The sequence below is a fragment of the Mytilus galloprovincialis genome, chromosome 2 (assembly GCF_965363235.1).
Source record: "Mytilus galloprovincialis chromosome 2, xbMytGall1.hap1.1, whole genome shotgun sequence".
NCBI lineage: Eukaryota > Metazoa > Mollusca > Bivalvia > Mytilida > Mytilidae > Mytilus > Mytilus galloprovincialis.
In genome coordinates this window covers 90,546,780-90,678,897 of record NC_134839.1, presented here as the reverse complement: position 1 = coordinate 90,678,897, position 132,118 = coordinate 90,546,780, and the positions used below count along the sequence as shown (strand labels likewise).

Sequence of the window (132,118 nt, the reverse complement as noted above, 5' to 3'; positions counted from 1 at the left end):
ATCCGTAAGAATGTCAGCAATACACCAAATTACCAATCAACTTAGCATTCTATAAGATCAATATATAAATGAAATATCTGTAAAGTTTTATGAAAATCCATGTTGATTTGAAAAAGTTATAAAAAAATTTATAGATGACTATCTAAAATTCAGCCTAAACTTAAAATTTTAGGTTTTTTTTACCTATTTATAAATTTCATAAAAATGACAGCAATACACCAAAGTACCAAACAAACTGGCTTTCTGTAAGATCAATATATAATTGAGACAGCTGTTGAGTTTTATGAAAATCCATGTTGATTTGAAAAAGTTTAAAAAAAAAATTAAAGGTGACTTTCTGAATTTAGCCTAAAATGAAAATTTGAGCTTTCTTTTCTTACCTTACCTATTAATCAAATTCATAACTTTAACAGCAATACACCAAACTATTAAACAACTTGGTATTCTATAAGGTCAAAATAATTTAAAAGATAGCCCGAACAGAAAATTCTAGCTTTTTTATTCCTTAATTAAATCCTTAAAATTAACAGAAATGAACCAAGCTACCAGTTTGTTGAGACATGTTTTGAGTGCCTACAAAAGAAATTTCCTACACACTGATAAAATTGATAGCAAAATTTTTCCTATAAAATATGTTCTGGCCCATCTACTAAATATTTTTTTAAAAGTTCTAGCCCATCCAAATATTTCCACAAAAAAAGTGCTTGCCCCGCCCCATTTTGCACCGGCCCATCCATCTGATAAATATTGAACGGTCCCTTATTTGTATTTAAATTGATCTTAATGGAAATGGAGAATGTGTCAAAGGGACAACAACCCGACAAAAAACATAAAGTGCGTATATTAAGTTTGTTTCTGAAATTTCTAGCAATAAGCCTAATTCAAGTAATATCACGATTTTCTAGCATAGGAATTTGCGAATTAAAATTTGTAAAATTATGTAGTAAAACAGATGAAATCATAAAATATTAATTTAAAAAACAAAAATGGACCAATATTATGCAATCCATTTTTGTTTTGATTCAAGCATATGGAATAGCCAACCATTATCCGATAATAACGACCAAAATCGCTTTTTTTACACAAAATATCCACAATAACATTCAAAACAAGAACAAAAACTGGAAATCTAGACTATTGGAACAACAAAGAGAATTCAGGGATTCGAACCTAAACAGACAAGTCCTTTAATAGCTTTAACACACTTATCTTAACTACGAAACCTCGAGGCTACCAACACATACTATACGATGACCTATTACACGGCTGGTAATCTACACACGCAGAACATTTGGTTCTGCAATAAAAACCGTGAGAGGATTTTCCGGTTGTGCTTGAGTGGAGTAATTGTCACCGCTTCAAAAGGTATGTACATTTCTAAATCTCAATTTTCTTATTTAACTGATCAAAATATTGAAAATCGGAGAATGCTATGCTGTGGTGAATACTTTAACGAAGAGATACATGTATCATTTACTGTTGTACGTAGAGTTGAACTCCTACAAAATCAGTTGTCCCACAAGAAATTGCCTAAAAAAGTGACATTTCAATTTTGAAATGGTTCTATTTACAGACCTACAAGTTCAAATTTAGTTTTTTTTTCGGGCAATGGGTATGAATGTTGTTTTTGGCGGCGTGTGTGCTGTCCTGTGTTGATAGACGTCTTAATAATTCCAAAAACAACATTTTTCCGCGAAGTCATGCGTGAGGGGATCGGTTCTGATTGAGGACATCGTGAATGCGTGAGGGGAAGTACAAACATTTTTTTTTAATCCTTGGCTTTGTGACTTTTGTTGACTCAATAAATGAGATCAATGCTGATTAAAAGCACAGATTTATCCTTATACTTTAATAGATGTAAACTGATCACTGATTCAATGAAATCAAACTATTAATTGTTTGTTCAATTTCAGAAAATGCCATTGTTCAAAGGAAAAAGGAAAAGAGGACTGAAATTGACTCTCTACAAAAAGCCATGGAGATACAAATTATCCCCGCCCTCGAAGCGAACTAAACCCCCTGGGAGTAGTCCTGTCGTCAAATATACGTCACAGAGATCACCACATATATCTAAGAAAATGATATCGCCGATGAAAACTTATTATTTGTTTAAATAAGTCTGGACATTGAGTCTCAAGCACGAGAAAACCGATCCCCGCGAAAAAGCGACCGGACGAACAAGTTATATATAATACATAAAAATAGTAAAATGCGAATTTACGATGACCCATAACGTTACAGTGCAACATAAGAACGAACTATAAAAATCAGTTGAAAAAAGCTTAATTAAGATTCATGTTATACACATTTACGAAAGGAGTTATCTCCGCTAAAATAGTTTATTTAAAAAAAAAAGATGATTCTAAAAACACAAAATTTGATATTTGTATAAAGATTTTGATTTATACAATAAATCACCCAATATTCTTTATGTGAACAAAGTCTAACTATTGAATTGCAAATCTGTCTCCAAATTTGCAGATGTGGGCAAATAATCGGTCTAGTTTTTACTTGTAGCAAGAAAACAAAATCGTTGACAACATTTTTTGTCTTTATTCTTCGTGAAACATATTATTAAATCTACATGTAGGTTCCTACAATTATTTCAAAATCCAATCTCGTAAACTTTTTTAAGCACACTCACATATGTGTTTTTTCATGAACAATGTAGCCAAATTTAGGTAAGTTTTAACGACTGATAGCTTGAATATAAAGATAAGATTTGTACCTCCCCTCACGCATTCACGATGTCCTCAATCAGAACCGATTCCCTCACGCATGACTTCTTGAAAAAATTTAGTTTTTGGAATTATTAAGATGTCTATCAACGGCGGACAGCGCACACGCCACCAAAAACAACATTCATACCCATTGCCCGAAAAAAAACTAAATTTGAACTTGTAGGTCTGTAAATAGAACCATTTCAAAATTGAAATGTCACTTTTTTAGGCAATTTCTTGTGGGACAACTGATTTTGTAGGAGTTCAACTCTACGTACAACAGTAAATGATACATGTATTTCTTCTTTAAAGTATTTACCACAGCATGACATTCTCCGATTTTCAATATTTTGATCAGTTGAATAAGAAAATCTAGATTTAGAAATGTACATACCGTTTGAAGCGGTGACAATTACTCCACTCAAGCACAACCGGAAAATCCTCTCACGGTTTTTATTGCAGAACCAAATGTTCTGCGTGTGTAGATTACCAGCCGTGTATTATGTATATATAAAGGTACAAGCCATGTGTGTTCGTTGTACCGATGTATATCATATATTCATTTATATATATAAAGTAGACTTTTAAATCGTAACCGATTGGTAGCCCAGAGGTTTTTGTCGATATGTTAATGTCAGTAACAAGTTACAAAATTCATGGACGGGTTCGAATCCCAGTGAAGGCATATAGAAATTACAAAAATTAAAGGTAAGTTTTTAAAAATAATTCCATTAGTGAACAGAAATCAGGAAATTAGTCAATTCAAACTTAATGATATTAGGCACACAAAGGAAACAATAGAATATAATCTGGTGAGTCCATTTCAGCGACGGATTTAGGAAGCGTTGATTCTAGAAAAAGAATCCACGGTAAATGAATAGGCTGACGTCACCACAATGGTTTAAAATTAAATGAGTTCTTTGATATTTTAGTAATAATTCTTTCAAGATGTCCAAAGCTGCTCTAAAAGCATCGTGCCACTTTATCGGTACCTTTTGAGGGGAGATATACATTTATAAGACATATTGGGTCTTTTGTAGTTGAGTATTCTGTTATCTCCATCAGGAAGTTGAGAAAAACATGGTTGACATGGACTTTCTATACAAAATTGCAATACCTCCATGGCCTCTTGCTCTACTGATTGGGGATAAGGGTTCATTTCATCAATTTGTCTTGAGAAGGGTATAAAATCTGAATGATTTTGTTTTCAATAATTCTTTTTCATAGTTAAAAAGCCAATGTTCTTGAATCAGTACAATATCATGTTTATCAAGAAGTTCATCAAAGTAGTTTTTATTGGAAATAAAGCCTTTAATGTTGAAAGAGACAATTCGGAGCGGACTTGATTTTCCCAAGGTTTATATCATTCTTGTCACAGGGGGTGGTATATCTGGGTCCAGGGGGATTGTTTGACCTTTGTCTGAAGGATATACAAAGGATTGTATATTTGTTGAACATTCTTGTTTGGTGGCAATCCTACTGTGCCAGAACAATTTTCTGATACCCTTGTCTAACTCCTTTGTCCAACAGCAAAACAGTTTTAACCAGTTGAGTTTGAGGAATTTGATAGGGTATTGGGATCAGGATTTTTATAGACATATCATTTTGCCGAATCTCTAGGATGACAACTTTGTGAAGAATCATTCAGGTTTGCTTTCATTTCTTTTTCTGACAGCAACACTGTTTTCACTATCTCCTATGGAACTGTTACTTATGTCATTTTTCCTTGAGTAGAGGACATGTGGTGAATTTGAGAATGAAGATGAGTTAATGGATTGACAGCAATACTGTTATTGTTTTTGGTTATTATCTTGAATATTATTATAGATAGAGATAAACTGCAAACAGCAATACTGTTCAGCAAAGTAAGATTTACAAATAACTCAGCATGACCAAAATGGTCAATTGATCCCTTTAGGAGTTATTGCCCTTTATAGTCAATTTTTAACCATTTTTTCGTAAATCTTAGTTATCTTATACAAAAATCTTCTCCTCTGAAACTGCTGGGCCAAATTAATCCAAACTTGGCCACAATCATCTTTGGGATATCTAGTTTAAAAAATGTGTCCGGTGACCAGGCCATCAAATCAAGATGGCCACCATGGCTAAAAATAGAACATAGCGGTAAAATGCAGTTTTTGGCTTACGGTATAACTCAAAAACCAAAGCATTTAGAGCAAATCTGACATGGAGGTAAATTGTTTATCAGGTCAATGTCTATCTGCCCTGAAATTTTCTGATGAATCGGACAATAAGTCAACATGACCGAAATGGTCAATTGACCCCTTAAGGAGTTTATGTCCTTTACAGTCAACTTTTAACAATTTTCATAAAATTTGTTAATTTTTCTTAACATTTTACACTGAAACTACTGGGCCAAGTTCATTGTAGATAGAGATAATTGTATGCAGCAAGACTGTTTAGCAAAGTAAGATGTACAAACACATCACCATCATCAAAACACAAATTTGTCATGAATCCATCTACTTCCTTTGTTTAATATTCACATAGACCAAGGTGAGCGACACAGGCTCTTTAGAGCCTCTAGTTAAATTTCCTCGGAGTTTACTTATTGCATATACAAAAAAAAATGACTTCAACAGCGGATTAGACAAAACAGTGACAAAATGTAAGAATTCAAAATACTCATCGCAGATATTAATCACATTCCGTTCTAAAAATGAAAATTCCCGTATTTTTTCATACTCAAATCAAATAACAAATATAAACGATAGTATACTATTTGTAATATCAAGTTTCTTAAAAAATCAAAAATATAGTTGTAACTTAACAACTTACCTCGCAATTCATAATAAAATGCATCGACTGAGCGCAGCCTGATACGACCACAGAGGTTTAACACTGAACAGTTGGGGCAAGTTTGGACACAATCTTCTGGGCTTGATAATGTCTAAATTTGGGTTGTGATCAAATTTTGACATAATATAGGTTTCTGACACAAAATAAATGAAAACAAAGATCTTAAAAATGTATTGCCTCATACTGTGCAATATAAGATTTCTTCTCGAAACTTGAAAAAATGAAATTTACAAAATTTGGAAGAAAACAAATGGAAAAAAAAATCTACCAAACCAAATCTTTTTGACCCCCCCCCTTTTTGGAGTAAATACTTCTAAGCTCAATCCCAGCCTTCCCTTGTGGTATGAAACCTTGTAATGCAATTTTAGAGAGATCCATATACTAGTACTTAAAGATAAGTTAATGTCTGGATGCAAGGGAAATGCTTGTTTTTTACCCTAATTCCTGCCTGTTTGGGCAGTTTCCCCCTTTCTCCATCTCACCCTTCTCTTTGTGAAACGGAACCTAGTTGTACAATTGCAGATAGATCCTTGAATTGACACACAAGTCTCTGTATGTATATCTTTTATATTCATTTGATAAAATTTACTGTTTGCAATAGCATTAATTGTTCTAAATAATAAGGATGTTCTTATCCCAAGCATAAAAACGTAGCCGTATTTGACACAACCTTTTTCAACTTTTAATCATCAGTGCTGTACAACTTTGTATGTACTTTTTTTCACTTTCGATCTTTTATATCTGGGCGTCACTAGTCAGTCTTGTGTGGACGATGGGCGGTTTTGGCGTATTGGATTTTAAACCTAATGCTTTTTGTTATCCATTAATCATGTGTTTCTTTGTCTAATACGTTCTCCTATTTATTTGTATTGTAGTCCTGTAATATTATGTTGTCATTTCAATGTTATATTTAACATTGCCATTAAAGTGCGAGGTTTGGCATGCCACAAAACCAAAAAATGTCCTGTACCAAGTCAGGAATATGGCCACTGTTATATTATTGTTCGTTTTTGTGTGTGTTACATTTTAACGTTGCGTCGTTTGTTTTCTCTTATTTTTTAGTGTAATTTCACATTGCGATAAGACGTGTCGCGGTACTTGTCTATCCCAAATTCATGTATTTGGTTTTGATGTTATATTTGTTATTCTCGTGGGATTTTGTCTGATGCTTGGTCCGTTTCCTTGTGTGTTACATTTTAGTGTTGTGTCGTTGTTCTCCTCTTATATTTTATGCGTTTCCCTCGGTTTTAGTTTGTTACCCCGATTTTGTTTTTTGTCCATGGATTTATGAGTTTTGAACAGCAGTATACTACTGTTGCCTTTATTCTGTACTGAATTTATACTTTCACTTTATCCGGTCCTGCATTTTTGTTTTTACTTTATTCTGACCTTTTGTTTGGCAAAGTGTCTCATCTTGCCTTTTTTTTGTAAAATGTCTCATCCTGCCCTTTTTTCTTTTTTTTTTAACTCAAAAGTCCTATCCTGTCTTTTTTCAAATTTCATCCTAGCTCTCCCCCCCCCCAAATACAAATCAAATGGTAGCTCCCTTATGTTAAAAAACGTCGATTCCTTATACTTAAGAAAACCAACTGATTGTCTTCTAGGTACTGACGTGGTTTATCATCTTAATTACGTGTTACAAGTACACATCCGTGATATCGCGGGTCCGTGACTGAATTAAAGTATATAACTATGCCTAAGCCTTATTTTAGTTATTGGTATTGTCATCAGATAAGTCATGTCGATTATAAGATACACAGTTTTCTCTGCTTTTAAATCTTTCTGTTTGAACCCGTCGACCTGGAACTTATCAGTTATTGGAAATATTAGTTATTTGGAAAACAAAAGGTCCTGGCTATCCAGGAATGGAGTATTTTTTAATCAACAACATTGACCTATATTAGTTATCTTAGAAAGTCTTGCTGATTGCTGAATAAAACTACAATAGGGAACAATTTGACAATGATTGAATTAAGTAGTGGCAGTCCTTTGATTATGACCCGTGTATATAGCAAAATCCTAAATACACCGTTTGGTGGTGTGCCTGTCAAATGCGGAACGTACAGATAAGGTAATAGCTGAATATACTATTTGTATCGGTATCGGATTCGACCCGGAACTTGTTAATTATTGGCAATATTAATTATGCTGAAAACAAAAGGGTCTGGAGTGGTGTAATTTTTAATCTACACCATTGCCCTATATTATTTATATATAGAGTTGAATTCTTTGATTTGTAGTTTTTACCCGATGACGGCTGACAAATTGGTCCGGTCAGCCGTGTTATATTGTTCTTTTATCAGTCTTTGTTAATAATCTTTAATGTTTACGTTATTATTTGTAGTATCCTTTTGGCGTGGCTGGGTACCTATGGATCCCTCCAATGTTTTGTTGTGCTTTGCTCATACTTTTGCATCCATGTATTTCATTTTTCGCTTTGCCTTTTTGCCATTTCGCTTTTCTTTGTGTAAATTTTGTTTGTTTTGATGATTTAGATTATACCACAATGTTGACTGCTGTACCCATATTTTTGTCATTTTCACCTATTATATCTGTTAGTTTTGTTTACACATAGTTGTCAATGTAATGGAATTTTATGCGAATGTTATTCAAGTGAGAGAATTTCATATTTTTTATACCATGTTTAATCCACTACAAACGGAAATGCTTGATGTGTTTGAGCTTTTGATTATGCCATTTCATAAGAGATGGTTTGATTTGAAATTTCCTTAGAGTTCGGTACTTTTGTTATTTTTATTTTTCCTTGTAAGTTGAAGATAAAAATAATGTTGCAAAATATTACAAATTGTATTGTTTTTTTTAATTTTCCCTTTATTTCATAATTTTCTTATTAAAAGCGACAAATATATATCATGTATACAGTACGAGTGAAGAATCAATGAAGTCCTTATTCCTGACTGGTGGTGAAATTCAAATGTGACATTATAAACAATAATTTTCATAATTACCCCCTTCTCGTCACATGTTTCTGTCATCACAACAAGACTACCAATTGCTTTATTCAAAACGCTAGGTATAACACTAGCAAACTTTGCATTTACTTGCTTATAAAGTATATTTCTCATTCAATATCTAACGTTTATCTCATTCAATATTCAAATATTTCAAATGTTAAGGCATACACACAAACAATTATCAAATATGACAAATACCAAGAATACTGCAAAACAATTTGTTAAGAAAGTTATCATATCTAGTCTACCTAATGCATACATGTGTCTATAACAAATGAAATACGAACTCATTGAAGTAGATGAAAACAATATGATTCGAAATATGAAGATAATTTTATAATGAAAATATGTGGTTTGTCGAATACTGTATATATCTTTAAAATAAACAAACAAACAATTCAATAAAATAAACCAACATTATTGTTCAATTACTAGTAACTACAACATACACATTGAAACAAATGTATCACTATAATAGTTGTATAGAAACTAGACAAGGTTCACAACAACAAACTAGAGGCTCTCAAGAGCCTGTGTCGCTCACCTTGGTCTATGTGCATATTAAACAATGGACACAGATAAATTCATGACAAAATTGTGTTTTGGTGATCATGATGTGTTTGTAGATCTTACTTTACTGAATTCTTCTTGCTACAATCATCTCTATCTATAATGAACTTGGCCCAGTAATTACAGTGGAAAATATTTTCTAAATAATTTACCAAAATTTATGAAAATTGTCAAAAAATGACTATAAAGGGCAATAACTCCTTAAGGGGTAAACTGACAATTTTGGTCATGTTGGCTTATTTGTAGATCTTACTTTGCTAAACATTATTGCTGTTTACAGTTTATCTCTATCTATAATAATATTCAAGATAATAACCAAAAACTGCAAAATTTCATTAAAATTACTAATTCTGGGGCAGCAACCCAACAACAGGTTTTCTGTTTTGTCTGAAAATTTCAGAGCAGATAGATCTTCACCTGATAAACAATCTAACCCTGTCAGAGATATAAGCCAAAATCTACATTTCGCCCCTATGTACTATTCTTAGCCATGGCGGCCATCTTGGTTGGTTGGCAGGGTCACGCCACACATTTATAAAACTAGATACCCAAATGATGATTGTGGCCAAGTTTGGTTAAATTTAGCCAAGTAGTTTCAGAGGAGAAGATCTTTTAAAAGAATACTAAAATTTTAGAAAAATGGTTAAAAATTGACTATAAAGGGCAATAATTCCTTAATGGGTCAACTGACAATTTTGGTCATGTTGACTTATTTGTAGATCTTAGTTTACTGGACATTATTGCTGGTTACAGTTTATCTCTTTCTATAATAATATTCAAGATAATTTCAGGGCAGATAGATCTTGACCTAATAGACAATTTTACCCCTGGTCAGATTTGCTCTAAATGCTTTGATTTTAGAGTTATAAGCTTAAATCTACATTTTACCCCAATGTTCTATTTTTAGCCATGGTGGCCATCTTGGTTGGTTGGCAGGGTCACATTTTTTAAACTAGATATCCCAATGATGATTGTGGACAAGTTTAGTTAAATTTGGCCCAGTAGTTTCAGAGGAGAAGATTTTTGTAAATGTTTACGGACGACGGGCGACGAACGACGGACGCCAAGTGATGAGAAAAGCTCACTTGACCTTTCAGGTCAGGTGAGCTAAAATCATAAAATTTGGAAATGTGTGCGAAATGCATGAGAAAAATCTCACAGTAAAAATATGTTTCTGCATAGTCCCTTTTCAGTTGTAAAATACATTTTACATTCATGTTCATGGAACTTTATTGTCGGCTAAAATCTGCGACATACGTGTATCCTTAGATACACAACGAATCTATATAAAACTTGTTTTAAGATGCAATATCATAAGTTAAATCTTCCAAAAAAGAAAAATAATATATAATGTTGAAAAAAGTCTCTCAAACATATGTTTAATCGAAATAGAAACAATTTATAATATTCAATATTGAAATTTTAAGACATAGTTAGTCTGTTACTCAGACCAGAAATGCCCTTTATTGTTACCAAACTTCCAGGAACTAGTTTGCAATTAAATGGGTGTTCAGCACAAGCAAGAAAAGGGGAGGGTATAGTTTTGACCTGAATGTCTGTTACCCTTTTATAAACCTATGACTTAATAGCAGTAATGCTTGAAATAATGTCTTGTACATTTATCATAGAAGCGAAAAGGCAATGAATTAGAAGGGGTTTTAGTCTGATAGGTTCAGTCTTAAAGGGGGAAATTGGAAGTAATCACTGTGAAGAGGACATCGTTATGATAAGCCGTTGTGCAGTACAATACTATTGACTTAAACAAATTCATTGTTGAACAAGTTCAAAGTTACATTAAGCAATGAAGTGAAATTTAATGCCTTCTCACATAGATAAAAGGTCTATTGTGTAAACATTAGTCAATCAAATCATGTAAATTCTCATTCGTTTCGCTGGCCAAAATTCATAAACAAATCCCCCTCACTAGCATAAATTTCGCTATACAAGGCCGTGTTTGGTTGTAATGCATAGATATGAGTATCTTCGTCTTCATTGTTTCAAAGAAATTCCTGGGTCTATGCAATCTGATAAATCAATGAGACAGTAGTAAACTGCATGTGGTTTAAAGTTAAGCCGAAAGATACATGTCAAAGTAATCATGACAATGTACTTTCAAACTTTGGTAACATTTGAAAAATAAATATTCATGTGTTACATGTGTGCTTATTGCCAAATCCAATGTTGACGAACGTTAAGTGTTTTATCAGAAAAGGTAATGGAAGAGCTAAATGGTGTCATAATCTAGGTTTCTCCAAATGTGGTCGAGTCGAAGTGCTAAAACCAAATTACATGCCAAACAATGTATAAGAAAATAATAAGGACAAATATTCTGTAACAGTTTTGTCATCTAAATATTTTTATGAAGTACCAAATAATTGTAGAGTCCTGTACTTGTGTGAATTTGGAATAATTCAAAATATAATATTCTTGATTATTAAATCTCTTAAATTGCATGCTTTAACATTAAGTAACTATCTGAAATAACATTCTTTAAATATTTTTTGTCATTTTATAAAATGCCTTCGATATTTTCCAGCCAATTTATAAAATGGGTAGAATAATTAAGTCATTATGTAAAATGCCTGAAACTTGCAGGCATTTTACAAAATGCATGCATTAATTCAGAAAATGCATGTAACATATATTTATATCTATATATTGACTGTCAATCTTAAAGGGGCACTAGCTGTCAAATTCATTGTAACCGATTTGACTCAAATTCTCATATTTGGTTTATAACAATGTAAAACATTTATCCAAACTATCAAAAGTCTAAAATAAACAGTTTACAGAGCATGGGGTAGATAATATATAGGTTCGTTTCGTGTGTATTTTAGTCCAGACGCCATCGAATTAACTATCGATTTGACCTCAGATGACCATATAAGCGATGTAAACAAAAATAAAGATACGAATAGATTAAACCAACACGTGCAATTGCATTTTTATAGGTCTGTTTGATTTTATTTTATAGATTAAAAATAGATGTTTCTCATTGTTTTTAACCATATAAGAATGATTTTATGTGCATCGAATTGGTAATCAAATGATTTACCGTAGTTTCACTTTCATTGTTGACATTCTTTTTCTTTAAATAACCAGTACACGTACAATGCATGCGTTGTCAATCTCTAGCTAGGGGTTAACTTGAAGTTCACATGAATACCGGTTAGAATGATGATGACGTTTTCACTTGCAAGTGAATCAGTCAAAAATTATGTTTAATCGCTTATTTCAACAAAATTAAAGGAAATTGATTGCTAAAAGCAAATTATTATTTCATTATTCCAATTTGATTAATGATTGATCTAAAAAAAATCATAAAATTGAGAAAGGAAATGGTGAATATGTCAAAGCGACAACCACCCGACCATAGAGCAAACAACAGCCGAAGGCAACCAATGGGTCTTCAATGCAGCGAGAATTCCCGCACCCGTAGGTGTCCCTCAGCCGGCCCCTAAAATATGCATAATAGTACAGTGACAATGGACGCCATACTAAACTCCGAATTATACACAAGAAACCAAAATTTAAAATCATACAAGACTAACAAAGGCCAGAGGCTCCTGACTTGGGACAGGCGCAAAATTGCATACTTTATTTTTTTATATATATCGTAGCTAGTGCCCCTTTAAAAATCTTACAAAATACAATGTTAAATAAACAAAAAGAACAATTTCCAGAATACACTATTTTCATATGTTACACACAAAATAAGGACTATCACTTAGTCAACACGTTATATATGTACCTGTTTGTACCTGTTATTTGTTTCCTTTTTTGCAACATTAAAAATAAATCACACTAAACAAATACTATAAATCAAAGAGTTATCAACCAATAAAGCACACTTTAAAATGTGGAAAATCTGAAAAGTACAAAATTCTGAACACTCATATGAAAGTTCCTATTTGCAATGTGCATTTTTGGACCCGGGTAATGCATAATTTCGACATCTTCACATCCTCGAAACATAGATCCATTCATGATCATTCATATAAAACTATGAGTGCCACGTTACATAAACCTTCAGTCTCAATTTGTAGGAGTATATTATCTAAGCTGTATTTGGCAAAATCTTTCGAAATTTCCGGTCCTCAATGCTCTTCAATTTCATTACCTAATTTTTTTCTTTTTTTTTTCTTTTTTGATTCAAGCTTCACTGGTGAATTTGGGTTTTTTTTTGTGGCCGGAACGCGAGTCTGGTTTGCAAAATGTTAAACTTAGTATCAAACATGGATTTACTTTTCGTTCTTTGTGAATAAAAGCTTAGGTCAGCACAATACCAAATTGTTTGGTGAAAATAGTAAATACTGCATTTTTATAATCCCAATGTATATACAATCTTCAACAAAAGTACTTCAAAACGTGAAATCTTAAAGGATTTATTTTCAACTTTCTTCCATCTCATCAATGTCTGGTAAACTGTTTTGTATGTCCCTGTACTCTGTTCCCATGACTTGCGCAGTGCCGTCATTAATCAACGCATCACATTCTTGTTCTGGATTCTTCTCTTCGGAATCATACGTATTGGTAGGCGAGCTGATGTTAGTGGCTGGATTGGTAGTTGTGTTGTATTCTCTTTCGAGGAACTCACAATTTGTTGCTGCCTGTTCTGAGGAATTGTAATTTTCGACTTCGATTACAGGATTAGCAACTCTTGAACAATTGTTTTCAGATGAACATGGAATGCTGTTTTGTATATCTCTAAATTCTCCTGCATCATACTGAGCATAGGCATCATTCAACAAAGCGGTAGCAGCTGTTTCAGGGTTCTTTTCAGACTGCGTTTCAATTTCCGGACATGTAACAATAGGCTTATCGCTAGTTAAATTTACTAGCACTCGTGACATATATAGGTCATTATCCAAGTTGTCACTTACTGGAGTGATTTCGGTATTTTCACTCATACTTTTATCCAAATCTAAATTAGACGGATCGTCGAAAGGCAACGCATCTATATTCGGTGCTGATGACTCCATTTGTTCATGACTAGCACAATTTTTAAGATGTGTAAGGCTATTTTCTCTTGATGAACCTTCTCTTGATGCATTTGAACTAATACTAAATCTTCTTGTTGACGAAAAACTTGATAGATCCATGGGCGGAGTAAGTGTATTACTGTTGTTATTGTCATGTGTGTTTTCAATTCTACTCTCTTCTGTATTTGGTGGAAACTGTTTCACATCTTGTGCTGTAATTTCTTCATGTACGTTATTTTCGTTATATCTTTGCGTGGTTAAAGAGTCTGTAAAACAATCAAAAATAAAAATCACAAGCTAAGCCGGCAATTTCTCAGGAAGTGACACTATGATATCAGTTAAAATTATCAAATGCCTGCAGTGGAGGGTCTGTCCGCTCCCTCACCCCACACAATTTTGTTTTGACATTTCATTAGATTTGGACACTATTTTAATATAAATAATCAGATACAACCAGATGCTCAACAGGGCGCAGCTTTATACGACCGCGGAGGTCGAAACCTGAACAGTTGGGGCAAGTATGGACACAACAATCAAGCTGGATACAGCTCTTAATTTGAACTGTGATTAAATAGTTGACACAGCACAGGTTTCTGACACAGAATGAATGTGGTCTAATGAACTTAACATTTTTTTTTGCTGTTGAATATTTAATCGCCTCAAAAAAAATATTTGAAGAAATTTTCTTTTTAATTTCTAAAATCTGAAATGAGAAAAATTGTACCACCCCCGGCAAATTCTTATCCCCCCAATTGTTTTTACCTCCCCCTTTCCCTTATTCCAAAAATAATCTCAATTAAAAATTCTAATGGAGTTTACAACAATAACTGCTCATTTAAATACGTCATAAAATATTCAAATATACCAGGTGCTCCACAGGGCGCAGCTTTATACGACCGCAGAGGTCGAACCATGAACAGTTGGGGCAAGTATGGACACAATATTCAAGATTGATACAGCTCTGAATTTGGATTGTAATCAAATTTTTGACATAACATGGGTTTCTGACACAAAACAAATGTCAAGATCTTACAAATCTATTGTGAAATATTGTGCAATTTAGGATTTCTTCTTCAAACTTTTCAAAAATTGGGAATTTGAGAAATTTGAAAAATAAAATTTGAAAACTACTACCACACCCTTTTTTGCAATCAGTCCAAAACCTGACATTTTATTATACATAATTTACAAGTAGTGTAAGGGAGGTAAATCCGAAAATACCTAAAATTGTAGTTAAATGTTTCTAAATTAACTCCCTTACACTGCTTTTAAATTGTCTTAATTGTTCATTTTTTTTCTAATTCCAAAACATTTTGAGCCATAAACCCAAGAGTTAATACTTACCATCCCTTCATGGTATGGAAACTTCAAGTACATTTTCAGAGAGATTCATACATTTAAACACAAGTTAGTATTTGTAAACTACAAAAATGCTTATCTTGGGGACCCTTTTTGGCCCCCTAATTCCTAAACTATTGGGACCATAATCCCCAAAAACAATCCCAACCTTCCTTTAGTGGTATTGGACCTTCTGGTAAAAATTTATAGAGATCCATTCATCAAAACTAAAGTTGTTGTCCGGAAACTAAACACGTCTTCGGACGACAACGACGACGACATGATAACATTAGTCGTAAAAAAATGTCATGGTTAAAATTAATCATAATTAATAGTAATTTCTTATTTGTTTTTTACAGCTAATCATCTCAAGACAATCATCATTTCTTAATACATAATTTTCAAGCAGTGTAAGGGAGGTAATCAAACATATACATAACAGTTTTCTTTAAATGGAATTGGACTACCTCCCTTACACTGCTTTTCAATTGTCTAAATTGTACTTTAACCAGAAAAACATGTTTTCCTCCCTTATTTGCCCTTATTTGTTAAATGATTTGAGCCACAGCCCCCATAACCATCCCTTTGTAGTATGGAAACTTGTGGTTTAACTTCAGAGAGATTTATACACTAAAACAGAAGATATTGACTGGAAACTACAATAAAATGCTTAGATGAGGGCAGCCTGATACCAAGCAATATTAAAGATTGATACTATCTTAATTTGGATTGTGATCAAATTTTTTTACAAAATATAGATTTCGGACACAAAACAAATGTCAACATCTTACAGATCTATTGTGCAATACGTACTATACTGTGCAACTCAAACTCAGCCTCCCTTTTAAGATAAGAAACTTTGTTTTGTTCCTAAACTGTTGGCACCATAACCCCCAAAATGTCTCAAAACCTTCTATTTGTGGTATTAAACATTGTGGTACAACTTCAGAGCAATTGAAATACTTATACACAAGTTATTGTCCTAAAATGAGAAAAATGCTTATTTTGGACCTAAACGGTTGGGACCATCATCCCCAAAATTAATTCCAACCTTGCTTTGGTGGTTTTGAACCTTCTGCTAAAAATCTATAGACATCCATTCACTTAAACTAAAGTTATTGTCCGGAAAGTAAATGCGTCTTCGGACGACGACACAGATATACACAGTTAGATTCGGCATATCAAAGTTTAATTTTGGACCCTTTGGGCCCTTATTCCTAAACTGTTGTGACCAACACTCACAAAATCAATCCCAACCTTCCTTTTCTGGTCATAAACCTTGTGTTTAAATTTCATAGATTTCTATTTACTTATACTTAAGTGATGGTGCGAAAACTAAGAAAAATGCTTATTTGGGCCCCTTTTTGGCCCTTAATTCCTAAACTGTTGGGACCTCAACTCCCAAAATCAATCCCAACCTTCCTTTTGTGTTCATAAACCTTGTGTTTAAATTTCATAGATTTCTATTCACTTATACTAAAGTTATAGTGCAAAAAACAAAAGTCTTCGGACGACGACGACGGACGACGCCAACGTGATACCAATATAAGTCCACTGCGGTCGTATAAAAATGAAACGTGGCTAACAGTATGTGTTTAAATAATTTTTGATTTTATATGCCGATGATACTATGATTTTGTAACTGAAGCTTGATAATTTTTACAATATTTTGTAATGTTGAAACTAAAAAATAGTGTGGGTCAATTAAAGTTGTGATTTTTCAAAGGCAAGATGTCAAGAAATTTTAATAGGGGGCACACACTTTATAATTTTGACGCCTACGCAGGACGCATTAGACGGACTAGAAGTTCTGATATCCAACACCTATAAATAAAGGCAACAGTAGTATACCGCTGTTCAAAACTCATAAATCCATGGACAAAAAACAAAATCGGGGTAACAAACTAAAACTGACTGTGGGAAACGCATTAAATATAAGAGGAGAACAACGACACAACATTAAAATGTAACACATATGAAGCACTCTTGTACTTTTTCGGATTGAGCGGTTCATATATTTATCACGAAATGCTGTAAAACTCCATTTACCTGATGATGTTGGATTTTCAGAAGCAGGATCAAAGTGTAAACCTTGCATCAGGTTACACAACTTCTCTATGGTCAAATACTGATGGTCATTAAAAAAAGCTATCGCTGGGTTACTTTTCTTTTCTGAAAAAAAAAATATAAAAAGTTAAGGGGAGGTGCCAAGAAGATGGGTTCTCGTTCACTAGACAAAATATGCCATATTAATACTTCAGCAATAAGATAAGACTATTATATTTTTGTAAGACACTTGTATTCTGCATTACAACAAAGGCAAAGTTATATATTTCCATTAGCCCTATTGTGTACACTAGGATGCTACACGTGTTTTTATGTACAAAAATATTGCTTTTTAATGTAAATTTTTTTTTTCACTTCTAAAATTCAAGGTTAAAAGTGCACACATTTTAGCACGATTACATATATATAATTAGGATCCGGAAAAAGCTAAAACAAACAAGCATTTTTTTTTTAAATTAACGAACTTGAGATTTGGACCATTTGGAACTTAATGTGGACCAATTTGAAAACAGGCCTCTAAAATTAAAGATTTAGATACACGGTTGGATTCAGCATATCAAATAACACCAATTATTCATTTTTTATAAAATCAAACAAAAGTTTGGGATCCTTTGAACCTTCATGTATAATAATTTAAAGAGAGTACACAAAATCCAAATTAAAAATACCCGATAAGATTCAGCATACATATCTAAAAAAACAAAAGAGTTCAATACACACAATTCAAACTTAAAGTTACGACCATCCGAAAATGGGAGACAACTCTGGATGTCAGTTTTTTCTCTCTCCGATTTTCGTGCAGTAAAAGGTTCACTTGAGCTAAACCGCTCGTCTCATACATACTAATCGTGAGTGCGTTGATATTGAAACCAAATTTGATACATAATAACATTCCAATTGTCATGAAATAGTCATTCAAAAATTCGAGCATGATGGTTGTAACTAAAACAACAACTAGAGGCTCTCAAGAGCCTGTATCGCTCACCTTACTTTACTTGGGTTTTTGAAATCATATAAAAAAAGATAAAATTTGGCTACAAAGAAACAACACTTTGCCAGCACCTCAAAAGGAAAGAAACAAACATGTTTGGTTTTATTCAATTCAGTTGTTTTCTAAAAGAAGAAATTTGTATGTATTTTTCATAGGGTCCTATGTTAAACTGAGTTCCCAGTTGGCGGCCATCTTAGAAGATGGATTGCCTACAAAGTAACACCACTTGGCCAGCACCTCATAAGGAACATGCATGCTATGTTTGGTTTCATTCCATTCAGTGGTTCTCTAAAAGAAGTAATTTTATATGCATTTCCCACAGGGTCCTATGTTCAACTAAGCCCCCCGCTGGCGGCCATCTTGGATGATGGATCGGCTACAAAGTAACAACCTTTGGTCAGCACCTTATTAGGAACATTCATGCCATGTGTAGCGGGCAGGGGCTTGAAATGCTTCGACCCAAAAGTTTTTTTTCTCAAATTTTATAAATATTTCGTAAATAACAAAGTCAGTATGACAAGATATGAGCTGGTCAGTATAATATAGGCATTTGCTAAAAGTCACGTAAATAAGTTTCTATATTTTATTTATTTCAAGAATCATATATTTTCATTTATATTCAAGAAAAACAACAATTGTAACTAGTAATATACTTAAATTATAGACTTAGATGATATGACAAGAATCTAGTCAGTATAATACATGTAATAATTTATCTCTACACTCAAGAGATATTTATTAATTTATCTCTACACTCAAGAGATAATATGTTAATTGATCTCTACACTCAAGAGATAATATGTTGGTGTGTCAGAAAAAACATAAAAAGACCGAGTCCTGCTATCTTACTAAGAAAATAAATTACCCTAAGAGAAAATCCTAACTTCAAGTGAATTTAGTCAGAATACATCTTTCTGACTATTTTGTAAAAAGTAATAACTGATACCTCACCAGTTACATAAAAAAATGTTTATTATTATTAGTTATATTCAGAACCTTTCTTGAATAACAACTAACAATGAAATACAGTTTATACCTTAAATAAACTGTTTTGTTTATTATAATTTCCATACCTTTAGGAAATTATCCCTTACTTGCCTAATGTTTTCCTTATTTAATTCTATTTTAATTAATTAGAAAAAGACAACGTTAACAGTAAACATGAACTACAACATTTTGTACAATGAACAATTTCAATAATCCTAACTTTAAAAGATAAACTATAAATAAAGCTTTGCCAGCAACAATACAATAGTATTCTAAAACAATTTCAAAGAACTATCATAAATTTACCAAAAGAATAAAATACTTTCAGCAAATGATCAAAATTAAGGAGTCCGGCTCCAAAGAGTCCGCTAAAATGAAATATTCATTTTAAACTTTGAAAACGCTAACTTTACTATTTTCCTTTACAATTTAACCTTTAAAAAAATGAAGTTTCTAAGAATAATTAACCATTTTGACCAAAATAAATAACGAGCAAATAAAATACTAACTAACCAAAAGTTTTAGCAGAACTGACGAACATGCGTCGAAATTACGTCAATGTTGGATTGTTGGCAAAGTTGGAAAATGCATTGTTGGATCGCGTGCTTGCTGTCCATCTAAAGATTTGAATTCTCCAATAAATTACAAAAATCATAATCATATACAATTTTAGTAACCGCGTTATATAATAAACACATTTTGCATGGTACTAAACAAATTTCTATGGTAACTAAAAATACAACAATACAACGCCACCGGAAGTCACAATACGTAAACAACATTGCGAAAAGTTATATGTGTCACCGGCGGATCAAATGATAAATATCAAGGATAGTGAGCATCAACATCTGGAAAACACTGAAGACGTTGACTACAAATACTAAAAGGAATTACAAGGAGAATGTGAAAACAGTTGCCAACACGTTAAAATAGTGTTTTTATTGAACAATCGGCCATGTGTTCCACTGCGCATGTCAATACATTTCATTCATAAATTTCAAGCACAGGTGCGTGGATTTACTACGATCTACTACAGTTGCTACACATGGATCTTCACAAAAATACAAGACATTCAGTTTGATTATTCCTCAGGATTATTCAGTGGATTATTACTATGAACTGGTAATTTATAACATAAACTTCAACTGGTTTTATCAAATATACAAATGACAGTAATTCAATATTTCTAGAAAAATCATAATATTTTTATTAGGTCTTTCCACTTTTCGTGAAAAGACCTTTTTTTTTCTTTTTCTGCCGTCTGAGATGCTTTTTTGTCTTACAACATATCGAATGGATTTTTGGCCAATGGTGTGGTACAGTTATGGGGGTTTCAAAACTCACCCTGTGTGACCAAACACTTATTCTTAAAGGAGTTATCTCCCTGCGTCCCCTTTTTCTTGTTATCGCTATATCTCTAAAACCGTAAAAGATTTTAGCAAACTGTTTTCACCAAATTGTTCGTCTACTCTTAAGAATGATTTGGTTAATTCTGACTTGAGTGATCGAAAGACATCTTAGGGGTGTTATTTCTCTTTGAAAATTAAAGATATGCAGTTTGTTGGATAAATTCATACGTTACAAGTCGTAGAGGTCTACAGTCTTTTGATATGGAGTCCTTGGTCCATTTGAAGGAAATTGAGGTCACAGGTCAAGGTCATGTAATACATTTTGAATTTTCCCCTTTTGTATTTGAAAGCAGTATTTCACCACAACCATACAAGTGATTGACCTGGGGTCTTTTGATTTGAGATCACTGACCTATGACCTCAAAATTGAGGTCAAGGTCAAAGAAATTGACCTTTGCTAAAAATTCTTTCTGGTTCATTATAAAACAATTAAGTCTTCTGCATAAACCTATTAATCTTATATTTTTTTATATCAGTTTGATTTACCACATTACATCAACACGGAGTGACATTTTCTAACATCGTTTTTTAAATTTCATTCTTATTATCGAGGTGGAAAGAATCTTCAATTGTTCTCTGAAGAATTGGTTTTTAATTGTTCTAACTTTGCTTAATTAAATGTTAATTAAAACTTATTTGCTTCAATTATGAATATGTTTCAGACTACAAGCATTACAAGAGGTATAATACAAGTTATTTCACACAGTTAATGTTTCCTACATAATATTTTCATGAAAAATACAGAATATTAAACAATATGCTTTATTAATACCAATTTAAATCATACATCAAAAATATCTTGCATGTCTATATACTAGACTTACATGTCTATAACACGTCACAATAAAATACATGTACCCTAGTCTTCATACTCTACACATCCATTCAGTGGTTCTCAAGAAGAAGTAAAAAATGTAAAAAGTTAACGACGACGACGGACGACGACGACGGACGACGACGACGGACGCCAAGTGATGAGAAAATCCTACTTGGCCCTTCGGGCCAGGTGAGCTAAAAATGTTGAGAATGGTCGTAACGTAAAATTGTGATGGTCGTAACTTTTTATTGAATAGGACTGAATCAAGCAAGTCAAGAGTTTCAAACGTGTTTTTTTTTATTATATAGAGAATAATACATGGCAAAATCGGTATCATATGTCGTATCATCCCGAGACACCATTATCAGCCCAAGGGCCTTTAGACCCGAGGGATGATATTGGTCGAGGGTGATACTGCATGTGATACGGATTTTATACGCTTTATCATATATTTCAACAGAAGAGTATTATATTATATTCTACTTTTGTCTTGTTTCAAAGGCCTTAAAAGAACTGCTCAATTACTTATCCGAAGCATCTAGGTTACCTTACAATTTGCGTGCTGTTGTTTTAAAAATATTATGTTTATTATTGTATTTTTTTGTGTGTTTTGTATTTTTTATAGTTCCATTTAGTGTGCCAAAATATATGAAAACTTGACGTTCGTGAAGTCACATACCAAACAATGACGTCATTCAATAAATTGCGTCACGCCCGAATGACCGTTCTATTAGACCTATTTTGAGGAAAAATTTTCATAAGCAAAAAAAAAAAAGAAACTGACTTTATGTATAAAAAAAAAGAAAAAAAGAAAGTAGGGGTGTGATAAAGGGTATGCGATAAAGAGTGCGCATCAAAGTTGCGCGATATGGATTAAACGGCAGACTATTTATCAAATATGCAAAACTACTGTAATTACTACTAAACATATGATAAATGAATATATTATATGATATATTTATGAAATTCATTTTTTTACATACAACGTGTTATAAAGAATTTAGGTCCGTGTAACACTTATGAATTCAAAACTTTAAAAAGTTTTCAAATATATGTTTTTTTTTATTTTGATTAAAGTTTTAAAATATAAAAATTCCATTTTTCTTTTAATGTATTGGACCGAATAAGGTTTGTCAATAGTTTTAAACGTATCCTTTATTATATAAATATATAATATTATATATTTATGTGAAGCTGTTTTCACCAAAAAATAAACAGATGCTCCACAGGGCGCAGCTTTATACGACCGCAGAGGTTGTACCTGAACGGTCGGGGCAAGTATGAACACAACATTCAAGCTGGATTCAGCTCTAAATTTGGATTGTGATTAAATAGTTGACACAGCATAGGTTTCGGACACAAAATGAATGTGGTCTAATGAACTTAAAATATTTTTTGCCTTTGAGCAATTCACTATGCTGTTGAATATTAATCCTCTCAAAAAAATGTTTGAAGAAATTTTCTTTTTATTAATGAAATCTGAAATGAGAAAAATTTAACCCCCCCCCCATTTTTTTTCACATCCCCCTTTCCCTTTTTCCAAAACTGATCTCAATTCAAATTTCTAATGGAGTTTGCAACAATAACTACTCATTTAAATACATCATAAAATATTAAAATGTAACAAAAGGTGCCTATTATCACTGAATGGTAAAGATTGTTTTAATTTATCAGTTGGTAGTAAAAGTGAATATACATTGTATATTGTATAAAACAATGATTTAAGTTGATTCAACTACTATTCTGGACAAAGAAAGATAACTCCAATCGATTGAAAATTTCTTGCTATTGCACAATATTGTGCAATTAGATATTTCTTGCTATTGCGCAATACTGTACAATTGAAATATTTGCTATTGCACAATACTGTCCAATTGAAGATTTCTTGCTATTGCTGAATACTGTCCAATTGAAAATTTCTTGCTATTGCACAATACTTAATATAATAATTTTAGATACTGATTTGAATCAACTTGAAAACTGGGCCCATAATCAAAAATCTAAGTACATGTTAAGATTCAGCATATCATAAAAGCCCAAGAATTCAATTTTTGTTAAAATCAAACTTAGTTTAATTTTGGACCCTTTGAACTTTAATGTAGACCAATTTGAAAACGGGACTAAAAATTAAGAATCTGCATACACAGTTAGATTTGGCTTATCAAAGAACCCCAATTATTCAATTTTTGATGAAATCAAACAAAGTTTAATTTTAGACACCGATTTGGACCAACTTGAAAACTGGGCCAATAATCAAAAATCTAAGTACATTTTTAGATTCAGCATATCAAAGAACCCCAAGGATTCAATTTTAGTTAAAATCAAACTAAGTTTAATTCTGGACCCTTTGGATCTTAATGTAGACCAATTTAAAAACGGGACCAAAAATTAAGAATCTACATAAAAAGTAAGATTCCGCATATCAAAGAACCCCAATTATTCAATTTTTGATTAAATCAAACAAAGTTCAATTTTCAAGTTATTTTGCGAAAACCAAGAATAATGCTTATTTGGGTCCTTTTTTGGCCCCTAATTCCTAAACTGTTGGAACTAAAACTCCCAAAATCAATCCCAACCTTCCTTTTGTGGTCATAAACCTTGTGTCAAAATTTCATAGATTTCTATTTACTTAAACTAAAGTTATAGTGCGAAAACCAAGAAAATGTTATTTGGGCCCTTTTTGGCCCCTAATTCCTAAAATGTTGGGACCAAAACTCCTAAATCAATCCCAACCTTCCTTTTGTGGTCATAAACCTTGTGTTAAAATTTCATAGATTTCTATTCACTTTTACTAAAGGTATAGTGCGAAAACCAAGAAAATGCTTATTTGGCCCTTTTTGGCCCCTAATTCCTAAAATGTTGGGACCAAAACTTCCAAAATCAATCCCAACCTTCCTTTTGTGGTCATAAACCTTGTGTTAAAATTTCATAGATTTCTATTCACTTTTACTAAAGTTAGAGTGCGAAAACTAAAAGTATTCGGACGACGACGAAGACGACGCCAACGTCATACCAATATACGACCAAACATTTTTCAATTTTTGCGGTCGTATAAAACTAAAAATGGGTGAAGAGAGGGGTACATGTTAAGTGCGAAACGGAAGATAATTTTGTAAACTTATTTTATCAGCTGATATTTATCCCACCAGCTGGAGGAAAACTTTTATTGTTTTAATCCATAAGTCTGGCGATAAAGAAGACATGCAATTATAGAGGTATTTCTATTTTAAACTGTCTTTCAAAATTATATACCTCTATTTAAATAAAAGACTTGTAAAATAAAGCATTATGAATATAAGTTCTCCAGTCATCAATTTGGATTTCGTTCAAATCATAGAACGTCTGGTAGCATATTTATTTTGAAAACTCTTGTCACCATGTACTTGGAAAAAAATAAGACAAAGCTTGTATTGTAGATTTGAGTGGTGCTTTTGGCTCTGTTTGGAATAATGGCCACTTGTATAAATTGATAAATAATGGTGCTGGTGTGAAATTTCATACTATTTTGAACAATATGTATGGCTTAGTTTTCTATGTTGTGTTATGTGTACTATTGTTTGTCTGTTTGTCCTTTTCATTTTTAGCCATGGCGTTGTCAGTTTATTGTCGATTGATGAGTTTGACTGTCCCTCTGGTATCTTTCGTCCCTCTTTTATTACAGTCCGCACTGAAGATTATTACTCAACACTCTTTTTTTCAATCATTAGAAGCGTAAGACAAGAGGACAGTTTAAGTCCTACCTTTTAGCTCACCTGGCCCTAGAACCAAGTGCGCTATTTTCATCACTTGGCGTCCGTCGATCGTCGTCTTCGTTAACTTTTCACATTTTGAACTTCTAGAAAACCACTGAATGGAATGGAACCAAATATGGCATGAATGTTCCGTATGAGGTACTGACCAAGTGTTGTTAATTTGTAGCCGATCTATCATTCAAGATGGTCGCCAGCCGGGGTGGGGGTAGTTTAACATAGGACCCTATGGGAAATGCATACAAATGTCTTCTTTTAGAAAATCATTGAATGGAATGAAAGCAAAGATAGCAATATTAAACCAAATTTGGTCTCAAACAGTTACATTATTATAACTATCTGTTATGATTTTAATCTTTTTTTCATATGCTTTCCATCAACCAAGAAGAGTCAGGTGAACGACACCGGCTCTTGAGAGCCTCTAGTTTTAATTGTTATATTAATGATTTGCATTCAGTTTTGGTGAAACTTGTAACCCTCCAGTTCTTGATACTTCAATTATCCAAACTCTCAGTTACGAAGATGATTTAGTGTTACTGTCTGAGACACACCAGGGGCTTCAAAATGCGTTAGACAAACTATATGAATATTGCATTAAATGGCAGTTGAGTGTTAATACAAACAAGACTCAAATTCTAGTTTTTCAGAATATTTATAAACAATTTCCATCCCTCTTGTTCAATTATAAATTTTTGACTGAAGTTAATGAAATTTATAGAGAATATTAATAATTATTATACCTCAGTTATCAATTTCTTACTATATAAAACAAGTTCACAATATTTTGACTGTTTTTTAAATTGCAAGTGTTGAACTATTGGACCGGTCAATAGTCTCCATTGAACCTCGATGAAACTATTTGACTTAAAGCGTCGTTATATTTCGCGGAATTTCAAATGCAGCTACGGGATTAGCTGATTTTGGAAATACCGCGGGAGTTACGACGATAGTTGATTTACCCCCGCCTTTTCTTGTATATTGTCTTTTTCGGGATATCGTTATACAAAAAGCAGAAACCCAACTATGCAGTTAAACGTATACTTCATAAAATAACACTAATGCTACGTCCTGCAACCATAGATACAACAGGAAGAACGCGACGTCGTAACTCCCGCGGTATTTCCAAAATCAGCTAATCCCGTAGCTGCATTTGAAATTCCGCGAAATATAATGACGCTTTCAGTTTGAATTCATATTCAATTGAAGGTTTTGTGCAATATACTGTGCTGTTGCCTAATTCTTTGTAGCAAAACTTGTTTCAGATTGTATACAAAGAGTTAGCCAAAAATTGTGACCCCCAATTTTTTTATGGGAAAATTAACAATTTCTAAAATATTGAGAAAAACGATCCCTCCCCCTTCAAAAAAATAATTATGAAGAAATTTTCCTAATTTCTTAAATCTTCAGGGAGGGGGGGGGGGTTCCCTCAAAACAAAAAAATGTTGACCCCTTTTTAAAAAAACAATATTCGAAACAAAATCTTTTTAATTTCTTTAATCTCCCCCCACCTTTACAAACCATATTACATTTGAAAAAAAGCCTTTATATAATGTGGTACATTACAAAAGACATCAATACACTCCAACTCTAGTAATTGGCTTGAAACTAGATATTTTGCCCCTAGTTCCTTAACGGATTTGGCAATTACCCTAAAATGAATCTCAACCTTCTACTTGTGATATAGAACCATGTGGTACAATATCATAGTAATCAAAACACTTATATACAAGTTATTGATTTCTATCCAGTTTTTAGAAATTAACCTGTGACGTCACTTTTTGTGGCAGACAGTTCGTAATTCTATTATGCTGATTTTGTGTACTGTCCTAAATATTTTACGTATTTGTTGTTATTATGTGGTTAACATGTCGAAATGTAATATTATATTATTAATTTATGTATTTCTCTGTCCTGGGTATTCTTACATTTATTTGTACTGTATTCTTTCATGTAATATTGTTATTTTAGCGGTATCTTCAACATTACCATAAAAGTGCGAGGTTTAGCTAGCAACAAAACCTGGTTCAACCCACCTTTTTTCTTAAAATGTCCTGTACCAAGTCAGGTAGATGGCAGTTGTTATCTAATAGTTCGTTTCTATGTATGTTGCATGTCATTTGATTTTGTTGCGTTTCTTTTGTTTCACTGGTTTCCTCTTATAGTTAATGTGTTTTCCTCAGTTTTAGTTTGTAACCCGGAATTGTTTTATGACTTTTGAACAGCAGTATAACAAATATAGCTGAAGACGAAACACAATTATCAGGAAAAATACAATAGGCTCCACAGAAAAGTGGAAAGAACTAATTATGAATAGACATAACTGACGAACCGTAAAAGTGACGCTTCCCAAATTTGTACATATTCTGAGTTTTGTGGTAAATAATAAGTTTCATAAAATTTGTTAGGGGCAAACTTAAGTTAGAGAACGAAAATGAAAAAAAAAACAGCATTTTTTTCCATTTGTAAAGGCCATAACTTTAGAACAATATAAGTGACGATAACAAAATTCGAACTTGGTCTGTGTTTTGTGCTAATAAGCATTGTGTATAATTTTCATAACATTTGGTCGAGGCAAACTAAAGAAAGAGAACGGACACCAATTTTGTGACGTACGACCGGTCGGTCAGACAGATAAGGGTTAAACTCAATGCCCCCTCCGCTACGGTGGGGGCATAAAAATCATCACTATGATACTATAAAATTTACAACCATTTTCCATTTTCATTGAACTAGTACAGTTTTTATTAGGGTACATACTGTCACATCTCGTTGTGTTGAAGGGACATTGGTGTCATTTGGCCTTTATCTGCTTTTCGGTCGAATTGATGTCTTTTTCCGACGTAGTCGGTATAGATTCGGTTTGTGCCCTTTGAACTTAAGGACGCTTAACTATGGCAACAGAATACGCATGCTCGAAAATCCTTTCTGTGATTGGACAAAATGCTGTCATGGTGGGTGATTTGGTTGTGTTTTAAAAAACGTCTCGTTAATTATATCGTGATGGAAAGCAAGTGAAAAACTATAAATATTTGAACTTTTTTTTTTTTTTTTTTTTTTTTTTTTTGAAACAATTAAATCATCTTTATTGCACTAAATGCTGTTTAACAATTTACCTAGCTTACAGCATTAAGCTAAGTATCCCTGTATATCAGTTATTATACATCCAGGGAGAATATATAATAAAATATTATATAAATGTTAGTATTATACAATTAGACATAATACATAAATTAAATTAAATTCACATCAATATACATTGATTCAGTCATTAATAATGAAAAAAAAATTTGTCTGCTTACAAATCGGGAAAATAAAGGATCTACACCGTTTCGTTTTGTAATTATTATGTATGTTTACTTTCCCTCACAGGTTACCTGTGTCTCAGACCTGTGTAGTCTGTGTATTGGAGTTACTTTCATATTCTTTTATGTTTTGAAGGATTTATTTTGTCTAAGCTTATTTGCTTGACTATGCTAGTGTAAAACATAACTAGGTAATTTATAAAATTATTTTAAATTCAAATCAAAAGGTTATTTGATATGCGTGTTTATTTTGGCCCCACGTGGTAAAATATTTATACAAGGCCAAGGGAAGTTAGCATATGTTTATTTGTTAAAAACAAACTATACCTTTACTTACAGGTTACAATATGCTGATGTCTTTAATAACATATTCCCGGTTTCTATATTTCTTATCGCATTTAATCTTATAATGTCATATATTTCCTTTTTGAAGATTTTAAAGATTTCTATCTTTGTTTCTTTTTTGTTTGAAACAAAATGTGCCTTATATATTGAGAAGAATGTAACTGTTATCAGGGTGTTTATATCAAAATATTTTGCATCTGCCATTTTATAGCCAGTTATTAAATTTTCTAGCCTTAAAATATGTCTATCTATTTGAAGATAAAGTAATAACTTGTATATTTCTTGCCAGTAAGTATTATTATAAGGGCATGTAATAAAAAAATGTTTATAATTGTCAATTTCTTTGCAAAAATTGCAAGAATTGTTATCTAATACTTTCCACTGTGCTAATTAGTCGTTGCATGGAAGAATAAAGTTGAGTAATTTCCATTTAAACATTTTAAATTTGTTGTTTTCTAGGTAATTAAATATAAAATTTGTAAGGGTTCCGCGGAACCCAGTGTCTCGCCTACTTTTGCTGTAAATCGCAGGCTCAACAAAAATGAGGAAAAAAATCAATAAAAAATTTTCCTCTTGATACCATCTTATGATTGTAAGAAGCTTCTGTCTAAGTTTGGTAAAAATCTAGGATAGTTAATAAATCTAATGAATGTTTTGAAAACTTTAACTGCAAACTGTATGTACATGTAAGTTTAAACTTAAAGAAAATCTAAGTCCATTTAAAAAAAAAATACAGAAAAAATGGAGTTATTTTTTTACAAAATTTACTTCTGGATACTATTTTATGATCATAAATAAGCTTCTGTCCAAGTTTGGTACACACCTAGGATAGTTTAAGAAAGTTATTAAAATTTTAAAAACTTTTACCACAGAGTGAATATAATGTTTCCCCGCAGAAAAACTAAGTCCATTTAAAAGTAAAATATGGAAAAAAATGGATTTATATTTTTACAAAATTTACTTCTGGATACTATCTTATGATCATAAACAAGCTTCTGTCCAAGTTTGGTACAAACCCAGGATAGTTTAAGAAAGTTATTAAAATTCTTAAAACTTTAACCAAAGTGAATGTAATGTTTCCCCACAGAAAAAACTAAGTCTATTTAAAAGTAAAATACGGAAAATATAGAATTTTATTTTTACAAAATTTACTTCTGGATACTATCTTATGATCATAAACAAGCTTCTGTCAAAGTTTGGTAGAAATCCAGTATAGTTTAAGAAAGTTATTAAAATTTCAAAAACTTTAACCACAGAGTGAATATTTGTTGACACCGCCGACGACACCGACGACGACGGAATGTAGGATCGCTTAGTCTCGCTTTTTCGACTAAAGTCGAAGGCTCGACAAAAATTAAGAGTGCTTTTAAATTTCATATTTAAATTTTCTTCAAAAATTCTTTCCCACTTCAGAATACCTACAGGTTTTTCTTGCTTATAAGGGGCAATAAGTATTGAATATATTTCTTTATTACCCATTTCTGGATAGATGTTATGATTGAGTAGTATTTGCAGATGTTTTGTTTTCTTTATATTTTCTTTTGTTTTAAATGAGCTTTCTTGCTTTAAAATATTCTGCCAATGTTTTGGAATAGCTTTCTTTAATAATGATAATTCTCTAATCCAATCCCGTTTATCTTTTAATTTAAGTAATATTTTATTTTCTAATATATGACCTCTTTCATCAAGTATGTCATTTACATACAGAATATTATGTTCAATCCATTTAGTAAATAATAAGTGTTTTCCTTTTGTTTGTATGTTATGATTGCCCCTTAAAATCTGCTTTCTTATGTCTAGAAATGATTGTGGGATCTTTGTCTGTCCTCCCTTAACATTAATCCAAGTTTTAATCAATTGCTGATAGAACTGGGGAAGGGATTTAAATATTTTTTTGTCTAACATATTAACATTTTTAATATTCATTCGAAATATCAAGAGGTTTTTACCAAATTTGTTTAAGTAAGCTTGGGGTATGATTGACCAATTATCACCAGAATTTTGTTTAAGTTTTAAAATCCACCGTAATTGAAGAGCTTTGAGATATAAGTCTATGTCGATCATTTTTAACCCACCTTCTAGATAGTTTTTACAAAGAGTTGCACGTTTAACTTTATCTTTTTTCCCATTCCATATGAAATTATATACTAGAGTTTTAAACTTTTGTATTATTTCTTTTGATATGTACATATTTGATGCGATATAAGTTAAATTTGGAAGAATTAGTGATTTTACTACTATTATTTTACCTATTAATGTTAAATTTCTTTTCATCCAGTTTGATATAATTTTTTCACATTTTTTAAGCTGTTTATCAGTGTTTAGTTTTTGACAGTCTTGATTGTTATAACCAAAGTAAAAGCCAAGACTTTTAATATTATCTGTTTTCCAATTTATGTTTTCAAATTTGTCTCTGCTATGTTTAAGTTTTCCCAACCCAAATCCCTCTGTTTTATTTCTGTTTAGTTGTAATCCTGATAAACTTCCAAAAGTTTCAATTATATTCATTGCTAAACTAACATCTTTTGGTGATTTAAGAAATAGTGTTGTATCATCTGCAAGTTGACATATTTTAAGTGAGCAATTTCTACCATCTAGTTTCACCTCTAAACCTTTGAGATTATTATCTTCTCTTAGTTTAATTGCCATAATTTCAACTACTAATACAAAGGCTAACGAAGAAATTGGACATCCTTGTCGAATTCCACGAAAAATGTTAAAACTGCTGGACACCCAACCGTTGTTGAGTATACAACCTTTTATGTCTGTGTACATTGTTTGAATCCATCTTATAAAACTACTTTTAAAGCCAAATTTTACCAAGGTTTCTGACATAAAGTTCCATTCAAGGGAGTCAAATGCCCTAGAGAAATCAACAAAAAGTATAGCACCATCTACTTTAAAGTTCTCTGAGTAATCAATAATATCTTGTATTTGCCTTATATTGAAGCCTATGTATCTATTTTTTATATAGCCTTTTTGATCAGTATGAATTATTTTTGGTAATACTTGTTTTAATCTTTGAGCAAGTGCATAAGCCAACAATTTTACATCATAATTTAACAGAGTTATTGGACGATAATTATTTAAAGAAAGTGGATCTTCATTTTTATATATTAATGATATTGCTCCAATTTTTTGTGAAGTTGATAATTCTCCTTTTTTATAGCAAAAATTAAATACTGATACAATTAAATCTTTTATTTTTTCCCAAAATTTTCTGTAAAATTCAACATTAAGTCCATCTAGACCTGGGGCTTTATTTAGTTTCATTTTGAATATTGCATCTGTGCATTCCTGCACTGTTATTTTTCCTTCACATAAATCACTTTCACTATCACTTAATTTTGGACATTTTTTAATATTGTTAAATTACTTTTTAGTATCTTCCACATCAGGCTTAGTTGAGGAATATAATGTTTTATAATAGTTAACTTCAAGGTTAAGTATTTTTTCTTGATCAGTAATTATATTATTGTTTACATCATACAATCTAGTAATGGTTTTTTTGCACTGCCTGGCTTTTTCAAGACCTAAGAAGTAGGAAGTATTTTTTTCTCCTTCTTCAATCCATTTCACCCTTGATCTTATTTGATTGCCTTTAATTTTTTCATTATATAGATTTCCTAACTCTTGTTCTACTTTCTCTATTTTTTCAATCAGGGAGGTATTTGTTTCATAATCATTAACTCTGATGTTAGTTGTATGAATTTCATTATTAAGTTGCTTAAGTTGATTTTCTAACACATTGATTGAATCTTTTTTGTTGAGGGCTTTTAATTTACAGAATTGAATTGTACAATCTCGAACCTCTATTTTAAAAGTGTCCCATAAAGTAGCTAGATTTATTGAATCATTTGCTTTAATTTTATAGTTGTTAATTAGATTGTATATTATTTTTAGGTAGATTTCGTCGTTTAAAACGCTACTATTTAATTTCCAGTATCCGCGTCCTTTATTATTTCTTGATATTTGTAATTTTAAAGATACACTATTATAGTCAGTGTATTGAATAACAATTGGTCTAATATCACAAGAGGAGCAATTTTTTTTTAATTTCAGTACTAACAAGGAAGTAATCAATTCTAGTGGCTTCTGTTTTATTTCTTTTACACCATGTGAAGTGAGTTTTATCTCTGTTTTTTTTTCACGCCATATATCTGTTAATTTTAAAGATTTAATTAAAGTTTTAAGTCCGCAGACTGGTTTATCAAATTGTATTCTTTTATTTTTATTTTTAGTATCTTTTTCAGATAAAATATCGTTAAAGTCTCCTCCTATTATTAGTTGTCCAAGACTATATTTATCTATAAAAGTTTTAACTGTTTTAAAAAAAGTGTTTCTTAGCTTAGTATTATTTGGTGCATAAACGTTTGCAATTGTAAGTATGCTTTCGTCAATTTCTATATTTACGAGAAGAAGTCTTCCATCTTTATCTTTATAAAAGTCAATAAATTTGTAGTTGAGCCTACTTTTTAACCATATAGATACCCCTCTAGCATTGCTCTGACCATTACTGAAGAATAATTCACCTTCAAACTCTTTTTTTTAAAGATTCTTCTAAGTTGTCAGTAAAGTGTGTTTCTTGTATTAGGAGAATATCACATTTTTGTTGTTTTGTCCATTCAATTAGTCTTTTTCTTTTTTCAGATTGCTGTAATCCCTTAGCATTAACTGTACAGATGTGAAGTTTTTGATCAGCCATAATTGTTAATGTAAAAGGTAAGTTTATGTTTGGGGAACCCCCATCTATTTATAGTATCAATTATCGATTTTATTCTTTCTGTTACCAGTTCACGAGTATTTACTTTATTCAACAGGTGCAGTGGCGGATCCAGGGGGGTTTGGGTGGTTCCGGGGGTGCGCACCCCCCCCCCTTTATTTTTGCCGATCAATGCATTTGTATCGGGACATATGTTTTGCACCCCCCCTTTGCCCTGGGTGCCCTGGGTTAGCACCCCCCCTTTCGAAAATTCCTGCATCCGCCCCTGAAGTGAATAATATCGGCAGTTTTGCTGTACTTGTAGCATTACATTCTTTATACTTTCTACAAAGTTCACATTGTTTTACTATAAGAAGTGATCCTACATAAAAACATATTAAATAGTGATCAAATTTAATCACAATAATTAGATACACAGTATCAATAATGTTTAACTTTACGGTATTATGTAAAAGAATATTACACAATGTTGTTTTCAAATTGACAATACATACAGTTTTTACACATGATGACCTCGCCTTACGGGTCATTATTTGGGTCAACAACGTGACTTTGTTTACAAACTGAGCTGTGACAATCATATACCACACACAGTTTGTGAAGACAATAATTGAGAAATAAATTTTACTCAATACAAAGATATTATAAATATTACAATAATTCTGTAGAGAAAAATATTTACATGAATATATTATACAAAAGATATATTTAAATAGTTTACAGTAGATAAAGATAATGAGTTCTTTATGTAAATATGTACATTTTTTTTTATCAGTACTATATGTGTTTCTTTTGTCAGGTCTTAATTGTAATGTTTTATTATTCTCATGCTTCTTTGCTTTTAATTTGCTAAATTGATTTTTATAGCTGTTGAATGCTAAAAAATTTATTATTTTTTCCAGGAGATATATGTAATGGTTTGCATTATGAAGTGGATTATATCTGTTTACCAGTTTGGACTCAAAGCTTTGCATATAATTTAGATACGAAGTATGAGCATATATGGAGCTATAAGTGTGATTCTGTATGGGAACATCTGTTGTCAATTTACTTATAAATTTTTGTGTGCAAAAGTGTGTCTGTTGCATATTTGTGTACAGAATTAATAAAAGATATGCGTGTTCATTTTGTGATCTAAGAAGAAGAATTTTGAGGCACATCTGGATTAATTGGAACTGTAGTGAGAAAAGTGTAAACTTTATATAAAATATGCAATTCACCAAAGATATATATTGTGAAATATGAGTGTACCTATGACTGCATGTATATGGAGTGGTACTAATTTCAACTCTACTGTGAATGAGTTTTGTTACACATGTCATCATGATTATACACAAAATAAATATCACTGAACATGTATTACAGTATAATAATAAACTAGTTTTACTTTTATTTGTTTTCATATAAATGTTCTGTAAACTGTTTGTTGGTACGTATACAGTACTGATAAATGCCATTTCGTTTCAGTGGTTGTTATTAAGTTGCCAAAGTTTTTGACCGTTTGGCTGTGGTATCACCTTCTTTTTCATGCAAAACATGGGTCGGGGTAACTGGAGACCGCTCCACGTTTCAGTTGTTTTTTTGTTTAGCCGGAGTTGATACAGACTACTGTTGTTCCGATACAAATGAGGTAATTTGAGTTTGTGTTGTTTTTCTTTCTTTCTTTCTTTTTTCTGCCTCCAGAGATATTTCTGATTGGGACATATCAATGTCTTCTTCATATACACTCGTTGATTCATGTTCGCTATTTGTAGATGGATCATCTGTGTGATTTGGTTGTGTTGTATCATTTTCTACAGTAGTGTCCTCAGCATCATTTGTGTTTTCATTTGTGCTTTGATGTTCATTAGGATGTTGAGTGTTATCAGGGAGCTCATTTTCTGTACAGTCAATTTGTTTATGACCTTCCTTACCACATGATTTGCAAACCCAGTCATTAGGGCAATTTCTAAAATTATGCCCATCAGCTAGACATTTCGAGCACTTTTTGGGACGATTGCTTGTAGATGGTTGATCACGGTACATGACTGTGGCTCTGTATTTGCCTATAGTAATAGATCGAGGAATGTCTTGGGATAAAGGACCCTGACATATGATGATTCTATCACCAGTGAGACAGTTTGTGATCTCATTCTCATACCTAAGACGTTCTCTAAAGTGGTTCATTATTACACAGCTCTGTTCTTCTAGAGCTCTTAATATTTGGCCGTCATCGGCAGAGAGTGGAACATCTTTCACTCTCAATCTTACAGTGTCTATGTTCTCATGTATGGTTTCCCGAGGGTTTCTTGAGTAAATGTTGATTTTTTTACCCCGAATGTCCACTCTCTTACAGATAAGGTGGTCTCTAGCGGAATCACAATCGAGGTATATTCGCCAGAGGCCTCTTATTCTTTGAAGTCCTATGATGGAACGTGCCTCAACTGAATAACCTAGGGTTTGGTACATTTCAACATTTGTAAGGTACAGTGTTTTTGTTGTGACTCGATCTGTTAGTGAACCAAATACATCTATTTCTTGAACGAAGACTGGTTTGACTCCATTCATTGTTGAAGAGGTTATTGTCTTTGGATCAGTTTTGGTTACGTCAGCATACGACGCCATTTTTTCTTCACCCTGGCTCTCCTCATTAGATTTTGCCATTTTTCAAGAGTTTAAGAATATTCTGGTATATTAAGATCGTGCAAATTGTCAAAAGAAATGATTTTGGTAAACCTTACACATCAATATGTTGCAGTTAATCTGTAATCTGCTTCGAATTTTACAATTTTTCTCTTGTCTTAAAACAACCCGCTACCTTAGTCAAGGGCTGTAACTCCGGTTTTTGAACTTGATCTTACAAAGATTTATATTTTTTTTAATTAATTGTTTCTCCAATAGCTCTTTGCATCTGTGACAGCTGTTTATTCGGGACAATTATATAATTGTTAATGTAAACTTTGTTGTACGAACGTACATGACTTTTAGAACGCACCTACGCATGTGAGATTTCCGCGGGGTTTTGGTGGATGTAAACAGAAAGATACGAGGACCGAGAATACTGAACACAACTTGAACAGAGAAAACGTTATTTGAATGGTATCTTTGTGCTTCTGAAGGTTGTCGAAATGATAGTTTTAAACATATACTCAAATTTAAATACGCTTTTTCAAAGATAGTTCTTGTTTTACTCTTTCCCCATTTCCATTCTAAATTTTATTAGATCAATATAAATGAATCGAGGACACTTTAAACCATTTTAACTATTCTTGGTCTTGCGATTTCGGTTTCGGCTTATGGTTAAGATGTGTTTCCCCTCGGTCCCTCTTTTATTACAGTCCGCACTGAAGATTATTACTCAACACTCTTTTTTTCAATCATTAGAAGCGTAAGACAAGAGGACAGTTTAAGTCCTACCTTTTAGCTCACCTGGCCCTAGAACCAAGTGCGCTATTTTCATCACTTGGCGTCCGTCGATCGTCGTCTTCGTTAACTTTTCACATTTTGAACTTCTAGAAAACCACTGAATGGAATGGAACCAAATATGGCATGAATGTTCCGTATGAGGTACTGACCAAGTGTTGTTAATTTGTAGCCGATCTATCATTCAAGATGGTCGCCAGCCGGGGTGGGGGTAGTTTAACATAGGACCCTATGGGAAATGCATACAAATGTCTTCTTTTAGAAAATCATTGAATGGAATGAAAGCAAAGATAGCAATATTAAACCAAATTTGGTCTCAAACAGTTACATTATTATAACTATCTGTTATGATTTAAATCTTTTTTTCATATGCTTTCCATCAACCAAGAAGAGTCAGGTGAACGACACCGGCTCTTGAGAGCCTCTAGTTTTAATTGTTATATTAATGATTTGCATTCAGTTTTGGTGAAACTTGTAACCCTCCAGTTCTTGATACTTCAATTATCCAAACTCTCAGTTACGAAGATGATTTAGTGTTACTGTCTGAGACACACCAGGGGCTTCAAAATGCGTTAGACAAACTATATGAATATTGCATTAAATGGCAGTTGAGTGTTAATACAAACAAGACTCAAATTCTAGTTTTTCAGAATATTTATAAACAATTTCCATCCCTCTTGTTCAATTATAAATTTTTGACTGAAGTTAATGAAATTTATAGAGAATATTAATAATTATTATACCTCAGTTATCAATTTCTTACTATATAAAACAAGTTCACAATATTTTGACTGTTTTTTAAATTGCAAGTGTTGAACTATTGGACCGGTCAATAGTCTCCATTGAACCTCGATGAAACTATTTGACTTAAAGCGTCGTTATATTTCGCGGAATTTCAAATGCAGCTACGGGATTAGCTGATTTTGGAAATACCGCGGGAGTTACGACGATAGTTGATTTACCCCCGCCTTTTCTTGTATATTGTCTTTTTCGGGATATCGTTATACAAAAAGCAGAAACCCAACTATGCAGTTAAACGTATACTTCATAAAATAACACTAATGCTACGTCCTGCAACCATAGATACAACAGGAAGAACGCGACGTCGTAACTCCCGCGGTATTTCCAAAATCAGCTAATCCCGTAGCTGCATTTGAAATTCCGCGAAATATAATGACGCTTTCAGTTTGAATTCATATTCAATTGAAGGTTTTGTGCAATATACTGTGCTGTTGCCTAATTCTTTGTAGCAAAACTTGTTTCAGATTGTATACAAAGAGTTAGCCAAAAATTGTGACCCCCAATTTTTTTATGGGAAAATTAACAATTTCTAAAATATTGAGAAAAACGATCCCTCCCCCTTCAAAAAAATAATTATGAAGAAATTTTCCTAATTTCTTAAATCTTCAGGGAGGGGGGGGGGTTCCCTCAAAACAAAAAAATGTTGACCCCTTTTTAAAAAAACAATATTCGAAACAAAATCTTTTTAATTTCTTTAATCTCCCCCCACCTTTACAAACCATATTACATTTGAAAAAAAGCCTTTATATAATGTGGTACATTACAAAAGACATCAATACACTCCAACTCTAGTAATTGGCTTGAAACTAGATATTTTGCCCCTAGTTCCTTAACGGATTTGGCAATTACCCTAAAATGAATCTCAACCTTCTACTTGTGATATAGAACCATGTGGTACAATATCATAGTAATCAAAACACTTATATACAAGTTATTGATTTCTATCCAGTTTTTAGAAATTAACCTGTGACGTCACTTTTTGTGGCAGACAGTTCGTAATTCTATTATGCTGATTTTGTGTACTGTCCTAAATATTTTACGTATTTGTTGTTATTATGTGGTTAACATGTCGAAATGTAATATTATATTATTAATTTATGTATTTCTCTGTCCTGGGTATTCTTACATTTATTTGTACTGTATTCTTTCATGTAATATTGTTATTTTAGCGGTATCTTCAACATTACCATAAAAGTGCGAGGTTTAGCTAGCAACAAAACCTGGTTCAACCCACCTTTTTTCTTAAAATGTCCTGTACCAAGTCAGGTAGATGGCAGTTGTTATCTAATAGTTCGTTTCTATGTATGTTGCATGTCATTTGATTTTGTTGCGTTTCTTTTGTTTCACTGGTTTCCTCTTATAGTTAATGTGTTTTCCTCAGTTTTAGTTTGTAACCCGGAATTGTTTTATGACTTTTGAACAGCAGTATAACAAATATAGCTGAAGACGAAACACAATTATCAGGAAAAATACAATAGGCTCCACAGAAAAGTGGAAAGAACTAATTATGAATAGACATAACTGACGAACCGTAAAAGTGACGCTTCCCAAATTTGTACATATTCTGAGTTTTGTGGTAAATAATAAGTTTCATAAAATTTGTAAGGGGCAAACTTAAGTTAGAGAACGAAAATGAAAAAAAAAAACAGCATTTTTTTCCATTTGTAAAGGCCATAACTTTAGAACAATATAAGTGACGATAACAAAATTCGAACTTGGTCTGTGTTTTGTGCTAATAAGCATTGTGTATAATTTTCATAACATTTGGTCGAGGCAAACTAAAGAAAGAGAACGGACACCAATTTTGTGACGTACGACCGGTCGGTCAGACAGATAAGGGTTAAACTCAATGCCCCCTCCGCTACGGTGGGGGCATAAAAATCATCACTATGATACTATAAAATTTACAACCATTTTCCATTTTCATTGAACTAGTACAGTTTTTATTAGGGTACATACTGTCACATCTCGTTGTGTTGAAGGGACATTGGTGTCATTTGGCCTTTATCTGCTTTTCGGTCGAATTGATGTCTTTTTCCGACGTAGTCGGTATAGATTCGGTTTGTGCCCTTTGAACTTAAGGACGCTTAACTATGGCAACAGAATACGCATGCTCGAAAATCCTTTCTGTGATTGGACAAAATGCTGTCATGGTGGGTGATTTGGTTGTGTTTTAAAAAACGTCTCGTTAATTATATCGTGATGGAAAGCAAGTGAAAAACTATAAATATTTGAACTTTTTTTTTTTTTTTTTTTTTTTTTTTTTTTGAAACAATTAAATCATCTTTATTGCACTAAATGCTGTTTAACAATTTACCTAGCTTACAGCATTAAGCTAAGTATCCCTGTATATCAGTTATTATACATCCAGGGAGAATATATAATAAAATATTATATAAATGTTAGTATTATACAATTAGACATAATACATAAATTAAATTAAATTCACATCAATATACATTGATTCAGTCATTAATAATGAAAAAAAAATTTGTCTGCTTACAAATCGGGAAAATAAAGGATCTACACCGTTTCGTTTTGTAATTATTATGTATGTTTACTTTCCCTCACAGGTTACCTGTGTCTCAGACCTGTGTAGTCTGTGTATTGGAGTTACTTTCATATTCTTTTATGTTTTGAAGGATTTATTTTGTCTAAGCTTATTTGCTTGACTATGCTAGTGTAAAACATAACTAGGTAATTTATAAAATTATTTTAAATTCAAATCAAAAGGTTATTTGATATGCGTGTTTATTTTGGCCCCACGTGGTAAAATATTTATACAAGGCCAAGGGAAGTTAGCATATGTTTATTTGTTAAAAACAAACTATACCTTTACTTACAGGTTACAATATGCTGATGTCTTTAATAACATATTCCCGGTTTCTATATTTCTTATCGCATTTAATCTTATAATGTCATATATTTCCTTTTTGAAGATTTTAAAGATTTCTATCTTTGTTTCTTTTTTGTTTGAAACAAAATGTGCCTTATATATTGAGAAGAATATAACTGTTATCAGGGTGTTTATATCAAAATATTTTGCATCTGCCATTTTATAGCCAGTTATTAAATTTTCTAGCCTTAAAATATGTCTATCTATTTGAAGATAAAGTAATAACTTGTATATTTCTTGCCAGTAAGTATTATTATAAGGGCATGTAATAAAAAAATGTTTATAATTGTCAATTTCTTTGCAAAAATTGCAAGAATTGTTATCTAATACTTTCCACTGTGCTAATTAGTCGTTGCATGGAAGAATAAAGTTGAGTAATTTCCATTTAAACATTTTAAATTTGTTGTTTTCTAGGTAATTAAATATAAAATTTGTAAGGGTTCCGCGGAACCCAGTGTCTCGCCTACTTTTGCTGTAAATCGCAGGCTCAACAAAAATGAGGAAAAAAATCAATAAAAAATTTTCCTCTTGATACCATCTTATGATTGTAAGAAGCTTCTGTCTAAGTTTGGTAAAAATCTAGGATAGTTAATAAATCTAATGAATGTTTTGAAAACTTTAACTGCAAACTGTATGTACATGTAAGTTTAAACTTAAAGAAAATCTAAGTCCATTTAAAAAAAAAATACAGAAAAAATGGAGTTATTTTTTTACAAAATTTACTTCTGGATACTATTTTATGATCATAAATAAGCTTCTGTCCAAGTTTGGTACACACCTAGGATAGTTTAAGAAAGTTATTAAAATTTTAAAAACTTTTACCACAGAGTGAATATAATGTTTCCCCGCAGAAAAACTAAGTCCATTTAAAAGTAAAATATGGAAAAAAATGGATTTATATTTTTACAAAATTTACTTCTGGATACTATCTTATGATCATAAACAAGCTTCTGTCCAAGTTTGGTACAAACCCAGGATAGTTTAAGAAAGTTATTAAAATTCTTAAAACTTTAACCAAAGTGAATGTAATGTTTCCCCACAGAAAAAACTAAGTCTATTTAAAAGTAAAATACGGAAAATATAGAATTTTATTTTTACAAAATTTACTTCTGGATACTATCTTATGATCATAAACAAGCTTCTGTCAAAGTTTGGTAGAAATCCAGTATAGTTTAAGAAAGTTATTAAAATTTCAAAAACTTTAACCACAGAGTGAATATTTGTTGACACCGCCGACGACACCGACGACGACGGAATGTAGGATCGCTTAGTCTCGCTTTTTCGACTAAAGTCGAAGGCTCGACAAAAATTAAGAGTGCTTTTAAATTTCATATTTAAATTTTCTTCAAAAATTCTTTCCCACTTCAGAATACCTACAGGTTTTTCTTGCTTATAAGGGGCAATTAGTATTGAATATATTTCTTTATTACCCATTTCTGGATAGATGTTATGATTGAGTAGTATTTGCAGATGTTTTGTTTTCTTTATATTTTCTTTTGTTTTAAATGAGCTTTCTTGCTTTAAAATATTCTGCCAATGTTTTGGAATAGCTTTCTTTAATAATGATAATTCTCTAATCCAATCCCGTTTATCTTTTAATTTAAGTAATATTTTATTTTCTAATATATGACCTCTTTCATCAAGTATGTCATTTACATACAGAATATTATGTTCAATCCATTTAGTAAATAATAAGTGTTTTCCTTTTGTTTGTATGTTATGATTGCCCCTTAAAATCTGCTTTCTTATGTCTAGAAACGATTGTGGGATCTTTGTCTGTCCTCCCTTAACATTAATCCAAGTTTTAATCAATTGCTGATAGAACTGGGGAAGGGATTTAAATATTTTTTTGTCTAACATATTAACATTTTTAATATTCATTCGAAATATCAAGAGGTTTTTACCAAATTTGTTTAAGTAAGCTTGGGGTATGATTGACCAATTATCACCAGAATTTTGTTTAAGTTTTAAAATCCACCGTAATTGAAGAGCTTTGAGATATAAGTCTATGTCGATCATTTTTAACCCACCTTCTAGATAGTTTTTACAAAGAGTTGCACGTTTAACTTTATCTTTTTTCCCATTCCATATGAAATTATATACTAGAGTTTTAAACTTTTGTATTATTTCTTTTGATATGTACATATTTGATGCGATATAAGTTAAATTTGGAAGAATTAGTGATTTTACTACTATTATTTTACCTATTAATGTTAAATTTCTTTTCATCCAGTTTGATATAATTTTTTCACATTTTTTAAGCTGTTTATCAGTGTTTAGTTTTTGACAGTCTTGATTGTTATAACCAAAGTAAAAGCCAAGACTTTTAATATTATCTGTTTTCCAATTTATGTTTTCAAATTTGTCTCTGCTATGTTTAAGTTTTCCCAACCCAAATCCCTCTGTTTTATTTCTGTTTAGTTGTAATCCTGATAAACTTCCAAAAGTTTCAATTATATTCATTGCTAAACTAACATCTTTTGGTGATTTAAGAAATAGTGTTGTATCATCTGCAAGTTGACATATTTTAAGTGAGCAATTTCTACCATCTAGTTTCACCTCTAAACCTTTGAGATTATTATCTTCTCTTAGTTTAATTGCCATAATTTCAACTACTAATACAAAGGCTAACGAAGAAATTGGACATCCTTGTCGAATTCCACGAAAAATGTTAAAACTGCTGGACACCCAACCGTTGTTGAGTATACAACCTTTTATGTCTGTGTACATTGTTTGAATCCATCTTATAAAACTACTTTTAAAGCCAAATTTTACCAAGGTTTCTGACATAAAGTTCCATTCAAGGGAGTCAAATGCCCTAGAGAAATCAACAAAAAGTATAGCACCATCTACTTTAAAGTTCTCTGAGTAATCAATAATATCTTGTATTTGCCTTATATTGAAGCCTATGTATCTATTTTTTATATAGCCTTTTTGATCAGTATGAATTATTTTTGGTAATACTTGTTTTAATCTTTGAGCAAGTGCATAAGCCAACAATTTTACATCATAATTTAACAGAGTTATTGGACGATAATTATTTAAAGAAAGTGGATCTTCATTTTTATATATTAATGATATTGCTCCAATTTTTTGTGAAGTTGATAATTCTCCTTTTTTATAGCAAAAATTAAATACTGATACAATTAAATCTTTTATTTTTTCCCAAAATTTTCTGTAAAATTCAACATTAAGTCCATCTAGACCTGGGGCTTTATTTAGTTTCATTTTGAATATTGCATCTGTGCATTCCTGCACTGTTATTTTTCCTTCACATAAATCACTTTCACTATCACTTAATTTTGGACATTTTTTAATATTGTTAAATTACTTTTTAGTATCTTCCACATCAGGCTTAGTTGAGGAATATAATGTTTTATAATAGTTAACTTCAAGGTTAAGTATTTTTTCTTGATCAGTAATTATATTATTGTTTACATCATACAATCTAGTAATGGTTTTTTTGCACTGCCTGGCTTTTTCAAGACCTAAGAAGTAGGAAGTATTTTTTTCTCCTTCTTCAATCCATTTCACCCTTGATCTTATTTGATTGCCTTTAATTTTTTCATTATATAGATTTCCTAACTCTTGTTCTACTTTCTCTATTTTTTCAATCAGGGAGGTATTTGTTTCATAATCATTAACTCTGATGTTAGTTGTATGAATTTCATTATTAAGTTGCTTAAGTTGATTTTCTAACACATTGATTGAATCTTTTTTGTTGAGGGCTTTTAATTTACAGAATTGAATTGTACAATCTCGAACCTCTATTTTAAAAGTGTCCCATAAAGTAGCTAGATTTATTGAATCATTTGCTTTAATTTTATAGTTGTTAATTAGATTGTATATTATTTTTAGGTAGATTTCGTCGTTTAAAACGCTACTATTTAATTTCCAGTATCCGCGTCCTTTATTATTTCTTGATATTTGTAATTTTAAAGATACACTATTATAGTCAGTGTATTGAATAACAATTGGTCTAATATCACAAGAGGAGCAATTTTTTTTTAATTTCAGTACTAACAAGGAAGTAATCAATTCTAGTGGCTTCTGTTTTATTTCTTTTACACCATGTGAAGTGAGTTTTATCTCTGTTTTTTTTTCACGCCATATATCTGTTAATTTTAAAGATTTAATTAAAGTTTTAAGTCCGCAGACTGGTTTATCAAATTTTATTCTTTTATTTTTATTTTTAGTATCTTTTTCAGATAAAATATCGTTAAAGTCTCCTCCTATTATTAGTTGTCCAAGACTATATTTATCTATAAAAGTTTTAACTGTTTTAAAAAAAGTGTTTCTTAGCTTAGTATTATTTGGTGCATAAACGTTTGCAATTGTAAGTATGCTTTCGTCAATTTCTATATTTACGAGAAGAAGTCTTCCATCTTTATCTTTATAAAAGTCAATAAATTTGTAGTTGAGCCTACTTTTTAACCATATAGATACCCCTCTAGCATTGCTCTGACCATTACTGAAGAATAATTCACCTTCAAACTCTTTTTTTTAAAGATTCTTCTAAGTTGTCAGTAAAGTGTGTTTCTTGTATTAGGAGAATATCACATTTTTGTTGTTTTGTCCATTCAATTAGTCTTTTTCTTTTTTCAGATTGCTGTAATCCCTTAGCATTAACTGTACAGATGTGAAGTTTTTGATCAGCCATAATTGTTAATGTAAAAGGTAAGTTTATGTTTGGGGAACCCCCATCTATTTATAGTATCAATTATCGATTTTATTCTTTCTGTTACCAGTTCACGAGTATTTACTTTATTCAACAGGTGCAGTGGCGGATCCAGGGGGGTTTGGGTGGTTCCGGGGGTGCGCACCCCCCCCCCCCTTTATTTTTGCCGATCAATGCATTTGTATCGGGACATATGTTTTGCACCCCCCCTTTGCCCTGGGTGCCCTGGGTTAGCACCCCCCCTTTCGAAAATTCCTGCATCCGCCCCTGAAGTGAATAATTATCGGCAGTTTTGCTGTACTTGTAGCATTACATTCTTTATACTTTCTACAAAGTTCACATTGTTTTACTATAAGAAGTGATCCTACATAAAAACATATTAAATAGTGATCAAATTTAATCACAATAATTAGATACACAGTATCAATAATGTTTAACTTTACGGTATTATGTAAAAGAATATTACACAATGTTGTTTTCAAATTGACAATACATACAGTTTTTACACATGATGACCTCGCCTTACGGGTCATTATTTGGGTCAACAACGTGACTTTGTTTACAAACTGAGCTGTGACAATCATATACCACACACAGTTTGTGAAGACAATAATTGAGAAATAAATTTTACTCAATACAAAGATATTATAAATATTACAATAATTCTGTAGAGAAAAATATTTACATGAATATATTATACAAAAGATATATTTAAATAGTTTACAGTAGATAAAGATAATGAGTTCTTTATGTAAATATGTACATTTTTTTTTATCAGTACTATATGTGTTTCTTTTGTCAGGTCTTAATTGTAATGTTTTATTATTCTCATGCTTCTTTGCTTTTAATTTGCTAAATTGATTTTTATAGCTGTTGAATGCTAAAAAATTTATTATTTTTTCCAGGAGATATATGTAATGGTTTGCATTATGAAGTGGATTATATCTGTTTACCAGTTTGGACTCAAAGCTTTGCATATAATTTAGATACGAAGTATGAGCATATATGGAGCTATAAGTGTGATTCTGTATGGGAACATCTGTTGTCAATTTACTTATAAATTTTTGTGTGCAAAAGTGTGTCTGTTGCATATTTGTGTACAGAATTAATAAAAGATATGCGTGTTCATTTTGTGATCTAAGAAGAAGAATTTTGAGGCACATCTGGATTAATTGGAACTGTAGTGAGAAAAGTGTAAACTTTATATAAAATATGCAATTCACCAAAGATATATATTGTGAAATATGAGTGTACCTATGACTGCATGTATATGGAGTGGTACTAATTTCAACTCTACTGTGAATGAGTTTTGTTACACATGTCATCATGATTATACACAAAATAAATATCACTGAACATGTATTACAGTATAATAATAAACTAGTTTTACTTTTATTTGTTTTCATATAAATGTTCTGTAAACTGTTTGTTGGTACGTATACAGTACTGATAAATGCCATTTCGTTTCAGTGGTTGTTATTAAGTTGCCAAAGTTTTTGACCGTTTGGCTGTGGTATCACCTTCTTTTTCATGCAAAACATGGGTCGGGGTAACTGGAGACCGCTCCACGTTTCAGTTGTTTTTTTGTTTAGCCGGAGTTGATACAGACTACTGTTGTTCCGATACAAATGAGGTAATTTGAGTTTGTGTTGTTTTTCTTTCTTTCTTTCTTTTTTCTGCCTCCAGAGATATTTCTGATTGGGACATATCAATGTCTTCTTCATATACACTCGTTGATTCATGTTCGCTATTTGTAGATGGATCATCTGTGTGATTTGGTTGTGTTGTATCATTTTCTACAGTAGTGTCCTCAGCATCATTTGTGTTTTCATTTGTGCTTTGATGTTCATTAGGATGTTGAGTGTTATCAGGGAGCTCATTTTCTGTACAGTCAATTTGTTTATGACCTTCCTTACCACATGATTTGCTAACCCAGTCATTAGGGCAATTTCTAAAATTATGCCCATCAGCTAGACATTTCGAGCACTTTTTGGGACGATTGCTTGTAGATGGTTGATCACGGTACATGACTGTGGCTCTGTATTTGCCTATAGTAATAGATCGAGGAATGTCTTGGGATAAAGGACCCTGACATATGATGATTCTATCACCAGTGAGACAGTTTGTGATCTCATTCTCATACCTAAGACGTTCTCTAAAGTGGTTCATTATTACACAGCTCTGTTCTTCTAGAGCTCTTAATATTTGGCCGTCATCGGCAGAGAGTGGAACATCTTTCACTCTCAATCTTACAGTGTCTATGTTCTCATGTATGGTTTCCCGAGGGTTTCTTGAGTAAATGTTGATTTTTTTACCCCGAATGTCCACTCTCTTACAGATAAGGTGGTCTCTAGCGGAATCACAATCGAGGTATATTCGCCAGAGGCCTCTTATTCTTTGAAGTCCTATGATGGAACGTGCCTCAACTGAATAACCTAGGGTTTGGTACATTTCAACATTTGTAAGGTACAGTGTTTTTGTTGTGACTCGATCTGTTAGTGAACCAAATACATCTATTTCTTGAACGAAGACTGGTTTGACTCCAGTCATTGTTGAAGAGGTTATTGTCTTTGGATCAGTTTTGGTTACGTCAGCATACGACGCCATTTTTTCTTCACCCTGGCTCTCCTCATTAGATTTTGCCATTTTTCAAGAGTTTAAGAATATTCTGGTATATTAAGATCGTGCAAATTGTCAAAAGAAATGATTTTGGTAAACCTTACACATCAATATGTTGCAGTTAATCTGTAATCTGCTTCGAATTTTACAATTTTTCTCTTGTCTTAAAACAACCCGCTACCTTAGTCAAGGGCTGTAACTCCGGTTTTTGAACTTGATCTTACAAAGATTTATATTTTTTTTAATTAATTGTTTCTCCAATAGCTCTTTGCATCTGTGACAGCTGTTTATTCGGGACAATTATATAATTGTTAATGTAAACTTTGTTGTACGAACGTACATGACTTTTAGAACGCACCTACGCATGTGAGATTTCCGCGGGGTTTTGGTGGATGTAAACAGAAAGATACGAGGACCGAGAATACTGAACACAACTTGAACAGAGAAAACGTTATTTGAATGGTATCTTTGTGCTTCTGAAGGTTGTCGAAATGATAGTTTTAAACATATACTCAAATTTAAATACGCTTTTTCAAAGATAGTTCTTGTTTTACTCTTTCCCCATTTCCATTCTAAATTTTATTAGATCAATATAAATGAATCGAGGACACTTTAAACCATTTTAACTATTCTTGGTCTTGCGATTTCGGTTTCGGCTTATGGTTAAGATGTGTTTCCCCTCGGTTTTAGTTTGTAACCCGGATTTGTTTTCTCTCAATCAATTTATGACTTTTGAACAGCGTTATACTACTGTTGCTTTTATTTACAGCAAATTCAAACCATCGATATATTTGCCATCGTTATTTGAATTCGAAACCCGAATGAGGAAATTATTTCCTGAAGTGTTTTAAATTTATTTAACTGAAGACATATTAAATTGTCACCTAACAAACTTACACCAAGCAACACAAGTAATATCACATTTTAATTTATATGATTTTGATGTTTAATGAGTTCGTTCATGAAGACAATGTCTCTTTTGGTTCAAACATTAATTGAACTTAATTATTTTAAAACATAAACTGCTATCCATGTATTGACACGTATAGTCCTACATAGTCGGTTTTGTAGGAACTTAGTTATAAATCTATCACACGGCCATAATACTCTTAGAATGCTAGTGACGTCTTTATAATTAAATTAAATGTAGGTGTAATGTTTGACTTTTCATTCGGGGAAAATATGGTTCATCTATTTTTTGAAATTTGGCTTTAAACTAGCATTCAGTGTAAATGAGTAGTGTCTTTTGTCTCACTTGTTTTTTTTTACTGTGTTCGTTATCAATCTTCACGCCCTTCCAACTGATATTTACAATAATGATGTGTTGATACACCACCATTCAATATTATAGAATGGTTAAACGATCACACACATGTAATAAATAAATCACGCCACATTTTTATGCGCCTATTCGGAGTCAGAAACTAGTATTCCAGTGGTTATCGCGTGTTTCTGTCTACCTGTATTTGATATCTTCATAACTTTGTATTATATATAATAATGTCTCATAGGCAATCAAACTACATTTCTTTATTTAAGTATTGCCAATGTTTGAAAGTCCTACAGTGTGTGCCTGCATGTCATCATGTTGACTGCATAAGCTCAAGTTTCAATACGATAAATTTGAGAATGGAAATGGGGAATGTGTCAAAGAGATAACAACTATAGTTATTTGGGAAACATATGCTGATACACATTCATATGTGCACCAATGTATACCACCTGACACTAAATGAAACCAATGCTACCAAATAACTACATTTCATACCGAATTCTCTCATTTCTTTTCCGGCTAAACCCAGTTTGTTCCCAATTATTTCCAATTGGTTGTCTGCGTTCAGTTCTTTGACTAATTGCAAGAACAGCTCATGTGGGATATCCTTTATTTTTGTATCTGCAATGAAATAAAAAATGTTGAAATAAATCAAATAAAACACTGTTTAACTTTTACTTTTAACTTGATCCGTTATATATCCCTGACAATCTAGTGAGAATTAACTCAATTTCTTGGGTAATCATTCTTGCAATTAAAGAAGCTTTGTGAGCACGCCCACATATTTGATGTGATTCCCTCGGTTTTCGTTTGTAGCCCGGTTTTCTCTCACTCGATTTATGACCTTAAAACAGCGGTATACTACTGTTGTCTTTTTTTATTTTGTAGTACTGCTATTTATGTAATATTTAAGTAATGTAACATTTGGTCATTTTTTCAGAACGGTTAAGTTTGTCATCTTTCAGTACTGATTTTTTTCTCTCGTCAGTACTTAAATATAGATTTTATATATGTACTGTTACATGTTATGTCCAAACATGGCATTGCACAATGTCATATGGATTACTTTGTTTGGTTTAATTTGTAAATTGCAGGAATTTTACATAAAACTATATCTTCAGATTGGTTTATTCAATATCACGTGCATTGAATGTTTTGCAAATGAAATATGTTAATAATTTAATTTTGGATGTAATGCGTCTTCTGGTTGGCTGACGTTGTTATGTTTATCAGCTCATAGACATAATTTTGTCATGTGACCCTGAAGTCATCAACATTTTTTCATGTTTTACTCCGGTTAACACGCGGGTTATTCCGTGTGCACCACATTTTTTTTATGTTATTGATTAATTTTTATTGAAACTATATTTTTCGCCTTTGGTACTACTTATCTGAAGTATAGTATCTTTAAGAACATCAAACCCATTTAAACGCAAGACTATTTAAACCCAATTTGTTGAATAAAAATATTTATTATTTATAATTATTACAAGTATTATTTAGTACATATGAAAGAATTTTAAAGCAACAAAACCATAGAAGATTTAAGTTCAATAAATCTAGCGTATCATGTAACAATAACGCAATGTAACCGTACGCGTAGCCTCAATAATCATTGTTACATTCGTAATTAATCGATTCCTTATCCAACTATGCAATCCGGAAATTAGTCTCCAATATAACACTAATATTTTATCCTTGTTACATTTCCATGTAACCGTAGCCAGTGCCTACATTTTATTTGTTTCAGTGCAAAAATACTGTCTTGTTATTTTGAAGCCCATTTATAACAAGCAATTGTTAAAGGTTGATATACTTTGTAGCATGATTGGATAACAAAGACTAACCAGTTTGTTCTTCAATTAAAGATATGCTTAGCCCGTGCAGTAATTCAGTGATTCCTGCAGCCTGACAGGTATAAGCAAGTTCTCTCAGCCTTCTATCGCCAACGTGATCTAAAAGCGTTTTGGATGGGTTTTCCGATTTTTCTGAAAAATAAAACACAGATAACACTAGAGGGGACGGAGGACACTTTTAAATACGTTATAGATAATGCATAGTTTATATTTTTTTTCTAGTCGAATAACACACCGAGTGGTGTCAGGATTAATCAAATGAACTGCCAATTGTCTTTTCTTTTGAAAGTCTAACACGTTTTACGATAAACAAAACCATTAAAATATGCATTATCTGAATTATATACAGTTATAAACATGCGCTTTTTCTGCAAGGATTAATAGGAGCTGCTTCCTTTTATACCGATTAAACTTTAAAAAAATTGGGATGATATATAAGGCAAGTAGCATGGATTCGAATCCCGACGAGGGAAGAACCAAAAATTTGCGAAAGCAAATTTACAGATCTACAGATTGTTGGGTTGATGTTTAGACGAGTTATATATATATATATATATATAACTCGTCTAAACATCAACCCAACAATGTTAGATTTGTAAATTTGCTTTCGCAAATTTTTGGTTCTTCCCTCGCCGGGATTCGAACCCATGCTACTGTGATATCGTGACACCAAATCGCCTGCACTGCAGCCGTCCCGCTAGACCACACGACCACCTGGGCTCTCTCTATATATATACAGATCAACAGATGTATCCATCGGATCGCCATCAATGATGGTGATACAAGGCTGTGTACATAAAGTATATACAACTCGTCTAAACATCAACCCAACAATGTTAAATCTGTAAATTTGCTTTTTGCAGGCGATTTGGTGTCGCGATATCTCAGTAGCATGGGTTCGAATCCCGGCGAGGGAAGAACAAAAAATTTGCGAATGCAAATTTACAGATTTAACATTGTTGGGTTGATGTTTAGACGAGATATATATATATATATATATATATATATATATATATATATATATATATATATATATATATATAATGTCTAAAAATAGCAACAATCAACATTCAATCTAATTAAGCGTGGATCAGTTTGTGAAAATAAACTGATACAGTTACTGAATTAAAATTATATAAATGTCTAAGAATATAACTAAAACACACTAATTGATATATTAAAAAGTTCTATTAGATGTTAAATAGAAATAAGCAATATTTCGCTAAACAAATTAGCTTCATCAGGCGTGTGCATCTCTCAAGGTGAAATCGGATGCATGACAGAAAAATATTTTTGTAGCTTAATCTATACAAGATTTGAGGGATGGGTGTAACATATTAATTCGGTCATAAAATATGTTTGTAGCTACAACTACATGAAGTTGGAATAAAAGTTTAACACATTTATAGATGTTCGATTAATTGTATGAATTTTTATAAATTAATTTGTATGATTTCAAGATAACTATGGTTTTGATTTGCTTTGAAATCTTTTTTCGTCTCTCTCATTGAGTCCATCAGGTTCAAGAGTTGCGCCAGTTACGAACTCTTGAACCTGATGGACTCAATGAGAGAGACGAAAAAAGATTTCAAAGCAAATCAAAACCATAGTTATCTTGAAATCATACAAATTAATTTATAAAAATTCATACAATTAATCGAACATCTATAAATGTGTTAAACTTTTATTCCAACTTCATGTAGTTGTAGCTACAAACATATTTTATGACCGAATTAATATGTTACACCCATCCCTCAAATCTTGTATAGATTAAGCTACAAAAATATTTTTCTGTCATGCATCCGATTTCACCTTGAGAGATGCACACGCCTGATGAAGCTAATTTGTTTAGCGAAATATTGCGTATTTCTATTTAACATCTAATAGAACTTTTTAATATATCAATTAGTGTGTTTTAGTTATATTCTTAGACATTTATATATATATATATATATATATATAAAGATCACTATAATAAATGTTCTTGTGTATAGATATATACATATATAAACAACATTTTCCAAAAGACCAAAAAAGTATATTTAAACAAAACGCATTTGACTAAAAGGTCGAACAACTGATGTTCTTTAACCCTGCTGACTGCCATTGGCGATTGCCAAATAAAATTGATCACAAGATTTAACAAAATGGATCTTAATATAAATTTAATACTAAACAGAATTTTTTTTTAACTTGTGGCCACGATGTTATGCCACAAACATACGGTGTCAATATTTTTATAGTACACCAGATCCGGATTTCGACAATAAATGTCTCTTCAGTGATGTTAGGGATCGAAACGGTATTTGGAAGGCCATATGAAATGTACCCTCATTTTTAGATAGACTCTTGAATCAATATAGTATGAACGGATCATATAAACCGGAGTGAAATATCATACGTGTGCATGTAAAACAAATTTCGATGTAGAAGGGTCTAAATAAAGCACAAACAAAATTTTCCAAAAGACCAAAAAAGTGAAGAAGTATATTTAAACTAAACGCATTTGACTAACAGGTCGAACAACTGATGTTCTTTAACCCTGCTGACTGCCATTGGCATATATATATATATCACCACCCAATTACAATATTAAATAAACTGTTTACACAGAGATAGTTTTTTTTAAAAGTTGGAAAACTGATTATTTTAGTGAATTTGTGAAGTCAAAGGACCGTATCTCTACACACAAAATCATCAGACTGGAAGAAAATTCGAACTTGATATGTAACTTGTCACGATAAAACAATACACCAAATATCAAATCAATATCTTCAAGCATGAAGGTAAAACATCTGGAAAACTGATCTTCTGAAATGACGGATGAACGACGGACGGAGTGCAAACCTAAAGTCCCTTTCGACTTCGACAGTAGGAGACTAAAAAAGAACAGTCACACACACGGCATACCCATCTTCACTTCAGTCTATTAATTACCGGTTTTTTTCTATTAGAATTAAAATAATTCATGGCAGCCATATATTTGTTGTACGTATACCCATGGCCCGGCCGGTGATATTCGTTAATTTTATCCCTCGTTAATATAACACTTAGCATAAAATTTGAATATCATGGCCCAGGCCATGTTTAAATTTCCAAGAATTATTTCTTAAATGAAATATATCCTTTATCAAAATAGATTATCATCTAAATAAAAGAGTTCACTTCATCCAAAAAAGAAATATATAGTATTCAGACAATTAGTTTTTACAGATTAGCAAACCAACCTACCACTAAATTCTTTCAACAATTTACCCAAGGAAAGGAAAAAAGGTCATTTATCATTAATATAATGTTTTGAATAAAAATCTTTTAAAAATGAGTTAATTGTTTTTATCAGAAATCTAGTAATTGATAAGTATTTCATCAACAAATTAATTCTAAGGTTAGGGCAAAACTGAACAAGGAGAAAAGCTAAAAAAGTGAAAATTGCACTTAACTTGTCATGATAAAACAAAATATCAAAACAATATCTTCTAGCATGAAAAAAAAGTCTGGAAATCTTATTTCCCGGAATGACGGATGGATGGACAGACAGACAGACAGACAGACAGACAGACAGACAAACGGACGGACGAAGTGCAAACCTAAAGTCCCCTTCGACTTCGTCGGTATGGGACTAAAAAGCGAATGCTGAAATAAAAAGCAACATTTCAACATGTAAATTAGGCAATATAGTCAAAGTCAATGAACCATTACTGAAGATAAAGAGCCTAACAATCTATATTAAAAAAATATGTGCCAATACATATGCTTTCTATATCATCCTTTTACTACCGAAAACATCATGTGACAAAACCTTAAGTGGTTTGACAAATCAGTTAAGAAAGCTTTTAAAAAAATAGTGCAGCGATATTGATTGGAGGAGATTTTATTCTCGCAGGGTGGGATGGAAAAACAAATAACTTAAACCAAAGTTTACGTAATAATTTTGGAAAAACATTGGATGATACTGCCTTGCGTCTGGCGTATATATAAAATTTAGTCCTGGTATCTATGATGAGTTTATTTGGTACAATAAATAGAACATCCAACAAGGAAGGACAATATATTAGATCTTATGATCACAAAACCAAACTAGGTACCACGAATCGAACCCATGTCCACAATTTCAGATCATGACAAAGTCCCTATGAAATTAAAAATAACACAATCTAAGTTAAAGCAAAACACGGAGGAATGAGTAGATTACAGCCAGGCAAACTGGTAAACAATAATAAAAATAATAAAAATAAACTACAATATACTATAAAAGAAAAGGTTAATACAAACATTATTGATAAACTCTGTCTAGATTTCAAAACAAAACTTAATGAAATAGTCAGTGAGCATATATAACACAAAAAATTAACTACCCACCAGATGATCCGCAGGGCACAGTTTTATACGACCACAGAGGTGGAACCCTGAACAGTTGGGCAAGTATTGACACATCATTCAAGCTTGATACAGCTCTGAATTTGGATTGTGATTAAAAAGTTGACACATAATAGGTTTCTAACACAGAAGGAATGTGGTCGAAGAACTAAAAATTGGTAAATTGGTCATTTACCTTTTATGGTCCAATATCCAATCTTAATAATGGTTAGATTCAGCATTTCAAAGGACCCCAAGAATTCATTTTTTTATGAAATCAAATAAAGTTCTTTGTCACATATTTGTAACGAATACGTTGGGTTTTGCATACACAATAACCTCAAAATTACCCGGGACAAAAAAGAGTATATTGGTTATTGTGCCCTGATTTCAAATGACGTGACTTCGTTTCATCGCAGTGGAGGAAGGAGATACGAAGGATCATCCCCAATTATGTCAAATTCTCGCGTTTGTGTATTGCCATATTCCAAAATTAAGTGGAAATATGACAATAAATTTCTATGGAGTAAATGATAAAAACTAAATTTAAAAATGTGATAAAACTTTTGTGGATTTTTTTTAAAGATTTACCTATGTTTCATTAAATTTTTATAATTGAACTTAAATATGTGATAAATAGGTTATAACATGTCTTTTCCATAATGGCTCTGGTATCATCCATCGACCCATATCGTCCCTTGGCTAAAGCCTCGAAGCCGATATGGGAGTTTCGGGATGATACCAGGGCCAATATGGAAAAGGGCATGTTATAATCTATACATTTTGGACCCTTTAGAACTCAATGTGGACCAATTTGATAAAAGGGCCCAAATATAAAAAATCTAAATTATTGAAATACATGGTTAGATTCAGCATATCAAAGAACCCCATATATTCATTTTTTTTTTTAATTAAACAAAGTTTAATTTTGGACCCCGATTTGGACCAACTTAAAAACTAGGCCCATAATCAAAAATCAAAGTACATTTTTAGATTCAACATATCAAAGAACCCAATAATTCAATTTTTGGTGAAATAAAACAAAGTTTAATTTTGGACCCCGATTTGGACCAACTTGAAAACTGGGCCCATAATAAAAAATCTAAGTACATGTTTATATTCAGCATATCAAAGAACTCCAAGAATTCAATTTTTGTTAAAATCAAACTAAGTTTAATTTTGGACCCTTTGGACCTTAATGTAGACCAACTTGGAAACGGGACCAAAAAATTAAGAATTTACATACACAGTTAGATTCCTAAATTCCTAAACTGTTGGGACCAAAACTCCCAACACCAATCCCTTTTGTGGTCATAAATCTTGTGTTTGAATTTCATAGATTTCTATTTATTTAAACTAAAGTTATAGTGCGAAAACCAATGTGTCTTCGGACGACGATGACGACGACGACGACGACGACAACGTCATACCAATATACGACCGCAAAAATTTCTTGTGCTCGTATAAAAAGGAGAAAAAAAGGTAAATTAAAAGAAAATAAAGTACAAAGAATTGAGTGATGAGATCCAATCAAAAAGGCAGTGATTAATACTCAAAAGTCCCATCAAACGTAAACACAAGAGTGCACACACTGAAATGTCTCGCCTTCTTTACTAATCATTGATATTATGTTGATAGTCCTAAGTATAAAGCGTTGTTACAACTGTCACATAAACTTAACATTAAACAAGATAGTTAAACAAAGACCAATGAACCATGAAAATGAGGTCAAGGTCAGATGAACCATGCCAGGCAGACATGTACAGCTAACAATGCTTCCATACAACAAATATAGTTGACCTATTACTTATAGTTTAAGAAAAATAGACCAAAACACAAAAAACTTAACACTGTCCAATGAACCGTGCAATTTAGGTCATGGTCAAATAAAACCTGCGGGACTGACATATAGATTATAATATATTTCCATACACCAAATATAGTTGACCTTTGGCATATAATATTAGATAAAAAGATCAAAACTTAAAAACTTAACTTTGACCACTGAACCATGAAAATGAGGTCAAGGTCAGATGACATCTGCCCGCTAGACATGTACACCTTACAATCATTCCATACAACAAATATAGTAGACCTATTGCATAAAGTATGAGAAAAACAGACCAAAACACAAAAACTTAACTATAACCACTGAACCATGAAAATGAGGTCAAGGTCAGATGACACCTGCCAGTTGGACATGTACACCTTCCAATCCTTCCATACACCAAATATACTAGCCCTATTGTTTATAGTATCTGAGATATGGACTTGACCACCAAAACTTAACCTTGTTCACTGATCCATGAAATGAGGTCAAGGTCAAGTGAAAACTGTCTGACGGGCATGAGGACCTTGCAAGGTACGCACATACCAAATATAGTTATCCTATTACTTATAATAAGAGAGAATTCAACGTTACAAAAATTCTGAACTTTTTTTTTCAAGTGGTCACTGAACCATGAAAATGAGGTCAAGGGCATTGGACATGTGACTGACAGAAACTTCGTAACATGAGGCATTTATATACAAAATATGAAGCATCCAGGTCTTCCACCTTCTAAAATATATAGCTTTTAAGAAGTGAGCTAACACCGCCGCCGCCGCCGCCGTAGCCGCCGTAGCCGCCGCCGCCGGATCACTATCCCTATGTCGAGCTTTCTGCAACAAAAGTTGCAGGCTCGACAAAAACTAAATAAAACAAGACAAATGAAATTACTCAACCAATACTGTAAATATGGCAACTTTTAATGTTCCCATCTACGATACCCGAGTTACACAAAACAGTGGCGGATCCAGAAATTTACATAAGTGGGGGCCCACTGACTGACCTAAGAGGGGGCCCGCTCCAGTCACGCTTCAATGATTCCCTATATAAGCAACCAAATATTTTCCCAAAAAGGGGAGGCCCGGGCCCCCTGCCCCCCCCCCCCCTAAATCCGCCTCTGCAAAAAAGACAGCAATTTCAAACTTACTCATTGACGCAACCAGTTCAGAATCCAAATTTTACACAACAGTCTCCAAATTTCCCGGTCTTTGGTTTTTACACTAGAATATAAACTCTGTTATACAGCCAATGGTGAATCCTTATTTAGACGGAAATTGTAAACTAGACGATGTTACTCAAAAAGTTAATATGATATGTGACAAAATGTCAACACTTGATGGACTTTCAAAAAAGATTTCTACATTTGACAGAACCGTCCAAAATTAATTTAAAACTTTAGAAAAGGTGTCCTAAAGAGTTGATGATGTTGAGCAAGGTTTGAATTTCGTAAATAGAAGATTTAAGAAATATTTGATACAAGCTATACTTTACTGTAGTTTTATAATGCATGAGAAGTAAGGTCGTCATATCGAGAAGTGTTTAGTACAGTGATTTTGTCATAGTTTGGATAAGTTAGACATGGTTGTGTTATAAAATTGAGAATGGAAATGGGGAATGTGACAAAGAGACAACAACCCGATCATAGAAAAAAACAACAGCAGAAGGTCACCAACAGGTCTTCAATGTAGCGAGAAATTCCCGCACCCGGAGGCGTCCTTCAGCTGGCCCCTAAACAAAGATATACTAGTTCAGTGATAATGAACGCCATACTAATTTCCAAATTGTACACAAGAAACTAAAATTAAAATAATACAAGACTAACAAAGGCCAGAGGCTCCTGACTTGGGACAGGCGCAAAAATGCGGCGGGGTTAAACATGTTTGTGAGATCTCAACCCTCCCCCTATACCTCTAGCCAATGTAGAAAAGTAAACGTATAACAATACGTACATTAAAATTCAGTTCAAGACAAGTCCGAGTCTGATGTCAGAAGAAGTAACCAAAGAAAATAAACAAAATGACAATAATACATAAATAACAACAGACTACTATCAGTTAACTGACATGCCAGCTCCAGACTTCAAATAAACTGACTGAAAGATTATGATTTCATCATATGAACATCAGGCACAATCCTTCCCTTTAGGGGTTTAGTATCATACCACCATAACATATATGAGAAGAACATAACCCGTGCCATGCCAACAACTGGTTTTTGAATAAATGTGTTTAGTTCCGATGCAAAGACCCATATAAGTGAATCAATATTAACGCCAAAATATGCAATCTTTCATGACCTGACAACAGTATCGTAACTATATCCCTTCTTAATAAGTCTATTCAAAGGTTTTGTTAGTTTTTGAGGTGAATACTGAAACCTTTGTGCTTTATAAAGAATATTTCCATAAAAAGTTGGATGTGAAATACCTGAACGTATAAGAAGTCTGCATGTTGAGCTATATTTACGAATGATGTCCTTATACCGATGATAAAATTTAGTAAATGTTTTGACTAGTTTGTGATATCGAAAACCCTGGTGTAATAATTTTTCAGTAATACATAAATTTCTCTCGTTAAAATCTAAAACATTGTTACATACACGAGCGAATCGTACAAGTTGAGATATATAAACACCGTAAGATGGTGACAAGGGAACGCCACCATCTACAAATGGATAATTAACTATAGGAAATGAAAAATCATCTCTTTTATCATAAATTTTAGTATTCAGCTTTCCGTTAGTGATATAGATATCAAGATCGAGGAAAGGGCAGTGGTCATTGTTAGTATTAGCTTTATTTAAAGTAAGTTCAACAGGATAAATTTCTTTAATATACATACTGAAGTCGTCATTATTGAGAGCCAAAATATCATCCAAATATCTAAAAGTATTATTAAATTTGTTTATCAGATGTTGTTTCGATGGGTCTTTGCTTATTTTTGTCATAAATTGTAATTCATAGCAATACAAAAACAGGTCCGCAATAAGTGGTGCACAGTTAGTCCCCATTGGAATTCCGATAATCTGACGATATACGGAATCCCCAAAACGAACAAAAATGTTATCTAGTAAAAATTCAAGGGCATATATAGTATCAAAGCATGTCCAATTGACATAGTTTTTTTGTTTATTGCTACTAAAAAATGACATAAAAGAGTTTGAACATATATATTCACATTCTGATTTTTTAAATGCCCATTTTATTAGGTGTGTGAATTTTTTCTTAATGAGAATGTGAGGCAATGTGGTATACAGGGTAGAAAAATCAAAACTTTGAACAGATTCAAAATCACCAATATAAGCATGCAATTTATCCAACGAGTTCTTGAAAGTACTTCCAACGAGTTCTTGAAACTCCAAAAGTAATTAATTCGACTATTTTCGAAGGCCATATTTGAACAATTTATTATCAGGTTTTCAATTGTACCAAGTGTGCTGGTAAGAAGAATAGACAATTTAGTAGTGGGTAAATGGCTTGAAGACGAAATAAATCTATATTTGTTAGGTGTTTTGTGAAGCTTCGGAAGCCAATACATAGTTGGGACTTTCATTGTATTTGGCTCTGCTTGTAAAGCGGTAACTAAAAGTTTATGTTTTTTACAGATGTCGTTTTCTGAAAATGGAGTCAGTTGGAATGTTGGTGAATTGGTGATTTCTTTTTTCAGAACCTCAATCTAAAATTTACGTCAATAGTTATCAAAAGTACCAGGATTATAATTTAGTACGCCAGACGCGCGTTTCGTCTACATATATATAAGACTCATCAGTGACGCTCATATCAAAATATTTATAAAGTCAAACAAGTACAAAGTTGAAGAGCATTGAGGATCCAAAATTCCAAAAAGTTGTGCCAAATACGGCTAAGGTAATCTATGTCTGGGATAAGAAAATCCTTACTTTTACCAATAATTCAAAGTTTTGTAAACAAGAAATTTATAAGAATGACCACATTATTGATATTCATGTCAACACCGAAGTGTTGACTACTGGGCTGGTGATACCCTCGGGGACGAAACGTCCACCAGCAGTGGCATCGACCAACAATAATAATATTACAAAAACAAATTTCTTGGCTAGTTCTTTTAGTTTATGTTTGATACGAGAAATAGGTTTATTGTTGTTATTGTTAATAGTAAAATGTTCTTTAAAATGTTGAATACGTATATCAACTATCTTCATTACTGAATTAAAAAAAGAGTCCAAAGATTTTTTGTCAGCTTTTTCCCGTTTTATCCATTTCTTACAGTATGTCTTTTTTATTGACAAACAATGATACAATATAAACATGCGGATTTTTCACTTAAGTAACCTCTGATTATAATTCAAGCGGGTCAGTATCTTTGTTTATAGTTAGTATGTTAGTACACACAAGTTTTAATCATATAGTTATAATTTGACAAAGAATAGTGCTTGCGTATGTTAAATTTATAAGTTGTTGTTCGGTTCTCATGCATAAAGTACAGTGATTTCTTTACTGTCTGTTATATCACATATTTCGTTATGGTATACATCTGCCATCAAATATTCCTTAAAACCCCTACATTTGCACACAATTTAAGATTGCAGAAAATTTGGTGTCATGGTTTGGTTCATTAGTGTCATAGTTTAGTTTAAGTTCAACATGGTTCAGTTATGTGATTCCTGTCGTGAATGATGGAAATGTCACTATCAAAATAAAAAGACTTTGTGTACAAATATAAAAATATTGTTAAACAAAATTTTCGCTGATACTTTTTTCGATTTTTAACCCATTCTATCCTATTTTGAGGCAATGTAGGGTCGGTACTTTCTTATGTTGTTGTTTTGTTCCCATACGAGTAGATCTGAGTTTCACATATTCACAAACTCATCATAGTTACCAGGATTAAAATTTTATATTTACGCCAGAAGAAGAGCTACATTTAATTTTCTTTAAAAGTAGTTGTATCCGAATTACAATATGACCTGGCATTATTATATACTATAATAGTCCCTGATATGAAGCACATGGTAATATACAATTAGTAAATGCAGTATGACTTCCAATGAGACAACCTTCGACAGTTAACAAAACTCGTACCTCTTAGCAAGTAATTAAAAGTTCCGACAAAATTAAAGGTAAAGCAATTCAAATAAGAAAATTAACAGTCCGACTTAGGTTCAAAACAATAAGCAAAAAAACAAATATGATATACAGGGGAAATGATAACCAGTGCATTACTGACTGTAGACTTTATAGCAGGTCAGACATAATATGGCGTGGTTTAAATGTTTGCGGGCTCCAAACCACCCCCTTGTCTTAACCTGGGCATACATGTAACAGCAAAACAAACTATACAGATCGATACAAAGCAAAGGAATCAAGTAACAAAAACACAGAAGAAAGAACTGATCTGTGAATATATTCCAAGCCAATAGCAACTAATAAAATAAATCTTAAATTAAACAAAAAGTGTTTTTTTTTTTTTTTTTTTAAATAGAATACTGCTACCAATATTCATCTTGTCTGTGATTTCTCGTCTTGTCGGGTCAAAAATTAGGCCGTACACAGTTTGAATGTACTTGTACTAAGCACAATAATACGTGTATTTTTTCAATTATGTTTTTCGATCACATTTATTCATACTAAATAAATATTTTCTGATATCATCAGAATTTTATGGCATACATTATGGACCTATTTCTAATTCGAAAGCTAGTTAATAAAAGTAGTGGTTATATATGTAACACTCCCAAACGTGTCCTTCCCCCCAAACGTGTCCGATTTGTCCGAATCCCCCAAATGTGTCTATTCTCCCCAAACGTGTCCATAATATTCAATATTCCCCAAACGTGTCCGATTTCAAAACCCCCAAACGTGCCCGATACTATTGTTATTCGCCCAAACGTGTCCACTTTTAACCCTCTTGCTGCCGAGTTTTTTTCTTGCTTTGTCGCGCCAAAAGCATCTTGACGTTTCTTATCTGTGACGTTTCAAAACTTGTGCCTATCTGTAGAACTGCGCTTTCCCGCCGTCCATAATTTTTCCCGCGTCAATGTAGCCGTAATTATGAAAACGATGTATAAGTAATTTTACGGAAGTTAAATATGCTCTAAGATTGTCATAAACGATGTTTTTAATACAAGATTATTTACAAATACAACTTTTAACCTTGGAATAGATATTTTTTTTATCTTTCTTGTCTTAAAATAAAGTGAAAATAATATACCAATTGCTATACTAGCTTTAAGGGCGACTTTGTTTTATCTTTGTCAAGTGAAATGCATAAATGATTCTTAACCACCTATAAAATAGTAAAATATTTATTCTCGTTTTTTTTATTAGGTAATTGGAATAAATACTGTAAAAAATCTCTCAAATCATTATATAAACGGCAAAACAACGGCACTCAATGAAAATGAAAATAAAAACAAAATCGTGTACAAATTCATAAAAATAAATAAAATCTCCGAGCAGCTGTTCTATGATTCTATGAACTACTTCTTGTTGTAAAGTATCAAACGTGTCAGATTAAAATTATCATGATTTCAATCCTTGTTTAGGCAGGCGAGGAAATATTTTTTATATCAAAATTATTATCCATATTCATTTTGCTTATTTTTTAATCATGTTTATTATAATTTTGTTGACCACTGATTGCTCAAAATTTTAGAGAATACGAATTAAAATAAAACATAGTAAAAACGAGGAAAGAAATTCTCTAAAATGAATTTCTATTGTCTACAAGTGAACCTGAATCATTATCAATAATAAATAATGTTCATTTACTATGATAAAGTACACACTGTAATTGACATACACGAAATATCTTTAAATCTGTTAATTGATAAATTATTCTCTTCTTAACGTTCAGTGGCAAATATTTCATGCAATATTAAGGACGTCTGAAATTCAATATACAATAAATCTATTGCTCAATGAGTCCTACAAAGTAAAAGATCTGTGTGAATGCCAGAAAAAAAGAGGTTGCCACTGGGAAAGGATATCTATGATATATATGATAGGAATAGAAATCATTGTGTCTATACTACTAATTTAACATCCCCATTTCGAATGAAAATAAACATTTTTAAGACAGTGCTTCCATGATGAAACAGGTTTAAAATGTATTGAAATATCGTATGGCAATACAAGTACATCGGTTTAAAACATGTGTGTACTTTTACAAAAAAAAAATCCTAGCGGAGTTTTCAATCGTGGTTTTTGAGCCCTAAATAAATTATCCAGGTCTTTTAAATAAAGCGTGTATGGTGTATTGTAAATGAATATTAATATTTAACGTAATCAAGTATAACAGTTACCTTTTTTATGATTATTTATCAGGGATAAGATTTTTGATTTATATGAGATATTCTGATTGATAGATGTACGAGAAAAAAAACGTAAAACAAATTTCTCGAAAGAATGCAACATTTTACATGAAAATGACGAACTAGATAATTAGTAAACACGTTAAATAAGTTTGTATTACAGTACTAACAAGCTTATGATCCTGTATCATTTCTTGACATCTGTTTAAAGTATACTTTTAAAGCATTTTATTCAGTTTGCTTCATTCCCGCCAAAATCGCCCTTTTGACGCCGTATTTTGACGTTGTCAGTGCCCCTGAGTATTGTGACGTTACAATGGACCTTTGACGTTCTACACAATCAACAAGATTTGTGTGTAGAAGCCATAAATGTCCCTTTGGCAGCAAGAGGGTTAAACGCCAGAACGTCTCGCGTCTTTTAGCGCTAATACATGTCCTAAACGCGACATCAATTGAATAACGTTCACGGCAGTTCTATGATGGGGACACAGTTGATGAAGTGGTAATTTATTAGCATTAATTTGTTCAATGCCGGTTGTTAATGATTATCATTACTGAAAATTTAATATGTAACATATGCATTAACTTTTGACTGAATTTGCTTATTGTCCGGTTGCAAGTATTTCATGCTCATTTAAAGCGAACATACAAATAATTCTAGTACAGTTGAATTAATCGTTTACTTTGTAAATTGTTTTATACTATTTAACTCCGATGATGCCTTTTATATTAATCAGAATATTGCACGGTGGGCTTTCAGTCGAATTTACCTCCCATATTTTTTTTAACAGTTCTAATTTTTAATAAATTATAGGTTACGAGAACCTCGCATTTCCCCCGTTTCTAAGCCTCAAACAAATAAATTTCATATTTCAAGACACTATACGTATATTGTCTAATTATCAAACCGGGAATTTAAAATTGGGCATTAATTTTTACGGTTATTTGGGATGACCACTAGTTGGGATTTTAATCTAAAAAAATAAATGCGAGTAAAGACCGATTTGTTAATGACTTCAGTAAGAAACTACTTCAATGTCTCTTATGTAATATAGAGGCCGTTTCAAATAAAAGTTGCTGAAATTTAAAAAAAATGTTGCCTTCCAAAATACAACTTATGGCACATTATAAAGGGTGAAATGCTACAAACATTTTAATGCGCATAGAAAAAGAATTTAAGTAAAAGTAAAAGATCGTAAAATAATTATACAATAATAATAATAAAAAAAAAAACCACACAAATAACCTACGTTTGTATAATATGAACACGAATGATAGTTCCAGTAAAATAAAAAGCTTGATATGCACACGTTTGGGGGATTGGACACGATTGGGGGTTTATTAAATCAAAGTGCTGGATAGCACCTCTGGAAAGTTTGCAACTGTATATGTGTATTATTTCAAATAGGTTATTGACGTGTATTATTTTAAATATGTATTTAAATCACTGTTTTGATTTTTTAAACTAAACCATTGTCTCGCCAGCAATTTCCAAAAACAAAAATCACTTTTTATGCCCCATTTATGGGCATTATGTTTTCTGGTCCGTGCGTCCCTTCGTCCATCCGTCCTTCCGTCCGTTCGTCTGTCCCATTCAGGTTAAAGTTTTTGGTCAAGGTAGCTTTTGATGAAGTTGAAGTCCAATCAATTTGAAACTTAGTACACACTAGAACACACCCGTGATATCGCGGGTCTGTGACTGAATTAAAGTATATAACTATGCCTACGCCTTATTTTAGTATTGGGATTGCCATCTGATAAAGTCATGCCGATTATAAGATGCACAGTGTTCTCTGCTTTCAAAATCTGTCTGTTTGAACCCATCGACCAGGAACTTATCAATTATTGGTAATATTAATTGAAAACAAAAGGTCCTGGAATGGAGTATTTTTTAATCAACAGCATTGTCCTATATTTATTAATTTAGTTATAAATAAAGTTGAATTCTTTGATTCGCTGTTTTATGTCATGCCCGCTAACAAATTGAAAACTGTACCTATACGCCTTATTTTAAGTACTCGTATTGTCATCTTAGAAAGTCTTACTGCATAAAATACTACAATAGGGAACAATTTGACAATAATTGAATTAAGTAGTGTCAACCCTGTGACTATGACCCGTGTACATGGCAAAATCCGAAATACACTGTTTGGTGGTGCGCCTGTCAGATGAGAAACGTACCGATAAGGTAATAGGTAAAGGGGCGGATGCAGGAATTTTCGAAAGGGGGGTGCTAACCCAGGGCACCCAGGGCAAAGGGGGGGGGGGTGCAAAACATATTATGTCCCGATACAAATGCATTGATCGGCAAAAATAAAGGGGGGTGCGCACCCCCGGAACCCCCCCCCCTGGATCCGCCACTGAGGTAACAGGTGAATATTAATTATGTGGAAGAGTGCTGTTAATTTTTAATCAATACCATTGTCCTATATTGGATATATATAAAATTGAATTCTTTGATTTGTCGTTTTTACCCCATGACGGCTGATAAATTGGACCTCGTCATTTTAGTATTATAGTTGTTCCCTATGATATAATCTTTCTAATTTTAATGCCAAATTAGAGTTTTTACTCCATTTTCACTGTCCACTGAACATAGAAAATGATAGTGCAGATGGGGCATGCGTGTACTGGGGACACATTCTTATATATCTATACTTCTAAATCTAAAGACCGTTTTTATGTTTATGTTTTATATATAAAGGTATATATACTTGATAGGGTATACTGAAAATTTCACCCCTTTACATCTAGAATGGTAAAAGTGACGCCGACAAAATTCAAACTTGACTTGTGTCTTGTGGTTGCGTATAAGTTTCATAAAATTTGGTTCAGGCAAACTAAAGTAAGAGAACAGAAATCAATTTTGGGATGTATGGACGTACGTATAAGTAAGGGACGTACATACTTACAGAAAAAACAAGGATAAAACTCAATATGGTGGGGGCATAACAATAGTGGTATGACCTCAGGAATAAACCAGATGCTCCGCAGGGCGTAGCTTTATACGACCGCAGAGGTTGAACCCTGAACGGTTGGGGCAAGTATGGACACAACATTCAAGCTGGATTCAGCTCTAAATTTGGATTGTGATTAAATAGTTGACACAGCATAGGTTTCTGACACAGAATGAATGTGTTCTAATGAACTTAAAATTTTTGTTTTCTCTTAGAGCAATTCACTATGCTGTTGAATATTAATCCTCTCAAAAAAATGTTTGAAGAAATTTTCTTTTTTATTTATGAAATTTCAAATGAGAAAAATTGAACCCAATATTTTTAATCACATCCCCCTTTCCCTTATTCCAAAACTAATCTCAATTAAAATTTCTAATGGAGTTTGCAACAATAACTACTCATTTAAATACATCATAAAATATTAAGATGTAAAAAAACTGCTTGTTATCACTGAATGGTAAAGATTATTTTAATTTATCAGTTGGTAGTAAAAAGTGAATATACATTGTATATTGTATATAACAAAGATTTAAGTTGATTCTGGACAAAGAAAGATAACTCCAATTAAAAAAAATCTTGCTATTGCACAATATTTTGCAATTAGATATTTCTTGCTTACTATTCTGGACAAAGAAAGATAACTCTAATTAAAAAAAAATTTGCTATTTCACAATATTGTGCAATTAGATATTTCTTGCCATTGCGCAATACTGTGCAATTGAAAAGACTTGCTATTGCACAATACTTAATATAATAATTTTAGATCCTGATTTGGACCAACTTGAAAACTGGGCCCATAATAAAAAATCTAAGTACATTTTTGGATTCAGCATATCAAAGAACCCCAAGATTTCAATTTTTGTTAAAATCAGACTAAGTTTAATTTTGGACCCTTTGGACTTTAGTGTAGACCAATTTGAAAACAGGACCAAAAATGAAGAATCTACATACACAGTTAGATTTGGTATATCAAAGAACCCCATTTATTCATTTTTTGATGAAATCAAACAAAGTTTAATTTTGGACCCCGATTTGGACCAACTTGAAAACTGGGCCAATAATCAAGAATCTAAGTACATTTTTAGATTCAGCATATCAAAGAACCTAACTGATTCATTTTTTGTCAAAATCAAACTAAGTTTAATTTTGGACCCTTTGGACCTTAATGTAGACCAATTTGAAAACGGGACCAAAAGTTAAGAATCTACACACACAGTCATGACAGTTAGATTCCGCATATCAAAGAACCCCAATTATTCAATTTTGATGAAATCAAACAAAGTTTAATTTTGGCCCCTTTGGGCCCCTTATTCTGTTGGGACCAAAACTCCCAAAATCAATACCAACCTTCCTTTTATGGTCATAAACCTTGTGTTTAAATTTCATAGATTTCTATTTACTTATACTAACGTTATGGTGCGAAAACCAAGAAAAATGCTTATTTGGGTCCCTTTTTGGCCCCTAATTCCTAAACTGTTGGGACCTAAACTCCCAAAATCAATACCAACCTTCCTTTTGTGGTCATAAACCTTGTGTTAAAATTTCATAGATTTCCATTCACTTTTACTAAAGTTAGAGTGCGAAAACTAAAAGTATTCGGACGACGACGACGACGCCAACGTGATAGCAATATACGACGAAATTTTTTTCAAATTTTGCGGTCGTATAAAAAGTTTATATACACTAGATTCATACAATGTTGATCTGAGGTGCTTATACATGTCCTGTAACACATTTTAGTTGCTGCTGCGTAATTGCCATTGAGGCAATGACATTTGAGATTCTTGTTTTAAGCCATTTATTTAATCATTGCCTCTGTGGGGACACATTATTAATTATAGGTCAATCTTAAAAAATCATACTGCCCCAGGAATAAAGTGAGGATAAAAAGTTCTGGATCCGCCACTGCATTGTTAAGCACTAAGAAAGTCATTTTGCTAGTACATGAACAAATGTTATTAAATCATTTTAATAATTTCTACAAGTAGTGTCATAATGACAATTCTGCCGCAAGACCATTTTCCATGCAGAAATCCTACATCAGACCCCAAATTTGGGCCCCCGGGATGCAAATGGGTCTTGAGTGAGTCGGGGATGCTGAAAAAGTGCTTGGAGGTAATAATTCACCAAAATAGATTAAAAAATTTGGAAATCCAATAAATCATGAATTCTGAATCTTTTCAAAAGATGGATCAACATATCCGATTGCTAGGTCCCGTGCGGGAAGAGAGCGACGAGGAAGTGAGAAAGAGGGCACAAGCTCAAAGGGAGGCCAGACGCGAGCCGATTCTGAGGTGGCGCGACCTGTCTTGGGAAATATTCCAAGTCGTGGAGGTCAAGGAGACGAAAAGCCAGTGCGGGGAGGGTATGATTCTGACGTTGGAGAGGAAAGAGGTAAAGACCAAAGTCTGGGCGTGCAGCAGGATGATCTGGGAATTGCGGCGAATATCGCAGCAAAAGTGGCACCTGCTCAAGATTGATAATTATGGGATGAAGAAGTCAAAGAAGAGCAAGTATGACTACTTTGACTTCGAAGTGGTAATTTGAGAGGGGGCGTGGGAGAATCCTTTTCTGATGGGGAAACCCATCGGAAAAAGATACTTGAGGACTGGGATCAGCGAGGGTCTTGGGAATGCTTGGCTAGACTTTCGCTGAATGGGGGCGATGGCTGGCGTAGTCGATCCTTTCCATCGTAGTAATTCTTCAGACAGACGGCAAAGGTACCATCTTCACCCGGGAGCTGAGACTGATAGGATCTGGCCAAGCGGAGAGTATCGCGATGCTTCTTCTTCTTCTTGGCGATTCGCTTGGTGATCAGCGAGAGCACTAGAGTGGTCGTAGCACTCAAGCATGCGAGGGATCCAAGGGGGAGGGACGCCGCGACACCAACCCCGGTCAAGGCCGATCCCATGGTGCCGCTGGTGAGCAATAGACTGCTGATCGAGGCCGCAGCCAGGACGATGGAGACTACCTTATCAAGTCGCTTATAGATCCGAAGCATGCGGGAATATTTCTGGACCTCGGATTCTAGGAAATCCTCGAGTCTGCCATCTACTTCATCATCCATTTATTTATAGGAGCATGCCGAGCAGGGGTACGTTCTTGAAGGGGCTATTAGGACCTAAGATCAGGCCGGAACCATCGTGGAATTGCTGACCCCGCTTTAGGTAGAGGCCGTCACCTTGGATAATGCGGGCATTGGACGGTTTGAGGTAGAGACCTTTGCCGCTAGGTTTCACCATGCACACACATCCACCACGCTTCAAATACAACCCAGAGCCGATGGCTTTGGAGATAGCAGTGCTACCCAAACCACTCAAAGCACCCACTCCGAGGGCAGGTAAAATGGTCTTGGCTACCATGGGAAGGGCTCTCATAGCCAGTCCGGCCAGCATGGGGAGGAAACCACCTACTTTCTGCATATTCTCCTTCAGTTGGGTGGCACTCAGCTCCAGATTCATACCGCCGGAGCCTTTCTGGAGAAGCTTGGTAATCTTTTGGATTTGACGGGTGGTGAGAAGCATCGCGTGCTCCCCTCGAAGATTTGCATGGGATAGGCGGATGGTGACGGGGCAACCCTTCTTGGCTGCCCTTTGCAGCTTATCAGCTTGACCTTTCGTTAAGTTCAAACCATATTCTTGGTAAGTCATTTATCTATACTTCGCGAAGATGAAAGCGTATAGTGAGATGCTCACCGCGTAGATCGATGGGGCGACCGTCTTGATCGGTGAGATAAGTCTGCATACGATTGATCGTCCTCAGAGTCACGGGTAGGTAGACTAGGTTTTTTGGATTTTGGAGGATCTTCATGCCGGGGTCGACGCCTGGGAAGAAGCTATAGATGGTGGACTGCTGGGAGCCATTGACGAAGCTACCATGGATGATATCACTATTCACCATGATGCTATTGATGCTGATGATATTGACGATGCGCTCACCCTCTCTGTAGCCATTCGTGGATCTGTCGTGAGCATACATCTTACGATCAAACCCCAGCACGTCAGCGATGCTATTGTCGACGTCGAAATCCACTTGATAGGTCGTGGCCTGGGTGAGCGTTGCTCTCAGGGTCGCGCGATTTGCATCGATGATGATCTTTTTCTTGTGCTTGTTGAGCAGCATCTGGCGCTGAATCTCCTCATTGATGTTGTTGATGCCATAGGAGCCGGTGCTCAGGGTGATGGGAAACCAGCGACGGCCGTTATTGGGGGAGTAGCGTAGGGAATTATTGGCTTCATGAATGTTGGGGATGGAGTAGTACGTCTCCAGATTCACCAAAGCCATCTCGTAGTCCTTGTCTTCACGTAGCTGCAGGGGTGGATTGAGCCGGGTCAGGATTCGGCTACCGGTACCGGATACAATGAAGGAGAACCCCTGCTTGGGCTCGGTATTGGTGGCGATTTTCTGCAAAAGTGAAGCGTTCATTTATATAATCATCCTCAGAAGACGACGTTCATCTTCCGGCCATCGGATTCGAACTGGAGGATTCGATCGGAGATGATCAGGGCGAAGGCTTCGGTGGCGGCAGGTACGTTGCGCTCAAATTCGGCTCGGATCTGGATATCCACGGTGGATTCCTTCAAGCGCTCGGACTGATGACTCACGTCGATCACGAAGAGAGGGTAGAGATCGATGAAGTCGGAGGGATTGACGCCACCATTGCTGAGCAGACTTTCCATGCTATGGAAATGCTTGCGGAAATCAGCAGCCTGCTTGAAGACTCTGGCGACCTTATTCTGGGTGAAGCTGGCATCGTAATCCACGGCGGGATAGCGCTCTGCATTGAGGGTCACGTGGATATTTCGCAATCGGCAGTGATCGAAAACGGCGGCATTATGCGTCTGATCATTGCTCCTATCCGTCTGGAAGGCGACGATGATCCATCGAGGTTTCTCGCGTCCGCTTTTGGCAGCCAGGCGCCAGTTGAATTGAGTGGTCTGGGGCACGGCTATGGAATCGCACTGCCTCATGCGAAATCCGCAGTCGATCTTGGACTTACTCTGGATGGTCTTATAGAGCCGCAGCTTGTCTTGATCGGAGGGGGTGACGTGGGGGACGAACCACGATACCTTGCTCAAGACTACTTTGGCTACGTCGTTGACGGCAGCAGCTCTTAGCACTGCATTGGCATCCGAATCGCGCACCAGAGAGAGCTCGTGCTTGAATCCATAAACGATCTTTTCGTAGTCGGCGGCAAATCCAAAGATATGCTTAAGGGGAATAGCGAAGGAGAATGACCCCTTGGAAAGGGGTTTGGTGATGATATATCCATGCCGAGCTGCGAATCCGGTATTTTCCGCTTCGGCATCGGCAGTGGAATCCTTGAACCATAGCTGGTTGAGTCCCTGGGATTTGGAGAAGTCGTCGGGGTAGGTGAGCATCCCCAGCATGGTGGTGGCGACGCCTGGATCGTTGAGATGCTCGATCTGCTGGCCGGAGAGTCGGTAGCTGATGCTGCGGAAGAGAAACATCACTCCATTATGAGCGAGCGATACGAGATCACCGTTGACGTAGGCGGTCCCGTCGTTTTTCTGAAGCTTGCCTTCGACTAAGAGGTAGCTCTCGGCGGGATGGAGAAACTCGTCCTGGGTCTCGATATTAATGCGGATTTCGGCACCGGCATTATTGAGCTGGGCGCCGGCTTGGGGCTCATATTCGTGGACCTGATACTCCTGGAGACTTTCATCGAAGGTTAGTTCTTCAGTGATGGAGAGAATTTCAGCCATTGCGTATTTATTTATAGCGCTGGACGAAGTCGTGGATGGTGGCGATGCCAGCGCCTGAGATGAGATTATTCAGGCGGGCTTGCTGCTGCGAGGTCCTTTGCTTCGGGATCTTGCTGGGGGCGTGTTGCTTTGGGATCTTGCTGCGGCGCGATACTTTCTCTACGACGTGGTCGACGGCCTTGGAAGCTCCCTTCTCGACTCCCTTGATAGCAGCATTGGTGGCAGCGCTCATGGCTTTGCTTCCTAAGGTCTTAGCGGTGGAGGAGGTAAATACGCGCCCGAGAAGCTTCGTGGCGACGTCGAATAGTCCTCGACCACCCACCACATACTTCCGACGATATCCTTGATTAATCAATAGAGGCATAATTTATTTATAGGAGCTGACGATGCAGCTGAACGTACTCGCCATGGTCGACGTGCCCCAGACGCTTCATGGCGTCGAGGATGGCCACCATCTCGTTGCGTACTCCATTGTTCCCAGCTCGATAGGCAGCGGCGCACAGATCCAGACGATCTAGCAAAGGGTCGAAGTCGTTGGGGAGAAATACGGCCGGCATACCGCTGCCAAATTTATCTTGCTTATAGATGTGCGATACGATCTCCTTCCATTTGTAGCTTCTGTTCGCTTTTGGGGTCCTCGATAGGATGGAATTTCCTTGATACATGGCACCCGATGCTCGCAAGATCTCGCCATAGGTCATCAGATCTTCGGGATCATACGATTCGGGACGCTTCATCACCATCAGCTCCCATAGGCCGGGGGTCCCTTTGTAGCGCACCCCATCCACTAAAATATCATCACCTTCGAAGTTGACGGGTAAGCCCCCGATCATGATCGTATTGCCTTCCACTCTCAGCCCAAACGTGTAGTCGGCGTTCGGAGTCATGCTGAGCTTGAGAAACTTCTGAGCCCGAGGTCCGAGGATAGTATTCATGGGTGGTTCGATGGGAAGTGGTTCGGGAGGTGGGGGTAGGGCTGGCACTGGTGCAGGTAGTTCTTCGATCTTTTGAGTGATCTGGGAAGCTGCTGCCTTCTGAGCCTCTACCACGGGCTTGAAGACCTTGGTGAGATCTCGGTCCAGGTCGATATTGCTGAGACGATGCTGCAGGTTGCTCGCTTGAATAGCCCGCTTCGTATCCTGCAGCTCTTTAGCGAGCGCCTCGCGCTGCTTTGGATCAGTGATCTTGATGAACGTCATTTATTTATAGCAGCATTTGGAGGTTTGGTCGTGACGAACCCAGAATGGTGATGGGGAATAAATTTCCGGAGAAAAAAAAATCTCTGGAAATTTTCTTGCGCCGAACGCCTCCGAACGCCCCTAAGCGTTTGAACGAACGCCCCTAAGCGTTTGGTGCCTCCCGCATCGGTCTTCACCCGGTCTGCATGGATGCTTGCACTCGATACCTTTCTTCATCTTGGTATGGCAGAGTGGTTGTGGGGACCTTGGGGGATGATTGAGATGCCTCGTGCATTGGTCTTTACCCGGGTGGCATGGATGCATGCACTGACTGCCACGAACAGTTTTGATGGTGCACTGCGGTTGCGGTTCTCGTGGACGTCTCCGGCGGCGAGAGAAGTGATTATAATTCCTTCCTGCAAAATCTTCAGGATCCATACGTTGCGCGAATTTTTCAGCACCGCATCTGCAGCAGAGGAAACCTGGGATACCCGTATAGCCAATAAATACGTCATACCACTCATGCTCGCACTCAGGGGTTGGGGCCGGGGGTGGTGGTGGAGGATCTAAAGCATCCAAATCTTCTTGATTCTCCAGAAAAAATTCTTCCATCATTCTATATATATTAGACTACGTAGAATTCATCTAAATTGCATCGATATTTTCCCGCCGCCTTGGGACTCGAGAGATCGATGGTCAAGAAGCCGTAGGGTTTTGACCAGCAATGGTTGCATAGCTCATCGAACTGCTCCTTAGTGAGATCGTTGCAATGATCCCGACGCAGATGATCTCGATTCTTATCGTCCTGCTTGAAGAGGCAGATGAAGTTGGCATTCTCCCGGATCGATTGTCGGGGTAGCTTGAAGTAGTTTTGGCAGAGGTAGAAGCAGTCGACGTTATTATGGCGGCCGCGCACGTAGTAGTCCTCGCACTTGCTTTGCTTGCTCAGCATCAAGTCGTCGAAGACCATGAGATTCTTACGGTTGGGATCGAGCTGGCGAGGGTCGGGCACATCATTCCCTTGCTCGAAGAAGAACGGCTCGATGCTGACCGACCGAGTCGATGGCTTCAACGTTTCAAGCGCATCGATCAGTGAGTGGGGACACTTCTCCTTGATGGAGATGAGCGTGCGGATATCTTCCTTCGAGAACCCTTTCGCCAACGCCCGTTGCAGCAGTTGGTAGATGGGCTGGTGAAGAGACTTCCCAAAGACGTAAAGTCGATCGTAGTCGAGCCATCCGTCGCGCAGGAGGAGGTTATTCAGCAGCGTCGTCTTGCCGCAGTCGGACTTCCCGATGATGAGGCCCCGGATCGATCGATTGGGGAGGAGGAAGTGATTGGTCCTCGTGGGAGCACTATCGCTATAAGAGATATCTTCGATGTCCATTTATATAAAATAATGATCTACTGCGTGAAATGCCGTAGGAAGACGGATACGGTAGGATTGGAAGAGGTGATAACCAGCAATGGGCGGCGGCGGAAGGTGGGGACCTGCACCGTCTGCGGGGCTAGGAAGTCGCAGTTCGTGGCGGCTAAGGGGGCTGGACTCATGAATAAGCTGATCAATCGAATGCCCGTCGAAATGCATCTGCCAGGGCATAATTTCACCGGCCCGGGGACCAACCTGAGCAAGCGCTTGAATGCTGATGGCACTCCCAAGGCCTGGTCGAGACCCATCAATCGAGTCGATCAAGCAGCCTACCACCACGATCTCTGCTATGCCAAGCATAAGGATACGGCCGCTCGCAATTCCATCTGCGATAAGACGATGCTAACCTCGCTCGACGCCATGCCTAATCCCACTGCACGGGAACGTACGGATCGAAGCATCGTCAGACCCATCATTGGCACCAAGGCACGATTTGGATTGGGAGTAGGAAAAAAAAAAGTGCGTTGGTCGGACGAGCTAGCCGAAGAGCTGCATAAGCCAGTCCGACGCAAATTCCAGAAGCGTCGCGTGGTGGTGGGCGGAGTGGACAAGACCTGGGCCGCCGATCTCGTAGATATGAGCGCCTTCTCCCGCGATAATCGAGGCTTCAAATATCTCTTGAGCATCATCGACGTCTTCTCCAAGTACGGATGGCTGGTGCCGCTCAAGGATAAGAAAGGATCCACGGTTCGGGATGCCTTTCGGACCGTCTTCAAGGATCGCACGCCGAAGAAGCTATGGACCGATAAGGGCACGGAATTTTATAATCGTGAGGTGAAGGATCTGCTCCAGAAGCACGACGTCGAGCTCTACTCCACTGAGAATGAGGAAAAGTCGAGCGTCGTCGAGCGCTGGAATCGCACCATGAAGGAGAAAATGTTCAAATATTTCTCAGCCAATTCGACGCGCGCCTACCTCCCCGTCTTGGACGATCTCGTCCGCCAGTATAATACCACCAAGCATCGATCTATCAAGATGACTCCCACCGCTGCCAGCCAGAAGCAGCACGAGGTCAAGGTCTTCTGGAATCTCTACGGCGATCTCCCACCCATGCAGCCTCAGCGATTCAACGTTGGCGATAAAGTCCGGATCACCAAGAAGAAGGGCACTTTCGAGAAAGGCTATACACCTCGCTGGACAGAAGAAGTCTTCACCATTTCCCAGGCTCTAGGGACGCAGCCACCCACCTATCGCCTCAAGGATTTCAACGACGAGGAGATCCAGGGATCCTTCTACGAGCCGGAGCTCCAGCGCACCGACCAGGACGTTTATCGGATCGAGAAGATTTTGCGACGACGAACCCGAGGTGGGGTGAAAGAGGCCTTCGTAAAGTGGAAAGGATATCCCAAGGAATTCAACTCTTGGATCAAGCAATCCGACCTGGAATAAGCCTCCTATCAGTAATCTTTCCGGTCCCTTGAGAGAGACCAGAAAGGCTATGGGGAGATCAGCCCCGGTTGGAGGCGTGCCAACCTTCAAGCGTTGTCTTGATTGAGTCAATGGAACGATCATGATCATCAATTTCGCTCACCCGTCGTTTGGACCTACTAGACTTGATCTTCTTTTCTAGGTCGTTTATCCTGGACTGCATGCTTGCCACCAGCTCCTGCCAATTCTTAGCATACCATCCCTTGGTGACCGGCTCATCTGACCGGCTTCCCTCTGGCAGATTGCGGATCGCATGCCCTTGCATATCCAAGTCGATGCTCATCTTACCACCATTGGTCGATACGCACTCTGTCCTGTCTACCTTGTCTCTGGTGGATGTCTTGATTGAATCGTTGATTTCCCTGGTCATCCGCTTCAGATCCATCTTCAATTGGTTGCATTCTGATTGTAGGGCTTCGAGGTCTTTCAAGATTCTTTTCAGTTGATCGTCCACCCATTCCTTCGTCACGGCATCCGCGTCGTCTTTCGGCTCTCCCAACCCGGTGATGCGATAGTCCTTCATATCGAGATCTTGGAGCATGGAGCGAGCTGGGGCTCGTCTACTTGATCCAAATTTGTCCATTTATTTACAGTGAGAATACTACGTCGTCGAAGGCCCAGCCGTCCGCCAGCAGCTTCAGCACGTGCAAGCAGAAATGCCCGCAGACCACGTCCCCACGTCGCTGCAGCTCATCGGTATTATATCGAATCTCCGGCCGTAGATAATCGACCATCTCATCGGGCGGAGGTAGGCCGTAAGAGTCGAAGTAGACTTTGAGCCCTCGGCGCTTATACCAGCAAGTCCAGTGCGTGCCGGGGCCATCGCGATCGTCGTGATTGAGGATGCCGCATTCGATGGGATTGGGGGTGGGTGGCAGGGCGTCGCGCATAAATACGCCTCTGAAGCGGGGGATTCCTAGGGCAGATGCAGCTTCCTCGAGCTCTACGTTCGAAAGGGGCTTATGGGGGAGGAGGATTCCATGCACTCGTATGTTGCTCATTTATTATTAGATCCAGTAGTGACCATGCGCTAGGGTATGGATCCCATCCGGCAGGATATACCGCTTATCGTCGTTGGAGGAGAGGGATTTCTTGCAGGATTCTAGGGTGAGGACCTGGTGGAGCCGACTGCGGATGATTTTCATCGAGCGATACTTCTCCTTGCCCGTATCCAGGCACTCCTTATAGTCAGCGAAGGTCAGATTGGTCTCGACCACGCTCTTCTTCACACCCTTAGCCCTCTTGCACTCCTCGCGATCCACCTTGAAGGCATATGCTTTCGGCCGGAGACCTACGTACTCGGTCATCGGGTGGCCGGCGCACTCATCCTTGAATTTGCCAAGCACTTTCTTATTTACGCCGACTTGGATCCCGGACGCATGGTCTGGGGCATAGTTAGACGTATCGAAGCACTGCTGCACGCTCTCCGCCATATCCTTATATACGTCTTCCGTCTGAATATCGCAGATCAGGCTATCCGTATCCGTATAGCAGATGCTGAGTCGGTCGCCATACCGAGGCTTGAGGTAATCGTAGACGAAGTCAGCCATCAGGGTCTTTGATATATCAAGGATGGAGAATCCTAAGTAGATGGGCTTATCGAAGACCAGTTTGGTGCGATGCAGATGGACGGCGGCCAGATTCTTGCTGAAGACCGTCCTACGCTTGAAGTTGGGCTTGGCCACTAGCTTCAGGGCGATCTTCTCGCTATTGACCAGTCGCACGTCCACCCTATTCCGGATATTTTCCATGGTCTTCCCGAATACCGAGTTGACCATGAGCTTGAAGAAGTCCTTCTCGAAGTCTGTGGATGCTGCAGTCCTGCAAGCCGTATTCTTCTCCACGTAAGCCCTCAGCCATGGGCTCTGGGTGAATTTGAGGACTCGGTGGATCTTCTTCAGCTTCAGCCCCCGGGCAAGATACTTCTTGAGATTCACGTAGTGAACCACATATTTCTCCTTGTCGTGGAGGTTGGCCACCAGCTTCCTAACTCCATTGATCACCATGGATTCCGGTGCGAGGGGATAATCGTTGTGACGATCGTGGAGCTCCCTGGGGTATTCGAGATCCACTTCCAAGATATATCCCTGCTCATCCTCTTCGCCAAGCGTGCTGAGGTCTGGGACTTCCGAGAGGTTAATCCACTTGAAACCTCCGGTGGGTAGGGCCCGACTCATCGCCCATCCGTAAAGATTATTTGCGTCCAGATACATCAAATAGTTGGTCGGCTTGCTTGGATCGAAATCTTGCACGTAGGGATTATTCGCCCGAGCATATCTCTGAGACGCCATGGTCAGACCCCCGCGAATCCCCTTCTCGACCATGAGCATCATATCGGGGTCGGTGAGAAGCTCAAGCTTGATATTGCTAAACTTGAGTGCGGCGTCGTAAGCTAACCCTGGCGCTGTGTAGTAGTGCACCGGATCGAGACTATATTGCTCCATGCAGATTTTGCGGAAATTCTCGAAGACGTCGGTGAGTAAGACCACGTCGGTTTCGAGATAGAGGTCGTGATAATCGCGCATGGTCTTGCATCCGAATGCCTCCCAGACCTTCTGAGCGTGAGCGTAATCTTCATCGCTGATATGCTCACCGGTGAGCGTGCTGAAGAAGGCTTCCTTGGGTGGGAGCTGGGTCTCCTGGAGCCTTTCGAAGCTATCCATATAGTCGTAGGGGTAGACTCCTTTGCGCAGAAGCAGATCTAAGTTATGGCTTTTCTGCCCGATCTCCGCGGTGGGGATATCATACCCTTCATCCATCTCCTTGACCGTGAAGGTAATATCCGCCCCAACGACTTCCTTCACCCTCTGAGAGCAGCCTTGGAGAATCTCGGGTAGCCTGGTTCGCGGAACCCCCTTCTTATGAATCATCAGTCCATCGAATACGAGCGACCCCACCTCGATCTCCTGCTCGGTCAGGTAGTCAAAGGCCGCCATCAGAGCCTTATTTTCCAGGGAGCACATGACGTAATTCACGGTTGTGCCCTCGATATTGTAGTTCGTCCCCCTCTTCTCCTTGGATTCGCGAGCAAGCTTATGTAGGTCAGGGTTCAGCTTGATCACTTCATCCATGATCTGCCTCATCCCCTCATAATAGTCCCGGAGCCAGGTTGGTGCGTCATGCTCGAGTTTGGCGATCTTCCCATTGATGATGGCGAGCAGATAGGTTTTCGCATCGTCCCGGTTGATTCCCTCATAGGCCATCAGGTCTGCAATTAACCCTTCTCGGTCGCTGATATATGCGTCGAGCCCCATGCACTCAATGCCATTTTCATGACAATACCAGGAGAGCAGAGTCGGATGCGCATTCTTCATATCGATATCGATCATATGATCTGCGCATAGGGTATGCCGGATGCGACGGCTGATATTCTGAAGGCCGATCTTCTCGCCCGTCCAATACCTCCCGAAGCCATGGCGCTGGTAATATCGCATCGGGCACTCACCCAGGGCGTTGGTGCGGACCAAGTAATCCTGCAAGAGCGTCAGCTGAGCATCCTTATCCACCTTCTCCCCCTTGATATATCTACTCCCCAGCTCGTAGTCCTCCGGATGCGTCACGATATGCTTCAGCTTTTCCCGGTCGATCACTTCACGCAAGGTAATGCTTCGCCCATTCTCCGACTCAAAGTGTCCAATCTTGAAGAGTCCCGGATCCATCGGCTTGGCCCCAAATTCTCGCCTCATATTGGTAAAGGCATCGGCCGGCGTGGATTCTACCAGCTTCTGCAGGCTTGCCCCCATGAACTTGAAGCTATCGATGAAGCGCAGGTGCTGATAGAGCGTCTTCATTTTCCCCTTCTTATCCTTGTACGAGCCAACCGCCACGCTCTTGGTGAATGAGATGTAGCGCTCCTCCGTGTTGGGGATGCAATCGATCTTGCCCTCGGTGGCCCCCAGCGCCTTGATGAAGAGATGGGCATCGTAGCCGGCCAGATTATGGAAGATGACCGGAATGAATTTCGGCGCCCGATAGTTCAGATTGCAATCATTGTGCGCGGCCCCCCTGAATTTTCCTGTGAAGTGGCAATGGTCCCTCACCCTATCTTCCCCAAGCTCCTGGTCGCAGATGAAGCACTTGGTAGCTTCCGCAAAGGCAATCTTATCTTCCTCCGTCATCGTCATGGGCTTCTTGAAATCGTTTTGCTGATAGATTTCCCGGATGTCTTTTGTGAGCCGATCCACGAAGATCTGCCCCACGTCCTCCCCTTCTTGCTGCGTGGTATAGATCACCGGCTCCTTGGCGTATACCGTTTCATCGAAGCACTTGATATGGTAGCAGAATCCCGATGGTACGTGCTTCTGGAGGATCTTGGTATGAGGTTCGGACGGTTCGCCCCCTTCTACCTTCTGCTTGATAAGCTCCAGAAAGTGCTCCAGCATCTGCATGATTCTGTCTACGCCCGACTTCGCTGGTTCAGGCTGGACCTTGGTCGTGAAGCACTCGAAATCTGCGTATACGACGAATGGCACCTTCATCGATCGGATGTGATTTTGGAAGCTAATGTAGCTCCCTTCGCTCGGCATCTCGATTTTCACTGCCTTCTTCTGACCGCAATATTCGATGTGCTGGTCAAGCTTTTCTTGCCGAGTGAAGTGGTTCAGGCATCGGCGGCAGAAGTAAGCTTCCCCGTCGTGATCGCTTACCTGCGCCGTCAAGAGCCGAGAGAGATTCTTCACCCAGCAGTAGTGTCGCGTCTCATCATTAGCCACTAGCATTAGATCCACGTGCTTTGCCCCGGCATCCTCCTTTTCAGATATCCTCATAGGGTAGACCCCTCCCTCCTTCCCCATATCGAATCCATATACGTTGACCTTGATCCCCTCATTGAACTTCTCGAACCTATCGATTCCCCGGAATGAGACCGGGAAGTCGATGCCGTCGAACCTGAGCTCGTCCGTCCACTTTTCGTACTGCTTGACCCGGTGGCTGCTCTTCTGATCCACCTCCTCGTGATGGAGGGCTGAGAGGATCGCCCATTTGAAGCACTGCTGATCCTCATTTTTCACGTTGACTATTGCCTTTTTGGCAGCAAGCTTCTTAGGAAGTGGTATATATGAGCTTCCCTTCAGGGGCTTGTGCTCATTCAACTGAATCTCCAGCTTCTCGATGTGTCCAAAGGTCCATCCACTCCCTTTAGCATTGAAAGCCTCCATGCTTTCCTTGATCTTATCCTCCATCTGCGCTATCTCTTCGTCCAAATCTGACGACTCGAGGATTACCCTCGAGGCCGATCGGAATATTGGATTGGCGTAGTTATTTTCACTGGTCGCTGGGATAATCCTTACCATCTCCACGTGGAGTAGTATTTCCACTTTCAACCCTTTCTTTTCCACCAGCCCCTCCGAAATCGTGCTTCGGATTTTCCCCCAGCTTAGCCTTATGAAAGTCTCCACGTCCAGCTGCGTCTTTGGCTTGATGTCCACCGTGCCAAATATCCCTCCCACAGCCTCCCGCTTATCCGCAATCTCGATCTGGTCGGCGGCTTCTTCAATGCTCTGCTTCACCTTCTCAGCCAGCTGATCTTTCTTCAGCCGGGAGAAATTGGTGATCCCCCTGCGCCTTGCTATCGCCTTGAGCTGCTTCCTAGTGAGTACTTCCCGACGCTTGAATTTTCGGTCGGTCGCCGACTCAATGAGCCGCACCAAATCCATCTTATTTTTCCTACTATATCCCCTCACCCCTTCCTCCTTAGCAATTTTCCTAAGTTCCCCCATGGTCTCGGTCACCCGAAATTTCCCTCCGATCGGTTGAAATGTATCGTCTTGCCGCGGGGAGTGCCTCCAGCAAAGTCCATCTTTCCCCGGTTTGCCTTTGCAAAGTTGCTCCTTCTTCCTTTTCAATGGGGTATTGCAGAATTTCTGCATTTCGGGAGATGAAGTTGGTCTGCTATCTTCGCAGACGGAATCTCCAAGACGATCCATTATAATCTTGGATGACATGATTTTATTTATACTATTAAAATTTTTTAATTTTTTAAGATGAGATGGTGACTTTTCTAAATCACCAAGCTTGTGCATAGTATTATTACTATATGATTTCGATTGGTATTTATACTACGTTGTTCCAAGGATTTCCTTGCAGAAGGTAGAGAAAATTTGCATATCACCAAAATAATTTGCAAAATTTCCCCCTGCATACCTTTGGACCCCAACAAAAATTACTGAAATCTCATCAGAAGCATATTTTAGGGATTCTGGTAGGTTCTTTCTCCTTTCCTTGGTCTCTGGTGCGAAAATATCTGCAAAGAACGCAATTTTTTTCCCGAAAATCAGGGGAGATAATTCACTAATAATTACGCAAGAAAATAATCTTTTCCGACGAGGTATTTCCCCGTCGAAAAAAGACCCTCCACACCCAAATAGCTTACCTCCAAGCACTTTTTCAGCATCCCCGACTCACTCAAGACCCATTTGCATCCCGGGGGCCCAAATTTGGGGTCTGATGTAGGATTTCTGCATGGAAAATGGTCTTGCGGCAGAATTGTCATTATGACACTACTTCTACAGCACTTGTCTTTAGCTTGATCTCGGTCTTGATACACTGAACTATAATATTTTTAGAAGTAGTTGATGACTCAGTTGCTTTTAAATTATACGGATGCTATGATACTAATTGTCATTAAGACAATGTTTTTTCTGTTGTCAGTTTGATCCACTTGAACATGCTGAACGAGTGAAGGTCCTTATATCCACATTGGAATGTGAAACAGCTAGTACTTAACGAATTAAAAGTTTTCAAATGATTTTTGGCATCAAAACTTTCAGATCGATGTCGGTTTGACAAAAACAATGCACTTTTCTATTTATTTCTATAAGCCGGTATTTACCTTTAATCGTCCTTGGCGTGAGACATAAGCCATATAATTATCGATTATTTTATATTCTATCACCTGTGTATTGTTAAAATAAATCAAACCATTATCACTTGTCAATTATCCGACAATTTTGTCAAATATCAACTTGTTCTCACATACCGGACTCTTTCGATGCACTCGGGCTTTTACTTATTCAATAGTAAACAGTTGTAAATATCGTACATAGTAAAAAATAGTGCGGGAAAATGTTCATTCATGAAATATTCATGAATGAAACGCTGTCTCGCGTAGATTTCTTTGATTTTCTCTTCAGCCAATGGCCGATCCGCAAAGTAGTGTTTGTGATACTTATTTTCAATATGAAGCTAAATTCATCTGAATTGTCGTTGAACATTCATTCCTTTTTTATTCAAGCTGTAATCTTTTCAAAAGAGTAGCAACTCAAAGTATCCAAGAATCAGAAGTCGAACACTAGTACTACATTATCTTGGAGCAGAACATTGGGATAGTCTGTCTCACCGGAAGTTGAGGCCGACGCCTAAGGAAAGTAGCAATAGCAAGCTATAGCAAACTTTCCAAAAAATGGACACGTTTGAGCGTTTATACAAATGACACGCTTTGGCGCCCTTTGACGACTAGACATGTGTTTGCAGTTCAGTGACGTCGATGTGGACACGTTTGGGGGAATCGGACACGTTTGGGGGGAAGGACACGTTTCTGAGTGTTACATATATATCATTTTGGTTGGTCAAAAGATCTGATACCTTATCACAAGATAATAGTAAATTAGAAAATTATTTCAACCTCAAGACTGACTTCGTTAAGGTGGCTTATTTGTCAATTTAAGATTTCAATATAAGAAGAGCTATTTGTAAAATGAGGATAAGTGCTCATGATCTTAGAATTGAGAAAGATAGATATAGAGAGAACTCAACGTCTATGTCATCACTGCTTATCACATGGATCAAATTCTATTGAAGATGAGACTCATCTTACAGTTGATTGTCCTTTATACAATAAACAGAGGAAATTATTATTTGATAAAGTAAAACTCTTTTTGAACTAATTTTAAAGAACTACCTAAGGATAAGAAATGTTTCTGGCTGTTCACAAATGAGCATTTACCAACTCTCATGTGCCCAGGAAATTACATTATAAAAGGTTCAGAAATAAGATCCAGTAGCCCTTTTCACAAAAAATCTTAAGTATAAAAAAAATCTTACGATAAAAATATTAAGTTGAATTGATAAGGAATATTTAAGACTTAAGATAAATTTTACACTTAAGTTTTTTTGTGAAAAGGGCTACAGATTTAAACAAAATAAATGAAATAAATCTGATGTAATAGTTATGTAAGACACATGTAGTGTTAGACTCTGATCCTGTCCATATAGTATGGTATTGGGTTTCTGTTTTGTTTTTTTCCAATCATATTGGGCATAATATTGTTGTAAAATGATGCCCTTTATGGGTTCTTGAATAGATTAATAAAGTTCTTATCTTATCTTATCGTATATCACATCTATATGTTAGGAACACACCAAAAAGAACAAAAGAACTGAGTTCTAATTTCCTCACGGCTGCACATATCGTATTTATCTAAAGAACAAAGGGCAATAACTAAACAAAAGTCCGTTCTGTTCTTTTAAAAGCTTTTTGAAAATATCTTTACAGAAATGAAGGCTGAAGAGCCAATGCAATGTGAATTCCATAATAATTTATATTTTATACCAAAATTTATTTTCAAAAGTGTCAAATACACTGCTGATATAAACCTTCGAGTTGTACACATTATAGCGCTCATATGGCAATTTTCCAAATAAAAAACTCGTTTATAAATAATTGATCGGTATTAATTTTCAAATCAGTCCTAACCATTGCTGATTTCAACCTATGATTTAAATTTCATAAATTCGGGTATAAATTGTACATATGATATGAGAGCGCTTACAATGCAGTTCTCCATATAATTATATTTCCAAGGGACATAACTCTTTTAAAATTAACTGATTGGCACTTATTCTTTAATTCGTCTTCGACATTGCTAATATAAACATCCTATGTAAGTTTTATAAAATTCGGGCAAGAACTGTACATATGAGAATGTAAACAATGCAACTAATGCATCCAAGGGGCGTAACCCTTTTAAAAGTAAATGATCATCACTGAATATTGAACTAGCCCAATATATTGCTAAAAAACGTAGGATATAAATTACATAAAAGAATCTGGCATAAATTGTCTTGTGAGACCGGACGTAAGAACGCTCAGACATACGGACAGACGGAAGGACAAACGCCCGATATTTCCAATGACGTCGCAATGCGTTACGCCTGGTACAAACATATATCAATGTACGATTGTGTCGTTTACTCAAAAGGCTTTTTTTTCTCTTTAGTTAATTAGTTAATTGTGTTACTTTAATATTTCACAATGGACTTCAAACAAACTCAATATTAAGGTGGCACAAATATGTATTTATTTGTATCTAAACCATGACAAATGTAACCAAAATCATGACGAATTTCTACTCTTAATTGAACCATGTCAATCGCTTAACCAAACCATACCAATTTTGATATCTTGACTCATGTCAATCGCTTAACCAAACCATACCAATTTTGATATTTGGTTATCCTGCGTTAATTTCTTAAAACAACAATTTCAATTAAGATCGTTCGACTTACAATATACAGTGTAGATTTTGCTTTTTATTTGCTCATTTTAAAAGAACTGAGGCAATCGTTTTGGGAAAGTAACATAACTTATCCATGACAAACTTAACCAAACTATAACAAAATCACTGTACTAAACGCTCCTCGATATGACGACCTTACTACCCGTGACATGGGTAGGCATTATATTCGTGATTATTTTTGCCCGAGTGATAGTGAGGGTTAAAATGACAAAAAAGTTAAAGTGAACCACATCTAAGTTGTGTGAATAGTCTAACATTGACATCAAGAAGAAAATATTTTTCCAAACAAAAGCCAATTTTGAACATTTTCTAAATATCCAATTTTTCACAATCCAACATACTAGAACTCCAGCTTTGAATAAACTGATCATAAAGGCGTACTAGTATTAAAACATAATATGAAAAAAAAATACATTTTCTTGGTTTTACCATAAAAAAATTATAACCAAGATCATTTAACAAGGTACGAACATTTGATGCCCAGTTTGTTTTACCATTCTCAGCTTCACTAACTAACATTTTATATACATCAAATACAATAGGAGGTTTCTTGGTAACAATTTTGAACCAATATTAAGTATTCTTTGTTTTCTAATAAAATGCGTTAAAAAGAAAAAGCTTTTTTTGCGATTTTGTAGATTTTGAAAAGGCGTTTGATTTTGTACACCTTAATTCTTTATTATATAAACTCCTTTTGAATAATGTAAAAGGAAAGTTTGTTAAAATATGTATGATGATGTTTAATCACGTTTTGTAAATTATAATAATTTATCTGACATGTTTGCTAATGAAATTGGTGTTAGACACGATGAACGTCTTTATCCTCTGTTATTCGCTCTATATTTGAACGATTTACAGCAGTATTTAGAAAATGTTAAATTAAGTGGTGTACAATATTTAACATTAGATATTAAAAATGAACTAAATTATACCTAAAATTGTTTGTATTATTATATGCGGATGATACTATTTTACTTGCTGAATCAAGTTTAGATTTACAGTTACTTTTAAATAATTTTTCATAGTATTGTAATAATTGGAAATTAAGAATCAATGTTAGCAAAACCAAAGTGATGGTTAAAAAAGTCGTTTTTTACAAAAGGAAGAATATCCAATAATTTGATATTTTGTATTGAAAATGAAAAAATAGAGATAGTTAAACATTATAAATACCGTGCTTGGTCTTATTTTCTCTAGAAATGCATCTTTTTTGAAACTAGGAAATATTTACGAGATCATGCAACTAAAGCTATGTATAGTGTTATCAAGAAGAGTAGATTGAATACCTTATCAATTGCATGCCAACTAGAAATGTTTGATAAAACTGTTGTATCCATTCTTCTATAAGAGGCTGAAATTTGGGGATACGAACATTTTGATATTTTTGAGCGAGTGCATTTGAAATTCTGTAAGCACATTTTAAAATTTAAACTCGACTACAAAATTTTATGATTTATAGAGAACTTGGGAGATACCCATTTCTTTACATGCTTAACTAGGAATGATCAACTTTTGATGTCACCTTCTTGATAATACGAATGAAGATAAATTATCCTGTATACTTTATAAATTATTATACATTAATTATATCAATTATGGAATTGAAAAAAATGGATGTTATGTATTAAGAAAATATTTGATGATTGTGGCATGTCAAATGTATGGCATTGCCAAGATTATTTTAACCAAAAAATGGATAAAATTAGTCTTAAAGACCAATTTCGACAAGAGTGCATCAATCCTCAATCATCAAAGTTTATGTAATAGAATTTTCAAGACTGAATTTAAATTTGAAAAGTATTCATCGATTTTGCCTTTTAATGTTTTATATACTTTGTGTGAATTTAGATGCGGAAATCATCGTTTGCCAGTGGAGACGGGAAGGTGGTAAACTATTTCGAGATCGGTCTTGTCATCTCTTCAGCTCCTGAAATATTGGCGATGAATTTCATAACATTATGTCATGCTTATTTTTTAACACAGAAAGAGAACAAAAATTAACGCATTATTGTAAAAAAAAAAACACAACGCTAACATTATTAAAATTAAAAATGTATTCTCATCTGAAAATTTTGTAGAACTAGAAAAAATGTGTAGATTTATACGATACATATCATTGAAAGTCTGTCCTCCTGATAAGAGAATCTATAATACTATTATATTGCTATTAATTTTCACACATGCGAAACACAATATTTATTATATATGAACTGTAATTTTTTCTGTAACTGGAATACAATCATTCATTCAGTCGTCAAATTCGTGTTTACCAATTTGACTCAAAATTGTAAGAGATAATTAGTCCTCGTAAAATGTGTACGGGCGGACAAATATAACGAACATAAAAAGTCCATGGTTATATAATTTACTAGTACATTACGTCCAATTGTCAGTTATTAAATCCCCTCCCCCCTGCCAAATTTACTAAAATGAACTAATATTCATGTCATCAATATTCCTAGGTTAAAACCTCCTTGTCCTTTATTTTAGTAGGAAAATATTAAATAATAAAAATCATTTTCATGTGACAATGGAATTTTTAAATCATGATTGACAGATTTGCATTAATCTCCTTATATAAATGTGCCTAGACTGATTTTCCAAGGAATTCATGTCCAAGTCATTTATAGGCATAGGTAAAAACGTCCAAGTCCTTTATTTTAACAAGAAAATTGGTAATGAAAGAAATAATATACATGTAAACAATAGAATTTTAATTGTAATATGTTTTTAAAATGTTTAACAGTTGTGCATTAATATCTTACCTTTTTATTAAACTATGGGTGGTTTTTTTAAATAGTTTCTCTCGGTTTTGGTATATGACCCGTATTTGTTTTCGCTTAATCGATTTATGACTTTTGAAAAGCGGTATACTACTGTTGCCTTTATTTATCCTTGCTTCACCTTCAAGGCTGACATTTATCTGAATTTGTCATTTTTTCCCGTAATCCATCTCTAGCTAAGGGGTTTCACATGAATAAAGATTCAATTAGGTAGAATTATTCACTTACAAGTGAATGATTTATCAACGATGTTTCTTAGCTTATTTTGACAAAATTGAAACAAACTAGCTACTAAGAACGAATCGTTATTGGACTAGATGACTTTCAACGATAATTGAACAACACATAAGCCTATTTTACTTTTAGATATATATCTCGTAAGTCAAGATTCTACTTCGTCAAAATTGTCTCCCCATTACGCCAGTTCATTTTCACAATCGTAGAAATGGAAGCCATTGTAGGGATGATGCGCTGCCAATTTTGCTCTTGAAAACCGATAAATTTATCCACATAGCACCATTACGATCCTTATATGTCAGTTGTATTTTAAAAGACAAATGTATCTACTAGCTAATGAGCATCAGTTAATGATCTTGTCTGCATTGATTCAACTTAAAACTATTGTCTGGTCGGTTGTCAAGAGGAATTTTCGAAACATTCTTAAACATTTAAAAAAAATTCTAATTAAAAATTTCGTGGAAGGGCAGACTAAAAATCAGTGGTTGAAGATTATAAACCCTAGTTATGACACAAAAATATTTTTTTTCCCGAAGATATGCATTCTCATCATCCAACTTAAAAGACTGTCGTCAAGTACTTTCAGTAAAAAAAAATAGCTATTCGAACACACCTACTCTGGGTTTTTTCATTCCTTAGATATGTATTTCACTTGACCAATATATTTCATCTTTTCGTACTGTGATTTTTTTTATGTTATACAGTCAACCTGTAGCTTTGATGTATATATAAAAATGATAGAGAAGGAAGCGAGATGATAATTATATCAAATATTCTTGCTTTGTACGTTTTAAAGACAAAATATACACATCAAATACGCCCTAACATAAAAAGGTGCACTCGATTTTCTCTTTTCAATACAATTGTTACCTTTTTTTTTTTTTTTTCCTTGAGTCACACCGGTGCTTTTCATTTGCGCCAATTGGCATTTCATTTGCGCCAAAAAAATCTTTCATTTGCGCCACAAACCATATTTCATTTGCGCCAAAAATTAAATCTTTCATTTGCGCCAATATTACAGGTAAGTACAGGTAAATACAGGTAAATACAGGTAAATACAGGTAATAATAGTATAAAACATAAAAAACTTCAAAAAGTCTTTTAATGATGAAGAAACATATTCCTCAGAAATACAGGTAATAATAGTATAAAACATATTTTTTTCAAAAAATCTTTTAATAATGAAGAAACATATTCCTCAGAAATCAGTTATCATAAAATCACACAAGTTATGCTAAAATCATCCAAGTAATGTTAAAACCTGAATAAAACCTTGGTAAAATCATGAAAGTAATGTTAAAACCTTGATAAAAACAGAAAAGAAAGCACTATACACTGGAGTACATTATTGAGACATTTGTTAGCACTACCAACACCTCACATATTTTTTTTTGTCTCAGATTTGACTATGTCCATCTTGACACCTCACACTGGACTGGTCATGTGAACACTATATATATAATTATAATCTTAGTAACTCTCAGTTTTGTATTAGAAATGAGTATGCATTCACACATATATCCAGGGGGAGTTATGTTCAAACAAAAAACAAATTAAATCGTAAATAATATTTAACTTTTCCGTTATATTACCTGTCATACCTGTAAAATGGCGCAAATGAAGGTTGTTTTTTTTTGGCGCAAATGATATATAACCTTGTGGCGCAAATGAAAGGTTTGATCTTTTAAAAATTGGCGCAAATGAAATGCGCCCAGTCACACAATGGAAGGGCAGACACGAAAATTACTGAACTAATAGATTTATATGTTCTCCGTCCGTGGTAATTTGAAAAAAAAATCGGAGGTTATGCATTTTCTACATCCAACTTGATAGATACACATGTAACTTTTGTCGTCGACTTATTAATAATATCTAATTGTTCTGCTAAGATAAATTGAAAACTTATGCAAATGGTGTTTTTAAAATATAACACTTCGTAATTGAGAAGAAAATTGTCGTTTTATTTGTTTCTATCAACTTTTAAAATTTTAGTTACTATAGTAAATATTACAGTAAGCATTTATCGCCTTCTCTAACAAAGAGTTTCGATTCTTTTGTTCTATACACATGGAAAAAAGTATTGCAACACCTTGATTTTTAAAAACTTGAAAAAATCAGCCTCTTTTTATGGATGAAATATAATAAAATGTGTGTATAATAATATTGAAACATAGTTTATGATAACATTGGCATTGAAACGAACAAAAAATGTTTAAAAAAAATGATTTTAGAACCACAATTTTAATAACAAAATGAAATGCTTTTTACAACTTTTACTGTAGTCGAACTTTACAATGTCAGACATTTAAAAATTAATCTTCATATTACTGTTCACATTATGGTTGATCGTTATACGCCAAAGAATTAGTACTTTGTGTGCAGCTTCCATTCAAACGGATAACCGCATCTTAACGTCTTCTGCTTCCTGCCATAAATCGACTTATTTGTTGCTAATGTAGCAGCAACCATTTCGGATGTTTATTTCATGATGTGTTTGAACTGGGGTGTCCTTTCGCACACTTTCCGCCCAATAGTTTGCAATATATGCTCGATATGGTTCAAAGCCAGGCTACGATCGGGTCAAGGAAGTTGAACCAAATTCCATTTGAACATTGGATCTACCTCTACGATGCTAATTTCCAACTTTGGCGAGCTATGCACTACATTGGATACGGAAAACTGTGTGTCTGTTCGTCAGCAAAGGTCTCCGAAATGGTCTTATCGCACGACAACCAGTAGCGATGAGTTGATCTCGAACAGTTCTTGTTAAAAGGCTCCTGTCTGGCCACCACTCTCTTTTAAGGATTGTATTGTATGCAATGGGTTTCCTTCTGACCAACCTTCATTATGCTTGATTTTCTCTAGCAAATGGTATAGGGGGTCTTTATTATCTCGGAAGGTCTTTAATAGCGTTTATTTCCTGATTTTTATTCTCAAAACGACTTATAGCGGAATGGTGATGACCAACAATACGTGCAGTTGTTACAGCGACATCCCCGCTTCTCTTATGCTGATAATCTACCATCTTGCTGCAGTTAAGAGTTGTCAAGGACCCATTACAAGGTGTTAATCCCATAACTTTAAAAACTTTGTTATTTAAAGTGTTGAAAACAACGAGGATAAAAACATCTGTTTTGCTGTTTACGGGTACAGTAGCTGCATGTGCAGATAAAAACTTATCGAGTCGATATTTATTGATTAAACTCAGGTGATACTTAAATAATTTTAAACTAGTTCTATTTTATCAAATTATATCACAAAATAAAAACAAAGAGTGTTTTTTTAATTTCAATTTCAATTTGGTGTTGCAATACTTTTTTCCATGTGTATATTTCAACTGGGTTTCCGCCTGTCGTGGTGTATGCCAATTTAAGAATATTAGAGTTTGCATTTTTAATCAGGGTAATTGTAATTGTAATAAGTTTATTGCAAATCAGCATATAACATACTGCTTTAGCATCAACAACATATATAATATAGTAAGCGACATAATATAAATGAAAACAGAAAGCAAAATAATAGCAAAAAAAAAAACAACAAAAAAACAAACAAACATATTAAACTAATAGTTATTGTGAGAGTTATTGTACCATTATATATAATCTACTTTATCAGTTGTGACCGTAGTTTCCAGTTTTCATTAACAAACAACAAAGTTTTAATACCAAAGTTCTTGAACATGTTTGAATGAGTGATAAACATTTTGACATATTAGGCCAAGAACAATAATATTTAGCCAAAAATCTTAAACGCAAAAAAAGACCTTACACAAATCATTATGTTATGCCTTGAAGCAAATGTCATTAAATTTGGTTATCTTCAGGGTTGATAAAAAAAAGACCTCTTTTTTTTTAAGAAAATAACTCTGTTAAGGTATACAGAGTAAAGTAGCTCTTAATTCTACAAAACACTTTGAAATGTGCAACCTGCCTTACCGTTTCACATGTGATATTTCTTGTTGCAAAAGATTTGATATGCTAATAGTATTCTAAATAGATTTCGGGTGTCAAATTTGCGGCATTAAAATGGGAAATATATGGTTTATACCGTATACATTTTATTGTGTTTTTTTTTTTAAATTAAAACTCATGAGAAATGTGCTAGGATTTCAACAAAATATACATAATGGAATTCAAGGATTCCAAGTGTCAAATACCGGAAGTACGTAAATTAATTTAGAAAAATCTAATGTTTAAAATCATATAAACTGTTATCACAAAGATATGTCTCGCTTCTTTGTAATTTCGATAATTATCGACTCCGAGGAGTAGATATTTAGAATTGAACGATGGACAGTCAGTGCGTGAATTTTTCTTGCTACCTGATTGGAAGATATTACGAGACGTGAATAATCAAAGTTTATTGATTGGTTAGGACAATCCAAACCTAGTAAATGTCCTTCAATCCCGTAGAGTATCGGATTTGTCCTCTTTATTTCAGCAATTAGATTTTGCCTAGTCATTAATCATGCATATTCATGATATTGGTACACAGGTAACTTTTATCTATAAATAGTCGAATCTTCTGGAGTTTCGTAAACAACAACGTTAAGCGATATACTACTTCATAACGTGTGACCTTACGTGTGTGGTAAAATTTGTTGATTGATGCACTTGGCTATTCTAGTAAATGAATTAATCTACACTTTCCATTTTCATCAGCTAAGAGTCGACTAGCCCTTTTTGAAAGGCTGATGCTTGTGTAAAATGTTGAAATTAGAATAGCAACATTTAACATGCAATGAAACATGACTGAAGGTATATGGCTAAACAATCTCCATTGAAATAAGATGTGCCAATGCTATTACAACTGCATACCAAATACCATTGACTTATTATAAGTAGTCTCTTTAAACAAACCTAAACACAAGCTTATAATTTTAAACTAAGCAAAATTTCAAAGTCAATAAACCATAACTGAGGGGGCGGGTCAAATAATATCCAGGGTAATGAGATATGCCAATGCTAATACAACTGCATACCAAATATAATTGACCTATCACTAGTAGTTCTCCATAAACCGACCTAGACACAAACTAATACATGAAAACTAAGCAAAAGTTTCAAAGTCAATATACCATGACTAAGTTGAATAGGTAAGTATCACTATAAACTGGTGCAAGATGACTATTTTGTAAAAGATAGTCTTTTATATCATAGAAATCTTCAGAAATATACTGCTATTGAATTACTGTTCTCCATTACCCTAATTCGCCGATTTTTCTCCGACTGCAATGACCTTAACCACGAGACCTCTCGTTAGAAATTCGACCGCAGCATAGCACAAATACGAGTGGGAAAGCTTTGATGGTAGAATGAAAACATGCGTATGCTGGAAGTTAAATTGTTATAGCTGATTTTAAAAGAAAATATTACCCTTCCGGAGCATCTGCAATCACTCCCATTTTTTTCGTGTAGCTCAGTCTTTGGTTCTCTATGTTGTATTTAGTGAACTGTAGTTAATCTGTTTGTCTTTTTTTTTATAGCCATGGTGATGTAAGTTTATTTTCGATTTATGAGTGTGAATATTTATTTTATGCTCATTTGGTCTTCTTTCGCCTCTCTTTTGAATCAACAGATTACTTAATAACTGTTAATGAAAATATCATAAAGTTTAGTGTTCTTAATCTTATTACATTGCTGTAAAGGGCATAAGCTGTCAAATTCGTGTTCACCGATTTTGATCTAAATTCTCATCTTTGATTTATAACATACTAAACGTATTTTGTACGTACAAAAAAGTATAAAATAAACAATTTACGATTAACGAACTCGATAACATGTATCAGTATGTGTGAGACAGTGAAGTTTTGTAAAAAGTAGGGACCCCTATTTTTTATGATATTATTATAGTTATAATTTCAATACAGTTGTTTAGGTGATTTACGGTATCATGTGTATCCTACGAGATGCATCGGGTTTTATCATTATATTGCTGATAAGCCGACATACCACATGTAAAATAAATATTATGAAAATGTATTTATAATTCTTTATTCTTTCCCAGGTAAGAAGCTTAATTTTATTATATTTTTATTTTCAAAGAAAGTTATAACTTCTTCTTAACTTTTCGGATATTTTTGAATCTTTAGTTGATTCTAATTGGGGACACCATACTTAACATAATTTTTTTTTCGGAATGAGCATTACCAATTTGTACTTGTTGGATTCTTTCATTCAAATAAGATTTAAAAAAGAGACAGCAGCATTATCAAAGTTTTTTACAGACAATATCATGATCTACTACATCAAAAGCTTTCTTAAAATCCAACAGGACTGCTAAGTTGATATTACCACCATTCATATCCTGTATATATATATACCCATTTATCTATGATATCGATAAGGGCAAGAGTGTTCTTGTCGAAACCCAGACTGTGCGGGTGTAAAAGATCTAAACTTTTTAGATAGTCATACAAATGTTTTAAAACATGCATTTTTAGAAATTTAGATAAAACAGGAAGTACAGAAAATTGGTCAACAATTTGTTGCCATGAATTTTTTCCCAGCTTTAAAAAAAACAGTGGTTACTATTGCATTCTTTAGAACACTGGGTGATGTACTTGTATATATTATTCTGTCAAAAATGTAAGTTAAAGATAAAGCTATGAAAGGAGCACTCAATTAAAAAAAAAAGCATGTAACGTTTCTTTTTTGTTGTTGCCTATTATATATATATATAAAACAAGAATGTGTCCTCAGTACACGAATGACCCACTCGCACTATCATTTTCTATGTTCAGTGGACCGTGAAATTGGGGTAAAATCTCTAATTTGGCATTAAAATTAGAAAGATCATATCATAGGGAACATGTGTACCAAGTTTGAAGTCGATTGGACTTCAACTTCATCAAAAACTACCTCGACCAAAAACTGTAACCTGAAGCGGGACAGACGGACGGACGAACAGACAAACAGACAGACGGACGGACGCACAGACCAGAAAACATAATGCCCCTTTACTATCGTAGGTGGGGCATAAAAAGAAACGTTATTTTGCTTTTTAAGTAAATATATTAATTTGTAATATTTTCAAGATTAAAACTAATGACCTGAATAATTTATTTATGATCATTTAATAATTTGTTTAAATTTCGAAGATAGCGTTACGCTATTTTTCGATTTCAAACAAATACGCATTTTTCAATCATTCACCTTTGAAGAGATGGAATTCCGTTGTCCTTTTGATCATTAAAAGTGTCGAGAACTACTGTCGTATAAAAAAAATTGAAAGGCAATGCTACGTCTACGTCATAGTGAGAGAGACGACCTATTGGGATGTTAGCAGCAAAAATTTCTCTATTACAGGGTGCAAATCATCTCAATGTCTCTAGAATGACGATTGAAAGGCGCTTAAGACTCGTCTTAGAGATACTGGTACGACATATTTTCGTCCCCGAGGTTGCAGACACGTGAAACGAAATTGTTTCAAAATTGGCACATCCACATTATCCATCACTGGAATCGATTTAAACGAACTCATGGAAAAAACAAAAATAGGCTATATGCCCAAACAGTTTGTAACCGAATTCATCTAGTCAGCTTAAGAGCTCGACGTTCGTTAAAGTGACCTATCCTTATGCAGTATCGAAGGATGTTGCGAGTTAAATGGATAGGGTATAGATTCGATGAAACAGAATAACATGGAAACAAATCCTTTTTACCGATGAATCGAAATTCAACTGGACATTTATCGACGGCAGAGCCATGGTCTTCCGCAGGTGCAAGTCACGATTTTCTGATTCGTGCGTACAGGAAACAGATTGGCTTAAGGGTGGCGAATTTAAGGTTTGGGACGGAATAACCTACCAGGAACGAACCGATCTAACAATTATTGAAGAAAACCTAAATGCAAAAAGGTATAGGAACGAAATTCTGGCTCCACTCGTTCTCCCGTTTCTCCGAAGGCATCGTTAAACTACGTTTTTCAGCAGAACAACGCCCGTTGTGAACACATTTTAATGAGTTTTTGGAGAATAATCGCATTTGAGTGTTGCCGTGGCCAGTAATGTCTTCAGATTATCGCCATAAGACATCTTTGGGACGGACTTGGACGATACATCAGAAAGAGCACAAATCCATCGGAAACGATCGCCCAACTCGAATAGCACTTTTCAGGGAATAAAACAACACAAAGGGTCATTGATAAAGAGGGATGATCAAGGGTGGTTTCTTCAGATACTGGAACATGAATGACAACAATATCACCATCCTGAAAGCTTCGTGGGCTAGTTCGGATGCTGTAATGAAATGTTGGTTCATTAAAAAGCACGTGTGAAACCTCGTGCGACCAGATTTAAACGGATATAAAATGGATGAAGATAGAATATGATGCAAAGAACATGAGAAAAAAATAATGGACAAGCTGGACAAGTATGACCACAAACTTAAACATGCAGAACCATTGATTTGTTAACTTCACGAGAGAGAAAAAACGGCAGAGATCCAGGTCATGAATGTTTGTTAAGAAAAACAAAAAGAACGAGAAACTGAAATTCAATAGATTTACGAAGTGTGATGTATTGAGACAAACTATAGTAGATATCGAAACCTTACATATTGAGGGTAATACGTTGCATCATACTCATACCTCTCGTAAATACCACACACGTGGCGTTTACTATGTGCCGCACTCAATTTAATGTCACGCCACTTTGACATCTTTCTATGACTAATACATATATCACATAGTTAAGAAGTCCTTTATTTCTATTTTAAGAAAGGAAAAGTAATACAAAGCTAAAAGCCATTTGTTCCGGAAATAAACGAGCACTTACAAGACTTTGGAAGAAATTTGGATACATAACTTGATAGTTTCGATATAGAAATTGAGGAAGTCACAGGTATTTTAGATTCCGTGTCACAGAAAAGTGATATTTAGATTGGTCTTAATGATAAAATTGCAGAAGCTTGCTCGGATGAAAAGGTGTTGGAAGAGATTCAGCAAACAGATCAGTATACATGTACGTTCTTTAAGATGAAGAAATCCGTCAAATTATTATTTTTTTTATTCAATCCTCACAATCATCTAGTCATAATTTACCCGTCAATACTATCGTTTTTCAAGCTTGCCTCTAATACACCCATACATATCATAATTCCACCTACAGACAATAGTGTACCCGCAAGTGACTCCTCTCAATAGCACCCGCACGCCAATTCAATTGATGCACGTCGACATCTCTTGTTCAATAGAATGCAGCATAGATTCATACTAGTTACCCTGCTTTATCAGAGAAAACCGCTGAACCATTGGTTACTAGTAATTACCTTTACATTCTCAAAACCTTTACAGTCTTCGAGAATCATCAAGAATATAGACCTTCTAGAGAGGTTAGTTTAAACATAGTTATTTTAAGTGGATTTGGAAACAAGTTATTGTAACTTAAATTAATCATACCCTCTCTTCTTTTATTGTGCAAGTGCTGCCTTGTAGCGGCATATTAGCCTGCTATATTTTGGAAGCTACCAGGTTGTCTTTTACGTGCAAGTGGAATGGTTCTCCAATCACGCGTGTGCGCATATATTTGGCTTTAAAGTATTTGATCATCTTCCCCATCATGGTAAGGTCTAAGTGGTCGAAAAAACTCGGGTTTCCTCCATTCGTGCGGGATCGATAGAGTAGACATCAACGTCGTGTTTAATGCAAAGTACTTTGATCTCTTTGTAGTTGAATTCGGTAACCTTTTCCTTCCATAGTTTTATGAAAATGCTTGACTTGAATATGATATAAAAAAAAAACCAACATGGATCGTCACAACTTCTTGGCACTTAGTCATATTGGCAATTAAAACATAAATGATGCGAAGAATGAACGTGAATTCTTTATTCTGTTGAAATAGAACTGTTACAGTAATCCAAGTTTCACTCAAACGAACAACGATCAAGCATCGTTTCTCGAATTTACGTCGAAATGTTTTATCCGTTCAACAAACTTTTCTATTGAGACGCCCAGACCGATTTGTACTTTTGAGAAGATGAGGTTTCAAACGATGTCGCGTTCCGTCTTCTTTCTCATTGTTGGATTTTATATAGTGCACAGTTAACAATACGTTTTCCTTTAACTCACATAGTTGCGAGTCGTTGTATTCTTATGTTGAGCATCGACTGCTCATTTGCAAAGCTTGGGTGACAAATCACAAAAAAAAAAGGTATATTTGATAAGGAATACACAGCTTCCGTTGGAACATCCACTGGTGGTACTTATAAAGTGGAATATCCTCGATCCACCCCTCCGTCGTCGTCCCTCGCTAGTCGTAAATTGGAAACAGCTGTTGTCTTTGTATATTTATTTACACTCCAGACTGCCATAAGCCATAAGCCGACGCTGTTATGTGTTTATGTTACGATAGTTTGGAAAATCTCTTCACCGACCTATCTACTCCTGCAAAACGCACTGAGGAAGAGGTTCTTACAAATCACTTAAGCGACCTGATATCCGATATAGGTAAATGTACCACATCACTCATCAATGCCATTGTTCTTCTTCGGGAAATGACACTTACAGTAAGATCTTTGGGATGTTTTGATGAATTGGTGCTGATTAAACAAAATAGTAGTAGGACTCAAAAACACATTCACCGTGACATATGTTCGGCCCTAACCTTCCAGGTGGTGAAAACTTCATGCTGGTCTGAGTCTTACCGCTTTGTTACCATCAAACGCTTTTTTTACGCTATTGAACACTACGTGATGTTTTCTAAAACGCTTAAGGGTAATTTTTGCAAACGCTTTACATAAAAGGATGTTTATAATAAAAAAATATTTACCGTGGTTGAGAAAATAAGAAGATTTGTTCACCAAAGAAAATTCATATTTCACGAGGGCTTTGCAATTTTTGGCAGATTTAATGGGTATAAAACCACTAATTCATAGCCCCATTGCTTTCTATGCTGAATTTTGCAGTTTCAAGCATAAATGGCTACTAGATTGTGAGCTCTAGTTTCAGATTTTTGAACATAGCGCCTTTTGGTACCTTGCGAAAAAGAAGCGCCTGTTTCTCCTCTACAATACCTATATAGTCATACCCCGTGACACCCCTCGTTATTTTTCACTAGTAGCCCTAGAATAGGCCGACCCCCTGTTTTTTTGCCATTTTTTTTCAAATTTTGAGCTCTAGTTTCAGATTTTTGAACATAGCGCCTTTCGATACCTTGCGCAAAAGAAGTGCCTGTTTCTCCTTTACAAGACATATATAGTCATACCCTGTGACACCCCTCATTTTTTTTTATCTAGAAGCCCTGGAATAGGCCGACCCCCCTATTTTTTTGCCATTTTTTTCAGATTTTGAGCTCTAGTTTCAGATTTTTTAACATAGCGCCCTTCGATACCTGGCGCAAAAGAAGCGCCGGTGTCTCCTCTTCAAGACCTATATAGTCATACCCCGTGACACCCCTCATTATTTTTCACTAGTAGCCCTAGAATAGGCCGACCCCCTGTTTATTTGCCATTTTTTTCAAATTTTGAGCTCTAGTTTCAGATTTTTGTACAAAGCGCCCTTCGATACCTGGCGCAAAAGAAGCGCCTGTTTCTCCTCTTCAAGACCTAAAAAGTCATACCCCGTGACACCCCTCATTATTTTTCACTAGTAGCCCTAGAATAGGCCGACCCCATGTTTTTTTGCTATTTTTTTCAAATTTTGAGCTCTAGTTTCAGATTATTTAAGATAGCGCCTTTCGATACCTTGCGCAAAAGAAGCGTCTGTTTATCCTCTACAAGACCTATATAGTCATACCCCGTGACACCCCTCATTATTTTTATCTAGAAGCGCTGGAATAGGCCGATCCTGTTTGTTCATATGTGTATTTTAGTTTAATTAAACAATGACATCAATGGTGTTATATTTATCAGGGTAGGACTACTTTTAGGGTGCATTGGTAGCCCTACACCTACAAATAATCCGTTGATAGATGCAGTTATTGTGGTACTGAATATTAGCCTAAAAAGAGATGTGTCTTGTTTTATCAATAGATGTGATAAAAATCATTTCAAAATTGAGTTAAAATTGCTATATTTTAACGGATTTTCTGCCTTTTTGAATATTTTTTTATTTAACGGCCGTTGTTGTTTTATTCTGGTTTTTTTTGGTTTCTCGATATATCGCCTTATTGTCCGCTGGCTTATTGTTCGCTAACTGCTATTGTTCGCTAGCTTCTGCCTGGTTAATCTTGTTACTGGTTTAATTGAAATTGTTGTCGAGGTGACACGGTGTGCTCCTTTTCCCAAATTTCTCTTTTCTTTTTTTCTCCTGACCCCATATTTGTTGTCCCAATGTATTTCATTACTCCATTTTTTATAATCCTATTTCCAACATCCCCACCTCAAGTTTGTAGCCTCAACTCCCCCCCCCCCTAAATATACCAATTCGAAGGCTACTTGCAAGATTATTTCTTGAATTTTAACTAAGCTAAATTTTATTCAGTTAGACATGCAATTGTAAAGGCCTTTCCCCAACTACTCTTGTTTGAACATCTTTTCCACCATTTACACAGCTGTAGCGAGTCGGATAATTTTGTAAAACTATAATAGTTCTCCGATCAATTATCTTTTATTTCCCATTTTCCTTGTGATTTCAATTTTTTGGAGACCCCTTTATAAGATTATATCATTCTTGGAAGTTCATAATATCGTGTTCCATTGTCAAATTGCGAAAACTGCAAAATTTATCACCGTTTTCAGCCATGATCTTAAAATTGAAAATCAGTGATCATAAATACACGCGTCCCCTTGGTGCTCTACTGCAGATAATATTACACGCACTTCCGAACGCACATTATATGATGACATGCGCATTGCAATGGCCGGACAAATAGCCCTGGCACTATTCGTCCGGCTAGCCGCAACAAATAGCCACTCCGGATTTAATACGTCATATTTTAATAACTAAATAATTACATTCCATACCGAATTCTCTCATTTCTTTTCTTGCTAACCCCATTTTGTTACCAATTTTTTCCCAATGTTTGTCTTCGTTTAGTTCCTCGACTAACTGCAAGAACAGCCCATTTGGGATATCTTCTATTTTTGTATCTGTAATGCAATATAAATGTTGGTTTAATATCAAGTAAAACACTACTATTGGCTGAATTTGTTATATAATATCCTTCACAATCTAGTGAATATTAACACGATTGCTCGGATTATTCTTCTTGATAAAAGTGAAAACTTAAAGACACATAGAGAGCAATAAAAGCACAGGCACGGCCTTTCCCTGTCGATAATTATTATAAAAATAACAAACCAACCGACATTATTAAAATAAAATTAAATACCGTAATTTACAATTTGTCGTTATATATATCTTTATTCTCGTAAACCAAAGTACAATGGTACAGATATATTTACAAAATAGATTAACATATATGTATAAATTTTAAATACAAATTGATAGATCCGTGTTTTAATTTCTCGGAAAATAATTATCAATAACTATATTTTTGTAACTATTTTCTATTCTCAAAACTACAAATCTACAACTCCCAGTCTATGGCTAAACGTGCTGTTCTTTTCTATATTCATTAGCTACGGTATGCGTGTCAAAATCGTATCATAATAATCTAATGAAAAGAGGTAGAGCCGATTTGCCGAGGATTTGTTTCATTCGATAAGATAGGTAATTCATGTTTTAAATAGCCCGATAGATGTTAATTATATTACATGAAAATACGTCACATCATCTATTTCCATACCTTGAACAGGTATTCCTACAATAACAAGGCCAAGACTATTGATTTTTTAATATTCTTTTTTATTATAAACATCCTTTATGCAAGGTGCCATACAATGTACCACGTAACTTGTCAAAGAGCCAAATAATATTGAACAATTTTAAATCGTGATTTTCTCATTCTGAATATATGTATATCTGTATTTGTCCTGGTCTTTTAATGTTTTATCGTCTATAAGATAAGGTAAGATATTACATGTATATTTTATAACCGGAGAACATCTTACATCAGTTGGTCATAGATCACCCCATGTTACTAACACATGCTATATCTTTTCTGTCATTTTAACAAATCGGCCCTTTGTTGTGATACAGATGCAACAGCTTCTTGATGTTTTACCTACAATCACTATTTGTAGTGTAATTGATTTGATATGTTGTGTTTTCTCGATGACTTAGGTACCGGTGTAGGGACGGTGGTAAAAAATTCAATACTAGTATCTATATAGTTTGTGAATTGGCGAGAAAATTGTTGTTGGCTGCATTTGTTACATATAATGCCATGTTCAAAAAAGGTTTCGAAAAATTGTTTGTGTTGTTTTGAAACTTGTATACAATGGCCTTATTTGAAGTTATGTGTATATTGCACTCGCAACCGTGTTATTGGTTATGTACAGGTACCTACATCAGTTTAACGGCAGTTGTTCCTTGAATATATGTAATAAATGTAAACACATAAATAGAAAGTACGTCAAGAGTATGGACAGTCATAGGAATGCACACAATAAGCGATACATTATTTTTTTCTTTGATACATGTTGAATGATATACCAGTAAACTATATTGTCAAAAATGAACCAGAAAGACTCTATGAAATAAGCAAACATCCGAAAAAATATGATAGAAACATTAAAAGTTAATATAACAACACAAAAAATGCAAATATATTGAGCGAGATTTGAACCCTTACTTCAAAGTCATCATATATTAGTAGTTCTGTGCTCTACTGATTGAGCTACGGCAATGCTTATACCTTAGTCTTTTATTAAGAGGCTATATCGGTACAATTTATCGATGTTACAACTTTTTCTTTAAAAAGTTGTTTTTTATGTAATAAGGACACACTAAACCAATTTCATTTTTAAAGGAAAATATAGTATGAATAACAACAGTCATAAAAAGAAGAACTTTTTTTTGGTTTAAAATGTCCTTCAGGGGGGATTCCCTGTTTTTCCTATCTAAACACACCCGAAAATCCGCATATTGGACTTTTATCCTTTTTGAGGGTTACATTAACTATTGATCACACGTATCATAATATATGTAAATCGAGATATTGATCAAAAAGCATTTTTATTTTTTGTTTTTATAGTAAATTTCATTCTGTCGACACTTTTTTAAATTGGCCCTTCTGTGAAAAAAATCCTCGGCATATTGGCCTTACCTCTTTGTCTGTACTTAAATATTTAGGGAGCTATATTATTACATGTCTAGATGTTAGACGAAATGTTAATTAATGTATGTATATAATAACAATGATAATTGTAATAATTTTATGGTTCTGATCCTGCCTGGAATTAAATGTAGATCAATGTATATGATTTTTATAGAATGAAGATAATAACATCTGTCTAAACTTTTATAATGTTTCATTTTATTGTATAAATTTTTTTTCTGTTACAAATCATGATGTATTGTTCTATGTGTACATGTTATGCTGCCCATCACAAGGGCCCTTCATTGGAATAATAAATATTCTTATTCTTATTAAGTCTTTCCACTTTTCTGTGGAAAGACTTATTGTATTTGTTCTGATTATTAAGTCTTTCCACTTTTCTGTGGAAAGACTTATTGTTTATCTTCTGATTATTAAGTCTTTCCACTTTTCTGTGGAAAGACTTATTGTTTTTCTTCTGATTATTATTATTAAGTCTTTCCACTTTTCTGTGGAAAGACTTATTGTTTTTCTTCTGATTATTATTATTATTTTTTTTTTCCGCCAAATTTTGTTCTTGCGATAAATGTTTGTTTCGCAATGTGTCGCTTAGATATTTCTCATATGGTATCGTATAATTTATGCGCTTTTAAATTTCACCCTGCGAAGTTGAACCATTTTCTTTGTAAGAGTTATCTCCCTATTCACTGTTTATGATCTGTGTGCATCTCCTTCGTAACGAAAAAAGATAGCGACAAAATTCCTTTTATAAATTGTTCGTTACATCCTCAGGAATTTTTGGCTCATTTGGATCGAAGCGATTCGATGAAATTTTATAGGAGTTATCTACCTTTACAAAATAAATTTGTCGGTATGTTTTTTTAACTCATAAACAGTTAACCGTATAACCCTGGAATGTTTTTATCTGAGGCCCCTAGGTCCTAACTAAGAAAATGAGGTCAAGGTCAAAGGTCAAGGTCGAGTTCTCAATTGTGACTTTTGCTTGTTTTTGCATTTTCTCCAACACTGTGAGAGATACATATAAAAGAACAAGTGCAAAATGTCTGCTTTATTGTAATGAAGATATGCTACATTTAGTCTTATACAATTAAATGGCATCTTAAAGGAGTTGGTGCCCTTGAAATGTCTTGATATGAGGTTATTTGATTATAACTTCAATTAAGGTTCATCATAACAAATGGACAAATATGGCCGTATTTTCACCTCAAAAACTACTCTGTGTACAGACTAACCTGTGCTATATGAAAAGTTTTAATGCCTAGCATCCACTAGATATATAAAAGTTATATGCATTTTGTGTTTAAGAACGATAAAATCTTTCTTGGTTTTTGATGGGCATTTTTTTTCCTTTCTTCAGAAGGTGCAAAAATAAACAAACACCTGAATTACTTTGATACTGTCCACTCACTGACTCAGATAAACTCTTTAACTCACCTATAGTTGTGAAGATACCTGGTGTCCATGTCAATTAAGGACAATGAAAACAATACAAACCGGTTTTTTACCTGAGGGAGCATCTCCTAGTTGTATCACAACTTAGTCAATTTTCACACCTTTTGCATGAAGGAAAAAAAATGCCCATCAAAATCCAAGAGAGATTTTATCTTTCTGAAACACAAAATGCATTTAACTTTATTATATCTAGTGGATGCTAGGCATTAAAACTTTTCAAACTTTACAGGTAAGTCTGTACTCAGAGTAATTGTTGGCATGTAAATACAGCCATATTTGTCCGTTTGTTATGATGAACCTTAAGTTCATTATAAAGACATTTGACCTTATACAAAAGGTTAAGTGACAAATGACCTTGAAAAATGGCTACCGGAAGTGACCTTGAGGAAATCGGAAGTAGTTTTTTTTGCAATTTTTTCACATAAAAGAACTCAGAATCCATATATTTTGTCATATGGATACAGAAACTGATTACTGAAGACTAAAATAAGCAAGTTCTATGATAAAGAAGGTAATTTGTTGTTCAATAGAACATTATTTATTTTTTTAATGAGGTTATCTCTCACATAGTTATAGGAGGAACATTTTAAAAGAAAGTCTCCATTGTTGCAGCAAAGACATACCCTACTCTGCTTTGGTATTTTTATATATCGCCCTCTTTCAATAGATAAAGTATGAGCACTTAACCTCAATCTACACAATGTTGATCTATCACATTTGGATTTGCATTGATCAACATTCGAGGGTCTTTTATTTGGTTTTTATAGTATAAATATATAGTACAAACCGGAAGTAGCCAATTATTTCCCCTTCTACATACAATATTTCATAGAAACTATATATTTTTGGAATCAGTGTGAAAGAAGCTATCATATGAGACCGGAAGTGACATTCATTTCACCGGAAGTAGCATATTATCTCCCTTATATCACTCATTAATATAATTAAACCATTACACATCGCATCAGTATGAAGAAACTACCTTCTTATCCAAATTTCTTTGCTGTGGAAAGACTTTCAATTGTTCTCTGAACAATTGGTTTTTAATTGTTTTTCTTCTGATTATTATTTTTTTTTTCCGCCAAATTTTGTTCTTGCTATAAATGTTTGTTTCGCAATATGTCGCTTAGATATTTTTCATATTGTATTGTATAGTTTATGCGCTTTTAAATTTCACCCTGCTAATCCGAACCTTTATCTTTGTAAGAGTTATCTCCCTATTCACTGTTTATCATCTGTGTGCATCTCCTCTGTAACAAAAAAAGATATCGACAAATTTCTTTTTCTAACTTGTTCGTTACATCCTCAGGAATATTTGGCTAATTTGAATGGAAGCGATTCGATGAAATTTTATAGGAGTTATCTACCTTTACAAAATAAATTTGTCGGTATGTTTTTTTAACTCATAAACAATTAACCGTATAACCCTGGAATGTTTTAATTTGAGTCCCCTAGGTCCTAACTTAGAAAATGAGGTCAAGGTCAAAGGTCAAGTTCTAAATTTTTATTTTGCCTTGTTTTGAGATTTTCTCCGACACTTTCAAAGATATACTTTGAAGAACAAGTGCAAAATGTTTGCTTTATTGTAATAAAGATATGCTACATTCAGTCTTATACAATTTAATGGTATTTTATAGGAGTTAGTGCCCCTGAAATGTCTTAATATGACATTATTTGAATTTAACTTCAACTAAGTACATTATAAAGACATTTGACCTTGTACAAAAGGTTCGGTGACAAATGACCTTGAAAAATGACTACCGGAAGTGACCATGAGTAAACCAGAAGTAGCTTTTTTTGCAATTTTTTCATATAAAAAGTACATAGAATCCATATAGTTTGTCATGTAGATACATTAACTGATTAATGAAGACTAAAAATGACTTCCAACAAACCGGAAGTGGCCAATTATCTCCCCTTTTACATACAAAAGTATATAGAAACTATATATTTTTGGAATCAGTGTAAAAGAAGCTATCATATTACACCGGAAGTGACATTCATTTTTCCCGGAAGTAGCATATTATCTCCCTTATATCACTCAAAAATATAGTTAGACTATTATTTATCGCATCTGTATGAAGGAACTCTTCTTATCAAAATTTCTTTGATATGGAAAGACTTTCAATTGTTCTTTGAACAATTGGTTTTTAATTATTTTTTTTTTTTTTCCCGCCAAATTTTGTTCTTGAGATAAATGTTTGTTTCGCAATATGTCGCTTAGATATTTCTCATATTGTATCGTATAGTTTATGCGCTTTTAAATTTCACCCTGCTAAGACGAACAATTTTCTTTGTAAGAGTTATCTCCCTATTCACTGTTTATCATGTGTGTGCATCTCCTTCGTAACAAAAAAAGATATCGACAAAATTCTTTTTATAAATTGTTCGTTACATCCTCAGGAATTTTTGGCTAATTTGGATCGAAGCGATTCGATGAAATTTTATAGGAGTTATCTATCTTTACGGAATAAATTTGTCGGTATGTTTTTTTAACTCATAAACCATTGGACGTATAACCCTGGAATGTTTTTATTTGAGTCCCCTGATTCCTAACTTAGAAAAGTAGGTCAAGGTCAAAGGTCAAGGTCATATTTTAGATTTTCATATGTCTTTGATTTCCCTATAATTCTTGAATGGTTATAGATACAGAAAATTTAAGCAGTGAAAAATGTTGAGTACTTCAAGGGGCAACTTTGTTACATTATGACTATATTGGTTTCACCATTGTGTAAGGGACATAATCCCCGTTGATGGTTTATATAAAGCCATTATTAGACGAAACTCTTAAACAAAATGACCTTGACCCATAGGGTCTTTTGCAATGACATTGTGAAACAATGACCTTGACAAAGGTCACAAGGTCAAAGGTCAAGGTCATGTACATATGTGATTTGGGGCCCTTCTTGAAGAGTTTTATGTGTGTTTGTCTGCCAACCAACCAACCAATCAATCATGAACATGATCAATCAACCAATAATGATCATGATCAATCAATCAATCATGTTTCCGTCTCATGTGTTTAATATAGGGTCCAAGATCTGTTTCTTTTTCGCTGTTTCAATTGACCCTATCCAACGTGTTTAACCAACCAACCAACCAACTAATCAATCAATCAATCAATCAATCAATCATGATCAATCAATCATGTATCCGTCTCATGTGTTTAATATACGGTCCAAGATCTATTTTGTTTCGTTTTCGCTGTTTCAATTGACCCTATCCAACGTGTTTAACCAACCAACCAACCAACCAACTAATCAATCAATCAAGTAATCAATCAATCAATCATGATCATGATCAATCTAGTAATCAATCAATCATGATCATGATCAATCAATCATGTTTCAGGAAAAATTGAAATTTAATATTGTTCTTGCGTCACTTCTGCAAAAAAAAAAAATCCACATGTACTCTGAAACTACAAGTCCAATCGACCTGAAAATTTGCAGTCAGAAGGGCATACATGTACTAAAAGTTTATAAAAAAACTTGGTGCAGATATCTCTCAAAGCTTTTCCTAGAGAAAAGAAATGGCAATGCCGTAAAAATCGCTTGCTGGGTCCGTAAATCTCAGTAAAAACCTACAATAAAATGTCCGCTCCGAGATTGAAATACTAATCTGTGTTACAAACAGGTGCTGAAAAATGTACAATATCAGAAAATAATCAATAAATGTGTTTTAAAGTTACACCGGCTCAATTAAATCCAAAACATGCACTGCCCGTGAACTGTCATCAAGATGTCAATTTCCTACAATGACAAAAGAAATTACATTGTGTACATTCCATCTCTAAACATGTTGTCTGTTCAAAGTCCCCACCTAAAAAGAAATAAAAAGATTTTCATATGTCTTTGATTTCCCTATAATTCCTGAATGGTTATAGATACAGAAAATTTAAGCAGGGAAAAATGCTTAGTATTTCAAGGGGCAACTTTGTTACATTATGATTGTATTGGTTTTACCATTATGTAAGGGACATAACCCCCATTGATGGTTTATAAAAAGCCATTATTAGACAAAACTCTTAAACAAAAGGTCCTTGGCCCATACGGTCTTTTGCAATGACATTGTAGAGCAATGACCTTGACGAAGGTCACAAGGTCAAGGTCATGTACTAAGAGGCAAATTTTGTGATTTTTGGCACTATTCAACGAGTTTTCTGTGTGTTTGAATTCCAACCAACCAACCAACCAACCAATCAATCAATCAATCAGTGCATGAATGTTTCTGTCTCATGTGTTTAATCAAGATCTTTTTTGTTTCTATTTCGCTGTTTCAATTGCCCTATCTAACGTGTTTAATCAATCAATCAATCAATCAATCAATCAGTGCATGAATGTTTCTGTCTCATGTGTTTAATCAAGATCTTTTTTGTTTCTATTTCGCTGTTTTAATTGCCATATCTAACGTGTTTAATTAATCAATCAATCAATCAATCAATCAACCAACCAACCAACCAATCAATCAATCTATCAATCAATCAGTGTATGCAATTTTCTGTCTCATGTGTTTAATCAAGATCTTTTTTGTTTCTTTTTCGCTGTTTAAATTGACCCTATCCAACGTGTTTAATCAACCAACCAAATAATCAATCAATCAATCAACCAACCAACCAACCAACCAACCAACCAATCAATCATTGTACGTATGCTTCCGTTATGTGTGTTTAATACGGGGTCCAAGTTCTCATTTGAGTTTTTTCGCTTGTTTCAAGAAAAAAAAATTCACATGTATTCTGAAACTTTGCAGGCAGCAGGGCATACATGTACTAAAGGTTCATAAAAAAAACTTGGTGCGGATATCTCTCAAGACTTTTCCTAGAGAAAAAAAATGGCAATGCCGTAAAAATCGCTTGCTAGGTCCGTAAATCTCAGTGACATCCTACAATAAAATGTCCGCTCCTAGATTAAAATACTAATCTGTGTTACAAACTGGTGCTGAAAAATGTACATTTTAAGAAAATAATCGTTAAATGTGTATTAAAGTTACACCGGAACAATTAAATCCAAAACATGCACTGCTGGTGAACTGTGATCAAAATGTCAATTTCCTACAATGACAAAAGAAATTAAAACCCAATTGTTCAGAGAACAATTGAAAGTCTTTCCACACCAAAGAAATTTTGATAAGAAGATAGTTTTTTCATTCTGATGAGATAAATAATGGTTTAATTATGTTTTAAAATTTACGTTTATATTGCTGTTTCGTTGACTACAAACAAGCATTTGACTCCGTAACCAGACTTAACTTATGGTTGAAACTGTCAAGAGTTGGTATAACAGGCAAATTACTGTCTGTTTTAAAATCAATGTATTCTACAGTAAAAGTATGTGTAAAAGTAGATGGTTTTTATTCTGAGCAGTTTACAAGTTCAGTTGGTCTTATGCAAGGGGAAGTTCTTTCTCCTATACTTTTTTCGTTATATGTAAATGACTTTGAAATGGAATTTCTACGTAATAGTAATATACCATATGAAGTGCAAGACTTGTCATTATTTTTACTTATGTATGCTGATGATATGATTTTATTTTCTGATTCAGTTATTGGCTTGCAAGATATGTTAGACACATTATTATTATATACTTGTAAATGGGGTTTGACTGTAAATATTGCCAAAACAAAAATTATGGTATTTAGAAACGGAGGTTTTGTAAAAGACGAAGAAATTTGGTATTATGATGGCAATGCTATTGACATAGTGGATGAATTTTGTTACCTTGGTGTACTGTTAAATTTTAACGGTAAATTTGTTAAAGCTCAAAAACATTTAGCTGAGCAAAGTAGAAAAGCTGTTTTTGGTTTAAAGTCGAAGGTTTCGTCATTGTATTTGAATGTTTTTACATATTTGAATTTATTTGATACTTACATTAGCAGTATTTTATGTTATGGTTGTGAAATATGGGGCTTCCATAAAGCTCCAAATATTGAAAAAATACAACTTGATTTTTGCAAAAACATATTAGGTGTCAAACAATGTACAACAAATGTTATGGTTTATTTTGAATTGGGTAGATATCCTTTGATATATTTTAGAATGTACAAAATAGTGAAGTACTGGTTAAAATTGTTATCCACAAGCAACTGTATTCTTAAAAACTGCTACAGGGAACAACTGTTTAATTTCTGTAATATTAGAAGCAGTTGGATTTATCAACTACAACAATTATTATTTAACTTAGGTTTAAATGAGATCTGGTATAACCAAGACAATTTAATTATTGATACAAATTTATTATTATTTGTAAAAACAAGGATATATGATCAAGCAAAACAGACTTTGAATGATCAACTGAACGTTTCATCCAAGTGTTATTTATATAAATATATTGTCAATAATGTATGTTTACAGAATTATCTAACTAAACATATGAATTTTAGAGTGTATTTAACTCGCCTTAGATTGTCATCTCATAATTTGTTTGTTGAAGTAGGCCGTTATCATGGGGTAAATAGGTTAGATAGAAAGTGTACTCTTTGTACTTTGAATATCACTGAAGATGAATTCCATTTTGTTTTACAATGTGAAAGCTATAGAGACTTGAGGAGACAGTTTATTAAACCTTATTATTATAGACGTCCATCGTCGTTCAAATTAGTGCAACTTCTCAGCACTGAAAATGTAAAAGATCTGCGTAATTTGTGTAAATTCTTGTTTAATGCACTTAATCATAGGACCAAACTGTTATTGGTCAATACTTGATATTTATTTGCTTCTCTGATGTATTATGTCATGTTGTGTTATAGAAATGTATTTGTATTTATTGCACTGATAAGCATAATGTGCTTAAAGTAATAAAGAATTGAATTGAGTGATAAAAGGGAGATAATATGCTACTTCCGGTGAAATGAATGTCACTTCCGGTCTCATATGATAGCTTACTTCATACTGATTCCAAAAATACATAGTTTCTATAAAATATTGTATGTAGAAGGGGAAATAATTGGCTACTTCCGGTTTGTACTATATATTTATACTATAAAAACCAAATAAAAGACCCTCGAATGTTGATCAATGCAAATCCAAATGTGATAGATCAACATTGTGTAGATTGAGGTTAAGTGCTCATACTTTATCTATTGAAAGAGGGCGATATATAAAAATACCAAAGCAGAGTAGGGTATGTCTTTGCTGCAACAATGGAGACTTTCTTTTAAAATGTTCCTCCTATAACTATGTGAGAGATAACCTCATTAAAAAAATAAATAATGTTCTATTGAACAACAAATTACCTTCTTTATCATAGAACTTGCTTATATATATATATATACTAAGTATATCAATTTTAAATAGTAATTCCCAAACAATTTTAAAAATTGTTGTCAACTATTTGAATGAATGCTTGTTGTTGAGAAACTCATTATTAAAAGGTACTTGATTAGTAATGTATATGCTTCTCTTTTATTTTTATATATTTCTCTCAGAATTATTCACTGTCACTCCTTCATTGTATATATGTTATTGTAGTTTGTCTTTAATTTGTTGCCATAACCATTTATTGTCAATGCGTTAGTGATCTTATCTTATAATCTATGATCAGTAGATAAAAGAGTCACACAACATTCTATGGAACGCCATGACTGCCTTATATTAATGATCAGCATTCTATGCAGTGCTCACAATATTCTATGCAGTGCTCACAACATTATACGCAGTGCTCACAACATTATATGCAGTGCTCACAGCATTATATGCAGTGCTCACAACATTATATGAAGTGCTCACAACATTATATGAAGTGTTGTGAGCATTATACGCAGTGGTCCAAACATTATATGCAGTGCTCACAACATTATATGCAGTGTTGTGAGCATTATACGCAGTGGTCCAAACATTATATGCAGTGGTCACAACATTATATGCAGTGCTCACAACATTATATGAAGTGCTCACGACATTATATGAAGTGCTCACAACATTATATGAAGTGCTCACAACATTATGCGTTTTTTGTTGATGAAGGTGATGATCGGTGATGGTGATGATGATGTTTGATGTATGATGAGATTGATGTATGATGAGATGATTCGGCAAACTTCGGGTTTTTTTTAGCGGAAATTACCGAATAGTCATAATTGATAGTGCCCCGCAAATAAATTGAAACAGTTATTGAAGTCTTGTTATCAAGGCAATTCGATTGAAAACTATATCAGAAAAAAAAAATAACGCCTGCTATTGTCTGCAATTGGACAGATATAATTTTATTAATTTATTGGAAGTTCATTCTGAGGAAAATATGAAACTAAGAGGTGAATGAATGAACTAGTTATGTTCATCGTAAGAAATACGCATGGCATATGCAAGTTAAATAATGAAAATTTTAGTTAATTAAATATCGAAGGAAAATTTGTATGATATATGCCTCGAGTTCATTTTCTTCTGAAGAACTTTAGCAAGGTGCCACTTTATAGTCAGTTCTCAGTTTTAAAAAGCTTAATTACCTTTTAAATAAAATAGTCAGCTTTCTATAACAACTAAGTGCCATATTACGCTAGCTTATATATGTCATGATAGAGTCATTATTGGCATCAATTTTCAGAATTTGGCATTTTTACATAATAAGTATCTAACAGATATGGAAAATGCAGTTTAAAGCATTTCATTGTAGGTGTTTAACATAACTTTACATCAATTATTCCAATTTTTAACAAGCGTTGTAGCTCGCCAAGCAGTTTGTCTTCTAAATATTTGTATAGAGAAATAAACTTTCACAAGAAAAAAATTACCTTTTTAAGACCCAGTTTAACATTTTCATTTATAGGTATCATCTCTTATGAAAACTGAGTTTGTGGGGGGGGAGGGGGGACGTTTACTACATTTGTTCGTCAGTCTGCACGGTTAATATATGAAAAAAAAAGTGGTATGCTTGTCAATGAAACAACTTTCCACAAGAGACCAAATGACACAGAAATTAACAACTATAGGCCACAGTACGGCCTTGAAGAATGAGCAAAGCCCACACCGCATAGTCAGCTTTGCTATAGAAGGCCCCGAAATGATAAATGTAAAACATTCCAAACGAGAAAACCAACGGCCTAATTAATGTACAAACAAACGAACGAAAAACGAACATGTAACACATTAACAAACGACAACCACTGAAATACAGGCTCCTGACTTTGGACAGACACATATATACAGAATGTGGCGGGTTTTTAACATGTTAGCGGGATCCAAACCCTCCCTCTAACCTGGGACAGTGGTGTAACAGAACAACATAAGAACGAACTATGAAAATCAGTTGAAAAAAGGCTTAACTCATCAGATGGATACAAATATAAATACATCTAACAAAAAACAGAGTGAACGTGGCCGGGAACTTGTATATCCCAACAACAAAAAGACACTAAGTACTGATCTGAGAGTACTCGCAGTTACTGACAGCTAGTTCAAAGCCACTAACAACTAACAACTACTGTGAAAGTACTTTAATTCGTGGGTATCAATTTTCGTGGTTTGAGCAATATTTACATCTTCGTGGGTTTTTAAATTCGTGGATTTTAGTTTTCTAAAAAAAAAAAAATTGAAAAATTGAAGCCTTTAGAAACTAGGGTTACAAATAGTCTAGATTGAAGGAAATTGCAAAGTAAACATTGACCCGTGTAAATCGTAGTGATAACACTAATTAACCCATGATAAAGTGATCAACAGATTAAAGACCATCAAAGGTGTTAATTAGGCCATTAACATGTCACCTAAAGAAAACAGTAACATAAAAAAATGCTATGAATTGCCAAATAATTCTTAGCAAAATCAAGACCAGCATAAATTTTTTATTTCTTAGATGTACGAGAACTATGAGGATATAAAATGAACACTTTATCATACTAGCATATCAATACCGGAAATCTGACTTTCATTGATCAAAAACAAAAGTTGTACATTTTAGGTTATTAAAGATTAAATGGGTATGATCCTGCATGCGGTTATAGTTCTGTGACTGCTATTAAAGTATTCTCAGAGTTGGTGCTATTCAATATCTTCTCTTAGACTAGATCATACATGTCATATCAGTAGTCAAACCTACCGATTGGGATCATTCCAGGTCTTGATTTAGACAATGGTTATTTTATTTCGTTGGACACTTAAATTCGTGGATAAAGTCATCCACGAAAACCACTAAAATTGGTACCCCACGAATAAAAGTACTTTCACAGTAATAAAAAATTTAAAAATCAACATCTAAGTTTTGCATTTAGGTAAAGATTGAAACAAACTGTGAGTAAAAAAGAATGATTTACTATTATTGGATAGTAACGATTGTCCATGAAAAAAGAGTCACTTGACCTAAATTAATTCTGGTTAAGATACATTAATGTGTGTTAAGGTGGTACCCAACACTTTCACTAAAATAAATTTGGCTCGTTTAATTTTCATAAAATTTTAACAAAGTATTTACTTTGACCCTTTAACAAGAATATAAAAATTTCAAAAACTTTGAACCAACCGTTTTGTCAGAAAAATTACACTGTTTATATAGCAGTTTGACAAACACTAATTTTGATCATTGAGAAGCTTAATATTACCTTAACAACACAACGTAATTAAAACGTTAAGCTGATTTTACAGAGTTATCTCCCTGTAGTGTTAGGTACCACCTTAAGGTCCAGATGATAGCAACAACACATAAAAGAGGAATGCTATTTTGTTACTGAGCACTTCTTTGATTTTATTGAAGGTCCACACAAAATTTTGTTACAGAAGCACACAAAAAAACCGATACTCGTTATTATGTCAATATAATTGTAATATAATTATATTAATGGAGAACTACTAGTATTGTTTTACTGTGAATTCTTCTCGTTGTTGTTATTGGCGTTCTAATTCTTCTCACAAACAAGCTTGTCTATAGTCTGGGGATTTCTGTTATTTTTGCTAACATTTTTTTTTTCCATATCCCATTTTTGGATCAATGTAAGAGGTTGAAAATTTCATATTTGAATATTTTTCGTTATCTCGAAAGTTACTTTTGACGATGGATCTTGATTGTTTCTGTGGGGATTCTTTCTCCTGTATATGGATCACTCACGGGGTAAAAATTGGAAATTGTCGAAACTAATTTGACTTTTATGTATAGCAAAGTCCGAATTATATACTTAAAAGGATTTAAATTTACTAACTAGTTATTTTGCACTTAACATTGCTGTGTCATGCCTTTTTAAAATAAGATTAAATTTTAAAGTAAAATTCTATTTCGAATAACATCGCTGACCAAGATTAATAAAAAAAAAATGAACAGTATACTTCTAACAGATATTAGAACATTTTTGTAGTTTCCAGTCCTTAAGTGTATAAATCTCTCTGAAATTATACCACAAGTTTCCATACCACAAAGGGATGGTTATGATTAATTTTGCTTGTTAAGGTGGGTGGAGGGGAGGTGTTATGGCTCAAAACGTTTAGGAATTAGAGGCCAAAAAGAGGGGGAAACAAGGGTTTCTTGGTTAATGGCCAATTAAGACAATTTGAAACCAGTGTAAGGAAGGTAATCCAAATATATTGAGGTAATCCAAACATGTTTGATTACCTCTCTGACACTGCTTTTAAATTATGTGTAAAGAAATTTTTTTCTCATATCAGATTTCAGAAAATTATAAAGAAAATTTCTTCATATCTTTTTTGGGCCAAAAAAGTGGGGGATACATTTTCTTTTTTTTCGGTTCGGGGTCAATATGCAACAGCATAGTGTATCGCACAAAATCAACAAAAGAAAGGGGGGTAATTTTTTGTAAATTTTTCGAGGGGTATGGGGCAATTCGCAACAGCGAAGTGCAAAACCAAAAAAATAAGTATAATTCAAATTATATAATCAGTTTTAAGTTCTTCGACTCAATTATTCTGTGTCAGAAACCTATTATGTGTCAAATATTTAATTACATTCCAAATTCAGACCTGTATCAAGCGTGAATAGTGTGTCCATTTTTGTCCCAACGGTTCAGGGTTGGACCTCTGCGGTCGTATCCAGCTGCGTTCGGCGAAGCAATTTATTAAACACTTAAAGTATATACATATAAAGTTGTGAATGTGATAAAAATGATAATCGAAATAAGTTTAAATTGTCCTGGTGTGGAATAAATTTGTGGTAAATTGATCACACTTCTTAATTTCCTTATTTCAATCAGTTTTAAATATTGTATACTGCATGCCATGACTTTAATAACTGTTTAAATTTGTTTGCTGGGCATAACGAATTATGGATTCGGTAATTTTCCGCTAAAACAAACCCGAAGTTTACCGAATCATCTCATCATACATCAATCTCATCATACATCAAACATCATCATCAACATCACCGATCATCACCTTCATCAACAAAAAACGTATAATGTTGTGAGCACTTCATATAATGTTGTGAGCACTTCATATAAAGTCGTGAGCACTTCATATAATGTTGTGACCACTGCATATACTGTTTTGGACCACTGCGTATAATGTTGTGAGCACTTCATATAATGTTGTGAGCACTGCATATAATTTTGTGAGCATTGCATATAATGCTGATCATTAACATAAGGCAGTCATAGCGTTCCATAGACTAGTGACCCTCTCGTAAAAGTACGGTGATCGCAATACGCATGGATCTGTCATTGAAATAGACTTTTATCTGATTGCACATGTTAAACACGTGCTCAATATTCATCCTTCTTTGTTGATTGTTTACAAACCGGTGACAATCGTTAAACTTCGGCTTCAAAACACGAACTTTAATTACCTGCTATATTTACACAACACTGACCGATTGAAAAAAAATGACGATTATACGAAATTTATGCGAAAAAAAGTAAAATCGTGCACAGAAGACTAAGTTTATGATACATGTATGCATTGGTTCAATAATTGGATTAACATTATTTTTCACCGGTCACTCGTTTCATATGACTTTAAGGTTCATGTGGACCCTATGGCTAAAATTGCCGTATTTTCACCTAAAAATTTACTCTGAGTACAGACAAACCTGCGCATCTGTAAAAAATTTCTGGCATAGCATGCCCTAGATCAACCTATTTTAAGTATGTTTGATGTTTTAGAAAAATAAAAACTTACCAGGATTTTGCCGTGCACTTTTTTTCATTCCTCCAGAAGGTGCCAAAATAAACTAAGTTGGGAAACAGGTTTGAGAACTTCCCCACAGGTAAAAATTAAAGTGAGCATTTTTAATTGACATGGACATTAGACGGACAATAGATACCTGACAATAATTGGTTATTTAAACTGTGTACATGAGTGGACCATATCAAGGTAAACTCAACTGTTTGTTAATTTTATCATCTTCTGCAGAGACGAAAAAAAGTGTACGGCAAAATCCAGTTAAGTTATGAATTTTCTAAATCATACAATGCATTTGAATTCTATTTATCTAGGGCATGCCATGCCTTAAAACTTTTCCAGATGCACAGGTTTGCCTGTACTCAGAGAAAATTTTGAGGTGAAAATACGGCCATTTTAGCCATAGGGTCCACATGAACCTTAATAATAATTCTTATAAGTTTGCACAGATCGTTTAGTTCAGACGGGTTGCTACTATTCATTAGACCTTGATATACCAAGGGCACTAAGAACTAAGAACAAATAATTCAATATTCATATTATTGCAGTGTGAGACAATACGCTCTGGAGATTGTTTTGCCCTGAAAAAACCTCCCTGTAGTTTATTTCAATTTCGATGCTGCTATTGGTGAAAATACAACATACCAAAATCAAAAGTAAATCAAACATAATGTGCAAGTAGTGATGAGTAATGATGCCAGCTGCACAGTTACGTCAATGTCAGAGTGTTTGCTGTGAATTAACAACGATATTGTAGTATTTATAATTACCCACGTACCAGCACAAAAACGGCCAATTTCATATTGAGACAGCGTTACATTATTTCTGCTGTTTTGGCCATGAGACTGTTGTTTCGCCGCTAGAAATTTCTACAAAATATCTTAAATAATGTAATATCATCACAATAAATTAATAAATTAAAAGTGCTGCGCAAAAAAAAACCAGATGCTCCGCAGGGCGCAGCTTTATACGACCGCAGAGGTTGAACCCTGAACGGTTGGGGCAAGTATGGACACAACATTCAAGCTGGATTCAGCTCTAAATTTGGATTGTGATTAAATAGTTGACACAGCATAGGTTTCTGTCACAGAATGAATGTGTTCTAATGAACTTAAAATTTTTGTTTTCTCTTAGAGCAATTCACTATGCTGTTGAATATTAATCCTCTCAAAAAAATGTTTGAAGAAATTTTCTTTTTTATTTATGAAATTTCAAATGAGAAAAATTGAACCCAATTTTTTTAATCACATCCCCCTTTCCCTTATTCCAAAACTAATCTCAATTAAAATTTCTAATGGAGTTTGCAACAATAACTACGCATTTAAATACATCATAAAATATTAAGATGTAAAAAAACCTGCTTGTTATCACTGAATGGTAAAGATTATTTTAATTTATCAGTTGGTAGTAAAAAGTGAATATACATTGTATATTGTATATAACAAAGATTTAAGTTGATTCTGGACAAAGAAAGATAACTCCAATTAAAAAAAATCTTGCTATTGCACAATATTTTGCAATTAGATATTTCTTGCTTACTATTCTGGACAAAGAAAGATAACTCTAATTTAAAAAAAATTGCTATTTCACAATATTGTGCAATTAGATATTTCTTGCCATTGCGCAATACTGTGCAATTGAAAAGACTTGCTATTGCACAATACTTAATATAATAATTTTAGATCCTGATTTGGACCAACTTGAAAACTGGGCCCATAATAAAAAATCTAAGTACATTTTTGGATTCAGCATATCAAAGAACCCCAAGATTTCAATTTTTGTTAAAATCAGACTAAGTTTAATTTTGGACCCTATGGACTTTAGTGCAGACCAATTTGAAAACAGGACCCAAAATGAAGAATCTACACACACAGTTAGATTTGGTATATCAAAGAACCCCATTTATTCAATTTTTGATGAAATCAAACAAAATTTAATTTTGGACCCCGATTTGGACCAACTTGAAAACTGGGCCAATAATCAAGAATCTAAGTACATTTTTAGATTCAGCATATCAAAGAACCTAACTGATTCATTTTTTGTCAAAATCAAACTAAGTTTAATTTTGGACCCTTTTGACCTTAATGTAGACCAATTTGAAAACGGGACCAAAAGTTAAGAATCTACATACACAGTCATGACAGTTAGATTCTGCATAACAAAGAACCCTAATTATTCAATTTTGATGAAATCAAACAAAGTTTAATTTTGGACCCTTTGGGCCCCTTATTCTGTTGGGACAAAAACTCCCAAAATCAATACCAACCTTCCTTTTATGGTCATAAACCTTGTGTTTAAATTTCATAGATTTCTATTTACTTTTACTAACGTTATGGTGCGAAAACCAAGAAAAATGCTTATTTGGGTCCCTTTTTGGCCCCTAATTCCTAAACTGTTGGGACCTAAACTCCCAAAATCAATACCAACCTTCCTTTTGTAGTCATTAACATTGTGTTTAAATTTCATTGATTTCTATTTACTTAAACTAAAGTTATTGTGCGAAAACCAAGAATAATGCGTATTTGGGCCCTTTTTGGCCCCTAATTCCTAAACTGTTGAAACCAAAACTCCCAAAATCAATCCCAACCGTTCTTTTGTGGTCATAAACCTTGTGTCAAAATTTCATAGATTTCTATTAACTTAAACTAAAGTTATAGTGCGAAAACAAAGAAAATGCTTATTTGGGCCCTTTTTGGCCCCTAATTCCTAAAATATTGGGACCAAAACTCCCAAAATCAATACCAACCTTCCTTTTGTGGTCATAAACCTTGTGTTAAAATTTCATAGATTTCCATTTACTTTTACTAAAGTAAGAGTGCGAAAACTAAAAGTATTCGGACGACGACGACGACGACGACGACGACGACGACGCCAACGTGATAGCAATATACGACGAAAAATTTTTCAAATTTTGCGGTCGTATAAAAAATCGTTTGAAACAAAATAAACAAACCTAATAAAAGCATGATACGATCTGTAATTAAATCTGGTTTTCAAATTCTAGATGTTATAGGAATCTAATTAAAAGGGAAAACTGTAAACATCAATGCCTCACCGCTTGCTAGGCCATAAAACTATACAAAGATTGCTTTTTGTCCGACAGAAAAGTTGACAACTTCTTCTCTTGTTTAGAAAAAAAAATGTCTGTTTGACATATAAATTATCAAGTTTCATTTACTAAGTGTTGTTATGCCCTTGCTGATTCGGAAGAGCATAAAGTGTGTACCCTTGTAGTTGTAGACGATCGTAACTAAAGCCACCCGGCTTTTTTGGTCCAGACAACTTTAAGCAATTGCCTACAAGCTGTTCCTAGTGTGGACAAAAGCTTTGCCGTAGTGACTTTATAAAGAATTAAAAATGGGAATAGTGGTGTTACCATGCCCTAACTTTGGACCTCAATTGTAGACGATCCGTAACTTACCCACCTTGGTCTTTAGGTCCTGGCAACCTTAAGCAATTGCCTTTCAATATAACCTTGTGTTGACAAAAGCTTTGCCGTAGGGACTTCATAAAGAATTAAAAATGGGAGGGTTAGGATCACCATAACCATACTTCGAACATCAATTGTACATGATCCGTAACTTACCCACCTGGGTCTTTATGTCCAAACAACTTTAGGCAATTGCCTTTAAATATAACTTGTACCTAGTGTGGACAAAAGCTTTATCAAAGAGATTTTTTTATGAATTAAAAGTTTAAGGGGTAGGGTCAACATACCATAACTTTGGTCTTCAGTATAAGACGATCTATTACTTTACCAACCTAGTCTTTGGGTCCAGGAAAATCGGTATATTGTTTTCTTTTCAAAAGCAGATAAAAATCGGTCAAGATCTTTAATGACAGGTTCAAATGTCGGGAGTAGTAGGTAAGGCATGACGATGTGTAAAAAATTTCATGTAAATATTAAACAATTTCTTTTTATCATATTAAAAGCTGTATTTTAACTGGAATATTGTATGGTGAGCTAGGCCGTTTTCCATTATATATTGATATTATTATGTCAATGGTTAAGTGCTGGATTAGATTATATAATGATAAACCTAAAGATGCTTTACTAGCTGAAAATATTAATATGATAGATAATAACCAACAGTGTTGGCTTAGTTGTATTAAATGTATTTTGAATGAATGTGGATTGTCACACTTTTATAAGAATCCAAAATCTATTAAAAATATTTTTTTGTTAGTATTAAGAAAGTGTCTTAAGTGTAAATTTGAAAAACAGTGGTCTCAGCAATTACAAACTAGTGATAAGTTGAGAACATATAGATTATTCAAGAATATTTTTAAATTTGAAAAATATTTATCTGTTGTAAATAATGATAATGATAGAGTAAGTATGACAAGGTTCAGAACCAGCAGTCATAAACTTCATATTGAATTTGGTAGATACACTATACCAAAAACTCCTATAGATAACAGGATCTGTAAGAACTGTAATATAAATTTGGTTGAAGATGAGTTACATTTTTTATTAAGTTGTCAAAAATTTTCTCATTTAAGGAAGGAGTTAATCTACAACTGTTTAAATAAAAACATTACTAATTCCACAAATATTGATTCTCAGTTTATGTGGTTGTTAAGTAATGAAGACACTGATGTATGTAAAAGTATAGCTAAGTACATAAACATGTTTTTTACTTAGAATATAAGTGTGAAATTTTTGTTTGCTGCTTATAATATGTAAAATGATTACTTATATTTTTTACACTAGAGGTACTCCCCTTGGAACACACATACCTTGATACTTGTGTAGGATCAGTTTTAGTTAAGATTGTTTAAATGTTATTTTTTGTTGTATCTATGCTATTAATGATTATGTTCATAATTGAGCTTTCTTTAATAAAATATTTCGTATTTCCTAAAAGAAGATAATGTTGAATTAGGTGTAAAATTTGTTCTATACATTCTATCTGAAATCTTAGACACTCTTTTGTAGAATATGGCCATAGGAACAACATATAATAAAATCAACCCTCTAGGGATACCTATGCAGAAGCTAATTTTATTTGAAAGTGGAAATTTGGTGAAAAATATTTTAGACACAGTTAACATTATAATTTGTTACATAATTGTTGCATAATACTAACATAATACTAACATTGCAGCATTAATTTGAAAGAGTAATCTGTTAGCTTTTATACCACTTTTATAAATTTTCTAGCATAATTTATTTATATAATATAAGAAAGTTACAGCATTTTAAAACTTGGGAGTTGGAGTTATAAAATCTTTGTATTGTGCTACAACTCTAAAAGTATAACATAATAAACAAAGAAGCAATTTTAAAGAATCAATTTCATTAATCATACGTTCTATGCAGTTATATACATTATTCTATTTTTAGAAGAAAAAAATCCAAAATACAGAAATAGAGTTTAATTTAAACACAATAAAATCCAATGTTTATTTATAAGTGCACAATGCCAAAAATATAGTACTATACCAATTTAGGATGCATTGTGCATATATACATCTACCAGTAGGATAACTCACATTATAAAAATAAAAGTATCAAACATAACAAAATTATGTTATATATATACATGTATGTCATGTATGTATTTGTTCCGTTAAAGATTACGTACCAAATCACCACGTGTAGAAGGAATTCCAATATCCGAACTTTGTGTAGAACTTCGCGGTTTGACGTTTGCTACGTCACCTCTGAGATAACTGCATGGAGTTTCGTGTATTTTGGTTCCCGATTCCGCTAAGGATAATGATGGTGGTAAAAATCGTAGTCTGATATCAGGAAAAACTTTCTCGGCTTCAGATATTATTTGCTCTGCAATTAAACGTATACATGAAGCTTTCGACATTTGTAGACATTTCAAAAAGCTTACAGAACAACTCAAATCATTATTGCCATTATCATCGATTCTTCCAATTACTTCTATTAAGATATTAATGTCTTCCTTCTTGTCTGAATTTCGAAAGCGATTTATTTCCGGAAAATATACTTCAAGTTGGGTAAGAATATCTTCCACTTTAATATTTTCTCGAAGTTCTGGACTGTATTTATCAAAGATTGGTCGCAGTCCTGCCATCCTTTCAAATTTTAACTTTCGCTTTCAAACTTTTAAAATTGTTTCATGTGTAGAATGATCGAATGTTAAGCACACTGTTATGCACACATTATTTGTTCTCGATATCATCACAAGGAACTCCACTTACCATTCTTTAAACGAATGGTATAACAACTATAAGGCCATGTTATAATGTGTTGCACAATCAAATTCTAATAGTTTTGCACGCCTGTAGGCCGCCATTTGTAATCCGACTAAATACCAAATCTTGGCTATTTAAAAAACCTTCCGCCAATGAAGTTACCTGATTTCGCTCAAGTGCACTTGTCAGGAAAAGAAAAATACCTGTAAATTGATTTTCCGTCTTTTGAATCAATTACAGAATAGAGAATGATAGACCTTATCGCTTAATATGAAACTGCAATCAGTGGCGGATTTTAGGGGGGGGGGGGCATTATGAAAACATTTGGTTGCTTATAAAGGGTATCACTGAAGCGTGACTGGAGCGGGCCCCCTCTTCGGCAGTCACTGGGCCCCCACTTATGAAAATTTCTAGATCCGCCAGTGGCAATAGAATAAATTAATGTTGAATTGGGCATAAAACATGTAAAATAAAACAAAACATTTTGCTTTATAGTTTATATTGAACAAGCAAAATGATCTAGTCGGCAAATACGGAAAGAAAAAACAAGGCCGTACAAGACCCGCCATAACGACTAGAGCTTTATTCCTACTATTTCTGCACAAAAGCCCTTTCGTATCAGCCGAGATCAAGCTGGAGCGAGTAGACAAGCTAAGGCCGGAGATATGTGCTATTCATATAATAACTTCGAGGACTGGGCCAGAGATTGCCGAGCTAAGGACAAAAATATAGATACAGAGGAGGTGCCGTTTAGACAGTATGGACCACACAGGTACACGATCAAATATACAAAAAAACAAAAAAAGTCATGTCTATAGCTCTTATTGTGATTATAAAGAGGGTTTCAAAAATATTCATTTTAATAAAAGGTAGATTACAAAAATCTCTTATGATTATGCAAAGTATTGGAGCGTCTATTTTTATTCTTGATGTCAAGGACTCAGGGAAGTGCTATTTTGCAGGTTTGGGGTTGCGGGTTGCAGGTTGCGGGTTGCAGGTTGCAGGTTGCAAGTTGCAGGTTGCAAGTTGCAGGTTGTGGGTTGAAGTTTGCTTGCAGGTTGCAGGTCACACATTAATATTATATGTATGAAAATACCAATTTAATTAAAAACCGGCACATTGATAGTAAAAAAAAAAATCAGAACAGTAAATAGAAATAGTAAATAATGCCCCCGAGGTCATATGTTATAGGACTAATTAGACTTCAGTTAAATAATGACTTATGAAGTTATATGTAGACTTACCCACTAATTTAAAAAAAAAATACTCAGAACTATGTCTAATTCACTTTGACTACTGATATGCAAAACTAAAAACAGAAAAATACATCATAAAATAGTGATTGAAAGATTCATAACACTTTGAAAGGATAATTCAGACACGTGTTACACGGGGAGCATGTTTGTTTACAAATAATAATGTCACGTGATCGCGCAGACCTCACATGTTGCATCGCCCTTACAATCCACTAATTATACATAACCCAATATCATGCAAACATGCAACGTGAATGTGATTGGTTATCAAATAATACAGAAATAATGCATGCACAGTTTATGAAGAAATTAGTTCATCAAATAGATCGATTTTCACTTTTGACACGAATAGGTCGGGTTGACATTTCTGTCATCGGGGATAATATTGAGATAAATGGGATAAAACTGACCGTCAAAAAGGTCTAGAGAAGCACATCAGTAGAACCTTAACATTAATAAGTAATACTTACCAAAATTTCTCTAATTAATAAACTATATAACTGAAATTTCACAAAGATAACGGTAAATAATTTTGATGATGGTGGTGATGGCTGGTTAAATTGGCGCGAAATAATATTCTTACTCCTATTGCTTTACGTAAAAAAAATGTATAGAATTGAATTTGACTAAAGTTGAACATAAAAAACGTGAATATGCAAAAGCCTGGTAATATATTAATGATAAAAGTGTGTATAAATTTCTGTAAACGAATTTACCCGTATACTTCACTAAGAATTACATTTGAGCGCAAGGAGATCTTTATTGTGAATCGGTTTATTAACTCAGGGTCGAAGTTCAACATGTTTATATTAACGGAATTTTTTTGCGCTGTTGCTTTTAAATCATTGAGGCCATCTATTTTTATTACGGGTTTCCACATCTTTAAATCGGAATTATAGAACAAATGGAATGTTGTTAGCAGAATCAAAACAGAAATGATGAACACTGCAACATTTTCAGCAAAACATAAATAGGATGGAGGATCTGTGTATTCACATTATTTGTAAAACTCTCCTTATTCCTGTGAAGCGTGTGCTTTACATCGAGGCTTGTGCTTTACATCGAGGCTTTCTATGCTTATCATCGACGCCACAGTACTTCAACCAATCAGACAACGTTTATTTGGGGCATTCGACCTGTTTTAACTCAGATTTTGGAATTTTTTAATCGAAATTATAGAAAAATGGAATGTTGTTAGTACATATAAAATAGAAAAAGATGAATACTATTAGTTAAAGCAAGTTTGGATGGGGTTCTGTGTATTTACATTGTTTGTACAACTCTCCTTACTGATGCCATATTTTGGAATTTCCGTGACCTAAATGGTTCGCGAAAATTAATATTTCTATATATAGTATAGTAAATATTTATTTTACAGAACATAACTAAAAAATTCATCAGAAATTCAAATATATTTGTATTGTCTGATGAAAATAATTACACGTTATAATTCCCTAGATAGTTCATAATATCACATAGACACGTATATACCTTCAAATTGCTGTTGTTTTTTCTTCAAAATCACGACTGGTCATACAGTCAAAAAATCTGAAATCGCTTCTAGAATACAGTCAGTTCTAGACTGATCGTACAGTAATTTATTTTGGGATCCTCAAGGAAAACATATTTTTTTTATGGGAAATACGAATATTCTACTTAAATACGAAAAGAATATTGAAACAGTATATATTTAACTGTAAACTGATGCAAATATTTGCAATAAAAGATTACTTGCTTTGTACTACGAGAGCAAAATTGTCCATCGATTTCATTTTTTTCTACCAAGTTGATGTGATGCACATGTATATTTTATATTCTAATGCATGTTTTTGTTACAGTTACTCATATTTATGATGCTATATATACCTTGAAGATGTTAAAAGCACTTTGTAGATATAGGAGGTAACAAATGATGAGAAAAGTTACCGTAGGCAAAACCGTCCTGTTAGCCAGTTGGAAATCATCGCTTCGAAAATCGCGACTTCCGGATAGCGTACAGAATAGTATCTACACTGTGAGTATGATATAGTATTTTTAGATTAATGTGTTTAATATGTATCTTGTTATATTTTGTAGGGTTTATATTAATTATATGATTACATCATAAAGAACCCTAGACTAAGATGAAATGGACTTGTTATTATTTGACTGTCCAGAAATCTCCTTTTACATATATTAATGATAAAGTGTGTATAAATTTCCGTAAACGAATTTACCCGTATACTTCACTAAGAATTACACGGTGGGTATGGTTGTCCTGCGAGAGAACGTTCTGTGCTGGTGATTTGGTCCTGTCAGGTGCTGGTGGGTCCTGATTCTGTGCTGGTGGGTTTGTTTACATTGTATTAGAACGGCAATAAAACGACTGCTTTGTTGCTTAATTTTTCTCTGATGCGTCATAAGTACCATGCAAAGTATATTACAACAATATTATATTGCAAAAGCCGTGCAAGTTCGTTAAACGGAATTGTCCTGACGCTGTGCTGGTGATAAGAAAAACGGTCCTGGTTCTGTGCTCCTATGTCCTGGTTCTGTGCCTTTATATTTTAGTTAAAAGTGGCATATATTCAAGATCATTGATGCTGTACTGTTATTGACTAATTAACTGTTGTCTGCTTTCTTGAAATTGACATTGTTGTGAATCTGTTTACTGTTATTATGAGAGAAAAAATACCCCTATTTTTTAATTTTAATTTTTTTAATTAACTGTAATCTTATTTATTTGCCTGTTAATGGAACCCTTCTTGCCCCCTTTTAAAATAAGAAAATATGTTTACGATTTTCGGGATAACGATCATTTTGCAAGATCACCAAAATCAAGGATTTGTATAGTGAGACTATACAAATCCTTGCCAAAATACGTTGTAATTTATACAATACTTATGTAAAGTAGATGATGTGGTATGTTTGTTGTCAATGGACAAAATTCCATTAGAAACCAAAGGAAGTATATGTTAACAACCATACATCATCGTACGACCTTCAACAATAACCCATAAAATAAAAATGTAAAAGGTTTTGCATAAAAATGGAGAGCAAAAATATAGAACAAAGGACTTTCTGAGCGTTTGAATCATATGTCTTTAGCAGCTTAAAACACATTTGTTTGTGAACAATTTAGTGCTGACTATAAGAATGACAATAGTATTGAGGGTTTGTTTGTTTGGGGTTTTTTTTTTGGGGGGGGGGGTAAGTTAGAGCGAGGTTACAGTGAAAGTTTTAAGCTTGGAATAGTTTCCCGTAAGATTTAAAAATTGTATTTTAAAAGAAAAATGTATCTTATAGCTATTAAGAATCACTTGCTGTATCTGTAAGATTTTTTCAACATAATTTTTTGGACTGAACGGTTATCAGGTATTTTTTTTTTCCAAAGTTCGATAGAACACTAAAAACAAATTCACTATTTTATGAAAGGGCAGACTAGAATATGTCAATTTCAAAATTAAAAATATCTCGTAGCTTCATACTACCAATTGAGTATAAAACCAGTATATAAGTTTAAAAGAAATTCTTAGATTAAACACCTACATTTAACTTTAAAAGGTCATAACAGTTTAAAACAATACAAATCTACACACACAAAAAACTGGCTTAATTTCAACTGGTTATCAACCCGATTCGCTATAAGATCATATATAAGCTCACTTGTGTCGATGGGTCGTGTGAGGTTCATGTATTGTCTTGGCGTCCGCAATTACAAAAAGATCTTTTCTGAAATAACTTGACCAAATGTTACCAAATGATTTTTCAAGAGTGAATCTAGGAAAAACAATATTCATCAACAAACATGACCACTGTCTGTTAAAATGTATTCGAGTTTTTAGTTACAGCCGATTCCATTGAGTATGTAGGCAAATGTAATATCTTTGGTTAGCTTGCTTGTTATCTAAATAAACCGTGAAGTCATTGTTAGGTAAGGTATACTACCCTCCTTCCGAAGTAGCCTGGTCCTACAGACAGAAAGATGTGTCATTTGTCGGACTAGTCTACTCTTAAAGTAGGGCAGTTTACATAACCTAACAATGACTTTTCTGTTCAGCAAGCAAGATAACCAAAGATATTCCCTTTGTCTACACACTAATTGCAATCGGCTTTAATATTGAAAAAGTTCAAGCAATTAGGGCAAATCTTACCGAGTAAAAAAAATCAAAAGGCCAATGTCTATCTACCTTTCACATTTCAGAAAATTCAGATCAGATAACGAAACTGGGTCCATCAACATTTATAAGCAATTTAAGATTTTGACCCTCACAGTTTCCATTCACCACAAATATTCTCGTTACAACGAATCATGTTAAATACAAAAATACCAGTTGCAGCCTTTTGTTTATCTATTAATATATACTAGAACACACCCGCGAAATTGCGGGGAAATAGAGCGTATGTAAACTGTAAAAAAAAAAATATACTGACTGGAGAATTTCAAGAGAGGTATCAAAATTCAAAGGTACTTAGGGACTGGGCACATTTTTTTGCCCTCCTCCTATTTTCCAAATACAGATTTTTATACCTTCTGTTTTTCTGTACTCTATGAACATGAATATATACTTTAATTACTCAATACAGAGAATTTCAGGAGAGGTATCAAAAGTCAAAGGTACTTATATATACGTATATATATACATCAGTGAACGCCATGAATAGTAAAGAGTCCCCCCCCCAAAGATAACCATTGGAATTTATAGTAAATTATAACAAATACAGTAATTCATAGTAAATGTATGTAAGTATATAGAAATATATCCGCAGTGACCGCCGTTAATAGTAAACCATAGGCGGATCCCAGGCGGGGCTGCGGGGCCTGTCCCCCATTTCGTTGAAAAAAAATTGTTGATTATATGGGGAAGCATGAGAGTAATGCCCCCCCCTTTAGGTCAGTCAACGCCCCCCTACCTCATGAAAAGTTCTGGATCCGCCACTGTAAACTAATTGATAGTAAATAGCAAATATTATTCATTTTCGTTTTCCTCCCAAAATAACCCAAACTGAAACACGTTAAGCAAGGATGATACATGCTAGAACT

The 132,118-nt window shown here is 34.5% G+C and overlaps 1 protein-coding gene and 2 long non-coding RNA genes across 3 annotated transcripts; 2 read left to right on the top strand and 1 right to left on the bottom strand.

Annotated features, from left to right (window-relative positions):
* Nucleotides 1–12,402: 12,402 nt before the first annotated feature.
* LOC143064829 (uncharacterized) lies at nucleotides 12,403–125,931 on the bottom strand. Its single transcript, XM_076237961.1, has 7 exons — nucleotides 125,257–125,931; nucleotides 120,447–120,537; nucleotides 102,950–103,075; nucleotides 51,312–51,452; nucleotides 49,960–50,085; nucleotides 17,455–17,577; nucleotides 12,403–14,333 (listed from the first exon to the last, which is right to left on the bottom strand). Exons 1-7 carry the CDS (start codon nucleotides 125,716–125,718, stop codon nucleotides 13,477–13,479), a joined length of 1,926 nt encoding a protein of 641 aa, XP_076094076.1. The 5' UTR covers nucleotides 125,719–125,931; the 3' UTR covers nucleotides 12,403–13,476.
* LOC143062452 (uncharacterized) lies at nucleotides 28,811–35,187 on the top strand. Its single transcript, XR_012974758.1, has 3 exons — nucleotides 28,811–28,918; nucleotides 33,723–33,794; nucleotides 34,698–35,187. It is a non-coding gene; the product is annotated as an uncharacterized LOC143062452 (long non-coding RNA).
* LOC143064828 (uncharacterized) lies at nucleotides 40,588–46,967 on the top strand. Its single transcript, XR_012975329.1, has 3 exons — nucleotides 40,588–40,695; nucleotides 45,500–45,571; nucleotides 46,478–46,967. It is a non-coding gene; the product is annotated as an uncharacterized LOC143064828 (long non-coding RNA).
* Nucleotides 125,932–132,118: the final 6,187 nt, after the last annotated feature.

Excerpts from the sequence above, each read along its gene's own strand:
- LOC143064829 (XM_076237961.1), bottom strand. The coding sequence starts at position 125,718 with ATGGCAGGACTGCGACCAATCTTTGATAAATACAGTCCAGAACTTCGA. Across the intron at positions 103,076-120,446 it reads AATTGGCCGTTTTTGTGCTG|ATACAAAAATAGAAGATATC; the intron begins GTACGTGGGTAA and ends ATTGCATTACAG. Across the intron at positions 51,453-102,949 it reads AAAAGAAATGAGAGAATTCG|AAAAATCGGAAAACCCATCC; the intron begins GTATGGAATGTA and ends TTTATTTTTCAG.